The following is a 144,179-nucleotide window of genomic DNA, read 5'->3' as shown; positions in this document are numbered from 1 at the left end:
GATTGAATCAGGCCGCCCAGGTTATTGAGGAAAATTTCCTTACTTACAGTCAACTGATTTTGGACTTTAACTACCATCCATGAAATACCTGTGTTGGGGCACCTAGATTAGTATTTGATTGAATAACTGGGGAGTGGGCCTAAGTTAACACATAAAACTAACCATCAGAGAGCTGGTGATGTGGTATGCATCTGTAGGTCCAGCTACTTGGGAGGTTGATGCAGGAGGATTGCTTGAGCCCAGGAGTTTGGAGCTGTAGCGTGTTATGATTGCACCTGTGAATAGCCACTGCACTCCAGCCTGGCAGCATAGAGACACCCTGTCTCTAAAACAAATGAGCAAACACATGTACACAAACCTGATGATCACAGAGGAGGGTGGAATATTTCCACACTGAAGAAGTGTCACAGTGTTCCCAGCTATTCTTATTATAGTGTCAGGCACAAAGTTGACAACCAGTAAATATTTTTGAATAAATGAATGAATGAGTGAATAAGATCATGACAAGGATGTAGGGTACAGGGCCTAAACCCTTTGCTGGGTGAGGAGGTGGGAGGCATTGGGCCAAATCACAGTGGCTGAAGGACCCAGGGGAGCCCCAGGAGTGTGGGTGATTGTTGGGTTTGCAGTTGGGGCATGTCACCCTTACCAATTTTACAGGAGCAAAGGAAGTGAACTTTTCACAAAGGACCTCATCAGAAGGAAAAAATTCATAAAGCACAAACAGATATGCATGTGGAGAAGGGGAGACCCTCTTCAGCTGATGGGAAGTCAGGGCAGGAGGAAGGCTATGAGGAGGAACTTCCAAGGTTCTCCATCACCTCCGTTGTCAAAGCTTCTCCTCTGCTCTCTCACGTCCTCTCCTGGCCAGAAAGACCAACAATGGAACTAGTGGCTGCAAACCTCAGTGTGTGCAAAGGGCAAGGCTGGTGGGAATCTCGGCACTCCTACCCACTGTCTGGCTGTGGGGCTTTGGGAAAAGATACCTCTCTCCATGATCCTTAGTTTCCTGACCTGTAAATGTTGGTAATAATACGAACTGTCTGGGCCATGGAAGGATTATAGGAACAAATACTTTGTTCCTGTGGATCAAAGTCTTCAGTTGAACAATTTGTCCCTGCCTTATAGGATCAACGGATCCTTATGTGTTGACAGCAGTGGTGAATTTACCTGGAAACTAATAAGCTTAAGCTTAAGCTTCAGGGCATGCTTCACTTGCATAGGCTCCTTCCATGGTTCAGAGTATCCTGCAGGGATATGAAAAAGCCAGCAGCCAGCGGAGTGCCACAGCATGGAGTGCCACTGCAGCCTGGGTTACCCTTTCTGTGCCTTGGGGTAGTCCTGGGGCTACCAGCACTACTTCCACTTTCAGCTGATTCCAGGAACCACTTGTCCCTTAGGAACTATTTGAGTGAATTGCTCTGTGCAGAGGAGGAGGTATGCAAGTTTTAACAAATGTTAACTGCTGTTACTATTGAAAAGCTGTATATGGTACTTGGGTCAGTACAGGGTAAATAGTAGATGAAAAGATTGACGTAGAACTCCAGATACTCTCGGGGGTGAATTCTATCCTGTCTGCATGTTCCTTCTCTTACTAAAATAAACTATTTTTATTGAACTTCTAATTGTGTTCTTTTATTCCAGATATAATAGGTAAAAATAGTGGATTTGCTGGCTTAGTGTTAAAAATAAAACATAAAACATTAGTTATCCTAATAACTAGATCCCACAGACTACTTTCTGGGTAACAAGAAATTGAGAATGGAGTTGAGTGGGCAGAATAAAGAGATGAAGTGAACAAATCAAGTCAAGAACATTTACAATGGAGCTCAGCCAATGCTCATCTCTTCCAAACATCTGCCAACCCCTTTTCCCAGCTGAATGAAGACTTCACACTTTCACCTCCAATTGTTGGAAAAATTATGAGAGGATGTCCAGCCCTATTTTTTAGAACTGGACTAGGTTGCTTCCATTATTATCACCAGGGCCTTGGGTCCAACTACACTGAGTGCCTTATAGAAATTATGAAATATGCCACTCTGCTACTATCGTGATTTCAAATGTGATGAGAATATTTGAAAAGCATTAACGTCTTGCCCTGTAAGAAGGAGACAGTGGAAAGGAAAATTAAACTTGAGAAGCAGCAGGCAATTTCCAACTGTCATTATCCAAAATAATCCAGCAGTTTGGAGTATACTACAAAGGCTTGTACTCGGAAAATGGGGGGAAAAACATAATACGTTAAAGCAATAGTATTTACTGCCACAAAAGAAAAATCTCATTGGCCAAACTGAAAAAACATTTGTTTCTAACTCTTGTTAAATCTTACATAGGTCAGGTTGTCCTACTCCATCTTGTAGGCTCTGCCATCTAGAATCTGTAGCCTGCAAGACCATCTCACAAGAAAATCGAATGATGCAGAATACACTCCAGCTACTATCTTAGTACTTGTTGTTTCTGTTCACTTTTTGCTGGCCAGCAACAGTCACATGGCCATAGCTAACTGCAAGGAAGGCTGGGAAATATAGAGGAGGACACAGATGCTTGGTGGTCACCTACTGCCTTTAGCACACATTGAAATAACTAGGGACAAGATGATTGACAACGGCTCATTAATTGATTCATTCAATGAGTTTTGTTTTGGGTTTTTTTGAGGATGTATTTTGTGTCAGACCCTGTTCTAGACACCAGGGACTTAGCACAATGTTCCAGAACACAATGGACATGGTTCTGACCATTGTGAAGCTTTCAGCCTAACGTGGGAAAAAGACATCAAACACGTACTTATGCCATTAATTAACATCACGCAGAGTGTTAAATTGGAAGCGAACATTTTTATGCACTGTGGATGATGGCCATTTGTCCACACTTTTCCAGGAAATTTGGCTTTTAAGTGGTGTGTGCTATTTTCAGACTGTAGGTTCTGTTTCTACTAAATTTCTATTTCTATTGTCTCCTTAATTATAAGAAAGAAACTAAAGCACAGCATAGAGACAGAAAGCCATCTCACCTGAACTGTGCCAATGGCATCCTCCCTGGCTTTGCCACTTCCCTCACACTCCATCCCTCACAGCCTATTTGCCACACTGCAGTATATTTTGGTCTTTGTAAATGGGAAATCGGGGCATGTTATCTGCTGAAACCCCTGCAATTACTCTCCATTTTACTCAGTAAAAATCCGAAGTCATCCCAATGGGGCTCTGCCAGCCCCACATTATCCGGCCCCCGCCTGCTCCTTAGACATCATGCTCCCTGCCTCGCTCACTCATTCTGCCTCTGCCACCTACATCTCCATGCTGCTCTTCAAATGCACCACTCACATGCTTGCCAAGGGGCCTTTGCTCTGCCCAGAACTCTTTTTCTCCAGATATCCATATGGTTCATTTCTTCCCTTCCTGAAAGTCTCAACTGACATAAACATCACCCTACTAAAGAGGCCTTTAAGATGCATATTCCCCCTTTGAAAGAGTCCCCTCTTCTCTACCCTTGTCACCCCCTTTGTTTCTTCTTTCAAGCTGCTGGTACTTCCTGCAAATTCTGATCCTGACATGTTTCCTCCCTTTCTCCCTCCCTCCCTCCCTCTTTTTTCTTTCTTTCTTCCTTTTTTTCTCTCTCTCTTTTTATAATAGCTTTATATTTATATAATTCATCTACTATAAAAGTCACCCATTTTAAAAGCACACAGTTCAATGGTATCTTAGTATATTCACAGTTGTGCACACATCACCACAATCAATTATAGAACATTTTTGTCCCCTCAGAAAGAAACCCTGTCCCCTATAGCTATTACTCTCAAATTCACTCCAGCCTTAAGCTCAGGCCTAAGCTACCACTAATCTACACTATATCTCCATATATTTGCTTATTCTGTACATCTCATATACATGAGATCATATAATATATGGCCTTTTGTGACTGGTTCCTTTCACTTAGCATAATGTTTTCAAGGTTCATCCACACAGTAGCATGTATCAGTACTTCATTTTTTTCATGCATTAATAATATTCCATTGTGTGGATACACCACATTTTGTTTATTCATCAATTGATGGACATTTGGGTTGTTTCCATCTTTTGGCTATTACGGATAATATTGCTGTAAATATTTATGTACAAGTTTTTGTGTGGACATGTTTTCATTTCTCTTGGGTATATACCTAGGAGAATTGCTGTGCCAAATGTAACTAGGTTTAATCACTTGAGGAACTGCCAAACTGTTTTCCGAAGTGGCTTCATCATTTTGTATTCACACTAGTAATGTCTGATTACTAATGTCTGTTTAACGTTTTTTCCAATTTTTCCACATCCTAGTCAACTCTTGTTATCTGACTTTTAAATTATAAATATCCTGGTGGGAGTGAAGTAGCATATCATTGTGATTTCAATTGCATTTCTCCAATGGCTAATGATACTGAACCTCTTTCCATGTGATTTGTACATCTTTCTTGAAGAAATGCCTATTCAGATCTGTTGCTCATTTTAAATTGGAATATTTGTCTTTTTCTTAGTCAGTTGCAAGAGTTCTTTTCGTATTCTAGATTTAAGTTCCTTATCAGATATATGATTTGTAAATATTTTCTTCCCTTCTTTAGGGATGTCTTTTCACTCTCTTGATGTTCTTGAAGGCCCACAAGTTTTTCACTTTAGTGAGGTACATTTTAAGTATATTTTCTTTTGTTGCTTGTGCTTTTAATGTTATATCAAGGAATCCATTGCCAAATTCAAGGTCAAGAAGATTTACCCCTGGGTTTTCTTCTAAAAGTTTTATATTTTGGCTCTCACATGTAAGCCTTTGATCCATTTTGAGTCAATTTTCACACGTAGTGAGAGGTAAAGATCCAAATCCATTCACTTGCATATGGCTATCCAGGTGACCTGTAAGTTTATACTATGCAAGTATCACACTATCTTGATTACTGTTGCTTAATAGTAAGTTTTAAAATCAGAAAGTGTAGGCCAGGCATGATAGCTCACGCCTGTAATCCCAGCACTTTGGGAGGCCGAGGCGGGTGGATCACTTGAGGTCAGGAGTTCAAGACCTGGCCAACATGGTGAAACTCTGTCTCTACTAAAAATACAAAAATTAACTGTGTGTGGTGGTGCATGCCTGTAATCCCAGCTACTTGGGAGGTTAAGGCAGGAAAATCACTTGATCCCAGGAGGCGGAGGTTGCAGTGAGCTGTGATTGCACCATTGCACTCCAGCCTGGGCGACAGAGGGGGACTACATCTCCAAATCAAATCAAATCAGAAAGTGTGAGTCTTCCAACTTTGTTCTTGTTTTTCAAGATTATTTTATTTATTTGGGGGTCCCTTTCAATTCCATGTATACATTTTAGGATTATCTTGTAAATTTTGACAAAGGAGCCAACTGGGATTCTGATAGGGTTTGAGTCTGTAGATCGGTTTAGCGAGTGTTGCCATCTTAACAATGAATCTTCTGATTCATGAACATGGAATATCTTTTTATTTATCTAGCCCTTTGTTAATTTCTTTCAACAACATTATGCAGTTTTTGGAGTACATATTTTGCAATTCTTTTGTTAAATTTATTCCTAAGTATTTTATTCTATTTGATGCTATTATAAATACAATTATTTTCTTATTTGTTTCATACTGTTCATTGCAAGTATATAAAAATATATTGAGTTTTGTATATTGATCTTGTATCTTGCAATGTTGTCAAACCACTTATTTGTTCAAATGGTGTTTTAGTGGATTCTTTAGAATTTTCTACATACAAAATTATGTCATCTCAAACCTTTCTTTACAATATGATGTCTTTTACTTCATTTTCTTACTGCTGTCAATCTTCACCTTTCTTATCCCACTTTATTTTTCTTAGTCTTTACCATTACCAATTCTATTGGCTATTTATCTATCTATAACTGCTCTCACCACTAAGTAAGCTCCCTGAACACTAGTGCTTTCTCCACTCTGTTCACTGCCTTCTCAGGTTCTAGAACAAAGTCTGGAACATAATTGGTGCTCAAAAAATATTTAGGTTCTTCGTTAGCTTTCAGCATGAATCCCTCGGCTCTGCCTGGAGTTGAGGTCAGACTCAGTCAGAGCAGTTCAGGGCATTAGGGCCACTGCTCTAGGATATATACTTTTTCAGAAATCAGTTCAAAGCATTGTTACTAACAAACAACAAACGACAGCAACAAAACTTCTTTCCAACTGTAATTACTCACAGCGAGTCAGCTTGCATCTGAGGCTTTAAAATGGAAGTCTACAAGATCCCTTATTGTTTCTTTGACCTTCAAGATTGTATGTTTTGCCATCACCTGACAATCTAGGGCAGAGGGACCCCTTGTGGCCACAAAGTAATGGCAGGAGCTAAGAGGCCTTTGGATTTTTTTTTTTTTTTTTTTTTTTTTTTGAGACAACTTCTCACTATATTGCCCAGGCTGGCCTTGAACTCCTGGGCTCAAGGGATCCTCCTACCTCAGTCTCCCAAGTAGCTGAGATTACAGGTGCACACAACAGCACTCAGCTACGGCCACTACACTGGACAGAATCCATCTGCACAAAGACCTGTCCACATGCCATCCCACCATCTTTCCTGCCAACCAACCTTTTCTTTGCCAGTGTTTCTGTTGTTTCACCTGAATCATCCTTGTCACTCTAACAAAAGGCCATTAATCAAAGCGATAGAGAGGGATGGGAGAGGCTTTCTGTAAGGCTAAAAATAAGCAAGGAAGAACTAGTCTGGAACAAAGAGTGAGTGGTTTGGGCTCTGTGACACGAAGTAAGACCCTCAGAATCCAGGCAGGTAGCCAGTGGCCACCCAGCAGATGGGCTATTGGTAAATCTGCAGCCTTCTTCTCTCACCCACCCAAGTCAGGGAAACTGAGGAGAAGGACATCATAGGGATTCTTTTGGCTGTATCCTCATTATGAAAAGAAATGAGTCATTATAGGTAACTAAACAAAGTCAAAATTATTTTGCAAAGTATGGGGGAGATTTTCAGACATTTAGGGTGTGGTAAAGAATTGTTCTCACAAAAAGTCATCCCAGGTTTTCATTTGACCCGGAGTAAGTTCAGGAAAATTAAGTGCAATTTCCATGCCAAATATAAGAAAAAAGAAAGAGAAATCCAAAGTACTCCTAAAGAAACAGAAGAAAACAAGAATTGATTGAGTACAGGTAAGGCCTTTTAGTTTTCGCATGTTGTGAGGTTTTGTCTATTTTACAGATGCCTTGGGAATAGAATTATAGAATAAAATGTTGGGATCTTGAAAACTTTTAATTGAAAATATCTGATGAGCTATCATGTCTAAAATATCAAGCTCAAATTTTATGATTAAGAGATCTAAAATAATAGCTAATGCATATAATGCTTACTATGTGCCAGGTATTGTTCATTCAGCAATTCTTCCATCAACCCTCAGAGGCAGGTAGTATTATTAATCCCATTTTTCAGATGAGGAAGTTGAAGCAAGTGATGTTATAAGCAAGTTTTCCAAGGCCCCACAGCTAGTCTGTGAAAGCCTAGATTTGGAGGTCGGTCATCTAATCCCAGGGTCCAAGCTACCACTGAAATTTATCACATATGTCATTATAGTTTATCATGAGTATTCTACCCAATCTAAAAAGTGTTATTATGGAACTATATCCACGTTCAGATAGAAAAATTTCAACCGAACAAACGTTTCAGTTTATTGGCTGCTGAGAATTTACCCACAAGATACACTTGTACATAGGTCAAGATGTATGGACCAAATATGTTTACTATAGGATTTTTTTTTCTTTTCAGCAGCAGCCAAGATCTCAAGATGGTCTAAGTATCCACTAATAAAGAATTGGTTAAGTAAATTATGGCCTATTTGTAAAAATGGAGTATTCTGTAGTCATTGCAAAGAACAAGAAAGATTGGTCTATGGTGATGTCAAAGCTTTGGAAGATGTAAGGAAATTTATTTGTATGAATAATAAAAATGTGCATATAATTTTCTGAAATAATATAGAAAAACATAACTGGGGTGAATATTGGGGTTAAGAGAGAAAACATGACAACGTGAATATACTTAACTCTACTGAATGGTACACTTAAAAATGGTCCAGATGGTAAATTTTATATGTATTTTACCACAATAAATAATAAAAGATAAAGGAGAAGAGACATTTACTGCTCATTTCTCACCTTTCTACTGTATTTTATATATGTATATATTACTTTTGTTTTCACAAATATTCAATAAAAATAAACAAAATGCATAAAACAATGTTGTGAGTGGTCAGGCTGCATTACAGTAATTTATTTGCATCCAGCTGTATTTTTATTATGGTCCTATCTGAAGAGCTTTAAGAGTTAACAAAATTAAACTTATGTGTGATTTCTAGTGACTTTTGATCAAATGAAAGTTTCTAAATAAATAGCCTAGCTCCCTAAAAACTTCACATCCTGTCAGAGAAGATAATTTTATTAAATGTGGACTGTATAAAAACATCAGATTTAGCACCCACCTGGCATATTTTCTTGGAATTTATTTCAGATAATTTTGTTTTGAAGAACAGGTAGTTCCTCTGTAATTTCAGACTGTCCTTCTGAGAACACATTATCCTGGTGTCTTCTCTTCTTGACTACGCAATTTCTTTGTAACCTTTTATGGCTTTTGTTTTGTCTCTGCTTACGCCTTCCAAAAGTGAGCCAGAATATAAAAATACACAGAAAGTATGCCAAATATTATGAATTCTATGTTTTGAGGTTAAAGATAAAACATAGGCAAGTATCTAAGAGAGAACATTACCATTTATTAGTTTTCCTTTGATCATCCTTATCTTTACATGAAAATTTTGACTAAGCCCGAGTCTATAAGATTTCACCCCTGCCTTACAGGTTTTAAGATCCCATGGATAAAGGTATTTCGACTTCTGGAAGGGACTATGATCAGATTTCCCCATAGTCTATAGCGGCCAGGCAGGTAAGTAAACAATGACATTGGCCAGGTGAGGAATGGAAACCTGGGGAGAGTATGTCCCATCTAAAGAGAGTGGATGGCTCTCAACTCCAGCCCATGGTTGTCCTATGGGACCCAATGTGGCAAGAACATCTCTTCCAGTTTTTCAAAAGAAGCTGGAAATCTAGATTTTTATGTAAATGATTCCAATTGTTTAATGTTCACAATTAATTCAAAAAATTTGAAAGCACTGTGGGGCCAAGAAAAGCATGTCTCTTGGCTGAACTGAGATGTGACTTTGAATGGAATCCAACTCTCTTAATTTTACCGAAGAGGTGGCCAAGCCCAGAGGGAAGTGAAGTTACTCACTAACGTTCCAGGGCTGGTTTGGGGGAGGAACTGGGACCAGATACCATTCCCCTTGCAGCCCCATCCTCTTTCCTCAGCTTTTTAGTCCATCTAATGAAGCAGCAGACTAATTTAAGACAAGCATATGACGAACCTCCCATTCCCACACATGTGTCAGTAAGCCTTCAACCTGACGGGCTGGACCTTAACCACAAATAGAAGACCCAGCTGACAAACTACACCCACACTCCACTTAATTCAGGCTGGATCCCAGCTCTTGACCTTTTTTTGGGTGGATATGGGAAAGGAAAAGTTGGAAATTTTACCCTTGGTCTGTGGGAGGAATGGGAAAGTTTGCACTTTCTGGTAGAAATTTTTTAAAACCACTAATTACAAATGTGGCATTGCTTGGTAAGATCTTTTTCTCGGCTTCCCAGAAAACAGATACAGGGCATCCATCCCCGGCTCCATGGCTACTTTACAGTAAGAGGCTTTGCCAGGAACTTGCATTTCTCATGTAGTGACAGGAAATGAACCTGTTGGCTAAGAGTATTAACTCTGGAGCCAGATGGCCTGGGTTCAAATCCACACTCTGAAATTTATCAGCCATGTGTCCTTGCACAAAGCATGAGACTTTGCTGTGGCTCTGTCTCATCACCTGTAAAATGGGAACAATGTCAGCATCTCTCTTATAAGATTGTTGTGATAATTAAATGGATCAATACACGCAAAAAAGCACTCAGCACCATGTATGTCAGCTGCACCTTGGAATCTCCTGGGGGGAGCTTTCCAAAAATATGGATGCTTGGGTCCCACTTCTAGAGATTCTGGTTTAACTGGTCTGAGGTATGTCCTGGACATCAGAGTTTTTAAAATCTTGGCAGGTGATTCCAATGTGCAGACAAGGCTGAGAGCATTGAATATAAATGCTTATTAAATAAGTGATGGTCCTCTGAGTGAATGAATTTTAAAGAAATTCAGATGCTCTCTTCTGCACGTAAGCATACGTTTTGTAACTTCTTTATGACATTTTCTATGTGGTCGTCTTTCAGTGGCATTCAGCATGGAAGGCCAAAAGATCCTGGGCAAATTTGCAAAGAAGGTCAAATGCTTCTGGAAACCTCCTCATCTTCCCTGCCCTCTTCTCTCACGTCTGCCCCTGGCTTCAGGAAATTCAGGTGGCCCCTAGAGGCTCTGATTCAGCTGGGTAATGAAAGACAAATGGTGAAAATTCCATAAGGCACATAGGTATTTGTAAATCCAAATAACCTTTAACTAGTGGAATAAGCCTGTGGAGGTGTGTTGCATGGGAGTATCTAGTGGAGACTTGAGAGGCACATCTTCTCCATCTCCCCAACTCTTGCCATTTCCAATGACCCAAGTCAATAGGTGAACTGGGGCCGCCAATGTGGCTCCCTAGCATCAAAAGACAGTACCTCTGAAATTAATCTCATCTGAGATGTTGGCAGATTGAGTTCAAAATATTGCTGATATAGTGAGTAGTTATCAATTGAGTGTGTCACATCCTACAGATGTAACATAGTATGCTCTCAAATTAAAATGGAATCCTTTTGACTTCCCTCTCTCACAGAAGGCTTGCTGTCTGTAAGCCTTGTAAGTCACCTGTCCCAACATCTTTAGTTTTGTTAGTGATCAGAATCTCTAATGCCCCTGGAGTGAGGGTGGGGAGATGGCAGATGGTAAAGGCAAATAAGATAGAAGGTCTGCCCTGAAACAGGAAATTGAGGAGAAGGCTTTTAAACCAACTGAAACCTTGATGAGGGGGTGGTAGCATCTGTGGTTGAAGCACAGATTACCCAAGTTCCTTTGTTAGTGTATCTGGCATTTTTTCATAAGCCTCCATGTTTCCCCTCGGCTTGGTATCTCATTTAGTAAGCACGCTACTGAACACATCTGTTCTCATAATAGGAATTAGAATCAAAAGCCTTCCTCGGTGATTCTGGAATTTGTCACCAGAAAAAGAAGAAAGTTCGTTGACCAAAGGTAGTCATTGCACACCTGCAACCTGAAACGTCATGGAAGCTCTTGTACTCCAGCCACCAGGCTGGGGGGCTCGCCCTGAGAGGCCTGGGCCACCAGCTACAACTATTCCCTTTCTGCCCTGAGCTGTCAGGATTTCTGCCAATGATTCCACTTGTATGAGCTCTCTATAATAAACTCACAGAAGCAGAGAATACAATAGTGGTTTCCAGGGGTTGGGGACTGGGAAAGTGGAGAGTTGTTGTTCAATGGGTGTAAAATTTTAGTTCTGCTCGCTGATTAAGTTCTAGGGATCTATTGCACAGCATAGCGCCTATAATTTACAATACTGTATTAGACACTTCACATTTTGATAAGAGGGAAGATCTCATGTTAGATGTTCTCAACACACACACACACACACACACACACACACACCCCAAAAACAAAGGGACACAAGGGAACTTTGGGAGGTGATGGATGTGACTATTATTTTGATCACAGTGATGGTATCACGGGTTTTTGCATATGTCTAAACTCATCAAATTGTGCACATTACATATCTGTAATTCTTTGCATACCACTTATACTTCAGTAAAACTATTAAAAATATTTCTGGCATTGTAGAAAAAAATAACAACAACCATAATTGTAGCTACCACTTGCATAGGGCTAACTATCCTAAGGCCTAACTGCTCTCTGTTAACTAGCAGGTCCAATCCTCTCAACAACCCTATGAGGTAAGTAGCTTCATTTTCCAAACGAGGAAACTGAGACACAGAGAAGTTAAGTGACATGCCTAAAGTCACACAGCTAGAAAATGACAGAGCTTGGAATTGGGCAGCCAGTTCAGTTCTGGCTGCACTGCCTTCCCAGAAAGTGCCTAGCGTGGCACAACAAACCTTTTGTTAGGTTATATGGTCAGGGACTCTGTTTCAAAAGCTCCCTTTTTTAAATAAACCCCTAATAAGCACCACCCTTCTGCCACCTCCCTCTCAACTCTTCCTCAAGTTAGAATATCTAAGCTGCTTCCCAGGAGGTCCCTCAGCTGCCCTCATTCTACACTGCCTTCTTCTACTCATAGTTCCTCTTTCTTCAATGTTTCAGAGAACCAGGGTTCTCCTATATCCCAAGATGAATTTTAAATCACTCTTCCCATCAGTCCTCCTTGGAGAAGCAACATCTCCCATCATCTGTATATTCCATTTCGCTCTGTCCTTCTCTGGTGCCCACAAAACTGCAGGCATCTCATGGAGCAGAGCATGGGCTCAGGGCCAGGCTATCTAGGTTTGAATCCTGGACCCAGACTTTCTCATTGTGTGATTTTAAGCAAGTCACTTAACTACTCTGTATCATCTGTAACTTGGGAATAATAAGAATACCCATTCAGCGGAATTGCTATGAAGATTTAGTAAGTTAATGCAATCAAAGCCTTAGGACAGCGCCAGGCCCACAGTAAGTGCTCTAAATGCCACTGTTATGATTTGTATCTCCTCTACTTGAATACATGTCAATTGGCCCCATTGCTGTGTGAAGTTACTCCCCCACTTCCTTCTTTGATCTTAGTGACCAGGTCACTCTCCAACTCAAAATCCTTCAATGGTTCCCCATTGTTTACCCAATAAGATGAGATCACATTAGCTTGGGCTTCAAGGCCTGCCTCTTCCTATGTGTGGATTGCTTCCTCCCTCCTTTCCTGCCTGACCAATCCATACCCACCCTTCAAGGCCCAGTTTCCATGATATCTCATACAAAAAAACCTTCTATGATCACCCCCTCAGAAATCCCTGCTTCCTTTTTGGAGCCCATACTTCTGTCCTGCATGGTTCCACCTCACTGTCCTGCATATCTCAGGAACAACCATCTACTATGTGCTTGTTTCCTTGTCTAGCATCCACTAACTGTCTTCTTCTCCCCCTAGTGCTACTTCTACAGCCAGACTGTATTGAATGCTCAATAGGTGCTAAGTGTTGAGGTACATCCATCATCTCAGCCAATTCCCATGAAAACCATGAGAATCATTATCCATATTTTACAGATGAGCTAGCTTCATAATTTACAAAAAGTCACACAGTTAGTAAATGACAGAGCCCAGACTTGAATCCAGGTCTGGCTGACTACAAAGCTTGTACCTTAGCCACCATGCTACACAGCTGCTTCTCTGACTTTGTATCTTCCCCAGCCCTAATTTTAAAAGAAAACTGTGCTGCTGAGCACTTCAGCAGGTACTTAGGAACAATAATAATGAAATACTGATAATAATAACAGCTAATTTGAGTGCTTACTATGTGCCAGGTACCTTTCAAAGCACTTTACTTCTATTAACAAATGCAATCCTCACAACAAGCATTTGAAGTAGGTACAATTATTATTCCCACTTTATAGATGAGGCACAAAAGGGTTAAATAACTTGCTCAGGGTCACACGCTACAAGTGGCAGAGCTGGGATGCAAACTCAGGAAGTCTAGCCTCAGAGTCCAGGCTTGTAACTGTCATGCTGTCTCCCAGCATGTCTATTTTGAATGAATAAATGAATGAATGAATTTAAGGGGAAGGATAAAGAAAAAGAATCACATCATTGGAAATGGGGATTTAATGAATTTGTACTTTGTAGACACCCCCTAAACCAGATAACAGGAGCTGAAATGTGACACTCAGCCACATATCCTCTTCTGCGGATGGGCAGGTCAGAAGATAAGGGCAAAGTACCAGGGAACTTGGAAGGGAGCAAAAGCCATCCAGGCAGGACCTGGTGGCACCTCCCTGCTGCCTCCATCCACAATGCCATGGAGACTCACTGAAGTGACCCTGGGCTCTTGGCTTCTCCAGTGTGAAAATCCAGATGGGACTGCACACCTGCTGCCCAGCCCGGCCTCTGCGTCAGGAACACCAGCCCTGGGTGCCATGGAGAATCTTGTGAGCATGGGCTAGTGTGGCCACATAGGCAAGTGTCCATGCAACCTCCAGGAACCTGCCCAAGGCATTTGCAGTCAAAATGACCACTTGGCAGGGAGGGGCTAGCTAAACACTTCTCTTGGGCTTCATTCAGGAATGGAGCAAATCTGCACATGAAGAGATTGAAAGAATAAACAGAAGCCCCTGCTTTCCTATCCTAGTGCTGATTCTGGATTCTTTAACTGAAACAAATACTCATAGTTCTGGTTATCTTACTGATACCCATGAAAACTGCTTGCTTTGCTGATGTTAAAGCATCTTGTCCTTTCCTTATCAGAATACTTATGTCTTGTCACTGTCATTGTTCTTTCAACGGTCATTTACTGGCAAATAATTAGTAAGCTCCCTAAGAACAAGAATCATGCCTGCTTGCTCATCTCTGTATGCCCAGGGCTTACCTGCAGATATTCAAACATCTGTTGAGTAAATTCATGAGCAAAAATGAATAAGTGATCATGTCAACTGATGTCAACAGACCAGCTCACTGATATCCAGGTTTTCTCTCTGAAATTCTTGGTTCCCCTAGTGGCTAGGTGGGATTATATGACTTGTTCTGACCAATGGGTTGTTAATGAAGACGACATGTCATTTCTGATCTGGGGCACCAATTGGTGGTTCAAGACCCACAGAACTTTCTTTTCCTCTGCCAAAGTGATTGACAATTTTCCAGATGGTGGGTTCTTTCTCAACCTAGGTCCTGCATTGGACATGTAATATGACTGAGAAATAGACCTTTGTTGTTTGAAGCCACCAAGGTTTGGAAGTTGTTATTGCAGCAAAACTTAGGCTATCCTGACTAATAGATATTCAGTTTAGACAAGATTTTCAGGGATCTACAGAACGGAAGAGCCTGAGGAAATTATCATCTAGAACAGCTCATAAGACCTTTCTGCAATGTTTGAAATGTTCTCCTAAAGAACTCCATAATGAAAGCTGCTAATCCATTACTTTTTAAAAATATTTTAAAATTTGACAAACTATGCAATAATGGTTTGTCTTGCCACATTTCTTTGCCTGCCTCTATGATAAGTAAGAGTGTTTGGGACTGGCCATCAAAGGCAGACCACAAGATCAGTCATAGAATGCACACACTGCTTTTTGCATTAAAATGAAAATGAAGAATGGAGATTATCCTTATTAATTGCCATCTGAAACACAAATCTCAGTTTTTTATCAGCTGTGAGGAAAAGCGACAATTCAATATCAATGCAATATTTAGAGACCAAGCTGAACATTCCAAGGCATCAAATTGTGTTGCTTCCAGCCTGTGATTTAAAAAATATATCATAATAATAATGCATTTAGTCATACTGCGTCTCCTAGCCCCCATGCAGGAGGAGGCTATCTCTTGAAACTCATGCACTAATTTGCCATGTAAATCTCCCCACTCACTAGCCTTGACTTTAACAGAGAACACTGTGGTGAGGAGGAAGGCCTGCAGAGGTAGCTGGCTTTATGGTTAGCTGGCTTTCCCTGGTTAGGAAAAGCTTCCATGAATATAGTTATTATGTAATTCATACGTGCTATTTAAGGGCCCATGGCATCTTGTCACTGCTATTGGTATACAAATATGTATTTTTATGGAAACCATCAATTAATGAGGGTCCTGGGTGGCCAGGCTGTGTGCTAGGTTTTATGTACAGAATCTCACTGAATCCTGAGAGGCAGGGATTATTGAAGTCGTTTTTGTAAGCGAGGAAAACAGGCTCAGAGACCAAAAAAGTGCTGGTATTCGGACCCATCTCAACTTAATCCAAAATTTCATGTATTTTTCTCTCTTTTTTTTAGATACGATGTTTAGGATATGTGGCACCCCCATCTTTGGACAAAACAGGAGGAAAGCAAAAGCAAGCTTTTGTGTTGAGCAGAAGGGTTCAGGAAGAAGCATGAGGGAGGAGAATGAACCCTGAATTAGGAGGCAGAAAATATGGGTTCAACTTCAGTGTTCACAAAACCCCAGTGAATGACTTCCTCTTTCTGGGCCTCAATTTCTTCATCTGCAAAATGAAATGGTTCAATGGAGTCACCCTTTATGGTCTCGGTATTTTCACTGGTCTGGTCATACAGCCACAATGACTACTAACCTTAACCTCAGCCTCCCTAGAAAATCATTCCAAAGTTAGATTTGTTTTGTTGCTGCTGCTTTTAAATTAATAAAGTTCAGGGTCAGCCTTGGAGGGTGTCGTAGTCACAACCAGTCTAAATCAGGTTTATAGCTTCACTGGGGAAATGGGTCAATTCAAATATTTGCCATTCATTTTTGTAGCACACTTATTTTAGAATAGTTTAAGATTTAAAGAAAATTTGCAAGGATAGTACAGAGTTACCACACCCAGATTCCTCTGTTATTAGCATCTTATATTTTATGGTACACTTGTCACAACTAATAAGCCAATAATGATGCATTATTATTAATGAAACTCCACACATTATTTTTATTTCCTTCAACTTTAGCGATGCCCTGTTTCTTCCCCGCAATCTCATCCAGGATACTGTACCATATACACTTAGTAGTCGTGTTTCCCTAGACTCCTCTAGGCTGTGACAGTTTCCCAGATTTTCCTTGTTTTTGATGACCTGTTTTAACAGTTTTGAGGAGTACTAATCAGATACTTCGTACAACGTCTCCCTGTGTGGGTTTGTCCAGTGTGTTTTTCTCATGGTGAGACTGTGGTTATCAGTTTTGGAGAGAGAGACCGCAGAAGTAAAGTGCCATTCTGATCACACCATATCTAGGCTGTATACTGTGAGCATGACTTACCACTACTAATATTAACCTTGATTACACAGCAGAGGTCATGTTGGACATGTTTCTCCACCGAAAATTTACATTATCTCCCTGTCCATACTGTACTCTTTGGAAGGCAGTCCCTATATGTAGCCCACATATAAAAGATGGGACTTATCCTCCAACTCCTTGATGGGGTAGCATGCATTTTATAAAGTATAACCATGCAGGCAATAACTGCTGGGAAACAGATTCCAATTCTAAACCTTATTATCCCCAAAACAGCCAAGCCAAGATGTTAACAAAATGTAATCACTGTGTCCGGTCTTTGGAAGGAGCATTCCCTAACGATGAGGGTAAACTGCTCTATGAAAGTAAAACACATAAAGCATCTTCCACGAAACATTTTGCTTAGTAGTTTATTCTATTCCTATTTACACAAGATTTGTTTATTATTCACAGCATTTAGTCTCACTCACACCTACAAATCTCATGTAGTTAAATATTACATATAAAGAGCTCTTGGAAATCAATAAGGAAGAAGGCAGAACTCATCTTTTCAAGTGAGCAAAAGGATGAAAAATAAATTTGCTGAAGAGTCTAAAGTGGTTACATCTGAAGTAGGGAAGGGGATAGAGAAATTATAGGGTACTCCCTCACTTTTTACTTCATACATTTCTAAATATTAAACGAGGATCTTTTGGCCATCATTTTTAAAAAGCAATAAAATATTCTTAAAGTAATAAAATTATATTCATTAAAATATATGTGGTATGATTTCTAATCTATACTGGCTATAAAAGCTGATGTCTGACTCTCTCTTTTACTTAACTGTTTCTTACAGTGAGGGAGAACCTACAGGCTTTGGGAACAGATGGCTGGTATTGTGAAACATGATGCGACTGTTTATTTGCATCTCTTAATTGGAAATTTAGCATTCAGGGTCACCCCACCTTATATGTTTATAATTAGAAATTACAGGCATCATTTTTCTTTGCTAAGTTTTCAAGATTTTACAGTTAAGATGATGACACAGGCAGACCATTGTTCACTAGGCAATTTTAGTTCTAGCTGGCATTCACTGGAAAAAAATTAGTCATGTGTAATTCCTGAGGAAACGTTATTGTTATTTTGCATACTTTTGCTTTGTTTATTAAATAAATATATATTTAAACAACTTCTGGATGAAGGAATTGTTAAATTTAAGACCATTTTGACAGTCCAGGGCAATCACAATAAAATCTATCATCTCTATATAACTTGCATCAAAAATGAGAAAAATTAAGAATAACTGGTTCCAGAATTTAACTGTAAAATCAGTTTATCTTCCTGAAAAGATAAAGATCCTTACACAAAGACTCTAATATTTTGGGGTGTTCATATAAGAGAAAAATAATGTCATATGAAAATTCAACGTATCAGCTGGGTGTGACGGCTCACGCCTGTAATTCCAGCACTTTGGGAGGCCGAGGCAGGTGGATCACTTGAGGCCAGGAGTTCAAGACCAGCCTGGCCAACATGGAGAAACCCTGTCTCTACTAAAAAATACAAAAATTAGCCAGGCATGGTGGCACTCGCCTGTAGTCCCAGCTACTCAGGAGGCTGAGGCAGGAAAATCATTTGAACCCAGGAGGCAGAGATTGCAGTGAGCTGAGACCGTGCCACTGCACTCCAGCCTGGGTGACAGAGTGAGCCTCCATCTCAAAAATAAGTAAACAAAAATAAAAATAAAATTCAACCAATCAGTGGTGAGTAATAAGCATGTAATAACAAGTGTGATCCTGACATGTGCTATTGAAATGCTGTAGGAGAGAAAAGTGTGGAAGAGTTACTGGCCAGGCAGGAACAACACCATCTCTGCTTTATCCCCAGTGAAAGAACCTAAGATAAACACAGATGGGAGCAAGAGAAATCAATGCCCACTTATTTTAAGGTGTGATTTTCTGCGCAGGAAAGATGCTCACAGAAGTGCTATGCGTTTGTTTGTCTGACAAATGCTATAGCCATGGTCACAGCCTTGACCTGTGAGGGACTGAATTAGCTTTGACATTACTGTTCCGGCCTCTGAATGACTTCTAGTCTGCCGTTCACTGATGAGCTGAAGAAAATACGTTCACACACATAATGAAACCTCTTCTGTCATCAAGTTTTTATTTAAGTGTCAGAGCTGAGTAGCCAAAATAACTTGAGAAGCCACTGAGAACATGAGGCAAGTACATTACTGAGGCTTAAGGGAAGAGTGTGACTTAAGCCATCTTGGAGGTAGCTAGACCTTTTGAAGCATTTCTTCAGGAAATTCCATTGGAAAAAACGGTTTGGAGTATTTGGGGGGTTTGTTTTTCTTTTCTTTTTGGAGAGGGCTGTGGACTTGGTGCTGACTTTATTTGGAACATTTAAATATTCTGGATACTATTTTTGAATAAAAATTTTCTCCTACAAATTTCACTCAGAAACAGTTGAGATGAAAGAAAGCAACCCTAAAATTATTTTACCAATTCCAAACCTTCCAACAATATTGGAATATTTTAATTGAAGATCCACAGCATATTTGGTTACGATCTTTCTTTCCATGACGATGGGCTGCCAGCTGAAAAACGACTAGGATGGTGATGAGGGTAATTTTTTTTAACCTAGTAGAGACTAACTACAGAAGAAAATTCTGTAAAGTGTCGAAATCCTACCTTCACAATCTCTGAAGTTCTGATTCGTCGTCAGAGCCTAGTCTAAGAAGTCTCTTCAATTGTTGGGCAGTCTAATTTGGAGAATAATCTCCCCAGATACACACCCCTTACAACCAAATGTTCGAATGATTCATTTTCCAATTTCCGCACAAACTTATGCCAGAAAATGGTTTTACTGTCTCACCAAGCTGATGGAGTTTCTGTTGACATGTCTGAAGACGTAGAAATTGGGAATCAAAAAGAATCAAAGACATTTTCCCCAGGAAGTTCAAAGAGTCTGCCAGCTGTCTCAGGTGTCTGGCTTGTAGCAAACCCAGGGAAGTTTGTGGTCCCTTAAGCCAGGGACATTTTGATGAATGTGTATATTCAGTAGGCACCTGACATGTTGTAGTCTACGTCATCCCTTTTCCAAACCACCACCACCACCACCAGCACCACCACCAGCACCATCACCACCAACAAAACACATTGTCCAAATAGGCATCTTCCAAGTTTTAGTCCAAGACACATGAGAGAATAAAAGTCATTAGGAGGTAAAATACTTCAATTAGAAGATGTTTCCCAAACTTTAGTTATTTGCATATCACTACTGAGATCTTTGCTGTATCCTAGGACCACTGTACTTTCAGGTTGAACCATATAAACTTACCAATATTGGAACCTGATCTACACAACCAGAAATTTCCGACAGTTTTGTAGAAAATTTCAAGTGGCTCAGTTTCATATTATTAACTTATTTTTTTCTTCAGCTTGACTAACTTTAAAACCTGAAATTCAAGTCGGCAATGACATTTCTTGGATATTTACCCAAAAAAGTTGAAATTTATATCTGCACAAAAACCTGCACACAAATGTTTATAGCAGCTTTATTCACAATTGCCAAAACTTAGAAGCAATCAAGATGTCCTTCAGTAGGTGAATGGATAAACTGTGCATCCAGACAATGGAATATTATTCAGCGCTAAAAAAGAAATGACCTAGCAGGCCATGAAAAGACATGGAGGAAACTTACATGCATATTACTAAGTGAAAGAAGACAAAATGTTGCATATTTTATGATTCCAACTATATGACAATCTGCAGAATGCAAAACTATGGAGACAGTAAAAAGATCAGTGGTTTCCAGGGGTTAGTAGGGAGAAAGGAGTTAATAGGAGGAGCACAGAGGATTTTTAGGGCCGTGAAACTACTCTGTATGATGCTGTAAAGGTGGATACATGTCATTCTACATTTGTCTAATGTTTTAGACAAATGCACACCAACAGTGAATACTAATGTAAACTCTGGTCATTGAATGATAATGATGTGTCAGTGTAGGTTCATCAACTGCAACAAATGTACCACTTGTTCAGGATGCTGATAATGGCTATGCATGTGTGGGGACAGAGAATGTATGGGAAATCCTTGTACCTTTCTCTCAATATTTTCTGTGAATCTGATAATTCCTTAAAAACTAAAGTCTATTTAAAAAACAGCCTTAAATTAGTATTAAGGATTTCAGTCCTTAAGCATACTGTGGTAGAAAGTCTCCAAATATGGCCACCATCAATTCCTTCCCTCTGTGAATATTCATGCTACTTCTCTTATCAAGAGGTAGAGTCAATTTCTCCTTTCTGTGATTCTGGGTTGGCCTTGTGACATTTTTTGACCAATAGAATATGGCCTCTTTAAGAGGCTTGACAGTTTTCACCTTGTTCTCTAAAGAGAAGCCACCCACTATGTAAGAAATCTGAATACTCAAGATCACCATGTTGTGAAAAAGCCCAGGTGCTAGGGCTTATGTGGGAAGGTCACATGGAGGAGAACTGAGGAACCCATCAGACAGCGAGAACCAAGACTTCACATATATGACTCCAGTTGAACCATCTTAGCCAGCTCTCAGAAATTTAAGCCATCCCAGCTGAGGTTCTAGACACTGTGAAGTACAGATGGGCCATCGTTGCTGTGAGCTATCTGAATTCATAGCCTACAAAATCAATGAGCATAATATAATATGTGCTGCTTTAAGTCCCTAGTTTGAGAATAGATCATTGAAACACTACTTGAGGACAGCTGCAGGTTAAGACCAGATTCTGAAGCAGAATGCTCGATTCCAGCCTGGATACTTAACAGCTGTGCAACTGTGGGTAAATTATGGCTGTGATAAACTGCTACATTGGTGGTCCGCAATGAACCACATCACCTACTATTCACAGCCTTGTGCGATCCCTGGATGCTGACTCTGAGCTTAAGCATGTGACTTGCTTTGGCCAATGGGACATTTGCAGTAAGACCAAGCAGAGACTTGAAAAGCACTTGCATGATGGGAGTTGTCCTCTGGGAACACTTGCTCTTGGACGCCTGAGCCACCATGTAAAAAATTTCAGGTGCCTTGCTGGAGAGATGGCATTGAAGGAAAGAATCCCAGCTAGCCCCAACTGTTCCAGCCATCTATGCTCAGGGGCCAGTTGTGGGAGTGAAGAATAGCAGAACTACCTGGCTGAGCCTAGCCCAGATCACAAATTAAATAAATAAATAAATAATTGTTTAAAGCCACAAAGTTTGAGGATTATTTGCTATGCAGCAGTAAATAATTAAATAGAAATAATACCCATGAAATTGCAAATGTGATTAAATATTTTTCCTAGCATAAATTAAAAATTTTTTAAAGTCAGTCAATGCATCAGATAAAACTATCTTATCTACCACGTAATAATCCCCTTATCAGACTTTGGAAAATATTGGTTTAACAAGACAACAATAATAATGATAACAAGTACAATAGCAATTAATAATTTAGTGGCTACTCTTTTCCAGACCTTGGGCTAAATGGTTTACATGCATGACCTAATTTAATCCCCTCAACAACCCTGTCAGTTAGGTGCTGTTATTCCCATTTTGTAGATAATGAAAGATGAGGAAGCTCAGAAAGGTAAGTAATTTGTCAAAGGTCACATGAAGGTCATGTTTGATGACTCTTAGAACTTTTTATGGAGTAGAAACTTCCCATGATCTGAAAGAAAATGAATGAGATCCACTCTTTGTATAAATGTTTCTCTGCCTTTTAGTTAAGAATTGCTGATATCATTGCTTGTATTATATTCAGGGGCTACTTCAGACAGAGCTGCTCTATATGACCAGAAACTTGGGCTACAGACAGGTTCCTCACCCTCCCACCACCTACCCACCTCCATTCCTGCTGATGGACTGTCAGGAGCAGTGCATTGTCCTCATTAGAGTCACTCTGACAATAACCAACAGTAGTTATTGGACATTTACCATGCACTCAGCTGAGTGCTGGAGTGGGAATGGAAAGTTGAGAAGAGATTCAGAATAACTGTAAAATAGGGCTGCAACCTTTGAAGAATTTATGTATTTGTTAAGGAGACCAGACTAGTTTACACACTCAAAATAGTCACTAGACAAACTAAGGCCATTTAAAATTATGTGCTAAATTACACAGAACAGATCTGACACAGAAGTTGAGAGAAAAGGAAAAAACCAGAGGAGGCTGAATGGAAAAGACAACACTTGCATGCCTCAGAAGTGGGCGTAGGCTTTGCAAAATTGGAGCTCAGAGGAGAGGGCACTCTAGGTAAAGAAAACACCCAGGCAAAGATATGGCAAGGGAATAATCATGGAACAGAGAGACACATTGGGGGTGGAAAAGAAGTTTGGATCCATAGACCAAGAAGCACTGAACAGAATAAGACTGTGTTGAATTCACTTTGTGTCCCCAGTCTTGCACGGGACCTGGAACATATAAGTACTCACTGGATAACCATAAGTCAGGTGTGGCGAGGAGAGTCCTCTCCATGGGCACAGGGAGTATTTGTGGGTGAAGCCTGGGTTGGAGAGAGGAAGACTGGGAGGCAAGAAAGTAAACTTCCAATGACTATACAAGGATGGAGTCAGAGGCCACGTGCATAGCCTTTCAGGAGGTGTCCTAGGGACAGTCCCAGGAACCCAGGCAGATTAAAGACCTGGAAGAGAGCATCGTCTCCTCTAGTGGGACCTGACTGCCCTGGAACAAGGCTTCCCTGCCATATCCCAGCAGGTATCTGAGGCATAGAAGCTCACCCCACCTACTGAGAGACATAGGAGGGTCCCAACAGCTTCCTTTATTGGCCTTGGACAGAGCTAAGCAACTGTCTTCTTCTTTCAGAAGCTGTCCTTGACTTCACAATGACCCATGTTTCTCCTCTAGGAATGACCACCCCTTCCTGCCTCCCATTTTTGTCCTGGGCCTGACCAGCAATCACTGTTTCTGAATCCAGCCTGAAGAGGGAAGGAGGTCCCACAGCTTCCCAGGAAAACCTGGAACACTCACTGTGCTTTGGAGGTCTCTAAAGTCTCCATCAGCCCATGAAGTCTATGTGTCTTCTTCAAAGTCTTTTGATCCGGCAAAGCCACATGCCACACCCAATGCCCACCATGGTGAGACCCTTCTAGTGCACAGAGTCAGCAAAATCCAAACAGACCTCCTGGCTTCCTGACCCTCTGAGCACTCCCAAGCACTGGCTCAACGCTCTCACTCTCTCTTTGTTCTTCAGGGAACAGTGAGCTTTGGTTTGAGGTTACCTCAAAGGAAAAACAATTTGATGTGTGATAAGCCTCTGGCCGCTGGCAGAACAAGGAGGGCCTATCAGATGTGGGCTACTATAAAAAAAGTAAGGCTTTCCTATTGGGTTAAGCTAAACTGTAGTCCTAGTTTTTGATGAAAAGAAGCCAGCTAAAACTCCAGCCCAAGGCTGACACCTGGGAATCCTTCTAGGAGAAATATAAATAAGCAAAGGAAGCCATTCTTGGAGATATGCAGAACTAGGAAAGCAATTTCATAAGCGTATACATTTCCAACAGCACCTCGGCAAAAACAGCTCAATTTGAGATATTCATTTGCATCAGAATAGTCATGAATATTCAAAAGTCAGCCAGTGTTTCAGAACCATTGTCTATTCCTGGCGCTTTCATCTTCCCCTTGAAAAGCAGATCATGGGTTTTCAAGAAAGGTAAACTTTGCTGGTGTTTGCACTGCCATGCCTGGCAGGAAAGGGGATGACTGTTTCTGTTTCTTAATATTAAAAAGTCTCAGCTGATGTGAAATCTTTGCACTTTGTTCTGATCAGGATAAGAATCATGCCAAAGACCTTGGATCTGGCCTTAGAGATGCACTTTTCAAACTGCTTGTTAGAGCTTTCTGTTCGGAATCCTGCAGACGTTTTCTGACATGCAGGTTACTTAAAGGGAAAACCCTGCCAGGGTCATGGGCCACATCTATGGAATGGATGCAGTCTAAGATTCAGGAGGCTCCTGTCATAGTACTCAGACTCTCTGGGCTACATTGGCCAACCCACTTATTTTTTGTACCTTTTTTACTTTTTTACCATAATATTTAATATTTTGCACCTTAATTGGACAAATTAAGACTCGTGTGTATTCATCCTCCCTCTCTTCTTTTGCCTCAGTTTTACAAAATGAAATAAGATGATATTGCGTAACTGAAAGTGCTTTGAACTCCTTAGGGGGAAAGCAGGAGCTATGGCCAAGTCAGTGGTTGTCTATCAAAGCTTTCATTGCCAGAAAACAACACAATCTTATGATTCACAAGGTATTATCTTAGGCAATTTTAATGTTAAGAAAACAATTTTCATTTTAAAAACAAAAAAAGTAAATAAATAAAAAAGGAGACTCACCAGTCTACCATTTGCTGAGATGATTGGCAGCTATTTCTAGCTTTCTTTGCTAAAATTGAATTTCTTCTTTATGCTCCAAACTGATAAATGGTTCAATAACAGGTTTAAGATGGGTTATGAGGAAAGGAGATGCAAGAAGTTTGAACTGGTACAGACTGAATAAGAAATTCATCTCTTTGCCCCCACCACATTCCAGCTGAAGCTCATTTTATTGTCACCTAAGCTCTGTCTAAATTGTTCAATTTATGTGACAAAGTCTTGATGGTATCTCTTTAAGGCTGTCAGAGGAGCCAATGCAATGTCAATTCAGAAGTGAAGTCATCGTTACAAAAGTGCCTTTACTGGAAAATGACAATGTGGGAAGTCTTACCTGTTCCCTTGCAATTATTTCCGTATTCAATTTGCAAGATAAAGGATGAGTGCCTCTCCACCCACCCTATACCTCTGCCATCAGACTATGTTCTTTCTATTTATTTCTCAGGGTTGGCCTCAAATCACTAGACAGAGTCCTTGAATGTTAGTGCTGGGGAGATTTGGGATATTTTTTAGCCTAGCTACAGTTAGAGGATCTGAGAATCCAAAAAATAGAATTGTTCACAATGAATATTTTTATTAATCAGGCATTTAAAGAAAAACAAAACATGCTTTGCTGTTATAAGACTAAAAAGGATCTGAATCGAAAAGAAAAAGTCTGGGGGTGGGGTGAATCAGGATAGGGGGTGGGCATACTGCCCCATGGATTGAAGAATAAACACCGTGGCTTCCCTGCTCCTCTGGGAGGCAATTCCTAGGTGCGTTCTGCATAGTCCCAGGAGTCCCCAGTGAAACTGACCTCTTGATGCCCACAGCAGTAACCTGCGCATAAGCTCACCTATTACTGGGTTTCCCTTCTCCTACTCCTTTCCCTACTCCTTCACAATGCTTCCTAAGATCATCTCCCAGATAAACTACTTGCACCCAATTCCTGGTCTCAAGGTCTGCTTTTGATAACGGGGAAGTTTATACATCAAAAAGGCATTGCCCTTAATGGAGAGGTTCTCAATCAGGGGTGATTCTGCCCTCCGGAGGACATTTGGCAAAATCTGGAAATGTTTTTGTTGTCACAGTTGGGGTAGGGAGTGTTACTGGCATGTAATGGGAAGAGGCCACTGATGCTGCCAAATATCTGACAACGCACAGGACAGCCCTTCATAACAAAGAATTAGTAAGCCTGAAATGTCAGTAGTGTCTAGGATGGGAGATTCTGCCTTAGAGTACATGTTCTTCATGTCTCATACCATCAGCACAACTCATTACCCTAAAAATTGTATAAAGGTCAGCTTTTGAAGGATGAACTTCTAAAGAAAAGCCATCTAGACCATCTCATCTCTTCCTCTATTATAATAATAGAAGAGTTATGTTATAGGGTGTGGCAAAGGTGTGGTCCCTGAAGCTACAAATATGAAAGTGTGGTGATATTGAAGGGGACAAGACTGGCATTCAGCTGGGGCAGCATGGATCATGATAGGCAACTTCAGGGATATAACAGGCAAAGCACTAGGTCAACCATGTTTGGAAAAGCAACTTCTTTTTTAACCACTGAAGTGCAGTTGAACATATACCTACTACATGCTGAAATTATTTTGGTATTAACTGTGCTATATTTAACTCAACTTACCTAAACTCTTAAGATAGTGTTAAAAGTACCTAAACAGATCGCAGACATTCTAGGTAAACATAAATAAGTGTAGCTCATTTTACAGATGAAGAAATTGAGGCTCAGATTAAGAAAGCTGCTCTTTGTCACACAGCTAGCAGGTGCCAAATCCGGGCTGGAACACAGATATGTGAACTCCCACCTTGTTTACTCCTTCACCCAGGGGCAGAGAGGAGCATATGGGAGAGCTAGTGTTTTATTGCTGGGTGGATTATATAAGTCCAGCAGATGGCTAACACTGAAGCCGGCAGTTTCTCAAAATTCCCAAATCCTAAGAAGTGTCAGTCTCATTGTGGTGAACTGTGGCCATCTTCTCCTGTATCTTAAAAGGGTAACTATAACAACACAACACACACACACACACACACACACACACACACACACACACACACACACCATATTCCTTATCCTGGAAAACAATACAGAAAATTCAGCTTTAAAAAACTTTTAAATTACAGGTAAAGATAAAGATTGAAAAGTGAAATAAAGCTTATCCTGATGAATTCTGTCTCTGATTTCTTAAGAGGATGCCATAGGTATCTAAAGAAAACAGCCAATAGCAAAGAAGGGTGCTTTAACCGTCAAGTTTTACCCTGGGGAAGATCCCGGATATTAGCTCATCCACACCGACCTTAATTTTATAGGGAGGAAGGCAAGGCACAAAGAAGACAAGGAACACATGCAAACCCACTCAGCAGAGGCCAGAACATTCCCTGCCCATGACTGTAGAACTCGACTCTGGAGCCAATTTTCTAATATGGTTCTCATTTTTAAAATGCTGGTCTTCAAATATCGATACAGTTCTAAGCTACAGTGTTAATGTGCAATCCAAGAGGCACAAAAGAAGAGATGGAATGAAGCTCATTGCCTTACAGGAATTTCTGAGTTATTTTCTTCTATAGTCATCTATAGCATGAATCTCCTTTACGGTTCCATGCAGAAAGAAATTCCTACCAAGTTCTAGATGACAAATTTGGGAGAGTAGTTAGCATTTACCAGAAATGAAATAAACATGTGGTATGTAACTATATAGTCTTTGGTTCTATAGGAGATTGGTGAGGGTGGCTGAATTTTTGCACTTCTATCACATTAATTAGAAAATCAATGCAAAGTAACTTTTTTTTTAGATCATTGATTTTTTTTCCTCAAATTTGGGGAAAATGACAAGAAAATTTATGTGTTGGGCTTTTGTTTAATTTTTGTATTCTAACTAGACTACATAGAATTGAGTGCTAGAAACAGATCACCTTTGCCTTCCTATCTCTAGTGCTTAGCACAAGGCTTGGCACTTAGTAAGTACTCCACATATTTGTGTTGAATGAATGAATAAATGAATGTCAATGATTGCTTTAGAAGGCATTCTGCCTTGATAGGAATTATTAATAAATGCGAGTCCATTTATTTTTCACAAGTGTGTTTGAATTTTCCAGTCCTTTTATTTCTTGCAACCCTGGTCAGTCTTAGAACATCCATTTTTTTACATTAATAATTCAAAGAAGGAATTCCTGAAACAGAAGTCTGAATAGGAATGCAAGTCATCATCTCAAAAATCATTCTTCCCTTCTCAAAGAAATTCATCTTTAGCTATGAAATAAACACAGAAAGCAAGAGTTATAAAGCTTGAGTGTTCTTTCCCTATTTCTGTTTATTTTTTAGTATTCTTCACTGGGTTCATTTTAAGTGCCAGTGGCAGTGTAGAGATGTGGTCATGAGCAGGGACTTTGGAACCAGAAAGACATAAAGTCAAGTCCCAGACCTGCCACTTTCCAGCCACATGACCTTGGGCAAGTTATTTCATCCCTCTGTGCCTCAATATCCACATCTATGTGGTGGCACCTAGCTCATAAGGCTATTAGAAAGACTAAATGAGATACATACAAAAGTGCCTGGTATATACTGGATGCCCACTGAATGTTCGAAAGATAAATAAATAACTCTCCACCCTCTTATGATTACCCTACTTTTCTATATTAAGAGTGCATTCAAGACCTTGATTATGTCTGTTTCAGTTGTCTATTATGTCGTTAAGAAGCCACTCCAAAACTTAGTGGCTCAAAACAGTAAGAACCCATCATTTCTTATGATAGTGAATTGTGACTGGGTAGTTTCTCTGCTGGTCTTACCCGGGCTCACTATGGAAGGTTAGCTAGGCTCTGGACGTCTCTCTCTGTGTGGTCTTTCATCTGGCCTTCATCATCAGATAGTGGCCACAGGGCAGGGTTCCAAATGAGAACAGGCAGAAGCTGCACAAACTCTTGAAGTCTGGGCTCTAGAATCTGCACAATATAACTTCCACCACATTCTATTGGTCAAAGCAAGTCACAGGGCCAGCTCAGTTTGAAGACAGTATAGACTCCACCTTTGGATGGAGGAGCAGCAAAGTCACATTGCAAAGGTCTATGCATACCACTATGGGATACTTTGTGTCCATGACATAATCCACCACAATTCCCTCACCTCGCCTCATGCACACCTTCTTGGACTGTGCTTTCCCAATCTTCCACTTTCACTTCACAAATCTTTCAGTCGTTGCATAAAGTAAAAATAATGTTGTCACACAGCCAATGACTGCTGGAGAATCATGCAATAAGTCAGCGAACAAAGAGTTTGTGTCCAATGTAAGGTAGACACTCAAATCCAGGGACAGATTCAGAAAGCTATTTTCCAAAAAAGAAGCTAATGAGAACCCGCATGTCATGATCTTTCATCCTTGAAGTAATTAATCCAAATGTGGGGCTTTGGAGTTGTTTTACTTATGGTTATCTCAATCCTACAGCCAGATTTCCTCAATCCTGGCATGTGGCAGCCATGGGGATGAGCCACTCACATTTCCCTCAAGAGAGCACCTATTGGGATGAGGACTGTTAGCTGATGGCCTTCGTCTGCCACACCCCTGGAAATCACCTGTGTCCTCTTGGTGGCCACAGTGTCTTCAGGCTGCCCCAGGCAATGACTGAGCATGGTGAAGATACCAGGTTTGGGACATTTCTGTTCTAGGGCTCTGCATTGGCCTGACTGAGATTTTCTCACAGCTGCACTCTTCATGTCTTAAATAAGAAATGCTTTCCTTCCCCCAAGGTCCAAAAATATTGATCTATACTTTCTCTTAATAATTTTAAACTTTTGCTTTGATTATTAAAGACTTTCATTTGTCTGGAGCAATTCCAGGGTATGGTGTGAGGTAGGAGTCCAGTTTCACTTCTATCCATATGGATGAGCACATTTTTAGCTCCACTTAACATACAGTCCCTCCTCTCCCAACTGCCAAGCCGCCGCTACTATCTATCAGAGTTCCATGTATACATAGGTCTGTTTGGGAACACTGCCTTATGCTCCATTGGTCACTTTATCTACTGCTGTGCCAGTTCAGCACTGTCTTCCTTCCAGTAGCTTCATAATAACTTGGGTTATCCGTAAGGTAAGCCTCTCCCCAGTCTTCTTCAGAAATGCTTTCACTCTGTCCCCTCACTCTTCCAGACACATTTTAGAGTCAGCTTCTAGTTCTATGAAAAACCCTGTTGATGTTTTGTTTGGTATCATTGAATTTAGAGGTCAATTTGAGGAGATTTAGCTTTTTAAAATTTCTTTCATTCTTTTTTCCTTGGTCCTGTGACTAAATGCCTGGCTGCCTATATTGCTCTGCATCCAGATGTGGAGGAGCCAATGGCTCCTTATAAAGGCCTTCAATTACTAATTTCTGTTTTTCAGCCTTCTTCCTTACTCTGAATCAGTCCCAGAGATCAATTATCCTCTTTGCTACACCTTAGAGGTAATTTTTATTTTCTCATTGTATTAATCAGGGTTCTCTAGAGGGACAGAATTAATGGAATATATATGGAGTTTATTAAGTATTAACTCATATGATCACAAGGTCCCACAATAGGCCATCTGCAGGCTGAGGAGCAAGAAGAGTCAGTCCGAGTTCCAAAAAAAGAAGAACTTGGAGTCTGATGTTCGAGGGCAGGAAGCATCCAGCACAGAGAAAGACGTAGGCTGAGAGGCTAGGCCGGTCTAATCTTTTCATGTTTTCCTGCCTGTTTTTTGCTGGCAGCTGATTAGATGGTGCCCATCCAGATTAAGGGTGGGTCTGCCTTCCCCAGCCCACTGACTCAAATGTTAATCTCCCCTTTCGCAACAACCTCACAGACACACCCAGGATTAATACTTTGCATCCTTCAATCCAATCAAGTTGACACTTGGTATTAACCATCATACTTGTTTATATCTTTAAAATTTTTCTATGATCAATAAGCATTATCATTGCAATAAAATGAACAAACAACATGGTTATCTTGTTCCCTTAGTGCTAAATTCAAGTCCAGCAGTCAACTTTCTTAATAACTTCAACCCCAACAGGTATACCCAGCCAGTGCGCTCCCAGATCAACGGCAGACATTGGTAATCCAATCACACACATTTACCTCATGTACCATGTCATCAGAATCTTTCTCAACACAGCCACACAGACTGCCACTGCAAGTTGTGAGGAAAACATTTTTGCCATTCAGGACACAATGATCATTCACTCTTCCTCCTAGATCTATATTCTACAAATAATTCTAAAGGAGTCAGTTCAGGGTGCTGGAAAGAGCACTGCACATAGAACCAGATGCTCTAGTGTACAGGTCCGGCTCTGCCACACTCTATTAGAAGATTTTTTTCATGGTACAGACAGCCACTTCCCTCATCCTCAAGCTTCCTCTGCTGTGAAATCTGGAGGTCGACCTAAGGGCTCTATCTGCTGTAGCACCTGATGTGATTCTAAATTTCATTTTTTCCCCAGGCACTTGACACAGGCAAGAAAACAAACAATGATAATAATGTCCCATATCAAGGGCCTCCTCTGTGTTAAGCATTGTGCTAAGCACTTTACCTGGATTATCATTCCATTTACTGCTCGTAATATTACATGATGGTACTGTTCTCCCCATTTTACAGATGAAAAAATTTAGAATTAGAGAAGGAAATTACCTTGTCTGAGACCATCCAGCAAGTCAATGGATGCAGATGTGAGCCGATATCTGACTATAGCAACTGCTGCCCATGCTCTGCCCACACCCCACATCTTTCCACTGCCTTCTGTTGCAAGCATCTGCCACGCTCCACTTGAGGGCTTTCTCTCACCCCAGTGAGGCAGGCCATTAGTCTCAGAAGCAGAGGAAGTTAATGCCCCTGGAAACAGCTCTCATACAATGACAGATGAGAGTTGGAGGATACATACCCCATCTCCCTTGCCTCTTGGTTGGGATGACTCTGAGGCTTATTTTTTCCCTTCCTTGTCTTGCTTCCTCTCTTCCCCTCCTTTGCTTCCTGGGACCATCTCTCCCCAAAATTTCTTGTACTCAGATTCTTCTTGCTGGGTATTTTTTCCTGGAACTTAAACCAAGACAACCTTGCACCACGCTAGGCTGCCATGAAAATTAGACAATAGTGTTCTAGAAAAATACATCTGAAAATTCGTTTTTCAGCTTCTACTGCATTCCCTTTGAGTTTGGAGCATAGAATCCAGTTATAGCAGAGTCTGTATCCCTTGAGAGAGAAGAGTTAGGGACTCTTGGGGTTTGTAGAGCTATAAAGGCCACGAGGCCTGAGAAAGTGGACCCCTGCGTTCTTGTTCTGCCTTCAGCCACTTCCCCACTCTGTGCTCACAGACAAGTATGGAAACTTGAATACCTACTTCTTCATTTGTAAACAGAAAGCTCTATGATTCTGACTCAGATTTTAGATCTTGAGCTCAAGATAATCCAGCACAGATTGGCTGATCTATAGTTAAGGCTGGAATGCATCACTTTACGCAGCTGACAACTTTGCATAATGGAAGTAAAGACCGAGACACTGGCATGCAGGAAAAGGTGAAAACACAATGCTAAACAAGGAAATAAGATCGACAGAGATAAAGTGCTGGGCAGTCAGTCCTAGGTGAAAATGTTAATTGTAATGCAGCCTTTTGGAGAAAAATGGAACGTAAATCTCTCAAAATACAATGTGTCCAGAGCTAAATATGCAGCCGTTATGATGATTTTCCAAGAACTGTCATATTCAATTGTAGCGCTGAGATGTTTCTTTTCAGCTACACAACACTTTTACACAATTAATAATCTCTTTTTAGAATCAATATTATTTTTTAGTGGCAGAGGCATTACTGAATGCCATGTCCTCCAGCCCTGTCTTCGTGGTGGTTGTTTGTGGGACCAACTGTAATAATTCTGGTGATTTTATTCAAGGAATTTGGGAAGAGAAAAAGATTCCTAGTAGAGCTTGAAAACAAAGCAAAGAAATCATCCCATGTGACTTTCTCCCCTGAAGTTCTCTGTGACTCCCTGTCTGCCATCAAGCTTGGGCTTCGATGTTAATTTTTCCATCTGCTTTGGCTGCAGGTAATTTGGAGACACTGACGTCATCAGACCATCTGTTCAGTAAAACCACAGCAATGCTTTCCTCCTGAGTTGTTTATGCCTTGACAGCTACTTTGGGCTATTTTCAATATACTCAAAGCAGAGACTAAATTGTGGTCCAAACAGTCCCTTAGCATTGCATCAAAGTGTAAAAATTAAACTTAATTATTTTTGTAATTGTAACAAAAAAATCAGATGCACACCGAGTTATGGAAACTACTGGTTAATCTCAAGACAAAGGAAAGCAGATAGTTTGCATCATGATTTTTTTCTTCCTGATGCCTTCTGACAGCCTCAGTTTGTCTAGTCTGACCATTCCAGTTATGCCTAGGGCCTGACACAGGATAGTGCCAAATAAATTTTGTAGGATGAATGACCGGTATTTCCTTTATCTAAGGCACTCTTGAATATAATCCATTTATATATATTCTTTCCAGTCAGCTGTCCTCCTGTGCCCAGGAAGAACTGGGAGTTAACTTTCACTTCCTCTTTAAGAGGAACTTGAGAGTGCTGCAGAGGAAATGGAGATTTCATCACTTCAAAATCTGTAGAGACCACATTACACGTTTTGGAGGGTCAGTACTGCCTCTAGAATAGAGTGGATTTTTTTTAAATTCCTACAATGTGAAACTGATAGCAAATATTAAACCAAAAGCAAAATGGATTTGGATTTTAATGCAAATCATGAAGACTGGATGTACTTCTTCAAATAAATCTTAAGAGTGACAACATAATTTTAAATAAATAATTTTAATGTAAATCATGAAGACTAGATGTACTTCTTAAAATAAATCTTAAGAGAGACAACTTATAATTGACCTATATGAACATCATGTCTCAAGTGATTTCAAATTATAGTACTTTATGTGTGCTATGTTGCACAAGTATCCTGAGATCCCCTTGCATTGCCTGAATGCCAATTTTCATTTTCATATTTAAGAAAGAATATTCTTAAATTCATTTCTTATTTCTTGCTCCATTCTTATCCCTTCCTCCTTCTCTTCCTCACTCCCTTCCCACACTAATTCATGCCTAAGTCTTGTTGAGTTTGCCTTCTAAAAATAGTTCTTGATTCCTCTCATTTTTATTTTCTTTCCTAGCATTATCTTAGATCAAGTTACATTCGTCTCTCATCTGGAGGTCTCTGGTCTTTAAACATCCACTCTTGTCCTCTCTAATTTGTTTCCTACAAGTTACAATGTAAATTTGATCATACTATCCTCCTAAAGACCTTTGATGACATACCATTGTTTTTATAGTGAAGATCACAATCCCTAATAAGCCCTCCAAGGCTGTGCAACATTGTCCCCTGACTGCATAGGGGACGTTTACATTCCTTCACATTGCTTCACATTCCTTCCTCCTCTGTACTTCAAATACCATGGAATTTTGTTTGCTTGTTTGTTTCTAGTCCTTCCAACAGGCTGGCTCCCTCTTGCCACAGGTCCTTCGCACATGATGTTTATTCTTCCTGGTCACTCTTCCCCTGGTTAAAGCCTACCTATTTTTCAGATCTCAATTCTTTTTAAGTTTCTCTTTAAAACTAATCTTCTAGACCAAGCCTGGTCCCTCTGTCTGCTTTCACTTTCTTTCTTGGTAACAGAAGCCCCAGTTTTTAACAGGGCACATGACTTACAAGCCCCTATTACAGCTAAGTGTGGAGGTGTGACTAAACTACAGCCAAAGATTTGTAAGTGGAAGTGGTGTGTTCATTTTCCAGGACATGCCTTTCATTATACCTTTCTCCTTCCTCTGGCTGGAATACATGATGGCTGGAGACTAAGCCATTATCTTGGACCGTGAAGTGGAAGCCACATGCTGGGGATAAGGAACAACAAGACAGAAGGAACCTGAGTCACTAACACTGTGGGACACAGTATCAACACTGGTCTACCTACAGTGACATGACAGAGAAGTAACCTTCTATCTTGTGTAACTCATCTTCATTTTAGTTTATTTCAACTTGTATTTGAATCTAATTCAAACTTATGCAGGGTGATTAATATGTCTCCCCCACCAAACCATAAGCTGGATGAGGGCAGGGACCATGTCTGGATGAACTTTATATTCCCACGACCCATCAGGAGGCCTTGTAGATACTCAAATAAATATTTGTAGAAAGGAAAAAAGGAAGGAAAGGAGAAAAGAAAAAATGCCTATACTTCCTAGAATTTAAGAAAATTTCAAGTATATCTTTTATAGACAAAGTTGTAGTAAGATCTGCCAATCCAACCCACTGTCTCATTAGGCAAGGCTGAAAATTAATCTCCTGACACTCTGCAAAGCAGAGCTGGGAAGAAGGGAAGAGGAAGACTTGTACCTCATTCTAGTGGGATGAACAGCATATACAAATAAACAGACACGTGAGCAGGGCAGTACAGTCAGCAGGGGCCAGGTCATGGGGGTCTTGTCAAGGACAAGGCAGATTTTACCCTGGTAGCAATGAAGGTATATCAAGGGGTTTTGTTTATTTTTTATGACATAACATATTTGAGAAATATTATAGTGGTTGCTATGAGGAAGCTGGAGCGCAGGGAAGAGGTGCTGGAGACTATCCAATCAGTGTCAGGCTAAATAATGATGAAAATGAGTGCTTATGATAATTGTTAGTACTGTTTATCAATGTCCAGACTCCTCTCCTTCAGGACATACAGCAGGATTGCACTTCTAGTCTTCCTTATGGTGTAGTGGTGCCATGTGATTAGTTCTAGGAAGTGAATTGTAATCAGAAATGATGTCTGTCATCTCCAGGTTGAGAAATTCACTGCCAGAATGATATCCTCCATAATGTTCTTGCCTTCTGCCTTGGCAACCGCCAATGTTCCTGACAGTAGATGCTCCATCTACCCGGGCCCCAGAATTAAGATGACACAGATCAGAGCTCCTAGCTAACACAAAGCAGACATGAGTGTGAGTGTAAGCCAATCTTTGTTCTTTGAAACCACTGAGATATTAGGGTTGCTTGTTACAGCAGCACATATTAGCCTATCCTGACTGAGCAACGTCCACTTTTAGCAATGCTTTGAGCGTTGGCCACAAGATAAATCCACAAATGAGATAAAATAAAACATTTCAAGATTAATAAAACAGAATAGGATAAAGTTTTAAAATATTGTCCTCTCTGTTTTTGAAAATTAACAATTAAAATAACTTCATTTTCTTGACAAATCTTTGATGCCCACTTCTAGAAATGTTAGTAGAAACCCTGTTTGCCACCAAATTGATTAATTATTGAAGAGCAGTTCTAAAAATGGCATTGGTTAAAGCCATGCACTTCTTTCCATGTTCCATTGTGACTTTGAGTCTTCTGAATAACCTGACTCAAGTAATATGTATCAAGTACTCCTGAAATGCCAGTCAGTGTGTTGGATACAAACTCCTGAAATGCCAGTCAGTGTGTTGGATACAAACAAAAAAACCACAAAGACCATGCCTTTCACATGCTCATGGTCTGGAAGCAGAAATAAGCACATAAACAAAAAATTAGTTAATCCCTGTGACTCAGTTTTCTCATTATTAGATGAAGATAATTATAGTACCAGCCTCTTGAGTTGTTGTGAGGACTGAATGCAAAACAGAAACATATGATGTGCTTAATACATACTACACAAACAAACAAGTATGGAGTAATCAGGGCTATCATGAAGGAATTTGTAAAGTGTCACATGACTACCTGTAAGGGAGGAATTAATTACAGGATGGTGAGGGTAGCAAACCCTCCACATCCTACCAGTCTCATATCCCATCAGTCCAACTTAAGTTTCCCCAAAGCTGCAATGTGAATTTTCTATGCATGCTGACAGCTTCCCTCTTCAAGCCTGAGCCTTTCTGCTTCCATGCCTGAGGAAGAGCTTTCTGTGGCACAAGTGTGGGTCTTGCTCAGCTATGCTCAGGGCAGCCTGGAAGTGCTGGGGATTTACCAACCCCAAAAGCATTTCTTAACCAATGAGGGTTAGAGTTGGCAAATAAATACCCAGCTTCCCTGTTCCACAGTGGGACAATTCCAAGGCATATTCTGTGCCTTGGCCTTACCATTGTAGTGTACAACTGCCTGACTTCCAGCCACCTACGGGCTTATTTGTGTGGTTGGAGCCCACTCTGTCCAAACTTAGGAAGACACAAGTCCCAGTGAATTAATGCCTATCCCCATGCCGCAGCCCAACAACAAGAGTTGAAGGATAAATACTACACTTCCTTCTGTCCTCAGGTGGGATGACCCTGGAGGCATGGTCTATATTGACTTCTAGGTCTGTCCTCAGTGATAACTGGCTTCATCTTGTACCTTTCATTGAAGGCTTCCTTTTCCTGTCCCACTTCCTCACACCAGTGCCCTCTGTGATTATCTCCCAAATAAACTACTTGCACTCAATTCCTGGTCCCAGGGCTTCTTGGGGAATCCATATGTAGACAACAATCACCAATCAGTCTTTCTATTTTAGTGCCAGCTCCAACAACACTGTTTTGTCCGATGAAAACTTGTGGGATTTCAAAAAATCATTTTGATGTTTTATTGGTTATATTTGAATTATCCCTGTTGCTACAGAAACTAGAAAGGGTTATCTATGGAATAAGAATATGCCATAGACGTGGATTTGAGTGAGGAGGGCAGAGTTATTGCAGGACTGGCTGGAAAGAGGGTCCCTAAAAATGCATACTGGGAAGACAGATGTAAGAGGAATTAAAAGTGGCTCACTAGCTAGCTAAAAAAGTAAAAAGACAGAAAAAAATAAGGTGACAGGCAGAGATAAATAAAGATAGATTTGCACTGAGAAAAGAACAGTCTCTCACTTTTTCCTTCTCTAGAAGTAGAGTGCAATGTGCTGAGCCACAGGTGATGAATCTTGATTGGTTTATGTCAGCCGTGACAACATTGTTTCCACTATTACTCCTTCTTTGCTGCTACAAGTTGCCACATGACTAGTTCTAGCCAAAGAGATGTAAGATAAAGCTCACTGGGGGATTCTAGGAAGGTTTTTGCTTTCCTGATTTTCCTGATAAAACGGACAGAGTTAAGATGTCACTGTTCCATCGTGTGTGTGTGTGTGTGTGTGTGTGTGTGTGTGTGTGAAATACAGATATGATACCTGGAACTGCAGCAGACCTATCTTGTGATCATGAGGCAAGAAGCTCGCATGCTAAGAATGGCTGAGTGGAAAGATAGAGTCTGTCTACATTTAGCATTCACCTGGGCTGCTGATACATGACACATTTGTTACAGAGGAAAATAAACCTCCATTTGTTTAAGCAACTTCTAGTGAAGTGTGAAGTTTTCTGTTACCTGCAAACCAAGGCATTCCTAAGTCCTAAAAATACTGTCTTTCAAGTTACATCCCCAAGTCCTTTAAAAAATATTAGTATATGTGGCAATGACAACTAATTAGAAGTAAATTAGATCAATAAAATCTTGGTTAATTAGAATTAAGTTTTAAGACTCACAGTTCACAGTTCTAAGTTCAATTAAGCTACAGAAAGTAATTAATTGATTCATTAATTAGAAAGAACTACATGTTAAAAGACTGCTGCTATAAGCAGTCAGTAACCCAATTTGATTGCTACAAATAGCAAATCTTCTGGGAATACTCAGAGATTATACACACATACTGTATGTATATAACCTCTGAGTATTCCCAGTACTCATATACACATAGACGTATAAGTTTATTCTCAGTACAGCATATGTGTGTGTATGTCTATATACCTATACATACATATGTGTCTATATACATATACATACACACACACACACACACACACTTCTCTCTTAGATAACATATAGAATATTTCGCCTCTTGGGTTTTTTTTAAATCATCTAAGAATAGTCCCATATCAATTCAAAGAGCATTTCCTCATATCTTTTTCTTCAATAGCTGCATGGTATTCCACTGTGTGACTATCTCATGGTCTAGTCAAATCACTTTCATGTGGATGGGTGTTATGAACTGAATTATGTCCCTCCCCCAGTTCATATATTGAAGTCCCCTAGTCCCCTTTACCCAAGAATGTGACTATATTTGGAGGTAGGGCCTTTACAGAGGTAATTAAGGTTAAATGAGGACATAAGGGTGAGGTCCTAATCCAATAGATTGATTTCTTTATGAAAAGAGAAAGAGACACCAGAGGAAAGGCCATGTGAGGACAGAGCAAGAAGGAAGCCATCTGCAAGACAGGGAGAGAGGTCTCAGGAGGAACCAATCCTCCTGACACCTTGATTTGGACTTTCCAGCTTCCAGAACTGTGAGAAAATAAACATCTGTTCAAGCCACCCAGTCTGTTGTATTTTGTTACGGCAGCCTGGAAAAATAATACAATGGATATTTAGGTTGTTTCCAGTATTTTTAGCATTATAATTAGTGCTATAATGAATAATCTCGTAAAATGTTGTTTCATATTTTTAGAAATATATTCTCAGGATAAATGCCTAAAGCAGAATTGTTGGATCAAAGGCTAAATGGGTAGGAACAGTGGTCTTATTAGATACTGACAAATTCCCCTCCATAGGGATCCCACCACTTTGCAGTCCCCAAAATGATATATTTTGGTGCCTGATACCCCAGCAGTTTTGACAACAGGCAGTGTTAAAATTCTTAACTTTCACTAATCTAATAGATAAAATGGCACACCAGTACGGTTAATTAACATTTCTTTTAAGATGAGTAAAGTTGAGCATTTCTTGAAATGTAAGGGCCTTTGGTAAACCTTTTTCTGTGAACTGTCTGCACATGTCATTTATCTATTTTTTAGTTAGATTTCCACTTTCTTTTTCCTTCATTTTTAAGAGCTCTTTATGTATATTTATGTACATAGATTGGTGGACAGGAATTCTCTTTTATCTGTAATATATGTTGCAAATATTTATTCTCAGTTTTTACTTGCCTTTTGACATTATTGCAAAAGTTTTTATTTGGAAACCATTTTAAAATTACAGAAAAGTAGCCAGAATAGTATAAAGAATTACCTTTTACCTTTTACCCAGGTTGGTTAATTGTTGACATTTTGTCACATTTGCTTTATTTCTCTCTTACTCTGAACATTTGAGGACAAATTGCAAATATTGAATCGCTTTCCCACTAAAATACTCCAATGTGAATTTTCGACAACAGAAAACTTAAATTGATACACTATTGCTTAATCTGCAGATTCATTTAAATTTTTCTGATTATCTCAATAATATCTTTTACAGTTTTTTTTTCCTGGTCTAGGTTTAAAGCCAGGATCATGCTTTACATTTAGTTTTGGTTGTCTCTTCAGTCTTCTTTAATCTAGTACAGTTTCTCACCTTTTCTTTGTCTTTCACGATGTTGAAATTGTGGGGAAACACAAGCCATTTATTTTGCAAAGTGTCCTTTAATATGGATTTGTCTGATGTTTCCTTGTGCTTAGATTCAGACTGTGCATATGTAACAGGAATATCACAGAGTGATACTATGTCTTTCCTTGTACAGCATAGCAAGAAGCACATGATGTTGACTCATTATTGTGATGTTGACTTTGATCACTTAGTTCAAGTGGTAACTACCAGCTTTTGTCATTGTTGAATTACTATTTCCCTTTTGTAATTTTGTAAGTAATTTGTGGGGTGATAAAAATCTTATTCCTTATCACACTTTTACACACGAGTTTTAATATCCATAAATGATTCTTGCCTGAATGAATTAATACTACAGTGTTTGCAAAATAAGGATTTTCTAATTCCATCATTTATTCTATAGTTATTCATTGTCATTCCACTGTTAGGAAGTTCTTTTCCTTCTCTCTATAACTCTCTATCTCTCTGTCTCTCTCTATATCTCTCTACTTGTCCATCTGTTTAAAGTCTGTGCAGACTCATGGACTCTTATTTCATTCAGTGAGTTATACTTCATTACCAGCATTATTTATTTTGATGTATAGCAAGCATTTTTAATATCCAAGAACTCTCACTTCCTGATTGCTTTCTCTTTTTGTAATAGAAATAGGGATTGCTTTTAAATGTTCACTTCTCCATACTCAGTTTTTCTGTCATTTCCTCTTTGTTTCTCTTTCTTGTGCAAATGGTTGCTTGCAAAGGGCTAAGAGTTTTTGGTCACCCATTCATCTTAAAATATAAAGGCTCATGCAGACTAATGCAAATGGCTGGTGACTCCTTCCTCAGTTGTGTCGGTCCTTTTCTAAGAGGCTTCACGGTAAATGTGAGAGCATATAGTCATCTGACGGCAGCTTCACTTTAGGATATGAGATCATGAAAACCCCCTCTGAGAATCAGAAGGGCTTTGCAGTGAGACACCAGCCCCCCACTTTGGAAGCTCCTGCTCTCTCCCCAAGGAGCTCTTGTGATATCTTTAGCTGACAGTGCTCCCACGTTTGTCCTGGAGATGAACCCCTAGCTGCTAGTTCTCCTGCAGCTCCATGGGTGGGCGAGGGGAGCATTTATGCATGTGAGTCGTGGGGGCAGGGAAACTTGCATAGCTTTGCCACAGGCAATCTTCCAATTTACACTTTCTCCACAGTTTACCATCCCACCTCCCACACTAGCTCTTTCTACCTGGTGACTCTCCACTTCCAATATTACTGGGACCCTGGGGGAGATGAGCTCCAGGCTGAGCTGCAGCCTTCATTCTGGCAGTGGTGGGTTCCTCCATCTGTTTACCTGTCAGTGTGCTCCCATTCACTGTCTGCCATCCAGACATTCATTAATAACTCACTCCCACGCTCCACACTCTTGGGGGCTTATTTCCTCTGGAACTTCTGTGTCATAATTTCAATAGAATTCAGAGAGAGAATGGGAAGACAAATGCATGTGGACCACCATCCTGACCGAGAAAGCCACATTGTTATAAGATGGTATAGTTCAAGGGCATTTGACTGGGATGTAGAGTACTTATCCTAATTCCATCAACCATCAATATCACCATGTTCTTATACTTCTTTTCCCCACCAGTCCCTTACAGCTCCAACATTCTGAGATTCTTTAGGTAGAATGTTCCCACGGAGCTGACACCCATCAGCTGCTTGTGTGAGCCTGATCCCTGACATTTCCTTCTGCCACCTCTATGCATCACAAATGAGCATTTGTGTCACCTTCTCCTTTTCCACAATCCATGAACATTCAAAAGTTTTAAGTAGGAAGAGAATCAGAAGCTAATTATTCAGTGAGAACTGAGGAGTCTCAAAATGATGCAAAATCCTTTCACCCCCTTTTTACTTTAAAATCCTCTGCTAACAACAGTAGACTCTGCTCTTTCTTGAGACCTACTGTAAAGACGAAAGGGGTGCTACCTTTCCTCATGCATTATAAGGATCATGGCCAACACTCCTGTAACAAAAAACAGGTTAATAAGAGAAAAACGTAGCAAATTTATTTTATCAAAATTGTACATGATACAGGAGACTTCAGAAATGAAGACCCAAAGACACATGGAAAACTGTCTGTTTTTATGGTTAGATTTTTATGAAGAATGGACAATCATATAAAATGTGATTGGATAAAAAGGATAGTATCTAATGGTAATAGACTGTCAGGTCAGCGGGGACCCAGCAAGACCTGTCTGTTTATGTTCTTCTTGATCTCTCTGTGTAGCATTTCTTCCTCCCAGGTATGGGGCAGGACCCCCTGGAATGAGGGTCCTCAAAGGACAAGAGAGAAGAAAAAGAGTGACATTTCTAAGTTTTGACTCGCTATGACTTGCTTTGGAGGAGAAAGAGGGGCAGGAGACAAGGAGAGCAGAAGAAGGTCAAAGAGAGACTTTGCTTCTGAGGCCTTCCAATCTCCTTTAGTTCAAAGTACTCAGCATGCCAATGCAGATGCTTTGGGGAGTCACTTTCTGAACCCCAACACTACCTTTCCTAGAAACAAAAAGACACTAAAAGTGAAAAGATCAGGCAAGGGAAGTAGCAGAAGCAAAGCTGCCTGATACTGCCACAATAGTGAGAATATATTCATTCATCCAAAGAGAAGCTACCAGAACCCAAGAACATTTAAAACACAGCCCTCGTTCTCCAGAAATCTACAGATTCATCAATCATATTTCCAATCATGGGGCCAAATTGGAAAGGAGCAGTCAAGTGTTTCTTCTCTAGATGAATGTGAGGGTGTATGAGATTTCACTGGTGGAGACTGCAGCCTAGAGGGGTGCCCTTTGTTACTGCCAAAAAACCGCCAAAGACGAATGAAAGATGTGCATGTCACCAAGAAGTAGACCATGAAGCACATGGCACAGAGATGAGCCAATTCACAGGGAAGGAAGTGTGCCAAGGTGGTGTGCTAAGGACACAGGAAGAATGGATGTAGGTAGTCAAAGCCAGCATCTCATCTCCCCTTATACTATTTGCCCATTCAGAAAAGGCTTGCTGAAGTCAGTCAAAGATGGCATAGATCTTATGCAGAACATTATCTGAAGACAGGCTATTGCTTATAATAGCAAGTAGAAAAAATACGTATGGTTTATTTAGGCCAGTTTCAGCATTTGCCTCAGATATCTTCTATGGCATAACAAACCATTCCCAAACCTGATGGCTTAAAAAAAAAAACATTTTATTATACCTTATAAGATAACTTAGTGGCCAAAAATTTGACTAAGACTCAGTGGGGCAATTCTCTTATTTCATATGACCTCAACTGAGATCACTTGGTGACCTCACTAGTGGTATTCATGTGATTCTGATCTGGAATATCCAAGACAGTTTCACTATGTCTCGTGCCACAGTGATGGATGGAAGGCTGGGACTGTGAACAGGAGTGCCCATGTGTGACTACTTCAGCACTGCAGTCTCAGAGTAATTGGGCTTCTTACATGGTGGCTGAGGGCTCCAAATGAAAGTATTCCAAGACATGGCAAGGGGACGATGACAGTGCCTTAAAGCCTGAGCCAAGATACTGCCACAGTATCACTTCCCCTGTATTCTATACACTCATAGAGCTGCCCATACTCAAGAGGAGGGAATCTGGACCCCACTTGTCAATGGAGGAGTATCAAAGAATTTGTGGCCATCTTAAACCACTACAGCATTAAAAAGGAAACTAGAGAACAGAGTGCTACGCTGTCGCACTGACAGGATGACTAATCCTCGTGTTTTCCCATGACTTTCAGGGCTAAATCCAGGACCATTCCAGGCAAACTATATCAGTTGGTCATGCTATTTACTCAGCCCCATTCTAGATTCACCTTGACTTTGACTGGCATGGAGGCTGTGTTAGTCTGTTTTCACACTGCTATAAAGATGCTACCTGAGACTGGGTAATTTATGGAGAAAAGAGGTTTAATTGACTCACAGTTTCACATAGCTGGGGAGGCCTCAGGAACCTTCAATCATGTATCAGCATGATATATAGAAGTGGGACCATTGCTATAACAATACCTAAAAATGTGGAAGCAGCTTTGGAACTAGGTAATGGGCAGAGGCTATAAGAATTTGGGGAAGCAGGGTAGAAAAACCTTCATTGCTGTGAATGGAGCATTAAGAGCGATTATAAAGAGGGATCAGAAGAAGACTAGGGAAAGTCTGAATCTTCTTAGAGATGACTTAAGTGGTCGTGACCAAAATGTTGATAGAAATAGGGACAGTAAAAGTCTCTTTGACAAAGTCTCAGATGGAACTGAAGAACAGGATATTAAAAATTAGAGCAAAGGTCATTCTTGTTGTAAAGTAGCAAAGAACTTGGCTGAACTTTATCCAAGCCTAAAATTGCTTTATGGAAGGTTTGGAATTTAAGAGTGATGAACTATTATATATGGCAGAAGAAATGTCTAAATTGCAAAGCATTTAGGCTGCTGCTGCTGCCTGGCTACTTTTAACTGCTTCAAGTAAGATGCTAGAAAAGAGAAATAATTTAAAGACAGAATTTATGACTAAAAGGGAAGCAGAGTGAAAAGACTTGGAAAATTCACAGCGTGGCTATGTAAGGAACAGAAAAGTATGCATGGGTAAGGCCAAATGACTGTTTGCTAAAGAGATTAGCATGGATAGAAGGAAGGCAGATGCTATTCAACAAGACAATGGGAGAAAGACTCTGAAGGCATTTCAGAGATCTTCAAGGCTGCCTTTTTTTGCATCACAGGCCCAAAGCTCTAGTAAGGCAGAATGGTTTTGGGGAATGGGAACAGGGTACCCTCTGCAGGCTCAATGTCCAGGGCCACCTTGCTACTCTGCTCCCTGCACTCTGGTGTAGCACCCCTTGTCTGCCCCAGCTGTGGCTCAAATGGGCTCAAATATTGCTCAACCCACTGCTCTGAAAGATACAAATGGCAAGCCTTGGTACTGTTCACGTGGTGCTAATTCTGCAAGTGTGCAGAATGCAACAGCTGTGAAGGCATGGCTTCCTCTATCTGGATGGCAAAGGATGCTGCAAACCATGTGTGAAAACCTAGGCAGACACCTGCCACAGTCGAGTGTGGGAGTGGAAAGTGACAACAGAGAGCCCTTAGTGGAGCAATACTCAGTGAAAGCATGTGGTTAAGGCAACCCTAAAGACCCCAGAACTGTAGAGCTACTTGCATGCAATGCCAGCCTGGGATAGCTGCAGGCACAAGACTTCTACCCCTCCAGTGTGCCCAGGAAGCAGGACATGGAGTCAAAGACTCCAGCTTTTTTTTTTTTTCTTGCCCCATGTGATCATATTCTCCAGCTTTAAAAATTAATGTCTGCCCTTTTGGGTTTTACACTAACTTAGGGCCTGTTACTCTTTTCTTTTTGCCTATTTCTTCCTTTTGGAATGGGAAGGTCTATCCCATGTCTGTCCCACCATTGTATTTTGGAAGCAGATAAATTGTTTTGATTTCACAGGCTCAATACCTGGAGGAATTTACCTTGGGACAAATCATGCTTTGAGTCTGTATTAGTCTGTTTCACACTGCTACAAATAAATACCTAAGACTGGGTAATTTATAAAGGAAAGATGTTTAATTGACTCACAGTTCTGCATGGCTGGGGAAGCCTCAAGAAACTTACAATCATGGTGGAAGGCAAAGGGGAAGCAAACACCTACTTCTCAAGGCTGCAAGACGGGAGTGAGTGTAAGAATGAGGAAGTGCTACACTTTAAAACCATCAGCTCTTGTAAGAACTCACTCACTATCTTGAGAACAGCATGGAGGAAATCACCCCTATGATCCAATTACCTCCCCCTGGTTCCTCTCTTGACACATGGGGATTGCAATTTGAGATGAGATTTGGGTGGGGAAACAGAGCCAAACTATGTCAGAGTCTCACCTATATTTGATTTAGGTGAGACTCTGGAGTTTGGACTTTTGAGCTGATGCTGGAACAAGTTAACAATTTGGGGGCTGTTGGGATGGAGTGGATGTATTTTGCATGTGAGAAGGACATGAGTTTTACGGCACCAGGGATAGAATGCTAGGATCTGAATGTTCCCACCAAAACTCATGTTAAAATTTAATTCCCAGCCGGGCGCAGTGGCTCACGCCTATAATCCCAGCACTTTGGGAGGCTGAGGTGGGCAGATAATGAGGTCAGGAGATCGAGACCATCCTGGCTAACACGGTGAAACCCTGTCTGTACTGAAAAAACACAAAAAATTAGCCGGGCGTGGTGGCAGGTGCCTGTAGTCCCAGCTACTTGGGAGGCTGAGGCTGGAGAATGGCATGAACCCAGGAGGTGGAGCTTGCAGTGAGCCAAGATTGCGCCACTGCACTCCAGCCTGGGTGACAGAGTGAGACTCTGTCTCAAAAAAAAAAAAAAAAAAAAAAAAAAGTAATTCCCATTATAAGAGTACTAAGAGGTAGAGCCTTTAAGAGGTAGACTAATATCATTATTGGAGGGTGGGCTACTTATCACAGGAATGAGCTCCTCATAAAAAGGTAAGTTAAGTCCCTATTTGCTCTCTCTGTCTCATTCACTAACTTCTACCTTCCAGCCTTCTGCCATGGGATGACCCTCACCAGATGCCAGTGCCACGCTCTTGAACTTAGCAGCTCCAGAACTATGAGCTGAAAAAAACTTTCTTTTCTCTGTAAATTACCCAGTCTGCGGTATTCAGCTATCATAATAGAAAATGGGCTAACATAGCAGGCCATGGGGCTTCCCTTGAAGTAGGGAATAGAATGAGAGCCCCTGGGCCCTGGAGCACTAGAAGGATATGACAGACCATATTTTCTAAAGACATTCACACCAATATATATTCTATTTCATATATTTTTACAGTGTGATGTTTAGAGCTCAGGGAATAAGTTCCTGATAACAATGAGAGGAGGTGAGAAACAAGAGAGACCATATGAGGAGCAGGTGACACCTCAGCCAAGAACTTAGTCAGAGGGAAGAGGTAACTCCAATTCCTGGGTAATGTTTGTGGAACAAATTATACATTATTGGAAAATAAGGGTAAAGACAACCAGCGTAAAGTCACAACTCTTGCTCTACACTCTCCAAATGGTGCATTATATCTCGATTGATCCATTTGTTGTGTAACTTTTAATTCTTTGTTCAATTGGACTGACTTTTAACTTCCAAAGAGTGAAGATCAAATATCTTCATGTTCCCGGTGATTAACATAATATTTGAAAGAGAGCAGCTACTCAATATTTGTCTGATGAATAGGTAGATAGAGAAAATAACTGGTTGGCTGGCTAGCTCAGTGGATAAATGATGAATAGATAATAAATAATTGATGGATGGATGACAATTCCTCTTGGATCTTGAAGGCTGGCAAGCCTACCATACAAGCATGGACTTGTTATTCTGGCACTTAGGTGACTTTCTTATGGTCCTGAAACTGAAGGAAATCTATTTTTTAAAGCTTTTGGTTATCTCTTAATGATAACATACCTAAAGAGCTTTGTCTTTTTTTTTTTTTTAATTCTCCAAGAAGCAGAAGCCAAAACACAGGCATCTGCAAGTAACCTATTGGAGAGTTGATCTCAGGAAGTGCTGGTAAAGGAGGGAAAAAGTAAGACAGGCAAGAGACAGGGGCCAATGAAAGATGCATTTATGAGTTTACTGCTTGGGAAACTGTACTCAATCCTTGTGTGAATATCTGGGAGATAGTGTAGAAGACATCTCAGAGTTGGCTTGTCCAAAAAGCAAGAGAGCTGGAGTATTTATCCACCAGCTCCCATCTCTCACTTGGTGAGGGTTAACCTCATGAGAAGGTCAACTGCTAGCATGTCTGATCTGCCCACATGCAGGCAAAAAAGTACCTGTGGCCAAAAAAGGAGAGTTGTGAGAGCTAGGGGCATGAAGCTATCCACCTGCAGGCAAAGTGAGTACTGAGGGCTTACCAGCAGGACACTGACAACTTCCACCACAGGCTCCCTTCCACATAGGCCTTAAGCCCTGCTCATGTGGTTTGGAGACAGAGACGCTCAGGCCCCTGAGTTTCAGGACACTCTCTGATTTTGGGCTGAGGGATATTTCCTGATAACAAAAGAGGTTGAAGTCAATCCTGTGTCACCTTCACTCTGTTTGATCCATTTGGGAACTATGGAGGCTACACAATTCCTTGCAGGTTTTTGAGCTTTATCCTATCCATACCCGTGTACTTACACTTCAATTAATTCTTCTTGTTATCCTATGTGTTGCTATAATGTTTGCTTTTAATCAAAATGTTGTTCATTAAAATCCTTTTGCAAGGTTCCTTGTCTTCTGCCTCACTCTTCTGTCTTTAGAGCACTGATGAGACCTGGAAAGGTCTAACGGTGATAGAGAAACTGAGGCTCAGGTACTGGAAATAACTTAGACTAGGTTACCTACCAAGGTTAAAACAGAGCTAGGATTACAATTCAAGTCTCTAGGCTTCTAGTTCAGAGGTTGACCAACTATGGTGCTTGGGCCAAAACCAGCCCACTTCCTGGTTTTGTTAATGAAAGTTTGATTAAGGCATTTGTTACATATTATAGGAGATTTTTTTGACACTACATTGGCAGAATGCAGTAGTTGCAACAGAGACATTGTAGTGTCAAAAAAGTCTTCCAGCACCTGAGCCTCAGTTTCTCTATCACCGTTAGACCTTTCCAGGTTTCGTCAATGCTCTGAAAGACATCATGCCTGTCCTTACTTTAACTTCTAAATACCCATCCATTCAAGCAAGGACATCCCTCAATAGTTGCATGGCTTTCTGTAAGGAGTGGGTAATTTTAGGCGTATATCTTTCATGTTGGAGCCTGAGGAGTGAGGCTAGGTGGGAAAACACTAGACTTGAAGTCAGAAGATGTGAACTGGAGTCTCATCTCTGCCTCTTAGTCAGTTGCATAATCTTGGGCAATTCATTTAACCTTTCTATGCCTTGGTTTCCTCATCTATAAAATGGGGAAAACTGCCCACTTTTATGGGTCACTGTGAAGTCTAAAGGAGAGAGACTGTATGTGAGAGGACATTGTGACTGTGTGTAACGTGAGATAAATTGGGGAATAATAGGATAAACAACAGCCTAGAACAGGGCAAACATTTTCTGTAAAGGGCCAGATAGTGATTTATATCCTGTTCAGTGGGAGGAGCCCACTATTTTTCTACCTTGACTATTATCCCTTGGGGTCATGCCTTCTCTTATTTTAACTCCTAACTACCTACTGTGGTGTTTTACATATACTTTTTCATCCAGGGTTCCTGGCTTATAACTCCCATAACCTTTGTTATAGTCTTTTGTTATAATGTTGGGTATGTTAGGCCTCAGGAAACAGAATATTTCTGACCTTTTTTCACCTTCCCCTAGTGAGGACTCTAATCTTCCCTGATCTTTCTGAGTGTGAATCATAAGACCCTCATTCCAGAAAGGGTCCTGCCCCATACCCTGGGAGAAGGAATGTTGACATCATGAGGCTTCCATAAAAACCTAAGCAAACAGGAATTGAAGGCAGCTTCCAGATAGCCGAACATGTGGAGGTTCCTCCTGGAGGGTGGCACGCCCTGGGAGGGTAAGAAAGCTCTGCATTCCTTTACCTGTACCTCACATTACGTGTCTCTTCATTTGTATTCTTTGTAATATCCTTTATAATAAATCAGTAAATGTAAGTAAATGTTTCCCTGAGTTCTGTGAGCTGCTCAAGCAAATTAATCAAACCCAGAGAGAGGGTCATGGGAATCCCGACTTGAAGCCATCTTGCAGGGGCAAGAATGAGCCAGTGGGATCTGACACTGTCTCCAGGTAGATTATGTGGGAATTGAATTGGAGGACACCCAGTTGTTGTCTGCTGCTTGATGTGTGGGCCAAAATCCCCACATTTAGTCACAAAAGTCTTCTGTGTTGATTGTTGCAGTGTGAGAGCAGAGGAAATACATGGTTCGAGTTGATTTGAATTACCCATTCTGCCAAGCACCTTGTTCAACAGACTCATGACTTTCTGTATGGCTTGAATAATATTAGATATATGTCTCTTATATTTTCTTTTTACCTTCAACCCAAACAGATAGCTCTACAGGATAAATTATAAGAATTCGGGACCATGCTTAGGTTCTGCAACAGTGTCAGATTCCTATAATGTTTTCTAAATGCTTTCTCTAAATTTCTGTATTTCTCTTATCGCAGACTAGTAACTAGCAATCTGTGGCCCCACACCAATCCACACCTTGAGTGGCACTACAAGAGATACCCCTTCTTTATTTTTCAATGTGCTGGTTTCCTTTTGTATGCTCCATGCTCTGTTCCTCTCCACCCTCTCAGTACAGGCCCTGATTTCTTCTGTATTTCTATGTGTGAAGCAGAATTGAGACTTCATTGTAGCATTGTTAAGGTTTTGATTACCTCCATAAGCTCTGCCTACCAAAAATGCTGGCTCTCTACCTATTCTCTCAGGAATGGCTGCCCTGTGCCAGGCTCTCTCTCTTCTTCTCTGTGCACTCTGCCTACATTTGGGTGGCATCTGTCACTTAACCAGAGCAAAGGGAGAGTCTGTTTACCATCTTTGTGACAGGAGTGTCACTTCCTCACTGGGATCTAAGCTGAAAATGGATTTCCCCACTGGGCAGAAGCAGGGTAGACACTACCCGCATCCTGTCATTGAGACAGGAGAGTTTTCTGGACCCCTTCATGGGACTTGTGACAGGTGTGTGACACATTTGCCATCATGTGCTCAAACCCCTTACAGGATTGGAGTAGGCAGGTGAGCAGGTGCAGGAGCCAGGGCAAGTGCTTTTGGGCTCCAGCCCCATGGCAGTGTCTAGGGGTGTTACAATGCTCTTTTAGCCCTGCTGTCTGGGGATGGCTTAAGTATTAAACAGCTCAGTGTGATGGCCTTTCTGGGTTCCTGCACCCAGTATGTCTCAAATTCTTGTCCAGTGTCCAGGAAGAATCAAGTCCACATGGCCTTGAAGGATGGAGAATACGAGGATTTTTATTGAGTGTTAGAGGTGACTCTCAGCAGGATGGGTAGCTGGAGAGGGGATGGAGTGGGAAGACGATCTTCCCCTGGAGTTTGGCCATTTTGCGGCTGATCTCTCTGACTGTCCACAGCCAGACTCCTTTCAATGTTCATATGCTTCCTCTCTTCTCTCCTTCTCTGCTGTACTGCTCTGCTGCTCTTCCACTCTGCCACCCTTCTGCTCGTGGAACCTGGGGTTTGGGGTTTATATGGACACAGGATAGGGTAGTGTGGCAGGCCAAAAGGCAGCATTTGGGTGAAAAACAGGAATGCCTGTTCTCATTTAGGGCCGCAGGTCCGGACATGAGGGTGGAGCCCTCACCAGGGACCCTGCTCTCCTGCCTCCATGTCCATATCATCATCCCCCTGGGAACTACTTCTCCTCACTGCTGTCCCTTGCCTCCAGATACAAAGCCCTACTCGACTGATTTCATTTCTAGTTGATCACATCCTACTGAATACCGAGTAACTAGAAGATTCATTGAATGACAGCTGCCTTGCCAGAAAGCCTAGTCGTTCCCATTGATTCAAACCTCCCTTAAAGCTACTAAGAATAGGTGCATAGGCATTTTTTTAACAAGAAGAGATAGGTGCATGTTTTAAACTATATACCAATTTAATCTGAAGTGTTAGTTGCTGAAATACACTGTGAAGTAGCATTTTTAAATGAATAAAATTTTAGCCTTTACTCCCAGTTTGTGTTTAGACTTTGATGACTACATTTCTCCAGAAGACAAAGTATTTTGGGAACAGTTTGGGAATAGAACTGGCTTCAGTTGAAATTAAAGATTGTCACCATCAGATATTTTGTCTGTATACCCTTTCATCTCCTACTTTTAGCTCCACGATTTGTTAATTTTCCTATATTTCAAAGGCAAGAGGTGCCAACCTTGACAAAGGCAGAGAGGCACTGGGGAAAGGGAAGGAACTTCCAAACTGGAGGAAATACATTATCATGTAAATGTTATTTCAAATACTTGGAAAGATATTTTAGTTAAAGATAATGTTTTTAAAGATTAAAAATACTAAACTTTTGAAGATTCAAGACATTCTTATTAAATTAAAATGTTGGGCAAATGCCAAAAAAGTATTGTGGTTTGAGAAGTCTGACAAATATAAAGATTCTGTTTCCTAAATCCATCGAAGTCCCATATCCCAGGAAAACTGAGACTCACAGCTTTCCAGACAACTTAAATCCCCAAAGCACGACATGCTATAAGATTCTGGGTCATCATTGGAATTCAGGGTATTCCAATGATTGTCCTCCTTCTTCCTGGCCTCCCTCCTTCCTGTTGATTCTAGCAGCTGATATTTAAATATCAGGACAAGAAATAACACTGTTTTCCCCCAGCTGTTTTTAAAAAATGAATTGTTGAACCCAGACATGATTGTCATTGCACAGCCCCAATGTGTAACTGACACTTTTTAAGAAGTTATTTTTTTCTTTCAAAACACAAGGGTGACAATTCCTACATAAAATTAATCCTCTGTCAACTGGGAAACACAATCCCTCTAATTTTTTAGCACACTACTTTTAGAAGAAAGAGGCAATTGAAAAGAAAACCAGCTAATGTTGAGCACATTTGTTTAAGGGAACTTTCTTATTTTTTTAATTATACTTTAAGTTCTAGGGTACATGGGCACAACATGCAGGTTTGTTACATATGTATACATGTGCCATGTTGGTGTGCTGCACCCATTAACTCATCATTTACATTAGGTATATCTAACCTCCTCACTAATGCTAATGCTAACCCGCCTCACTCCCGCCACTGCACGACAGGACCTGATGTGTGGTGTTCCCCACCCTGTGTCCAAGTGTTCTCATTGTTCAATTCTCACATGTAAGTGAGAACATGTGGTGTTTGGTTTTCTGTCCTTGCGATAGTTTGCTCAGAATGATGGTTTCTAGCTTCATCCATGTGCCTACAAAGGATATGAACTCATCCTTTTTTTATGGCTGCACAGTATTCCATGGTGTATATGTGCCACATTTTCTTAATCCAGTCTATCATTGATGGACATTTGGGTTGGTTCCAAGTCTTTGCTATTGTGAATAGTGCCGCAATAAACATACGTGTGCATGTGTCTTTATAGCAGCATGATTTATAATCCTTTGGGTATATACCCAGTAACAGGATGGCTGGTCAAATGGTATTTCTAGTTCTAGATCCTTGAGGAATTGCCACACTGTCTTCCACAATGGTTGAACTAGTTTACAGTCCCACTGACAGTGTAAAAGTGTTCCTATTTCTCCACATCCTCTCCAGCACCTGTTGTTTCCTGACTTTTTAATGATCACCATTCTAACTGGTGTGAGATGGTATTTCATTGTGGTTTTGATTTGCATTTCTCTGATGGCCAGTGATGAGCATTTTTTCATGTGTCTGTTAGCTGCATAAATGTCTTCTTTTGAAAAGTGTCTGTTCATATCCTTTGCCCACTTTTTGATGGGGTTGTTTGATTTTTTCTCATAAATTTAAGTTCTTTGTAGATTCTGGATATTAGCCCTTTGTCAGATGAGTAGATTGCAAAAATTTTCTCTCATTCTGTAGGTTGCCTGTTCACTCTGATGGTTGTTTCTTTTGCTGTGCAGAAGCTCTTTAGTTTAATTAGATCCCATTTGCCAATTTTAGCTTTTGTTGCCATTGCTTTTGGTGTTTTAGACATGAAGTCCTTGCCCATGCCTATGTCCTGAATGGTATTGCCTAGGTTTTCTTCAGGGTTTTTATGGTTTTAGATCTGACATTTAAGTCTTTAATCCATCTTGAATTAATTTTTGTATAAGGCGTAAGGAAGGGATTCAGTTTCAGCTTTCTACATATAGCTAGCCAGTTTTCCCAGCACCATTTATTAAATAGGGAATCCTTCCCCTATTTCTTGTTTTTGTCAGGTTTGTCAAAGATCAGATGGTTGTAGATGTGTGGTATTATTTCTGAGGGCTCTGTTCTGTTCCATTTGTCTATATCTCTGTTTTGGTACCAGTACCATGCTGTTTTGGTTACTGTACCCTTGTAGTATAGTTTGAAGTCAGGTAGCATGATGCCTCCAGGTTTGTTCTTTTGGCTTAGGATTGTCTTGGCAATGTGGAGTCTTTTTTGGTTCCACATGAACTTTAAAGTAGTTTTTTCCAATTCTGTGAAGAAAGACATTGGTAGCTTGATGAGGATGGCATTGAATCTATAAATTACCTTGGGCAGTATGGCCATTTTCACGATATTGATTCTTCCTATCCATGAGCATGGAATGTTCTTCCATTTGTTTGTGTCCTCTTTTATTTTGTTGAGCAGTGGTTTGTAGTTCTCCTTGAAGTGGTCCTTCACATCCCTTGTAAGTTGGATTCCTAGGTATTGTATTCTCTTTGAAGCAATTGTGAATGAGAGTTCACTCATGATTTGGCTTTCTGTTTGTCTGTTATTGGTGTATAGGAATGCTTGTGATTTTTGCAAATTGATTTTGTATCCTGAGACTTTGCTGAAGTTGCTTATGAGCTTAAGGAGATTTTGGGCTGAAACGATGGGGTTTTCTAAATATATAATCATGTCATCTGCAAACAGGGACAATTTGACTTCCTCTTTTCCTAATTGAATACCCTTTATTTCTTTCTCCTGACTGATTGCCCTGGCCAGAACTTCCAACACTATGTTGAATAGGAGTGGTGAGAGAGGGCATCCCTGTCTTGTGCCCATTTTCAAAGGGAATGCTTCCAGTTTTTGCCCATTCAGTATGATATAGGCTGTGGGTTTGTCATAAATGGCTCTTATTGTTTTGAGATACGTCCCATCAATACCTAATTTATTGAGAGTTTTTAGCATGAAAGGCTGTTGAATTTTGTCAAAGGCCTTTACTACATCTATTGAGATAATCATGTCGTTTTTGTCTTTGGTTTTGTTTATATGATGGATTACATTTATCGATTTGTGTATGTTGAACCAGCCTTGCATCCCAGGGATGAAGCCCACTTGATCATGGTGGATAAGCTTTTTGATGTGTTGCTGGATTTGGTTTGCCAGTATTTTATTGAGAATTTTTGCATCGATGTTCATCAAGGATATTGGTCTAAAATTCTCTTTTTTTGTTGTGTCTCTGCCAGGCTTTGGTAACAGGAAGATGGTGGCCTCTTAAAGTGAGTTAGGGAGGATTCCCTCTTTTTCTATTGATTGGAATAGTTTCAGAAGGAATGGTATCAGCTCCTCTTTGTACCTCTGGTAGAATTTGGCTGTGAATCCGTCTGGTCCTGGATTTTTTTTGGCTTGGTAGGCTCTTAATTATTGCCTCAATTTCAGAGCCTGCTATTGGTCTATTCAGGGATTCAACTTCTTCCTGGTTTAGTCTTGGGAGGGTGTATGTGTCCAGGAATTTGTCCTTTTCTTCTAGATTTTCTAGTTTATTTGCATAGAGGTGTTTATAGTATTTTCTGATGGTAGTTTGCATTTCTGTGGGATCGGTGGTGATATCCCCTTCATCATTTTTTATTGCGTCTATTTGATTCTTCTCTCTTTTCTTCTTTATTAGTCTTGCTAGCGGTCTATCAATTTTGTTGATCTTTTCAAAAAACCAGCTCCTCGATTCACTGATTTTTTGAAGGGTTTTTTGTGACTCTATCTCCTTCAGTTCTGCTCTGATCTTAGTTATTTCTTGCCTTATGCTGGCTTTTGAATGTGTTTGCTCTTGCTTCTCTAGTTCTTTTAATGGTGGTGTTAGGGTGACAATTTTAGATCTTTCCTGCTTTCTCTTGTGGGCATTTAGTGCTATAAATTTCCCTCTACACACTGCTTTAAATGTGTCCCAGAGATTCTGGTATGTTGTGTCTTTGTTCTCATTGGTTTCAAAGAACATCTTTATTTCTGCCTTCATTTCGTTATGTACCCAGTAGTCATTCAGGAGCAGGTTGTTCGGTTTTCATGTAGTTGAGCAGTTTTGAGCGAGTTCTTTTTTTCTTTTTTTTTGAGATGGAGTCTCGCTCTGTCACCCAGGCTGGGGTGCAGTGGCGGGATCTCAGCTCACTGAAAGCTCTGCCTCCCAGGTTTGCACCATTCTCTTGCCTCAGCCTCCCGAGCAGCTGGGACTACAGGCGCCCACCACCACACCCGGCTAATTTTTTGTGTTTTTAGTAGAGACGGGGTTTCACCATGTTAGCCAGGATGGTCTCAATCTCCTGACCTCATGATCTGCCCGCCTCGGCCTCCCAAAGTGCTGGGATTACAGGCGTGAGCCACCACACCCAGCCTTGAGTGAATTTCTTAATCCTGCGTTCTAGTTTGATTGCACTGTGGTCTGAGAGACAGTTTGTTATAATTTCTGTTCTTTTACATTTGCTGAGGAGCGCTTTACTTCCAACTATGTGGTCAATTTTGGAATAAGTGCGATGTGGTGCTGAGAAGAATGTATATTCTATTGATTTGGGGTGGAGAGTTCTGTAGATGTCTATTAGGTCCACTTGGTGCAGAGCTGAGTTCAATTCCTGGATATCCTTGTTAACTTTCTGTCTCGTGGATCTATCTAATGTTGACAGTGGGGTGTTAAAGTCTCCCATTATTATTGTGTGGGAGTCTAAGTCTCTTTGTAGGTCTCTAAGGACTTGCTTAATGAATCTGGGTGCTCCTATATTGGGTGCATATATATTTAGGATAGTTAGCTCTTCTTGTTGAATTGATCTGTTTAAGAGAAATTTCTGGGCTAATCCCAGAGTCACACAGGTTCCACACGATTGCTTTCTTGTTCCGCACTTGTGGTTTTGGTCAGTGCTGATCAATAGTTATAATACTGACCCTCAGGCATGTCAATCTTCCTTTGACCATCAAAGGAAGAGTAAGTATTACTTGATGCATTGTCCTTACTAAGGCAGGAAATAATTAGACTGGAATGTTTTAGTAAGACTTTTAATACCAGTTTAAACCTTCATTGTAACTAATTCAGGAAGCTAGAATCCATATTCTTTGAATACTCTGGTTAAACTATTACCTCATTTGTAAAATGAGAGAGTTCTATTAGAAAGTTCACTCATTTACCCAGCAAAGAGTTATTAAGTGTCTAATTTGTGCCAAATACTATGTTTGACACTGGAAATATAGGCATGAACAAAACAAAGTCCCTGCACTTATACTACTTATAGATTAATCAGAGAGATAGATATAAAGTAAATCATTACATAAATAATTTATAGTTGTAATTGCGGTAGGTGCTACAAAGAGAAAGTATGAGATGTTATGAAAAAATATTATGTGGACAGAGAGCTTAATCTAGGATTCTTAAATCTCAGCAGTAAGAGCTTGTGCAAAGGCATTGGGGTGGGATAGAGCCCACCCTTTAGGGAAAATGAAAGTAGGAAAACAGAGATAAAACAATATAAATGAGAAATGAGAGACGAGCCCAGAGACCAAGCAGTGAGTAAACACACAAGGCTCTCTGATGAGAGCCTTGTGGAGCATAACAATGAGTTCATACTTTATCCAAACAGCAATGGAAAACTGCCTGAGACTCTTCTTCATCCCCCAATATTGCTTCTGTCCTTCTTCCTTTGGCAATAGGACCCCTGATTCTAGGCAGGCACACGGCGCCCAAGATAAAAATTACATTTCCTGGACTCCCATGTGAATGAGTTCTGGCCAATGAAGTGCAAGCAGAAATAGTGGAAGCAACTTCTAGGAAGTATTTTTAAAGAAGAGAGTGTATTCTTCATTTTTTCCATCAGATGAGAATTCTGACATGATGGCAGGAGTTTGAGCAACCACTTTAGACCATGAAGTAGAAGCTAGCAGTACTAGAAGGTGAAAGAAGCCTGAGTGCCTGTCATCATGGGGCCATACCAGTCCTGGAGATAGACCTCTGAGCTTCCTCAATATGAGAAAAAATTATACTGAATTACACTTTTGTTCAAGTCACTATTATTTTAAGCTTCCTCTCAGTCTCTGCTAAGCTTATTCTTAATATTGAACTCAGTTCTTAAAAATAGAGTTTAAAGAAAGGTCTTTCATGATGGGATTATGATCTCTTAAATCCACAAATTTCTTTTGTGACATGGCTGAATATATTTAATATATGAAACAAAACCCTGAGAAAAACCTATTTGCTTGTTCATTTGTTTTTTTTAAGATTTAATGGATATTTATTTTCAGTGTTCCTTTTTTGAATATTTATGTGCTTATATTTTATTTTATTGTTTTAAGTTCTGGGGTACATGTGCAGGATGTGCGGGTTTGTTACATAGGTAAACGTGTGCCATGGTGGTTTGCTGCACCTATCACCCATCACCTAGGTATTAAGCCCAGCATGCATTAGCTCTTTTCCCTAATGCTCTCCTGCCTTCCCCCACCCTCCCCTGACAGGCCCCAGTGTGTGTTGTTCCCCTCCCTGTGTCCATGTGTTGTTAATTTGTTTCTTTAGCCAATCACTTATTCATTCAGCACCTACTATAAGTAAAGCATTTGTTTTAAGTATTGCAGAGGACAAAGCTCACAATTTGAGGCCTACCCTAAACGGACTCACTATTTAGAAACAAAGAAAGTAGTCATTAGTAACATGCAAATGGCCAAAGAAAATGGTTAAGGAAAAGCTGATGTTAGGAAAATTTATGGAGGTAATAAACCATAATGCATTGAGTTTAAGAGAGCGTATAAAACTACTATATAGCCTAAGCCTGTATAAAGCCTCCAATCCAATTCAGAAACTATCTAAACTAACACTCTAAGACATAAAGTTTCAGCACAGCAAGAAGCTTTAGAGAGAGCTAATATTTGTCCAATTCTATAATTAATAGGATTCTGCTGACCTGAGCAAACCACTCAGGCAAAGTAAATAGGCAAAGATAATTTCTTTCTTTGAAATCAGGGATTAACGAAGAACACTCAGCCAAGCACTGGGCTTCAAACACCTGCTGATATCAGCTTTACCGCTGTTGTTGCTGAAGCTAGTCCTTAATCACGAGTTTATCACATTTGTGGAGATCTTACTTAAGAATTAATGCTGCAGATTTACATGGGAGGAATTTGATCCTGTGTCTAGAAGTTGAAGAGCCAAATCCCTCAGCAAACAATCCTTTGAGACTATTTAGGAGGACATAACAGCTGAAGAAGGAGGCATGTGGAAGTTTGGGTGCCACGAAATCTTGGGGCAGGGCAGTCAAGGGAGGAAAGGGCTATTTTTGAGCACCTCTGTGCTAGGGATTGTGTAGGGATATGAAAATGCCTATTTAATATTTATAACATCTCTGCAAGGTTCTCATGTATCTCCTATCACAGGTAAAGAAACTGACGCTAAAGAAGACATGATTTGACCCAATCATGGAATGAAGCTGCAGCTAGACTGTAAAACAGGTTCTGCCGTTTAAGGCAGGCTACCTGAAACTCTGTGGGATACGGTGTCTTCATTTGTAAATTGGAGGTGAGGAGTGTTAGCAGATGGTCTCCAAGAGTATTTCCCTCATAAAAGCCCAGCTATGGGTCTCTACCTGACAGCCAACAAACCCGTTGCTGTGTCTTGGGGGAACCTTCCAGTCCCAGTAATAGTGTGTCCGGAATTGGTGGGTTCTTGGTCTCACTGACTTCAAGAATGAAGCTGCGGACCCTCGCGGTGAGTGTTACAGCTCTTAAGGTGGCGCGTCTGGAGTTTTGTTCCTTCTGATATTCGGATGTGTTGGGAGTTTCTTCCTTCTGGTGGGTTTGTGGTCTCGCTGGCTCAGGAGTGAAGCTGCAGACCTTCACGGTGAGTGTCACAGCTCTTAAGGCAGCGCGTCTGGAATTGTTCATTCCTCCCGGTGGGCTTGTGGTCTCGCTGGCTTCAGGAGTGAAGCTGCAGACCTTCGCGGTGAGTGTTACAGCTCATAAAAGCAGTGTGGACTCAAAGAGTGAGCAGTAGCAAGACTTATTGCAAAGAGTGAAAGAACAAAGCTTCCACGGTGTAGAAGGGGACCCGAGCGGGTTGCCACTGCTGGCTCAGGCAGCCTGCTTTTATTCTCTTATCTGGCCCCACCCACATCCTGCTGATTGGTAGAGCCCAGTGGTCTGTTTTGACAGGGAGCTGATTGGTGCATTTACAATCCCTGAGCTAGATACAAAGGTTCTCCACCTCCCATCAGATTAGCTAGATACAGAGTGTGGACACAAAGGTTCTCCAAGGCCCCACCAGAGTAGCTAGATACAGAGTGTCGATTGGTGCATTCACAAACCCTGAGCTAGACACAGGGTGCTGATTGGTGTGTTTATAAACCTTGAGCTAGATACAGAGTGCCGATTGGTGTATTTACAATCCCTGAGCTAGACATAAAGGTTCTCCAAGGCCCCACCAGAGTGGCTAGATACAGAGTGTTGATTGGTGCATTCACAAACCCTGAGGTAGACACAGTGTGCTGATTGGTGTATTTACAATCCCTGAGCTAGACATTAAAGGTTCTCCACGTCCCTGCCAGACTTGGGAGCCCAGCTGGCTTCACCCAGTGGATGCCGCACTGGGGCTGCAGGTGGAGGTGCCTGCCAGTCCTGCGCCGTGCCCCCGCACTCCTCAGCCCTTGGGTGGTCGATGGGACTGGGTGCCGTGGAGCAGGGGGCGGCACTCATCGGGGAGACTGGGGCCACATGGGAGCCCGTGGAGTGGGTGGGAGGCTCAGGCATGGCGGGCTGCAGGTCCCGAGCCCTGTCCCGCGGGAATGCAGCTAAGGCCCAGTGAGAAATTGAGCACAGTGCTGGTGGGCTGGCACTGCTGGGGGACCCATTACACCCTCCGCAGCCGCTGGCCCGGGTGCTAAGCCCCTTATTGCCCGGGGCCGGCAGGGCCGGCTGGCTGCTCCAAGTGGGGGCCTGCCAAGCCCACGCCCACCCAGAACTCCAGCTGGCCTGCAAGCGCCGCCCGCAGACCCGGTTCCTGCTCGCGCCTCTCACTCCACACCTCCCTACAAGCTGAGGGAGCCAGCTCCGGCCTTGGCCAGCCCAGAAAGGGGCTCCCACAGTGCAGCAGTGGGCTGAAGGGCTCCTCAAATGCCGCCAAAGTGGGAGCCCAGGCAGAGGAGGTGCCGAGAGCAAGCGAGGGCTGTAAGGGCTGCCAGCACGCTGTCACCTCTCAATAGTACACTGTTTCCTTTGTACTAAATTTACAAATTTAGTATAATAAACCAACTGTCTTTATAGCTATTCTTCATGTCGTTTGAAAACACATGTGATTTGAAACTGGCACTCTCAAACACACTGTTGCACACTTTATGAAAAAGAACAAAATGAAAAAAATTACATGATCAACACTTAAAATTTTTGATTCCATGATTTTATTTGATGATGAGTCATTTCTGTCTTGTTTATAACTGCGGTTGTAGGGAGTTAGTGTAGCAGCTCTGCTCCATGAAGCTCTTGAGGGCCTGAGACCCACCTAGGTCAGTGCTCTATCTTCCCTGTGATGTGGCCCTTGTCTTCATAGGCAAAGATAGGGAATAGAACTTCAGAAATAATATCTGCATCCCAGGCATGAGGATGACAGAAAAAGAAGAAAAGAACGTGTACCAGCAGCCACATTGTACTGGTGTTTACATCTCATTGGCCAGAATTTAGTCACAGGACCAAGTGTTCCTGCCACACAAACTATGAAATATATTCTTTATTCTGGGCAGCCATATACTCTGCTGTAAGTCTGAGGCTTTATTATGAAGGAAGAAGTAGAGAATAGATACTGGTAATAACCAGCAGTCTCTGCCAGTAAGTAAAAAAGGGACAGTGAAGTTTATATATTATCTTGTTACATATGAAGAAGAGGATATATGCAGGCATGCCTTTTTTATTGCACTTTGCTATATTGCATTTCACAGACACTGCATTTAAAAAAAAAAAAAGGGAGGTTTGTGGCAACCTGTATTCAGCACCGTTTTTCTGACAGCATGTGCTCACTTCCTGTCTCTGTCATGTTTTGGTGCTTCCTGCAATATTCCAAGCTTTCATTATTGTTACACCTATTATGATGATCTGTAATCAGTGATCTTTCATGTTACTATCATAATTGTTTTGGGACACCACGAATCATGTCTATACAGGATGGTGAACTTAATTGATAAATGTGTATGTTCCGACTGCTCTACCTGTACCTGGACAAAACGGGTCTGGCTGCTTGGTCTCATGGTCTAATTAATGAGATGTGGACAGACTGGCAAAGAAGAGGGTTTACTTCTGTAACCAGCCACAGGGAGAAGGTCAGGAAAGTTCACCAGACCACTCAAAATTACAAGTTTTTCTTCAGGCCTTATATACATTCAAGCTATATGCCTACATGTGGATGTGCACCTGCCATTAGGAGTGTTTCACTCAATCTAATCTTTAACTAGGGTCTGGGGTCTGGAAAGTTTCTTTAGAACCTTGGAAAGATTACTTAATCTTAAGTGGGCCCTTGTACAAGGTGTGTGTAAAAATGCCTTCATTATTTTATCAGGGTTTAAGGTCTGAGAAAACCCAGGTGGGGTCTTAATGGGTTTGTCTTCACATTTCAGCCCTTGTATTAAGGCACCAGTTTCTCCAACTACTAATGTTTAATTTACACATTCATCAGAATTACAGTAGAGGGTTAGTGGAAACTGACTGTTCTGGTTGCTAACGGAGACCTGGCCTGCCACAGTCCCCACAATTTGTGCATGATTCCTATCATGTCAGTTACTTTTTTTTAAGCATTAATTCATTAAAGATTAGTACAAAAGTGTAAACTATAACATAGCAGACTAAAGAGAAATGGGCGACGTAGTCTCTCTGGCTACTTCCTGCTGAATAGGGTCGTTGTCGGGGGGCGTTAGAGTGGAAGATGTCTCTTTGGCTCTGGTAATGCTCCTGACTTGGGGGGCTCAAGGGAAGTTCTGTTGAAATATAATCGAATGAGTTTGGGGAATGTGTTGGAAAAACATGTGACAAAAATACAGTCCACAACACAGTGCTATGCTTACGCTCCAGAGGGTGGCAAGGACAATGAGGATTTTCTGCCACCAGGAAGGTCTTCCACTAAACTGAGATGCTATCCAGTCATGGAGTGACAGTGCAGAGCTGGAGATGGCTTGGATTTGCCGACACATATCCTCTAAGGCCAAGGAAATGTTTCTAGAGTTATTGGGAATATACACACAACATTCAGTTTTGATGAGGGCACAGGTTCCTCCTTCAGCCGTAGTTAAAATATCTAGGGCCATTCGGTTTTGTAAGATGTCCTTGTGCCTATAATACACTTCAGCATTCATGAGAGAAATACTTTGGAGGCTGTCATTTAGGGCCCGTTGGGTAAAATTGGCTAGAGCCTCTATGTGCTGTATTACAGTTCCTAAACCTACTGAGGGCATAAAGATTGTGGGTAGGTGATCATTCCTGTGAACAATGGCCCTAGTCCCTTGGTTAACCACATGTGGAAGACAAGGATAGACTTCCATGGTTTTTACCCAGCGTCCTTGTGCCCAGGGAATACCTAGAGTGCAGCGTCCTAACCAACCTGAGGGAAGCCAAGGCCATAAGTTTGGGCTGCAGAGCCACTGGGTTCCGTTGGGAGCATACCAATTCAAGCCAGGTCGCTGAGACCAGTCTGTGGCAAATAGGTCCCTTTGTTATAACAGTATAGTATGTCGGCACTGTCCAGGTGGAATCCATCCCATAACACGAGTTGTGTTTGGCCAGTTATCAAGGGAGTGATTTCTTTGCTCCCAGCATAAGGGAGCTATCTGGCTTAAGTGTCACTTAGTGGCTGTCAGCCAAATGAACCCGTCCCATATCTGGAGAAACCCATTTCTATATTGAGTGTTCTGAGGTCTGGAAGTCTGGACAAACACCTTGGTATCCAACAAGGGGATGGCAAAGGCTATTACTTTATCCCTTGTCTCATTTACTGAAAATGGTTTATCATGCCCCGGCTCATTTAAAGTTTTATTTATAGGCCATTCTGAAATGTTTTTTCTAGTTACCCCAGTCATCTGTGCCCCTGTCCTTTGTTTAAGATCCCCTATAAAGCTTTGTAAAAAAAACCCAGTCTTTCCCTTGTAGCGAGGAGACCCACCAAGGTAGCTCCATGGTGTTAGTGACAGGTAACGAACCACAGACCCAGCAAGGGTCTCCTTGTTGTAAGCCATCTGCATAACTGTGTGCCCATTGTAGGAAAACGTTAGAGGTAGAGGCATTAACAACAAAAGGAGCAGAAAGGAAAAATATTATAAGGGAAAATCTTGTCATTTGTTGAACAGAAATCTTAGGCCTTCCAGGAGTTCCATCTCCCATTTGGTGGCCTTGGTGTCCTCTGTCGTGGATGTTTCTTCTTGCAGGAACTTTTTCAATCATGTGTAGTGGATCCATGGCTTGATGTCCACCAGTTTCAGTGCTGAACTGGTGCTTAGCAGCACATCATAGGGCCCTTTGTATTTCTCCTGCAGCTGGGAAGCAGGGTCTGTTTCTTTCCATTCTTTTAATAGCACTTGATCACCGGGCTGGAATGTGTGGCACAGCTCTTCAGAGTTCACAATGCTCCTGTTGAAAGCAAATTTATGCAAAAGGTTAAGAGTTTGTCCCAAGTGAGTAACACAGTTTTTAACAGTTAACTCCCTGTTAAGGGGTGCCTCAGTAACCCGAGATGGATTAGCAGCAAAGGGTCTCCCAAATATAATTTTGTAGAGATGAGACTTAATCCCACTTTGGGGGTTACCCTTACCCGGAGCAGTGCAATGCCGAGTACCTGAATTCCCTTTAACTGGGTTTCCCAGCACAGTTTGGCAATGATTGTTTTCAGTGTTAGATTCATTCTTTCCATCTGTCCGGAAGATTGAGGTCTCCACACCGAATGTAGTTTCCATTTTATTCCAAGTGCCTTATTTACTTATTGAGTTATGTCAGATGTGAATGAGGGCCCATTATCACTTTGAATTATGTCCAGAAGCCCATACTGAGGTATGATTTCCTTTAAGAAAACTTTAATTACTTCAGTTGCTCATTCTGTGAGCCTCTACCCAGCCAGAGAAGGTGTCTACTAGAACTAAGAGGTATTTGTATCCTCCACGGGAGGGTGGCATTTGAGGAAAGTCTATTTGCCAATTTTCCAGTGGGCATTTTCCTCTGTTTTGATGTCTGGGTCATCCTCAACTGTGATTGTTAGGTTCATTTCTAGCACACAGATAACAGCACTGGACTGTATTTTCCAAATTAGCTTTTAGCCCTTTCCCTCTCTAATACCACTGAATGAAGGCTAATGAACACTCTCACCCATAGTGTGTGCTATCATGGATATACTTTAACATTGGATGGACAAGTTGAGCCGGTATCTAAATTAGGCCCTTGTTATTTACTTTCAAGCCTTCCTCATTTAAAGCAACTCCCTTGCTTTCTGCACTTTTCTCATTCAAGGACTATATTGGGGCCTAAAGCCTGTTAAATCTATTTGAGGAATTAGAGGTGTCTGGAATTCAATGCTGGCTAAGTGCCAGGCAGTGTGGTCTGCAAAGGCATTCCCTTTGCTATTTTGGAATTGCTGTGTTGATGGCCAAGACAATGCATTACGGCAACCACCTGTGGAGCCTTTATTGCTTCTAGTAATTCCAGTACTTGTGTGGCATATTTAATTTCAGTATTGACAGCCTTCAGTAATCCTCTCTCCTTCCAAATGTCCCCATGAGCATGGACTATCATGAATGCATATTTAGAGTTAGAGTCAGCATAGATGGTGGTGTTTTTACCTTGGGACAACTGCAGGCTCTTATAAGGGTGATTTGCTGTGCCTTCTGTGCAGAGGTTCCTACGTAAAGTCCTTGCCTCTGCTACCTCTTAAAAGGTCACCATAGCATATACAGCATTCTTTCTTCCATTGGTTACCAGGCTGCTCCCATCTATGAAAAATGTCCAATCTACATGCAGCGTGGCTATATTCTTTAAATCAGGATGGCTGGAAAATACTTGATCAATAACTTCTAAACAATTATGCATAGGTTATTTTGGTTCTTTGGTAGGAAGAAGTAAAGTAGCTGGGTTCAGGGCTCTGGTGGTTTGTAATTTCACTGTGGGGTCATTTAAAAATGGCCTGGCATTTGCCTAACTTGCCGCTGTCAGCCAGTAGTCTCCCTTTTGTTCCAGTAGCACCAGCACTTGGCAAGGCACATAGACTGTGACAGGCTGTCCCAAAGTTAGCTTCTCAGCTTCCTTTAACAGCAGGCAGGTGGCAGAGACTGCCCTTAAACAAGGGGGTGGGCAGCCTTTGGCCACAGTCACCAGCTGCTTAGAAAAGTAAGCTACTGGCTGTAATATTTCTCCTAACTTTTGGGAGAGGACCCTGAGTGCCAGACCCAGTCTCTCATGATTGTATAGTTGAAAGAGCTTGTGAGGATTTGGAAGCCCCAAGACTGGTGCAGAAATTAACTTACATTCAGTTGTTTGAATGCATGCTGGTGTTTCACTTCCCAGTTGAAGGGATCATTGTCAGCCCCTTTCAACAGCTCATATAGTGGCTTTGCTGGCAGTCCATAGTTAGGAATCCAAATGCAACAAAATCCTGCCATACCCAGAAATCCTCTCAGCTGTCTTCTAGTAGAGGGTGTGGTGATGGAGGCAATTGCGTTTCAGGTTTCCACCATCGAGGCTCTGGTTCCCTTCTGCAAGAGAAACCCTAAGTACCCCACAGTTTTTCTGCATATTTGAGCCTTTTTACTTGAAACCTTGTACCCATGGGTTGCTAGGTGATTTGGAGTTTTAATGGTATTATTTTGACATCCCCATTCACAGGGGCTAGATATTAGTAAATCATCCATGTATCGTAACAACACCCCATTTTCCAATTGTAAACTTCTTGAGTCTTGAGCCAAGACTTCTCTGAATATAGTTGGAGAGTTTTTAAACCCATGTGGGAACACAATCCAATAACACTGAAACTGAGTTGCGGCTTCAGGATCTGTCCATTCAAAGACACACCACAATTGACTTTCTATGCTTACAGGTATGCAAAAGAAAGCATCCTTTAAATCCAATACTGTAAACCATTCACGATCTCCAGGAAGAGAAATAAACACAGTACATGGGTTAGCTACAGTGGGATGTACATCTTCTACAATGTCACTAATTGCCCTTAAATCTTGTACAAATTAAAATTTGTGTGAGTGAGGCTTTTTCACCAGCAAAATTGGAGTGCTGTAAGGAGAATGATGGGGTACTATTAGGCCATACTACAAGAACTGGACAAAGACTGGTTGAATGCCTTCTAGTGCTTCTCTTTTTAAAGTGTATTGTTTCTTCTGGACTGGCTAGGCTCCTTCCTTAATTTTAATTTTCACTGGGTCCACACTGATGGCCTTCCTGGGCCCATGTGAAGCCCAAATCTCTGAGCTTACCTTGTCAAGGATTTCCTGTGGAATAGTCCCTGTTTTAGAGTTGGAAGCCTCTGAGTCTGTTAGGAGCGCCTGCAGCTGAAACCCATGTTCCAGAGGCACTTGGGAGACACATCTGGTGTTTCTCGGGATTACAGACAATCTGAGCTTGCAGCTTACATAGCAGGTCTCTGCCAAGTAAAGGGACTGGGAACTCTGGCACATAAAGGAATTTGTGAGTATTAATTCATTGCCCACTTTACAAGAGAGGGGACACAGGAACCATTCCGATCTTAGTTCTCTGCCTATCCCAACCACATTAACAGAAGTATTAGAAAGTCCAGTTATTGGGGTGTTAACCACTGAATAAGGAGTGCCAATGTGGACTAAGAAATCCACTTTTTGTTTCTTTACTGTCAATTTTACCCCAGGCTCCTGTGGGGAGATTTTAATATCAGATAGGGTTGGAGCTGTTGGGGGCCTTGGGCCCCTTCAATCTTCCTCAAGTTCATTTCCAGGCTTAACTGCCATCAGTGATTTTGGTTCACTCTGGCTTAATTTTGGACAACCTTGTCTCAATGTCCTGTTTCCCAGCAGCAAGCACATTGATCCTTTTCTATTTTTCCTCTCCATTTTTGGAATCTCTTTCCTTTTGGATTTCCTCCTGCTGTGGCTAGAAGTATTGTTGCCTGTCACAGGTTTTTAACTTCCCTGGTTTCTCTGCTGTTATAAACCTTTAATGCAATATCAATCAATTGGGAGGCATTCGTCCCAAAGGCCCCTTCTATCTTTTGGAACTTTTTCCTGATATCGGGTACTTTGCCCTATGAAAGTCATATTAACCATATTGACATTTTCAGGATCTTGTAGGGGTCTGTATATTTTCTGAACACCTGACAATATGTTCCATGAACTCAGAGGGTTCCTCATTAGGTTTTTGTTGGAGCTGCTGTACATTGTTTAAGCTCTTAGGTTTAGGCATTCCGGATATCATGCCTTTTTTTTGTTTGAGACGGAGTTTTGCTCTTGTTGCCCAGGCTGGAGTGCAATGGCATGATCTCGGCTCACTGCAAACTCTGCCTCCCAGGTTCAAGTGATTCTCCTGCCTCAGCCTCCCGAATAGCTGGGATTACAGGCATGTACCACCACGCCCAGCTAATTTTGTATTTTTAGTAGAAACAAGGTTTCTCCATGTTGGTTAGGCTGATCTCGAACTCCTGACCTCAGGTGATCCACCCGCCTTGGCCTCCCAAAATGCTGGGGTTACAGGCATGAGCCACCATGCCCAGCTGATTTCATGCCTTTTAATATGTATCTCCTGTAGTGTTCCAAGTGAACCATGCCAGCCGCATTGGCCTCATTACGGTACCAATTTGGGTCCATAGAGAGGATTGCCCTATCAGAATCTGGAGTATCATCTAGGTCCTCATCATAAAGGTGTTGCACTTCCTCTTTTGCTTTGTCTAAAACTAGCTGCCACTCATCGGCAGTGAGCATAATATTCAGGAGGGCTTACACACCTGCCCATGTGCTACAATGAGTAGCAAATATAGTAGTATATAATTCAGTCATTTTCTGGGGATCCTGTCTATATGAAGGATGTTTTTCCAATTTAACAAGTTGGATGTGGAAAAAGGATTGTAGGCCCAATAATATCCAGCCAGAGCTCCTTGCTGATTAACCCCTACTGGGTATTGTCTTAGTGGAAATTGCCCTGCTCCACGGTCAGTGACCTCCCCAAATTAGTACCTTGCCTAGTTCGAGAGGGAGACACTAACTCTGCGGCTTCCTTATATTCTGGGGGCAGTAACTCTTCCTTTCCTTGCCTTAGCACTGGAGCAGTAGCTACTATAGGGGTTAAGAGCATTTATTAACTGTTGGGTTTCTGAGTCCTTTCTTCCTCCCCTTAGGAGTCAGGACAAACCTTAGCAGTGTATTGTACCATTAGCTTATTCCCTTCTTTCTTAACATCCTAATCATACAGTAACATGAATGCCAGGACATATGGCATTTCCCCCCATTTTCCCAACCTTTGGCAGAATAGTTCTAACTGAGAGATGGTGTGAAAGTTCAAGGTCCCACAAACTGGCCACCTTTCTTCAGACTCTAAAACATACATTGGCCAAGCTATGTTACAGTAAAAGATTAATTTCTTTTTAGTCATGGGTGGATAACCATATTGTTTCCAATCTGCCAGAATTCTCCCTAGGGGGCGATGGGCAGGAACAGGGACAGTGTTTCCCATCCTGAGTGCTCAAAACTTAACAGATAACAGACACACAAAAACAGATTCTCACAGCCAAATGTAAATATATTTCAAACAAATGCAAAGTAGATGTACAAGTTAGCCCTATTGTCTCCTTAAGGGTACCAAAATGAATGGCTTTGCAAGCCCTGATAAGGAAGACAATAGACTCCCAGCTTATGATCCAGTTTTACTCACCCCTTCAGTGTCCTAGCCCCTGTTCTACCCCAGTAGCAAGGGGATGGGTGGTCCTTTTGCCCAGGGAAAGTTCTCAGAAGTGTCCTCAGGACAAACTGTACCTAGCAGCTGCTGGGAGTCTCCTAAAGACTGTCAGGTCACAAGCCTCTAGCTGCTGAGGGCAGCTCTGTCCCAGTGGAGCTGCCAGATTTTGTACCCGGATAAAACTGAGGTCTGGCTGCTTGGTCTTATGGTCCAATTAATGAGATGCAGATTACCTGGAAATAAGAGAGTTTATTTCTGTAAGCAGCCACAGGGAGAAGGTCAGGGAAGTTCATCGGATCAACTCAGAGTTACAAGTTTTTTTTCAGTGCTTATATACATTCAAGTTATACATCTACGTGCGAGTTTGCACCTACCAGCAAGAGTGTTTCATTCAATCTAATCTTTAACTATGTTCTAGGGCCTGGAAAGTTTCTTTAGAGCCCTGGAAAAATTACTTAATCTTAAGTGGGCCCTGGTACAAGATGTGTGTAAGAATGCCTTCATCAGCCAGGAGTGGAGGCTCACACCTGTAATCCCAGCAATTTGGGATGCCAAGGTGGCCTGGTCACCTGAGATCGGGAGTTCGAGACCAGCCTGACCAACATGGAGAAACCCCGTCTCTACTAAAAATACAAAATTAGCTGGGCATGGTGACGCATGCCTGTAATCCAAGCTACTCAGGAAGCTGAGACAGGAGAATCGCTTGAACCCAGGAGACATAGTTTGCAGTGAGCTGAGATCACGCCATTGCACTCCAGCCTGAGCAACAAGAGCTAAACTCTATCTCAAAAACAAAAACAATAACAAAAAAGAGAAAAATGCCTTCATCATTTTATCAGCCTTTAAGGTCTGAGAAAGCCCAGGTGGGGTCTTGATGGGTTTGTTTTTACATTTCAGCCCTTGTACTAAGGCAGCAGTTTCCCTAATTCCTAATATTTAACTTATACATTCATCAGAATTATAGTAAAGGATTAGTGGAAACTGACTGTTCTGGTTGCTAATGAAGACCTGGCCTGCCACACACCCACGGGCCATTTCACCTGTGTGTGTGTCTCTCTCTTTCTCCCTCCTTAGGCCTCTCTATTCCCTGAGACAACATTGAATTAGCCCAGTTAATAACCCTGCAATGGCCTCTAAGGGCTCAAGTGAAAGGAAGAGTCACAAGTCTCTCGCTTGAAATAAAAAACTAGAAATGATGAAGCTTAGTGAGGAAGGCATATTGAAAGCTGAGACAGGCCAGAAGCCAGGCCTCTGGTGGCAAACAATTAGCTAAGTTGTGAATGCAAAAGAAAAGTTATTGAAGGAAATTAAAAGTGCTACTCCAGTGAACACATGAATAAGGCCTTTCTGAAATACCCTTACTGCTGATTTGGAGAAAGTCTGCGTGGTTTATACAGAAGATCAAACCAATCACAACATTCCCTTAAGCCAAAACCTAATCCAAAGCAAGGCCCTAAACTCTCTTAAATTCTATGCAGGCTGAGAGAGGTGGGAAAGCTGCAGAAGAAAAGTTGGAGAAGCTGCAGAAATCAGTTCATGAGGTTTAAGGAAAGTAGCTATCTCCATAACATAAAAGTGTGAGGTGAAGCAGCAAGTTCTGATGTAGAAGCTGCAGTAAGTTATTCAGAAGATCAAGCTAAAATCATTGATGAAGGTGGCTATACTAAACAACAGATTTTCAGTGTAGATGAAACAGCCTTCTTTTGGAAGAATATGGTGTCTAGAAGTTTCATAGCTCAAGAGGAGAAGTCAATGCCAGGCTTCAAAACTTCAAAGGTCAGGCTGACTCTCTTGGTAGTGGCTAAGGCAGCTGGTGATTTTAAGTAGAAGCCAATGCTCATTTGCCATTTTGAAAATCCTATGACCCTTAAGAATCATGCTAAATATACTCTGCCTATGCTCTATAAATGGACAAAAAAGGCTGGATGACAGCATATATCTTTGCACATGACTGAATATTTTAAGCCTACTGTGGAGACCTACAGCTTAGAAAAAAAGACTCCTTACAAAATATTATTGTTTATTGACAATGCGCCTGGTTACCCAAGAGTTTTAATGGAGATGTACAAGGATATTAATGTTGTTTTCCTGCCTGCTAACACAGAATCCATTCTGTAGCCCATATATCAAGGAGTAATTTTGACTTTTAAATCTTATTATTTAAGAAATACATTTCAAAAGGCTATAGCTGCCACAGATAGTGATTTATCTGATGTAACTGAGTAAAATGAATTGCAAACATTCTGGAAAGAATTCATCATTCTAGATGTCATTAAGAACATTCATCTGTGTGAAAAGGTCAAAATATCAACAGTAACAGAAGTTTGGAGGAAGTTGATTCCAACCCTCAAGGATGCTTTGAGGGGTTCAAGACTTCAGGGGAGGAAGTAACTGCAGATATGGTAAAAAAAAAAAAAAAAATAGCAAGAGAACTAGAATTAGAAGTGGAACCTAAAGATGTGATTGAATTTCTGCATTCTCATGATGCAACTTGAATGGATGAGGAGTTACTTCTTATGGATGAGCAAAGAAAGTGGTTTATTGAGATGGAATCTACTCCTGGTGAAGATGCTGTAAACATTGTTGATATGACAACAAAGGAATTAGAATATTACATTAACTTAGTTGAAAAAGCAGCAGCATGGTTTGAAAGGATTGGCTTCAATTTTGAAAGAAGATCTACTCTGAGTAAAGTGTTATCAAATAGCATCACATTCTATAGAGAAATTTTTCATGAAAGGAAGAGTCGATCAATGTGGCAAGCTTCACTTTAAGATGTCTTATTTTGTGAAATTGCCACAACCAACCCAACCTTCAGCATCACCAGCCTGACCAGTCAGCAGCCATCAACATCAAGACAAGATCCTCCACTAGCAAAGAGATTACAACTAGCTGAAGGCTCAGATAATTAGCAGTTTTTGGCCATAAAATATTTTTAAAATTAAGGTAAATACATTTTTTAAGATGTAGTGCTACTGCAGTATAAACATAATTTTTATATTCACTGGAAAAAAATTTGCGTGAGTCATTTTATTGTGATACTCACTTTACTGCAGTAGCCTGGAACCAAACCCACAATATCACCAAAGTATGCCCCTACATATGCATATAAAATGTCTTCAGACATACTCAAGAAATTGACAGTAGCCACAAAGTCTGGAGAGTAAAACTAAGGAATTTACTTCCTCAAAATTCTTCAAATTAAATTGTCAACATGAGCACATATTGATTTTATGATTTGAAAATTAAAATTTGAAAATTTATACAATTAACTTAAAAAGTGGATCAAGGCCAGGCACAGTGGCTCGCACCTGTAATCCCAGTACTTTGGGAGGCCCAGGTGGGCGGATGACCTGAGGTCAGGAGTTCGAGACCCACCTGGCCAACATGGTGAAACCCTGTCTCTACTAAAATACAAAAACTGGCTGGACTTGGTGGCAGGCGCCTGTAATCCCAGCTACTCGGGAGGCTGAGGCAGGAGAATCACTTGAACACCCAGGACAGGAGGTGGAGGTTGCAGTGAGGTGAGATGGCACCCCCGCACTCCAGAGCCTAGGCAACAGAGACAGACTCCATCTCAAAAAAAACAAAAAAAAGAAAAGAAAAGAAAAGAAAAAAGTGGATCAAAAAATTAGCTAGAAATATAGTGAAATATTTTTAAAATTGTACTTGAGAATGTACACCAGCAAATTACCAATTATTCTTATATTTCTTCTGTAATGATTTGTTTCTAAATACAAGTATGATTTCATAAGTCAAGAAGAATTAAAATTGAGTAAAATTCAGGATAAGATTTGTTAGTGAAAGAAGCCAAACTCAAAAGGCTATATACTGTATAATTTAAATTAAATAGCATTCTGGTGAGAGGAGTGGAGCAAGATGGCAGAATAGAAGTCTCCACCGATTGTCTTCCCCACAGCGACACCAATGTAACAATTATCTATACACAGCCAAGCACCTTCATAAGAACCAAAAATCAGGTGAACACTCACAGTACCTGGTTTTACTTCATAGCGCTGAAAGAAGCACTGAAGAGGTAGGAAAAACAGGCTTGAATCACTGACACCACCTCTTCCCCATCACCAAGCAGCAGTGGCATAGTGCTGAGAGTGTTTCTGTGTCCTGGGGAGAAGGCGAGCCAGCAATGAACTCAGTGCTGCCCTTGTTACAGCAGAAAGCAAAACTGGACCAAACTCAGCTGACACCTGCTCATGGAGGGAGCATTTAAATCAGCCCTAGCCAGGGGGGGAATCACCAATCCCAGCAGTTGGAACTAGTTCCCATAAGCTTCACCGCGACAGGCTAAAGTGCTCTAGGGCTCCAACTAAACTTGAAAGGCAGTCTAGGCAATAAGGACTATAATACCTAGGTGAGCTCTAGTGCTGAACTGGGTCCAGAGACAGTGGACTAGGGGTCCACATGACCTACTAAGACACCAGCCAGGGCAACTAAGGGTGTGCTGGCATCAACCCTCCCCTAATGCCAGGCTGCACAGCTCATGGCTTCAAAAGAGACCTCTTCCTTCCACTTGAGGAAGAGAGATGGAAGAGTGGGGAGGACTGTGTCTTATGGTTTAAAAGTCAGCTCAGCTGCAGTACAATGGAGCATCAGGTACACATCTAAGGTTTTTGACTCTAGTCCCTGGCTCCCAGTTGGCACCTCTGGACTTGCCCAGGCCCTGGGGAAGGATATAAGCCTGGCTGGCTTTGCCACTTGATGATTGTAGAGCCTCAGGGCATTGAGCAAACATAGGCAGTAGTCAGGGAGTGGTTGCAACAGGTTTTGGGAGAAACCCAGTGCAGTCCTAAGGGTGGTAGCTACAGACGTGTTTGTGTCACTCCACTCCCAGCTCCAGGAGGCTTGTAACAGAGGGAGAGAAGTGATTTGTTTGGTAGAAAGTAAGTGAAGAGAACAAGAGTCTCTGTCTAGTAATCCAGGGAATTCTTCAGGATCTTGCCCAAGACCATAAAGGCAGTACCTCTGCGAATCTGCAAGAACCACAGTGTTACTGGCCTTGAGGTTCTTCCTAAGGCAGATACGGCTTAGATCACAACACCCAAGTCCTTTCAAATATCTGGAAAGCCTTCCAAGGAAGATGGGTACAAATAAATCCAACTGCAAAGACCTAAATGATACCTAACTTTTCAATACCCAGACACAGACAAACATCTATAAGCATCAAGACTATCCAGGAAAACATGACCTCACCAAAGAAACTAAGTAAGGCACCAGGGACCAATCCTGGAGAGGCAGAGATATGCAATCTTTCAGACAGAGAATTCAAAATAGTTGTTTTAAGGACACTAAAAGAAATTCAAGATAATACAACCAAAGGAATTCAGAATCCTATCAGATAAATTTAACAAAGAAATTGAAATAATTTTTAAAAATCAATCAGAAATTTTGGAGCTGAAAAAATGCAATTGGTGTACTGAAGAATGCATCAGAGTCTTTTAAAAGAAGAATTGATCAAGCAGAAGGAATTAGTGAGCCTGAAGACAAACTATTTGAAAATACACAGTCAGAGGAGACAAAAAAAGAATGAAAAACAATAAAGCATGCCTACAGGATCTAGAAAATAGCCTCAAAGGGCAAATCTAGGAATTATTGGCCTTAAAGAGAAGATAAAGAGATAAGGGAGGGGTAGAAAGTTTATTCAAATGAATAATAACAGAGAACTTCTGAAACCTAGAGTTAAATATCAGTATCCAAAGACAAGAAGGTTACTGAACACTAAGCAGATTTAACCCAAAGACTACCTCAAGGCATTTTAAAATCAGACTTCCAAAGATTAAGGGTAAAGAGAGGATCCTAAAAGCAGCAAGAGAAAAGAAACAAATAACATACAATGGAGCTCCAATACATCCAGCAGCAGACTTTATGGTGGAAACCTTGCAGGCCAGAAGAGAGTGTCATGACATATTTAAAGTACTGAAGGACAAAAAAATATATTTTACTCTAGAATAGTATATCTGGCAAAATTAACCTTCAAACATGAAGGATAAATACTTTCCCAGACAAACAAAAGCTGAGGGATAAGATATAAATAGTAGCAACAAAAACTTAAAAGGCCATAGTATTAATTTAAGGCATCGAGTCTTTATTAGTTTTCTTTTTGCTTGCTTGCTTGTTTGTTTATGCAAACAGTGTTAAGTTGTTATCACCTTAAAATAATAGGTTATAAGATAGTATTTGCAAGCCTCATGGTAACCTCAAACCAAAAATAAAATACAATGAATATACAAAAAATTAAAAGCAAGAAACTAAATCATATCACCAGGGAAAATCACCTTCACTAAAATGAAGACAGAAAGAAAAGAAGGAAGGAAGAGAAAACCACAAAACCAATAACAAAGTGGCATGAGTAAGTCCTTACTTATCAATAACAACATTGAATGTAAATGGACTAAACACTCCAACCAAAAGACATACAGTGTCTGAATGGATTTAAAAAAGAAGACTCAAAGATCTGTTTCCTACAAGAAACACTCTTCACCTATAACAACACACATAGACTGAAAATAAATGGATGAAAAAATATATTCCATGCCAATGGAAACCAAAAAAGAGCAGGAGTCACTACACATATATCAGACAAAATAGATTTCAAGACAAAAACTATAAGAAGAGACAAAGAAGATCATTATATGATGATAAAAGGGTCAATTCAGCAAGAGGATAGAACCATTGTAAATATATATGCACCTAACAGTGGAGCACCCAGATATATAAAACATATATTATCAGCGCTAAAGAGAGGAATAGGCCCCAATAAAATAATAGCTTGACTTCAACATCCCACGTTCAGCATTGGGCAGATCTTCTAGAAAGAAAATCAACAAAGAAACATCAAACTTAATCTGCACTATAGACCAGATAGATCTAATAGCTATTTACAGAGCATTTCATCCAATGGATGCAGTATACACATTCTTTGCCTCAGCACACAGATCATTCTCAAGGACAGACCATATGTCTGGCCACTAAACATGTCTTAAAACATTCCAAAAATTGAAATAATATCAAGCATCTTGTCTACAACAATGGAATAAAACTGGAAATCAATAACAGAGGAATTTTGGAAACTATACAAATACATGGGAATTAAGCAATATGCTCTGAAAGACCAGTGGTTCAATGAAGAAATTAAGATAGATATTGAAAAATTTCTTGAAACAAGTGAAAATGGAAACACAACATGCCAAAAGCTATGGGACACAGCAAGAGCAGCAGCACTAAGAGGGAAGTTTATAGCTATAAATGCCTACATCAAAAAAGAAGAAAAACTTCAAATAAATAATCTAACAATGCATCTTAAAGCAAAAGAAAAGCAAGAGCAAACCAAACCAAAATTAGTAGAAAAAAAATAATAAAGATCAGAGCAGATATAAATAAAATTGAAATTTTAAAAATTACAAAAGATGGCTGGGCACAGTGGCTCATGCCTGTAATCCCAGCACTTTGGGAGGCCGAGGTGGGCAGATCATGAGTTCAGGAGATCGAGACCATGCTGGCTAACACAGTGAAACTCTGTCTCTACTAAAAATACAAAAAAAATTAGCCAGGTGTAGGGGCAGGCGCCTATAGTCCTAGCTACTCGGGAGGCTGAGGCAGAAGAATGGCGTGAACCTGGGAGGCGTAGCTTGCAGTGAGCCAAGATCACGCCACTGCACTCCAACCTGGGCAACAGAGCGAGACTCCATCTCAAAAAAAAAAAAAATTACAAAAGATCAATGACACAAAAAGTTGTTTAACCTTTAGTCAGACTAAGAAAAAAACAGAGAAGATCCAAGTAAGTAAAATCTGAGATGAAAGGGGAGACTTTACAACTGACACCACAGAAATTCCAAGGGTCATTAGAGGCTACTATGCGCAACTATATGCCAATAAATTGGAAAATCTAGAAGAAATTGACAAATTCCTAGACACATACAGCCTACCAAGAATGAAACATGAATAAATCTAAACCCTGACCAGACCAAGAACAAGTAATGAGATTGAAGCCATAATAAAAAGTCTTCCAGTAAAGAAAAGCTCAGGACCCAATGACTTCACTGCTGAATTCTGCCAACCATCTAAAGAAGAACTAATACCAATCCTACTCAAACTATTCTGAAAAATAGAAGAGGAAAGAATACTTCCAAACTCATTCTATAAGGCCAGTATTACTCTGACACCGAAACTAGACAAAGACACACCAAAAATCCAAACTACAGGCCAATATCCCTGATGAACATTAATGCAAAAATCCTCAACAAAATACTAGCAAACTGAATTTAACAACACTTAAAAAGATCATTCATCATGACCAAGTGGGATATATCCCTCGGATGTAACATATGCAAATCAATCAATGTGATATATCATATCAACAGAACGAAGGACAAAAACCATATGATCATTTCAACTGATCCTGAAAAAGCATTTGATAAAGTTCAACATCCCTTCATGATAAAAGCCTTCAAAAAGTTTGTATAGAAGGAACATGCCTCAACAGATTAAAAGCCATATTTAACAGACCCACAGCTAGTATCATACTGAATGGGGAAATACTGGAAGCCTTTCCTCTGAAATCTGGAACACAACAAAGATAAGGATGCCCACTTTCACCACTGTTATTCAACATAGTACTGGAAGTCCTATCTACAGCAATCAAGCAAGAGAAAGATATAAAAGGCATCCAAATTGAAAAGGAAGAAGTTGAATTACTCTTGTTTGAAAATGATATAATCTTATATTTGGAAAAACCTAAAGACTCCACCAAAAAATTATCAGAACTGATAAATTCAGTAAAATTGCAGGATACAAAATCCACATTAAAAAATCGGTAGCATTTCTATATACCCACAGTGAATAATCTGAAAAAGATATTTAAAAAGTAATCCCATTTACAATAGCCACAAATAAAATTAAATACCTAGAAATTATCCAAAGAAGTGAAAGATCTCTATAATGAAAACTATAAAACACCAATTAAAGAAATTGAAGAGAACACCAAAGAACATGAAAAGATATTTCATGTTCATGGACTGGAAGAATCAATATTGTTAAAATGTCTATACTACCCAAAACAATCTACAGATTCAATGCAATTCCTATTAAAATACCAACGTTATTCTTCACGGAAATAGAAAAAAACTATCCTAAAATTTATACGGAACAACAAAAGACCCAGAATAGTCAAAGCTATCCTAAGCAAAAAGAACAAAACTGGAAAAATCATATTACCTGACTTCAAATTGCACTACAGATCTCTAATAGGCAAACAGCATGGTAGTGGAATAATAACAAACACACAGACCAATGGAGCAGAATAGAGAACCCAGAAACAAATCCACACACCTACAGTGAACTCATTTTCGATGAAGTTATTGTATTAGTTCATTCTTGCACTGCTATAAGGAAATACCTGAGACTGGGTATCTTATAAAGAAAAGAGATTTAATTGGCTTACAATTCTTCAGGCTGTACAGGAAGCATGGCAGCCACTGCTTCTGGGGAGGCCTGAGGGAACTTCTACTCGTAGTGGAGGGCAAAGTGGGAGCAAGCATTGTACATGGCAGGAGCAGGACAGAGAGAGGGAAAGTGCCACATGCTTTTAAACAACAAGATCTTGTCAAAACTCACTCAGTATACAGTACCAAGGGAGATGGTGCTAGCTATATCATTCATGAGAACTTGGCCCCCATGATCCAATCACCTCCTGCTACACTAGGTCCCACCTCTAACACTGGGGATTTCAATCTGACATGAGATTTGGGCAGGAACACAGATCCAAACCATATCGGGTACCATGTACATGCAATTGGGAAAAAGACAGTTTCTTCAATAAATAGTGCTGAGAAAACTGGATACCCATAGGCAGAAGAACGAAACTAGACCCCTATCTCTCATCATATAGAAACATCAAATCAAAATGGATTAAGGAATTAAATCTAAGACCTCAAACAATGAAACTACTACAAGAAAGTGTTAGATAAACTCTCCAGGACATCAGTCTGCACAAAGATTTCTTGAGCAACACCCCACAGGTACAGGCATCCAAAGCAAAAATGGACAAATGGGATCACATCAAGTTAAAAAAAAAAGCTCCTGTGCAGCAAAGGATACAATCAACAAACTGAAGAGACAACCCACACAATGGGAGAAAACATTTGCAAACTACCCATCTGATGTGGTTTGGATTTATGTCCCCACCCAAATCTTGTGTTGAATTGTAATCCCCAATGTTGGAGGTGGGGCCTAGTGGGAGGTTACTGGATCACGGGGGCAGATATCCCACTTTGCTGCTGTTCTCATGATGGAATTCTCACAAGATCAGATTGCTTAAAAGTCTGTAGCACCTCCCCGCTCTCTCTTCCTTCAGCTGTGACCATGTGAAGATGTGTCTTCTTCCCCTTCACCTTCTGCCATGATTGTAAGTTTCCTGAGGCCTCCCCAGCCATGCTTCCTGGGCAGCCTGCAGAAGCATGAGCCAGTTAAACCTCTTTTCTTTGTAAATAACCCAGTCTCAGGTATTTCTTTATAGCAGTACAAGAACGAACTAATACACCAACTGACAAGGGATAAATAACCAGAACATATAAGGAGTTCAAGTAACTCTATAGGAAAAAATCTAGTAATCCAATTAAAAATAGGCAAAAGATTTAAATATACATTTCTCACAAGAAGGCATACAGATGGCAACAGACATATAAAAAGTGCTCACCATCATTGATCATCAGAGAAGTACAAATCAAAACTACAATAAGATATCATCTCATCCCAGATTAAATGGCTTATATTCAAAAGACAGGCAATAGCAAATGCTGACAAGGATGTGGATAAAAGGCAACCCTTGTACACCTTTGTTGGGAATGTAAATTAGTACAACCACTATGGAGAACTATTTGGAGGTTCCTCAAAAAACTAAAAATAGAGCTACCATATGATCCAGCATTCCACTGAGTATATACTCAAAAGAAAGAAAATCAGCATATCAAAGAGATACCTGAGTTCCCATATTTGTTGCAGCACTGTTCACAATGGCCAAGATTTAGAAGCATCCTAAGGGTCCATCAACAGATTAATGAATAAAGAAAATGTGATAGTTATACAAGGGTGGGGAGGAGTTGGGGATGATTAATGGGTAAGAAAAAATAGTTCAAATGAATGAATAAGGCCTAGTATTTGATAGCCCATCGGGGTGACTCTAGTCAATAAAAATTTAACTGTACATTTAAAAATAACTAAAAGAGTACAATTGGATTTTTTGTAACACAATGGATAATGCTTGAGGGGATGGATGCCCTATTTTCCATGGTGTGATTATTAGGCACTGCATGCCTGTATCAAAATATCTCATATACCCCATAAATATACCTATTATGTACTCAGAAAAAATTTAAAAATAAGTAAATAATAAACAATAAATAGCATTTTGAAACAGGCAAAACTATAGGGAGAGAAAACAGCTCAGTAGTAATATCAGGAGTTAGAGATGGGGTAGGGTTTGACTACAAAGGACAGCATAAGGCCATTTTACAGTAATAAAAATATTCTGTGTCTTGATTGTTGCAGTACTTATATCACTCACGGTCAATATAAAATGAAAATATAATCAAAATAATCAACAAAAACAAAACTGGCTAGATTGATCAAGGAAGAAAAAAGAGAAGACATAAAATAAATCTAAGGAATAAAAATGAAGATGTAACTTCAGATACTTCTGATACCAAAAGAAAATTAGAGAATATTATAAAGAGTACCAATACACTTGAAAACTTAAATGAAATGTACAAATTCCTAGAAAAATATAAACCAATAAAACTGACTCAAAAGAAAAAACCCAGAGAACTTTAATAGTCTTAAAAGTATGAAGTAAATTGAATAGAAACTTTTAAATCTTCCCATAGGCTGGGTGTGATGGTATACTCCCGCAGCCTCAGTTACTTGGGAGGCTGAGGCAGGAGATTCCCTTGAGACCAGGAGTTTGAGGCTGTATTGTGCTATGACTGTGTCTGTACATAGCCACTGCATTCCAGCCTGGGCAACATAGCAAGACTCTGTCTCTAAAAATTTACCCCAAAAAATCTTCCCACAAAACACATCAGGCCTATGTGGATTTTTTAAGTGATTTATAGCAAACATTAAAGAACAAACATTTTAAAACTATGCAAGATATCCTGAAGTATGAAAAAGAGAGAGCATTTCCCAACTCATTTGATGAGGCCAGCATAATTGCACAGTAAAAACTGACAAAGATAATGTGAGAAACAAAAATTAAAACCCAATTTAAATCATAAATACAGATACAAAAATCCTAAACAAAATATAAGCAAACTAAATTTAATAACATAGTAGGAAAAGATGATAACATATGGCCAAATTAATTTCATTTCAGGAATGACAGGTTGGCTTAACAATAGAAACCAAGTATTACAATTAACTACAATATATATATATATTTTTTTAGATGGAGTCTCACTCTTTCGCCCAGGCGGGACTGCAGTGGCACCATCTCAGCTCACTGCAAGCTCTGCCTACAATCTTAATTTAAAGAATAAATATAATACGATCATCTTAAAAAAATACAGAAAAACATGTTGCATAAAATTCAACATGAATTCCTGATAAACATTCTTATCAAACTAGTAATACAAAGACATTTCCTTTTCTGATAAATGGCATATACTAAAAACCTACTGCAAATGTTATGTTATATTTAAATGGTGAAATGTTGAAAAAATTCCCTTTAAATTCAGGAGAGAAAAAAAAATACAGGGCACTTACCATCAACTTTTGTATTTAATCTTGTACTGGAGGTTTTAACCAATACAATAGAAGGAAGTTGAAGAGTATAGATGGGATATGATAAAACAAAATAGTCATTATTCACAGTTGATATGATGTCTACGTAGTCTTTCGCAGAGAATCTACACAAAAATACAAGCCAATTAAAGAGCTGAACAATGTTGACAAAAATGCAATATATAAAACTAAAACATTAGTACAATCAGAATATATAATTTTAAAGAAACATAACTTATAATAGCATAAAACACATGAGGTGTTAGTTGGACACAGTGGTATGTACCTGTAGTTTCAGCTACTCAGAAGGCAGAGTTGGAGCAATCACTTGAGCCCAGGAGTTCAAGGCCAGCCTGGGCAACATAGTGAGACTCTGTCTATAAGACAAAAAAAAAGAGATAATCTACTACAGATGTGCAAAGCTGAATGGGGAGAATGATACATCTGTGAAATATATTCAAAAAGACAAAAATAAAGGAGTACTTAATATGCTATGTTGATTTGTCAGAAAATTCAATTTTATAGAGATGTCAATTCTTCCCTAATCTGTAGAGTCAAATTAATTAAAAAAAAATTGTAATAGGCTTTTATTTTATTACTTTTAAAAATTTTGTGGGTACATAGTAAGTATGTATATTTATGGGGTCCATGAAATGCTTTGATGCAGGCATGCAATGTCAAATAAGCACATCATGGAAAATGGAGTATCCACCCCCTCAAGAATTTATCCTTTGAGTTACAAACAATTCAATTTCATCCTTAGGTTACTTTAGGTTACACCATACATTAAAATCAATTTCAGTTCAAGCACATCTTTAAATATGAAAAGCAGAGATATAAAGCACTTAGAAGATAATTTGAGAGTATAGCTTTATGAACTTGAAGTAAGGAAAAAATTTATTTAAGGAAAAAAACACAAAATCACATAACATGATTACAGACTTAGTTCCATTAAAATTAAGAACTTTTGCTCACCAAAATATATAATAAAGAGAATAAAAGGAGAGGACAGTGTTTGGAAATCTTGTAACATATATGACTGACAAGGTATCAGTATTCACACTATAAAATGAACTACAAATCAATTTTTAAAAGACAACACAACAGAAGAATGGGCGAAACACTTAGGCACTTCAGAAAAGAAAAAATACGAATGGTCCACAGAAATGTGAAAAGACGCTCAATCTCATTAGTAATCAGGTACATGTACATTAAAACCAGATTGAGATACAATTTTATTCACACAAGTTAGACTAATTTAAGAAATGTGATAATGTCTTTCATGTGCGTCCGTGTAAAGAGATCACCAAACAGGCTTTGTGTGAGCAATAAAGTTTTTAATCACCTGGGTGCAGGCAGGCTGAGTCCAAAAAGAGAGTCAGGGAAGGGAGATAAGGGTGGGGCTGTTTTATAGGATTTGGGTAAATAAAGGAAAATTACAGTCAAAGGGGGTTGTTCTCTGGTGGGCAGAGTGGGGGTCACAAGGTGCTCAGTGGGGGAGCTTTTGAGCCAGGATGAGCCAGGGAAAGGACTTTCACAAGGTAATGTCATCACTTAAGGCAAGGAATGGCCATTTTCACTTCTTTTGTGGTGGAATGTCATCAGTTAAGGTGGGGCAGGGCATATTCACTTCTTTTGTGATTCTTCAATTACTTCAGGCCATCTGGGCATATACGTGCAAGTCACAGGGGTTGCGATGGCTTGGCTTGGGCTCAGAGGCCTGACATTCCTGCCTTCTTATATTAATAAGAAAAATAAAACAAAATAGTTTTGAAGTGTTGGGGTGGTGAAAATTTTTTGGGGGGTGGTATGGACAGAGAGAATGGGCGAAGTTTCTCAGGGCTGCTTCAAGCGGGATTAGGGGCGGCGTGGGAACCTAGAGTGGGAGAGATTAAGCTGAAGGGAGATTTTGTGGTAAGGGGTGATATTGTGGGGTTGTTAGAAGAAACATTTGTTGTGTAGAATTATTGATGATGGCCTGGATACGGTTTTGTATGAATTGAAAAACTAAATGGAATAACAGAAGGAGAAAAACAGGTATAAAAGGTCTAAGAATTGGGACGACCCAAGATACCTGATTAGAGAGTGCTTAAGGAGATTCAGCATAGTCCTGCCAGCAAAGATTATTTATTTACTTCAAGAGTTAAGAGTGGCAGTTTGGGGATAGCACCAGGAGATATCAGCTGTGATGGCTTGGAGAAACAGTGTAAACCGGCAGTGTAAACAAGAGCAGGGCATGTATGAGTAGTTGAGAACGGTGAATAGCAGTATGACTAGACAGAAGATAGTAGGGATGACAAGTTTTTTTGGGGCAGAGTCTAAGTTGGTCTGGTGTCTGGAATGAGACTGGGGCCTAATAAAAAGGAGCGTCTATACAGGAGCTCAAATGGGCTATACCTTGTAGCATTCTGAGGACAGGTCTGACTTCTGAGACGTGAAAGTGGTAAAAGTATTGTCCAGTCCTTTTTAAGTTGGTGGCTGAGCTTGGTGAGGTATGTTTTTAAAAGACCTTTAGTCCGTTCTACTTTTCCTGAAGACGGAGGACCATAAGGGATATAAAGGTTTCACTGAATACTAAGAGCCTGAGAAACTGCTTGGCTGATTTGACTAATAAAGGCTCGTCTGTTATCAGACTGTACAGAGGTGGGAAGGCTAAACTGAGGAATTATGTCTGATGGAAGGGAAGAAATGACTGCGGTGGCCTTCTCAGACCCTGTAGGAAAGGCCTGTACCTATCCAGTGAAAGTGTCTACCTAGACTAAGAGTTATTTTACTTATCTGACTCGGGGCATGTTGAGTAAAGCTAATTTGCCAGTCCTGGGTGGGGGCAAATCCTTGAGCTTGATGTGTAGGGAAGGGAGGGGGCCTGAATAATCCCTGAGGAGTAGTAGAATAGCAGATGGAACACTGAGAAGTTATTTCCTTGAGGATAGATTTCCACGGTGGAAAGGAAATGAGAGGTTCTAAGAGGCGGGCTAGTGGCTTGTACTGTAGCATAGCCTGCCTTTGCTGGTGTGTAGCGATTAGGCCTGGTGGAACTGCCATCAATAAATCAAGCGTGATCAGGGTGAGGAACAGGAAAGAAGGAAATATGGGGAAATGGGGTGAATGCCAGGTGGATCAGAGAGATACAGTCATGGGGGTCAGGTGTGGTATCAGGAATAATGTGGGAGGCCGGATTGAAGTCCGGGCTGGGAACAATGGTAATTGTGGGACTTAACAAAGAGTGAGTACAGCTGAAGGAGCCGGGGAGCAGAAAGTATATGCGTCAGATATGAGGAAGAAAATAGATTTTGGAAGTTATGAGAAATGTAGAGAGTGAGTTGAGCGTAGTTTGTGATTTTCAGGGCCTCTAAAAGTATTAAAGCAGTGGCAGCCGCTGCATGCAGACATGAGGGCTAGGCTAAAACAGTAAGGTCAAGTTGTTTGCAAAGAAAGGCTACAGGGTGCAGTCCTGGCTCTTGTGTAAGAATTCTGACTGCACTAACCATGCCTAGGAAGGAAAGGAGTTGTTTTGTAAGGGATTGAGGTTTGGGAGATTAATCGGACACGATCAGCAGGGAAAACACGTGTGTTTTTATGAGAATTATGCTGAGATAGGTAACAGATAAGGAAGAAATTTGGGCTTGACTGAAGTAATGGGGGCTGTCTGTGAAGCTTTGCGGCAGTACAGCCCAGGTAATTTGCTGAGCCTGATGGGTGTCAGGGTCAGTCTAGTGAAAGCAAAGAGAGGCTGGGATGACAGATGCAAAGGAATAGTGAAGAAAGCATGTTTGAGATCCAGAACAGAATAATGGATTGTGGAGGGAGGTATTGAGGATAGGATAGTATATGGGTTTGGCACCATGCGGTGGATAGGCAAAAGAATTTGGTTGATAAGGCATAGATCCTAAACTAACTTGTAAGGCTTGTCTGGTTTTAGGACAGGTAAAATGGGGGAATTGTAAGGAGAGTTTATAGGCTTTAAAAGGCCATGCTGTAGCAGGCAAGTGATAACAGGCTTTAATCCTTTCAAAGCATGCTGTGGGATGGGATATTGGCATTGATCAGGGTAAGGGTGATTAGGTTTTAATGAGATGGTAAGTGGTGCATGATCGGTTGCCAAGGAGGGAGTAGAGGTATCTTATACTTGTGGGTTAAAGTGGGGGAATACAAGAGGAGGACGCAAAGGAGGCTTTGGATTGGGAAGAAGGGCAGCAATGAGATATAGCTGTAATCCAGGAATAGTCAGGGAAGCTGATAATTTAGTTAAAGTGTCTCGGCCTAATAAGGGAACTGGCAGGTGGGGATAACTAAAAGGAGTGCTTAAAAGAGTATTGTCTAAGTTGGCACCAGAGTTGGGGAGTTCTAAGAGGTTTAGAAGCCTGGCTGTCAATACCCACAACAGTTACGGAGGCAAAGGAAACAGGCCCTTGAAAATAAGGTAATGTGGAGTGGGTAACCTCCGTATTGATTAAGAAGGGGACGGGCTTACCTTCCACTGTGAGAGTTACCCGAAGCTCGGCGTCTGTGATGGTCTAGGGCGATTCCGAGGCGATCGGGCAGTGTCATTCTTCAGCCGCTAAGCCAAGAAGATCTGGGAAGGAGTCAGAGAGCCTTAGGCCAGAGTTTCAGGGGCTCTGGGAGTGGCTGCCAGGTGAGTTGGACAGTCCGATTTCCAGTGGGATCCCGCACAGATGGGATGCGGCTTAGGAGGAATCCTGGGCTGCAGGCATTCCTTGGCCTGGGGGCCAGATTTCTGGCACTTGTAGCAAGCTCCTGGGGGAGGAGGTTCTGGAGGAACACCTGGCCGCTGCGGTTCAGGCATTTGGAAGTTCTTGTGTGCTGGAGATGTGGCTGGGGTTTGTCTCACAGTGGAGGCAAGGAATTGCAACTTTTTTCTATTATTGTACACCTTGAAGGTGAGGTTAATTAAATCCTGTTGTGGGGTTTGAGGGCCAGAATTTAATTTTTGGCATTATATTTAATGTTGGGAGCAGATTGGGTAATAAAATGTATATTGAGAATAAGACGGCCTTTTGACCTTTTAGGGTCTAGGGCTGTAAAGTGTCTCAGGGTTGCTGCCAAACGAGTCATGAACTGGGCTGGATTTTTATATTTGATGAAAAAGAGCCTAAACGCTATCTGATCTGGGATAAAGAAAAAGGAGCATTAACCTTGACTCTGCCTTTAGCTCCAGCCACCTTTTTAAGAGTAAATTGCTGGGCAGGTGGGAGAGGGCTAGTCACGGAATGAAACTGTAAGCCGGACCAGGTGTGACGAGGGGAGGTGATGAAAGGATTATAGGGTGGAGGAGCAGAGGCTGAGGAAGAATTGGGACCTAGCTCAGCCTGGCGAGAAGCAGCCTGCGGAGGAGGGGAGAGGTCAGAGGGGTCTGTAGAAAAGGAAGATTAGAAAGACTCAGCAACTCTTGGGGTTGAGACTGAGGGGACAGGTGGGAGGGAAAGAAGGAAGATTTGGGATGAGTTGCACTGGGAACAGAGACTAGAGAGGGACTTGTGTAAAAGAATGCCTGGAAGTCAGGCACCTCAGACCATTTGCCCATTTCATGACAAGAATTATTTAGATCTTGTAGGATGGAAAAATTGAAAGTGCCATTTTCTATTTGGAACTACTGTCGAGTTTGTATTGGGGTCAAGCAGCATTGCAGAAGAAAATAAGATGCTTAGATTTTAGGTCAGGTGAGAGTTGAAGAGGTTTTAAGTTCTTAAGAACACAGGCTAAGGGAGAAGAAGGAGGAATGGAAGGTGGAAGCTTGCCCATAGTGAAGGAGGCAAGCCCAGAGAAAAGAGTAGAGACACAGAGAAGGGGTGGAGGGTTGTTGCCCTCCAGAAAAGCAGAGAAGGGGTCAGGGTACAGAGATATGAGGTCAGGGCATGGAAATAAGGGGTCAGGGTGCAGAGATATAAGAGGTTGGGGTGTGGAAATAAGGGATCAGGGTGCAGAGATATAAGGGGTCAGGGTGCAGAGATATAAGAGGTTGGGGTGTGGAAATAAGGGATCAGGGTGCAGAGATATAAGAGGTCGGGGGCAGAAATAAGGGATTGGGGCACAGAGATAAGAGGGTGGGGTGTGGAAATAAGGGATTGGGGTGCAGAGATACGAGGTTGGGGTACTTGCCCCTCCCCCAGAAAAGCGGGACTTGCCGCTAAGGGTGAAGGAGAAGGGGTTGGGGGTTTCTTGCCCCCCAGAAAGGCAGAGAAGGGGTAGAGACACGGAGAGAAGGGATTGGGGTACTTGCCTCTTCCCCAGAAAAGCAGGACTTGCCACTAAGGGTGAAGGACCAAGGCAGGCATCCCTGCATGGTCTGACACCTCTGAAACCTGGGTGAATAATCAGAGAGGTGTCCCTGCAATGATTAAACACCAAGGGAAGGCTGCCCTCCCTAGTCCGTGACTGGTGCTGGAGTTTTGGGTCCACGGATAAAACATGTCTCCTTTGTCTCTACCAGAAAATGAAAGGAATTGAAATTAAGAGAAGGGAGAGATTGAAGTGTGGTGCCAAGATTGAAAGGAGAAAGAGGTTGAGGGATAGTGAGGGAGGCTGGAGAAGAGAGTAAAAAGAGGCCGCTTACCGGATATGAAATTGGTGAGATGTTTCTTGGGCTGGTCGTCTGAGGACCTGAGGTCGTAGGTGGATCTTTCTCACAGAGCAAAGAGCAAGAGGACAGGGGATTGATCTCCCAAGGGAGGTCCCCCGATCCGAGTCACGGCACAAAATTTCATGTGCATCCGTGTAAAGAGACCACCAAACAGGCTTTGTGTGAGCAATAAAGCTTTTAATCACCTGGGTGCAGGCAGGCTGAGTCTGAAGAGAGAGTCAGCGAAGGGAGATAAGGATGGGGCCATTTTATAGGATTTGGGTAAATAAAGGAAAATTACAGTCAAAGGGGGTTGTTCTCTGGTGGGCAGAGTGGGGGTCACAAAGTGCTCAGTGGGGGAGCTTTTGAGCCAGGATGAGCCAGGAAAAGGACTTTTACAAGGTAATGTCATCACTTAAGGCAAGGACCAGCCATTTTCACTTCTTTTGTGGTGGAATATCATCAGTTAAGGCAAGGACCAGCCATTTATACTTCCTTTGTGGTGGAATGTCATCAGTTAAGGTGGGGCAGGGCATATTCACTTCTTTTGTGATTCTTCAGTTACTTCAGGCCATCTGGGCGTATACGTGCAAGTCACAGGGGACGCGATGGCTTGGCTTGGGCTCAGAGGCCTGACAATGTCTAATGTTGGAGAGATGATGGAGTAACAGAAATGCTCACACACTACTGGGGGAGTGTGAATTTGTACAACCATGTTGGAAGACTATTTAGCTTTACCTAGTAGAGGTGAACTTTTGTATGTCTTATGACCCAGGAATTTCACTTCAATTTATGCCCTAGAAAAATTATTGCACCTGTGTGTCTGTATGCAAAGATACTCACAGTAGCCTCATGTATAATAATGAAAAATTGGAACTAACCTAAAAGTTCATTAATAAAAGAATGACTAAATAAATTTTGCTGTATTCACATAATGGAATATACACATAAGTGAAATAAACTACAGTCACATGCCTCAATATGGAGAACCCCAGAAGTGTTAAATTTAGTTAAATAAGTATCTTACAGAAGGATGTACAACTGCATACATTATACTTGCATAAAGAATTCCATTAATATAAATTTCAAAACATGATCACTACGCATTGCATACAGGTATCAAAATATCACATGTACCTCCAAAATATGTACAACTATTATATATCAATTTAAAAATTACATTAAAACATGTAAAACTAATTGACATATTATCTAAAAATACAAACACATGATTAAACTATCACAAAAGAAGGGAAATTAAGCACAGGAAAAGATGCTCAGTATCATTAGTCATTAGGGAAATGTAAATGAAAACCACAGTGAGTCACCATTTCATACCCACTAGGATGGCTATAATCAAAAAGACAGATAATACAAAGGGTTGATAAGGATGTGGAGAAACTGGAACCCTCATACTTCTATTGGAAATGTAAAATGCTGTCATCACTTTGGAAAACAGTCTGGCAAAGTGTGCAACACTCTGAAAGACAGTTACTCAAAAGTTTAAATACAGAGTTACCATATAACCCAGCAATTCCACTCCAAGGTATTGAAATACTCCAAAAGAACTGAAAATGTAAGACTACACAAACTTGTACTTGAATGTTCATAACAGCATTATTCATAATACTCAAAAATGTAAACAACCTAAATGTCCATCAACAGACAAATGAACAAATAAAATGTGATGTATTCACACAATGGAATATTACTCAGCAATAAAAAGGAATGACATATTGATACAGTCTGCAACATAGATGACCCTTGAAAACATGTTAAGTGAAGGAGCCAGACACAAAAGACCACATATTCTATAATTTTATTTCTATGAAATACCCCAAATAGGAAATCTAAATAGAAATAAAATTGATTAGTGATTGCCTAGGGTGGGAGTTAGGGGAAAGGGGAGAATGAATATAACTGCTAAGAAGTACAGGGTTTCTTTAGGGGATAATGAAAATGTTTTAAAATGTATTGTAGTGATGGTTGTACAACTCTGTTAATGTACAAAAAACAATTATATACTTTAAATGGGTCCATTGTATGATATCTGAATGATATTGCAAAAAAAGCTGTTATAAAATAAGGGCATGGGAGTACAAACAAAAATTTATAATAATGGTTACCTTTGAGAGGGAGAGAACGGAATAGAATTAGGGAGGAACCCACAGAACATTTCACAGTAAGATGCTTTTTGTTAAACTAGATGATGGCACACATTGGTATGCTGTATCATAATCTAATAACATAGACATATGTTATTAAATAATTAAAATTATTTTAATGGCTAAGAAACATATGAAAAAGTTTAACCCCTCAAATATTAATAAGACAACAATCACATTGTTATTTTTAAACCTGTGAAATTACTAAGTGTTTGCATTTGTGTGGTGAAACACATGATCTTATACACTGCTGGTGGGGGGTGTTGGACATGGTAGAAGCTGTCTGGGGAACAAATCTCACAACGTGTATCATGAACCTTAAAATATGCATACTCTTTCATCTGGCATTTCTATTTCTGGGAGTATATTTATATCCTTCTCCTTCTGAATCTGGGAAGGCCCCGTGACTTGCTTTGACTGACAAGGTGAAGCAGAAGTAATGCACTGGGACTTCCAGGCCTAGGCCTTAAGAGGACTGTCTGGGAATTTCCACTCTCTACATCCTGGAAGCCAGTCACCACGCTGTAAATAAGCTCAGGCTACACTGCGGAATGATGAAAAGCCACACGGAGAGAGGCCCAGGAGGAGAAGAGACTGTCTTGGATGGGACAGCCCCAGCCACTCATCAGCTGAATGCAGCTCCATGAGCAACCTCAACTATACCACAAGGAGCAGAACTTCCCAGCTGAGCCCAGCCAGCCCACAGAATAGTGAGAAATAAATCATTGTCTTTGTTTTAAGCCACTAAGTTTGGGGGTGATTTGCAATGCAACAACAGAGCTAAACAATATCCTAAAGACATAATGAGAGATGTGAACAAATATTTATGGACAAGGCTGCACATTAGTATTACGGGCAATAATAAAAAATTAGAATGTATCTAAATGCCTGTGTTGGTGTCTATTGTTTCTTTGTCTACTCAGCATCATTTGTATTTTGTAACAGAATCCAGAATTTAAAAAAACCTCCCTCCTCGTTTTCAGTCAATGTGGTTCCAATGAGGTTTTTCCCTACCCAGGAGTGAACATATGACTCAGACTTGGCAAAAGACCCCTTGGGGTTAGTTCAAGGATGGGCCATGACTCACGCAATGTGGTCACAATCAGAGTGAATCCAAGACTTGCTCAGGAGTTGTAGGAAAGTGTTCTTTCTTTTTAGACTGTTCGTAGCCAGAATGATTGAAGATGAGAGTTCCTAAGGTTGAGAATTAAGTGAATACCACAGAAGGTAGAACTGGGGGATGCAGAGAACCATGTCTACATGACATTTTTTAGTCCCTACATCAAGCTATACCCTGGACTTTCGGGTATATAAGCCAGTATGAGTCCTTTGGCTTAAGCCAGTTAAGTTGGGTTTTCTGTCTCTTGCAATCAAGATTCCTAACCAGTATAAGGTCTGTCTAAGTCAGGGAAAGTTTGTTTGCAAAGGAAAAGACATTCACCCAAACTAATTCCAGAAAACCAGGGAAAGTAAAGGAAGCAGAGATTCTTATGGAATTCACGAGAATTAGAAATTTAACAAACTGCAAATCTCTCCATTTTTTGTAGTTTCTATTTTAAATGTGTCTGCATCCTTTTTTTCTGCTTTGTAGCTGGTTCTTCTGTCCTTTTAATACAGAAATTATCATAATAATATCAGTTATTATGATAACCAGATGTTGTAAACCAGATGGTTCATAAAGTCAAAAAAAATTATGGAACCCAGACTTTATGTTACCTTTAAACTTGTTTCCCACACATCTAGATCACATAGTATCAGTATCCCAGTGCTAAATTCCCAGAGTAAAGATCTGATGGGCCCAGCTTTGGCCAAGTGTCTACCATGTCCAAAATCAATATTTATGATGTCTCTAGGGGTTCTCTTTTTTGAAGCTGTGAGCTGAACATGTTTTCTAAAGAAAGATGTGGTCAAGGAGTAAATTATCTGCATCTCTAGAACACCACAAAACAAAGGAGGAATAAGTAAGCAAATGGTGATGCAGTATGTAACATATGCAGTCACCCAAACCATGTTTTCAAAAAGCGCTTAACATTATTCAACAAATGATGCAGGGACAATGGGATTGCCACATGCAAAGGAATGGAGTTGGACTCACCTCATGCCATATACAAAAATCAACTGCAAATGGATCAAAGAGCTAAATATAACAGTTAAAACTATAAAACTCTTAGAAGAAAACTTAGTTGTACATCTCCATGACCTTAGATTTGGCAATGATTTCTTAGATATGAGACCAAATGATAAGCAACAAAAGAAAAAATAGGTAAGTTGGGCTTCATAAAATTAAAAGCTTTTGTGTATCAAAGCACACTGTCAAGAGAGTGAAAAGACAGCCCATAGAATAGGAGAAAATATTTATAAATCCTATATCTGATAAGGGTTTAATATCCAGAATATGTAAATGATTTATATAACTCAACAGCAACAAAAAACCACCCAATTTTAAAAAAGGCAAAAGACTTGAATTGACATTTCTCTAAAGAAGATATACAAATGGCCAACAAACACATGGAAAGACATTCAATGCCATTAGTGGTTAGGAAAATGCAAATTAAAACCACAAAGAGTTATCATGTCATCTCTACCAAGATAACTATATTCAAAAACATAGACAATAAGAAGTGTTGGAAAGGATGTGGAGAAATTGGAACACTCACACATTGCTAGTGGAAATGTAAAATGGTGGACTCACAGTAGAAAACAATTTGGCAGTTCTTCAATAAGTTAAACATAGAATTACCAGATGATTCAGCAATTCTGCTCCTAGCCATATATCTAAAAGAATTGAAAACAGATGTTCAGAAAAAAACTTACACATAAATGTTCACAGCTGCAGTATCCACAATAGTCAAAAAGTAGAAACAACCCAAATGTCCATCAAATAATGGGTGGATAAACAAAATGTGGTACAACCATACAATGAAATATTATTCAGCCTTAAAATGGAATGAAGTACGATACAGGCTATGACATAGATATCCCTTGAAAACATTATGCTAATGAAATAATCCAGTCACAAAAAGGCCACACATTATATGATTCATTCATATGAAATGTCTCCCGTAGGCAAATCCATAGAGACATAAATAAGTTTTGTGGTTGCTACAGAAAAGGGGAAAAATTGGGGAATAAGGTTTAATGGGCAGAGAATTTCCTTTAGGGGTGATGAAAATGTTTTGGAAGTAGATAGTGATGATGGTTGTATAACATTATGAGTGTGTTAGATGGCTTTGAATTGTACACTTTAAAATGGTGAATTTTATGCTGTACATTTAAAAATTTATTTATTTATTTATTTATTTATTTATTTATTTATTTATTTATTTTTAAAGAGATGGCCAGCCTGGGCAACATAGCAAGACTTCGTCTCTACTATAAATTTTTAAAAATTAGCCAGGTGTGGTGGTGTGTGGAGGCAGAAGAGGAAGGACCACTTGAGCCCAGGAGTCCAAGGTTGCAATGAGCTATAATTGTGCCACTGCACTCCAGCCTGGGTGACAGATTAAGCCCCCATCTTGGAAAAAAAAAAAAAAAAAGAGAGAGAGAAAGAAAGAAACAAATGGGTCTCACTATGTTGCCTAGGCTGGCCTTGAACTCTTGGGCTCAAGTGATTGTCTCACCTCAGCCTCCTGAATAGCTGAGACTACAGGCATGCACCACTGCACCTGGCTATTATACATATTTTAGCACAAAACAAATGTTTAATGTCAGGAACACATAAGTGCTTTTAATGTAAAAAAGTCAAAGTTTAAAAGTGAATGATTCCAATTTTGTTTTTTAAATGTAAACAGAGGAAAATGACAGGAAGCAGCGATCATCAATTCTAGATAGTGGCATTTGGGTGATTTGCACTTAGTTCTTTATACCATTTTATATTTTCCAAATTTTCCATTGTGACCACATATTGTCTAATAATCAGAAAAAAATGTTCTAAATAATTGAAAACAAAGTCATTGTTGCACGCATTACTAATGCTCACCAATGTCAGGTTGTCCTCTCCTCCCTAAGCACTAAGAAATGTGTACTTCTCAGACTCCTGCAATTAGGCAGGGCAATGTGACTAGTCACAGGCAATGAACAGTGAGCAGAAGTCATATGTGTCATTTCATTGGTTATTTATTTTTGTGTAGCAAAGTACCCAGAACTTAGTGGCTTAAAACAACAACAATCACTATTTACCTCATAAATCTACAGTTAAGGCTAGGTTCAATGGAAACACCTCAATTCTGCCTCAGGTCATCACCTGGGTGGCCTAAAGGCTGGGAGTGGAATCACATGAAAGCTGGCTCTTTCTCATGTCTGGGAGTTGATGCTGGCTCTGTAGGCAGGGACCCCAGCTCGGTCTATTAGCTAGAAAAGCTAAATGACTGCCATACAAGCTTTCACAAAGTGAAAAAGGAAACATCCAATGGCTTATGCTGGGCACCATCAATTTTTTTTTTTTAGAACGTGTACCCACATTAAGATGAGCTGAAGAGTTCAAGTACTGTTTCCCTATTATTGAAGAAAATTGCAAATATGGGTAAAAATTCTTGCAAGAGGCAATCCTGGAAAAACAAATGTAATGCTCATTAAGCAAGGAATTTTTATCTTTCTTTTCAAAGCATATTGTCAAGATGTATGAAAAAACCCAAGAGGACATATTTGCTAAAAATAACACAACATTGCAAAAGCACTTAGAAAATCAAGTAATTTATTAAAAGAAATTTAAGATGCTTTGGAAATATCTTTAATATTTGAGCATAATGCTGTAATAAGAACAGATATGGCAAGAGAAAGAACATTGAGCCACAAATGCTGGGTAGTTGACTAGTCTGAGTAGATGTGACATTTCTGCTCAATCTTTCTCCCCACATGGAGTAAGAGTCCACAGAAAAGTCTACAGCAACCCTGTCTAAGTCATCTGTCCCATCCACCACCCACCACTCCAACCGTTTTAAACACACTTTATCTGTGCAAGTGGCCTTCCAGGGCCCCATGCTGGACACAGGAGTTCAACAACTCCTGGCTGCAGTATGATATTTAGAGTCCAAGAATACTTCCCACTAACTGGATCTGATAGAGTTTCTACCTCAATGAAAATGAGGAAAATATTTGGAGTCAGATTAATAAATCTTAATGGGTCAAACAAAAGGCGGGAAGTAAGCTTCAAGGTCAAGCATATGAGGACCCCAGGGGAGCTAGGAGTCCAGGAAGTTGAGAGTGGCTGTAGGTGGGCCTGGAAGAACTCCCTGAACTGAAGAACAATCAGCCCCATAAAGTTTCCATTGCACTTGAGTCCTTGTGTGGGCACAGACAATTTCTTGTTACATTTGTTCTTAGCCTAGAATAAGATGGTAATAATCAAGGATGCAGAGCTAGAGAAACTTCTCTATTATACCAAAATTTTCTAAAAGGCAACCTAAGTCTGTATTAAAAGTAACACACAGGGTGCTGGTGTGTAAAGTTATAGAGCTTAAGAGTAAGCATGAGTTAAAATGTTGATCCTCCCAAAGATGTGAATAGACATTTCTCCAAAGAAATTATACAAATGGTCAATAAGCACACAAAAAGATTCTCAATATCACTACTCACCAGGGAAATGTAAACCAAAACCACAATATAATACCACTTCACTTCCACCGGGATGGCTATTATGTAAAAACACATAAAATAAGTGTTGAAAAGAACGTGGAGAAATTAGAACCCTTGTGCATTACTGGTGGGAATGTAAAACCATTGTGCAGTGGCTATGGAAAACAGTGTGGTAGTTCCTCAAAAAATGAAAGAATTGCCATATAATCCAGAAATTCCATTTCTTTTTTTTTAAATTTTATTTTAAGTTCTGGGATACATGTGTAGAATGTGCAGGTTTGTTACATAGGTATACATGTGCCATGGTGGTTTGCTGCACCCATCAACCCATCATCTAGGTTTTAAGCCCCACATGCATTAGGTATTTATCCTAATGCTATCCCTCCCCTTGCCCCCTACCCCCCGACAGGCCCCAGTGTGTGATGTTCCCCTCCCTGTGTCCATGTGTTCTCATTGTTCAACTCCCACTTATGAGTGAGAACACAGTGGTGCTTGGTTTTCTGTTCCTGGGTTAGTTTGCTGAAAATAATGGTTTCCAGCTTCATCCATGTCCCTGCAAAGGACATGAACTCATTCTTTTTATGGCTGCATAGTATTCCATGGTGTATATGTACCACATTTTCTTTATCCACTCCATCATTGATGGGCATTTGGGTTGGTTCCAAGTCTTTGCTATTGTAAATGATGTTGCAATAAACATATGTGTGCATGTGTCTTTATAGTAGAATGATTTATAATCCTTTGGGTATATACTCAGTAATGGGATTGCTGGGTCAAATGGTATTTCTGGTTCTAGATCCTTGAGGAATTGCCACACTGTATTCCACAATGGTGGAACTAATTTACACTCTCACCAACAGTGTAAAAGAGTTTCTATTTCTCCACATCCTTGCCAGCATCCATTGTTTCCTGATTTCTTAATGATTGCCATTCTAACTGGTGTGAGATGGTATCTCATTGTGGTTTTGATTTGCATTTCTCTAATGACCAGTGATGATGAGCTTTTTTTCATGTTTGTTGGTTGCATAAATGTCTTTTTTTGAGAAGTGTCTGTTCATATCCTTTGCCCACTTTTTGGTGGGGCTGTTTTTTTCTTGTAAATTTATTTCAGTTCCTTGTAGATTCTGAATATTAGACTTTGTCAGATGAATAGATTGCAAAAATTTTCTCCCACTCTGTAGGTTGCCTGTTCACTCTGATGATAGTTTCTTTTGCTGTGCAGAATCTCTTTAGTTTAATTGGATCCCATTTGTCAATTTTGGCTTTTGTGGCAATTGCTTTTGGTGTTTTAGTCATGAAGTCTTTGCCCATGCCTATGTCCTGAATGGTATTCCCTAGGTTTTCTTCTAGGGTTTTTATGGTTTTAGGTTTTATGTTTAAGTCTTTGATCAATCTTGAGTTAATTTTTATATAAGGTGTAAGGAAGGTGTCCAGTTTCTATTTTCTGCATATGGCTAGCCAGTTTTCCCAGCACAATTTATTACATAGGGAATCCTTTCCCCATTGCTTGTTTTTGTCAGGTTTGTCAAAGATCAGATGGTAGTAGATGTGTGGTGTTATTTCTGAGGTCTCTCTTCTGTTCTACTGCTCTATATATCTGTTTTGGTACCAGTACCATGCTGTTTTGGTTACTGTAGCCTTGTAGTATAGTTTGAAGTCAGATAGCGTGATGCTTCCAGCTTTGTTCTTTTTGCTTTTTTGCTTAGGATTGCCTTGGCTCTATGGGCTCTTTTTTAGTTCCATATGAAATTTATAGTTTTTTCTAATTCTGCAAAGAAAGTCAATGGTAGCTTGATGAGAATAACATTGAATCTATAAATTACTTTGGGTAGTATGGCCATTTTCACTATATTGATTCTTCCTATCCATGAGCATGGAGTGTTTTTCCATTTGTTTGTGTCCTCTCTTATTTCCTTGAGTAGTGGTTTGTAGTTATCCTTGAAGAGGTTCTACACGTCCCTTGTAAGTTGTATTCCTAGGTATTTTATTTGCTTTGTAGCAATGGTGAATGGGAGTTCACTCATGATTTGGCTCTATGGTTGTCTATTATTGGTGTATAGGAATGCTTGTGATTTTTGCACACTGACTTTGTATCCTGAGACTTTGTTGAAGTTGCTTATCAGCTTAAGGAGTTTTGGGGCTGAGAAGATGGGGTTTTCTAAATATACAATCATGTCATCTGCAAACAGAGACAATTTGACTTTCTCGGTTCCTATTTGAATATCCTTTATTTCTTTCTCTTGCCTGATTGCCCTGGCCAGAACTTCAAATGCTATGTTGAATAGGAGTGGTGAGAGGTGGCATTCTTGTCTTGTGCTGATTTTCAAAGGGAATGCTTCTAGTCTTTGCCCATTCAGTATGATATTGGCTGTGGGTTTGTCATAAATAGCTCTTATTATTTTGAGATATGGTCCATCAATACCTAGCTTATTGAGTGTCTTTAGCATGAAGTGATGTTGAATTTTATCAAAGGCCTTTTCTGCATCTATTGAGATAATCATGTGGTTTTTGTCATTGGTTCTGTTTATGTGAGGGATTACGTTTATTGATTTGCATTTGTTGAACCTGCCTTGCGACCCAAGGATGAAGCCGACTTGATCATGGTAGATAAGCTTTTTGATGTGCTGCTGGATTCAGTTTGCCAGTATTTTGTTGAAGATTTTTGCATCAATGTTCATCAGGGATATTGGCCTGAAATTTTCTTTTTTCATTGTGTCTCTGCCAGGTTTTGGTATCAGGATGATACTGGCCTCATAAAATGAGTTAGGGAGAAGTCCCTCTTTTTCTATTGTTTGGAATAGTTTCAGAAGGAATGGTATCAGATCCTCTTTGTACCTCTAGTAGCATTCGGCTGTGAATCCACCTGTTCCTGGGTTGTTTTTTTGTTTGTTTGTTTTTTGTTTTTTTGTTTGTTTGTTTTGTTTTGGTTGGTAGGCTTTTAATTACTGCCTCAATTTCAGAACTTGTTATTGGTCCATTCAGGAATTTGACTTCTTCCTTGTTTAGTCTTGGGAGGGTGTATGTGTCCAGGAATTTACATTTCTTCTAGATTTTCTAGTTTATTTGCAGAGAGGTTTTTATAGTATTCTCTGATAGTAGTTTGTATTTCTGTGGGATCAGTGGTGATATCCGCTTTATCATTTTTTTATTATGTCTATTTGATTCTTCTCTCTTTTCTCCTTTATTAGTCTGGCTAGTGGTCTATCTATTTTGTTAATCTTTTCGAAAAACCAGCTCTTGGATTCATTGATTTTTTGAAGGGTTTTTTGTGTCTCTATCTCCTTCAGTTCTGTTCTGATCTTATTTCTTGTCTTCTGCTAGTTTTTGAATTTGTTTGCCTTGCTTCTCTAGCTCTTTTAATTCTCATGTTAGGATGTCAATTTTAGACCTTTCCCACTTTCTGATGTGGGCATTTAGTGCTATAAATTTCCCTCTTAACACTGCTTTAGCTGTGTCCCAGAGATTCTGCTACATTGTTTCTTTGTTTTCATTGGCTTCAAAGAACTTCTTTATTTCCTCCCTAATTTCATTATTTACCAAACTGTCATTCAGAAGCAGGTTGTTCAGTTTTCATGTAGTTGTGTGATTTTGAGTGAGTTTCTTAACCCTGAGTTCTAATTTGATTGCACTGTGGTCCAAGGGACTGTTTGTTATGGTTTCCATTCTTTTGCATTTGCTGAGGAAGTAAATTGTTTTACTTCCAATTATGTGGTCAATTTTAGAATAAGTGCCATGTGGTGCTGAGAAGAATGTATATTCTGTTGATCTGGGGTGAAGAGTTCTGTAGATGTCTGTTAGGTCCACTTGGTCCAGAGCTGAGTTCAACTCCTGAATATCCTTGTTAATTTTCTGTCTCATTGATCTGTCTGATATTGACAATGGGGTGTTAAAGCCTCCCACTATTATTGTGTGGGAGTCTAAGTCTCTTTGTAGATCTCTAAGAACTTGCTTTATGAATCTGGGTGCTCCTGCATTGGGTGCATATATATTTACGATAGTTAGCTCTTCTTGTTGCATTGATTCCTTTACCATTATATAATGCCCTTCTTTGTCATTTTTGATCTTTGTTGGTTTAAAGTCTATTTTACCAGGGACTAGGATTGCAACCCCTGCTTTTTTTTTTTTTTTTTTTTTTTTGCTTTCCATTTGCTTGGTAAATATTCCTCCATCCCTTTATTTTGAGCCTATCTGTGTCTTTGCATGTGAGATGAGTCTCCTGAATACAGCACACCAATGGGTCTTGACTCTTTATCAAATTTGCCAGTCTTTATCTTTTAATTGGGGTATTTAGCCCATTTATATTTAAGGTTAATATTGTTATGTGTGAATTTGATTCTGTCATTATGATGCTAGCTGGTTATTTTGCCCGTTAGTTGATGCAGTTTCTTCACAGTGTTGATGGTCTTTACAATTTGGTACTGGTTTTTCCTTTCCATATGTAGTGCTTCCTTCAGGAGCTCTTTTAAGGCAGGCCTGGTGGTGACAAAATTTCTCAGCATTTGGTTGTCTGTAAAGGATTTTATTTCTCCTTCACTTATGAAGCTTAGTTTGGCTGGATATGAAATTCTGGGTTGAAAATTTTTTTCTTTAAGAATGTTGAATATTGGCCCCCAGTCTCTTCTGGCTTGTAGGGTTTCTGCAGAGAGATCCGCTGTTAGTCTGATGGGTTTCCCTTTGTGAGTAACCTGACCTTTCTCTCTGTCTGCCCTTAACATGTTTTCCTTCATTTCAACCTTGGTGAATCTGACGATTATGTTTCTTGGGGTTGGTCTTCTTAAGGAGTATCTTTGTGGTGTTCTCTCTGTTCCCTGAATTTGAATGTTCACCTGGCTTGCTAGGTTGGGGAAGTTCTGGATAATATCCCGAAGAGTGTTTTCCAACTTGGCTCCATTCTCCCTGTCACTTTCAGTTACACCAATCAAACGTAGGTTTGGTCTTTTCACATAGTCCCATATTTCTTAGAGGCTTTGTTCGTTACTTTTCATTCTTTTTTCTCTAATCTTTTCTTCACACTTTATTTCATTAAGTTGATCTTCAGTCTCTGATATCCTTTCTTCTACTTCATCAATTCAGCTATTGATACTTGTATATGCTGCACAAAGTTCTCATGCTGTGTTTTTCAGCTCCATCAGGTCATTTCTGTTCTTCTCTAAACTGGTTATTCTAGTTAGCAATTCCTCTAACCTTTTTTCAAGGTTCTTAGCTTCCTTGCATTGGGTTGGAACATGCTCCTTTAGCTCAGAAGAATTTGTTATTACCCACCATCTGAAGCCTACTTCTGTCAATTCGTCAATCTCATTCTCTATCCAGTTTTGTTCCCTTGCTGGCAAGGAGTTGTGATCCTTTGGAGGAGAACAGATGTTCTGGTTTTTGGAATTTTCAGCCTTTTTATGCTGTTTTTTTCTCATCTCCATGGATTTATCTACCTTTAGTCTTTGATGTTGGTGACCTTCAGATGGGGTTTCTCTGTGGACATCCTTTTTGTTGATGTTGATGTTATTCCTTTCTGTTTGTTAGTTTTCCTTCTAACAGTCAGGCCCCTCTGCTGCAGGTCTGCTGGAGTTTGCTGGAGGTCCGTTCCAGACCCTGTTTTCCTGGGCATCACCAGTGGAGGCTGCAAAACAGCAAAGATTGCTGCCTGTCCCTTCCTCTGGAAGCTTTGTTCCAGAGGGGCACCTGCCAGATGCCAGCTGGAGCTCTCCTATATGAGGTGTCTGTTGACCCCTCCTGGGAGGTGTCTCCCAGTCAGGAGGCACAGGGGTCAGGGACCCACTTGAGGAGGCAGTCAGTCCCTTCGCAGAGCTCAAGCGCTGTGCTAGGAGTTTCACTGCTCTCTTCAGAGCTGGCAGGCAGGAACATTTAAGTCAGCTGAAACTGTACCCACAGCCGCCCCTTCCCCCAGGTGCTCTGTCCCAGGGAGATGGGAGTTTTATCTATAAGCCCCTGACTGGGACTGCTGCCTTTCTTTCAGAGATGCCCTTCCCAGAGAGGAGGAATCTAGAGAAAAAGGGAGTGGTGGGAGTGTAAATTAGTTCAACCATTGTGGAAGACAATGTGGCAATTCCTCAAGGATTTAGAACCAGAAATACCATTTGACCCAGCAAGCCCATTACTCTGTATACACCCAAAGGATTATAAATCATTCTACTATAAAGACACATGCACACATATGTTTATTGCAGCACTGTTCACAATAGCAAAGACTTGGAACCAATCCAAATGCCCATCAGTGATAGACTGGATAAAGAAAATGTGGTACATATACACCATGGAATACTATGCAGCCATAAAAAAGAATGAGTTCATGTCCTTTGCAGGGACATGGATGAAGCTGGAAACCATCATCCTCAGCAAACTAACACAAGAACAGAAAACCAAATACCACATGTTCTCACTCATAAATGGGAGTTGAACAAGGAGAACACATGGGCACAGGGAGTGGAACATCACACACCGGGGCCTGTTGTGAGGTGGGGGGCTAGGGGAAGGATAGCATTAGGAGAAATACCTAATGTAGATGACGGGTTGATGGGTGCAGCAAACCACCATGGCACATGTATACCTATGTAACAAACCTGCACATTCTGCACATGTATCCCAGAACTTAAAGTATAATTTTAAAAAAGAAAAAATTGTTAAAATTGTAAATTTTATGTTATGTATATTTTACCACAATAAAAAAATTTGTTAATGTCATTCCTCTATTCCATCTTCATCTTCTTGAATCTCATCCACACACTTTGTGAGGGCTGGGGCCATGTGTTTCTTTCTCACCTCTGCATCTGTGGCCCCAGAGCAGAGGCTGACCCATTGCACACACTCAATTAATATTTTCTTAATTAAGGAATGAATAAAAGCTAATGTATATTAAAGGAGGGAGACACAGTAGAAGAATTTGAGATGGGTAAGTTCAGAGTAAGTGTTTTCCAGAACTCCAAGATTAACAATATGATCTAGGGAACAAACAAACAGATTGAGAATAAGAAGACTTTGCCCTATGGACTCTAACTCCATCTCTTCTTCTCTGGGCTAAGTTTACCCCTCAGACTGTCTTGAACTGGTGAGAACATATCTGATTATCTTTAAGTATGATTCACTCTTTGGAAAATCATGCTATTAGGCCTGATTGAGTAGTGAAAACCTTAATTATTCAAAATGAATTCATTTAAGCTGCCTAATTTCATTAGTTAGTATTCTTTTAACTCCAAGTTAAAAAAACCCACATCAATGTGACTTGAACAATAAGATTCAACAATATCCTCAGGCTGATGTCCAGCTCTTTCTATATAGTCTTTCTTTATATTTTGTATAATATCAGCAGAAACACTAATTGTTTCGTGATAGATTCATCTGAAATGTGACAAAGAGTCTTCTCTTGGCCAAACTTTACTCAGGATTCTGGACCTTCTCCCAGAGCCCATCTGTGCACTTCCTTGTAAAATCCAGCTTTAGCAAAGGGCCCTGCTTAGTAAGTTTAGCCAGAACGTTCCATCTTCAATATCTGATTATCCTTGATATCTGATTATGTTACACATCCTCCATCATCCCCCAGGTGATGTCTGATCACCCTGGCCGGTCTTCAGCAAGAATCTTGTTCGGTCTGTTTAGCCAGAATCTCCCTTAGTAATTTTCCAACCACTGACCCTCACCCTGCTCCTTGGCTGTAAATTTCTCCTTTCCATATTCAGAGTTGAGTCCAATCTCTCTCCCTGACTGCAAGATCCCATTTTAATTGTCCCCACAGCTATTGCAATGGTCTTGAATTGAAGTCTTCCTTACCATGCTTTAACAAGTATCATTGAATAATTTTTTTCTCAACAAATTTACTCATCCTTACGGAAGTGAAGCAGCCTGAACCAAGAGTGTTACTAATTCACTGTTGGGGAGGGGAGTAATGAATCGTGAATACACTGTCCTTTCCTCCAGTACCCCTCATTGTTGGACAGTATTCATCCACAGTGATTAGGCTGGAGATCAGTCAGGAGTGGGTACAGCAGAGGGGTATCTTGGAATCAGTTTATATCATAATGAAAGAGCAGTGGTTCTCAAATATGGGTAATTTTGCCTCCCCAGGGGACATTTGGCAATATATAGAGGATTTTTTTTTTTGTCTAAACTGGGGTGGAGGTGGGGTGATAGTCCTCCTGGAATGCAGTGAGTGAAGGCCAGGATGTTACTAAACATCTTAGAATGCAGAGGACAGCCCTCTTACCTCACAAAGAAATATCTGGTCCAAATGTCAAGAGTTAACAAGGTTGAAAACCCCTGAGACACAACGTTAGATCTGTATATCCATAGTAAAAAATTTCTGTCTAGAAGTTGAAAGAGAATAGGCACCATGATAAAATGAGCAAAAAGAATCTTGGAACTAGACCCCATAATGAACATTAGATCAACAGAAAGCCCTTGTTTCAAAAGCAATTGGCTGAAAATGTAACACATTATTTGTTCAGACGAAAATGCCAACCTGCTGATAAGGAATGAGGTTGACATGGTCTATTCCTTGTTAAAGTCCTAGAAGTTAAGTCCCTGGGTGCCAGTATGGGCTCCTGCACTAACTAAGCAGTTGTGTTATTGTAAAGTCACTTAAATATAGAAGGACCAATTTCCCCAGATGGATCACTGGGTTTCAAACACATCTATCTGCCTCTGGAGGTGCCACAGGGATTTTCTGGTGAGGGGTACAAATAATCCGCCTGCCCCCTTTTCACCCTCCTGCACCAAATCACCTATGCTTTATGTATTTGACATGAAATAGGTCAATATATAAGCAGTATAATTCATATGTGCTAGATTATATATATGCAGTGTTCCTTTGTTTCTAGAATTGATCTCATTGTCCTCTTAGGTGTTCTTTCCAGTGGAGAGAGTAAAATCTTAAACTCACTGATTAAAGTTATCTCAATATTTTCCTGTTTAAAACAGCCTTTTTCAGTTTACTAACACCAAAAATTTTTTATCTATGGGGTTTTTTCTTTGTTCAATTTTCAGTAAACAGCAGAATACCTTCTTCAAATGATATAGAAGCCAAGTATAGACATGATGGAGTAAAAACAGTAAATATCAGCCAGGCACGGTGGCTCATGCATGTAAACCCAGCACTTTGGGAGGCTGAGGCAGGTGAATCACAAGGTCAGGAGTTCGAGACCAGCCTGGCCAACATGGTGAAACCCTGCCTTAACTAAAAATACAAAAAATTAGCTGGGTGTAGTGGTGCACACCTGTAATCTCAGCTACTCAGGAGGCCAAGGCAGGAGAATCACTTGAACCCAGAAGGCGGAGGTTGCAGTGAGCCCAGATCGTGCCACTGCACTCCAGCCTGGGCGACAGAGTGAGACTTCATCTCCAAAAAAAAAAAAAGAGTAAATATCTAGTCAAATAGTCAAATCAAATGATGCAACTTGGCTGTTTTCTCTCTTCTCCAAGATAGCATCTAGAGGGAGGAAAATTGCAGGATCTCCAGGGGAGAAGCCCGCTGGCCTATGTGCAGGTTTTCATGCTGTCCTCTGAAAACCACCTGGTTCCTTGTTTCTACTGGTCACTAGATGACTGGCTATCATCAGCGATGCTTGATGATTTGTGCTGTTCTCTTTGGCACTCCTGGGACCAGGTGGTTCCCTGACCACCTCCCCCAGCCAGCCCAGCCCACCCCCACCGCCTGCTATATCTGATTTGTTTAGGCCTTTCAATATTGGGAGAGCAGCAGGGCTGCCATTCTCCACCCAAGCTCTGAGAATACCACATTAAGGACTTAGTTTTGGCTACATTAATATTTGCTTTATTCACCTCATTTCTTAACGACCATTTAAAGTTTTCCACTTTGCTTAGCCAAATTTGTGCACAATTTGCCCCTCTTTCTTTCCCCTTTGTTGTACCTATTCTCTTATAAATCATTCTAACCTATTTCCCTATCTGTTGTTTCAGCATAATTTTTCCTTTCATAGGGATTCTGAGGCTAGCAGCTGTAGCTTGGAATAGAAAGAATCCAAGCTAGACCCAGGATGGGGGTCCACACAAACACTTTCTTTTGTTTTTATTTTAAATATATTCCTTGGTAGAGGCTCTACAGGCTAATAGTTGCAGCTTGAACCAGCTGGAATCCAAGCTTTGCCCAGCATTAGGATTTACCCCAAAATTCTTGCATTACTTCTTACTCACATTTTAGATATGACAGATAACAGTAACCAAATATCGTATATTTTTCTTTTTCTTTTTCTTGTTACTCTGCATTTCCTTAGGCATCCAGTGAGACAACTTCTTAGAGTTGGGTCCATCATTTTAAAATTCCATTGGTAACTTTTACCTTCAGTAACTGCTTATAGCACAGCTATAGTTCCATATCATGGCTGACTCTGTAGCCATCCAGAAATGAAAAGTTCATTAACATCCACCCTTTCATCCTTTTTCTTCCCAAACCACATGCTCCAGTGAGTCAGGTTTGGTCCCATGAATCCCTCTTCTGACACCAACTGTGATAATTTGGAGCCAACTACAAGTTTAGAGAGCACAATATCCACAAAATGGCCCTCACTTCTGACAGCAACTGCAAATTCTGGTAGGTTCCCAAAGCCACTTTCAGTTTTCATAATTTTCCATAAGGACTCACAGGATTTCACTGAAAGTTGTTATACTGATTGTTACAGTTTATTATAGGGAAAGGATGCATATTCAAATTAGTCAAAGGAAGAAGTACAGGGCAGAGTTTGGGAAGATGCCAAACCTGAAGCTTCTGTGTCCCCTTTCCTGTGGAGTCAGCATGTATACTTTCCGAGCATCAATGTGTGGCAATATGCAGAGTATTGCCAGTGAGAGAAGCTCACCTGAACTTCCGTATCCAGAGTTTATATTGGGGTTTCATTATGTGCACATGATTGACAGACTGCCAACATGATTGAATTCAGTCTCTAAGTTGACTTACACCATGTGACCCAAAGCTCACACTCTGAATCACATGTTGATCTTTCTAGCATGACCAGCCCCCACCCTAAATCACATATTTGGTCTTTCTTGTGTAGCTAGCCTCACCCTAAGATCTGGTGTGGCCAGCTGCCACCCTAAACAAGGACACTCCCATTAAGTATTATATAGATCAACTCTCAGAAGCTGAGGGCAAAAGCTAGTCCTCTCTCTGGGTGAGGCCAAATTTTTTACTACACAGACCTGTACCTCACACCATATATAAATATTGACTCAAAATAGGCCAAAGACCTAAATTTAAGAGCTAAAACTATAAAATTCAGAATAAAACAAAGGTGTAAATTTTCATGACCTCCCAGTAGGCAGAGGTTTCTTAGATACATCACCAAAAGTACAAGTGACAAAGGCAAAAATAGATAAATGGGACTTGACCGAAGTGTAAAATATTTGTGTCTTAAAGGACCCTATCAAGAAAGTGAAAAACAACCTACAAAATGGGTGATAATATTTGTACTTTTTTTTAGTATTTATAATGAATTTTTAAAATTTAATCTTTATTGGTTTAACTATAAAATTAATATTGCTCATTCTAAAATATCACATTTTAGGAGTTTATAACCCACCAAAAGGGAATCCAATAGTAACTTCCTACAAGAAAGCTACTCTTAACAATTTGGGGCAATATTCACAGAAATAACATTTTTACAAAAAATTTAAACTTTAAACACTGCTTTACAACTTGTTGTTTTCCCTTAATTTATATCAAGGCCACATTCTGTGTCAGTAATTACATTGCTATTTCGTATTATACTATATGAATTTACAATTATTTACTGCTTCTCTATGAATGCACACTGGGGTTGTTTCCATTTTTTCTTTATTAAAAACAGTGCATCAGTGGGCATCCTTCATATGTAATTTTGATTGAAGTTACACATCAATAAAAGTCAGAGCTAACTGTGTAGATGTCTTTTCAAGTACTTCAGTGGATATCTGCTGTTTTGACCTGCCCGGTTAATTCTCTCATCTTCCTGTAACACATCCCATTTTCCTTTGGAGAATTGCCTCCCATATTCCATGCAGTTCTTAATGGGGCTGCAAATCAGAGTACCCTGCTACTCTGGCCATAGTAATTAGTGCAATAGGAGAGCCTGTGACCCAACTGAGTAATCAGATCCCTTCTCTGGGATTTAACATACGAATCCTAGCAAAGAAAAGCTCTTTCTTTACTTGGTGATGGTTCCTGGAAACATAGGAGCCTAGAGTTCTGTAGCCAGACTATCCCTTCCTTACTGCCTGAAGGGATCCCACTTAGAGTTGGAAAAATAAAATAGGTAAGAATGAGACTATTGCACAGAGGAAAATAGGTATGATCAAGAATGAGCTAATGACATTCACATTACTGAATCCAGTCCTAACCGAAGCAGTATCCACTCCTAGACTTCCCAGTTGCTATACATAACAAATTCTCTTTTCTGTAGTTGGGTTTCTGTCTTTCATACAATAGTCCTCCCTTATCTGTGTGGTTTTGCTTTCCACAGTTTCAGTTACCCACGTTCAATAGCAGTCTGAAAATAGATGAGTACACTGCAATAAGATATTTTGAGAGAGAGAGAAAGCATGTTCAGATAACTTTTATTACAGTATATTGTTTTAATTGGTCCATTTTATTACTAGTTATTGTTGTTAACCTCTTACTGTGCCTAATTTATAAATTAAACTTTATCATAGACACACATGTATAGAAAAAAACAGTATATATTAAATTCGATACTACCTTCAGTTACATGCATCCATTGGGAGTCTTGGAATGTATTCCCTGTGAATAAGCGGGGACCACCGCAATGGAAAACCTCACTAGTCATTACATTATTCAGCATCTTTTTACATCTGATATCAGACTAGAAGTCTGGATGTGGCAGATTTCTAGTTGGTGCTAAAAGAGAAAGGCCCCAGCTACTCACATACATGCAGTCAGCACAAACCACGTAATCCCTAAGCACCTAGTGGCTGTTTGGCTGTACTGGCTCCTTGGTTTCCTAGCAACCAAGCTCCTTTCTTCCTCACACACTCACACCTTTTGTGACATTGCCTTCTCAAGGCTGCCCTTAATGTGAATGTTTGGGAGGTAGAAAAGGAAAAGACAAGGAAATATACACAATATAATTTGCTCCAGGACTGGAGACTTGAGAACATATGCTAGAGGTGGCCTAGCTTACAGATTCAGAAAATTCACTGGCAGACTGAAAATAGCAAGAAGCCGGGCACAGTAGCTTGGGTCTGTAATCCCAGCTACTCATAGGCCAAGGTGGGAGGATTGCTTGAGGTTAAAAGTTTAAGACCAGCCTAAGAAACATAGCAAGACCCTGCCTCTAAAATTAAAAAAAAATAAAAAAATAAAAAAAAGTTGGTCATGGTAGTGTGTGCCTGTAGTCCCAGCTACTTAGGAGGTTGAAGTGGGAGGATCACTTGAGCCCAGGAGTTCCTGGGTGCAGTAAGCCATGCTTGCACTATTGTACTCCAGCCTGGGTAACAGACAGAGACCTGTCTCTAAATAAATAATCAGTTAAGTAAAGCAAGAGATTTTGCTTTGGTGTTAACATTCTTGTGTGCTTATACCTAATTATTTTTGTTAAAAAAATTAGTATGTATGTTATTCAGTTAGGGCTACCACAACAAAATACTATAGATTAAGTGGCTTAAACCACAGAAATTTATTTATGCACAGTTCTGGAGGCTAGAAGTCCAAGATCAAGGTTCTAGTCAATTTGGTTTCCGGTGGAGTCTTTATTCCTGGCTTGCAGATGACCACCTTCTCACTATGCCCTCATATCACCTTTCTCCCATGTGTGCAGGAAACAGAGGGTGCACAGTCAAAGGATCTTTCCTCCCCTTCTTACAGGGTCACTAATCCCACCATGAGGGCCCCACCCTCATGACTTTATGTAACCCTAATTACCTCCCAAAGTCCCCATCTCTAAATAATATCACATTGGGAATTAGGGCTTTAGCATATAAATTTGGGGTGGAGGTACACAAACATTCAGTCCACAACAATACCTGAATATTAATAAAAGATGTTTTATATTCGTAATTCACATGATATTCACAACAGTGATGTGATAAGATAGGTTATATTGATAAAATTTTACATAATCGAAAAGTTAAGGGACACAGTCAGAAGACCAGAACAGCATTCCTCCCATCTGTGGACTAATTTATATTGTCTTCTGATCCCAGAGGCTTTCGATAATTTTCTCAGTCACAAGCAATGTCATATTAGGCACAACACTGCTAGAACTATGGTTTATTTGCTACTTTTTTTGGCAGCACACAAGGCCCTTTCCCTCAGTATTAGTTTCAATGCCCCATTATATAGAAATCAGTTAATAAATAGCTGTTGTCGTGAGGATGGCTACATAAATTTACAAGAGGAGAGCAACAGACTGAAATGTTAAAACTGATTTTATTTTCATTTAGTGGCATTGGATGCACTGGCAGCTCTGTCCATCCAGAGGCTCTCCAGAGTCTGCCTGGCCCTTGACCCCAGGCTCTCTCTCCTACCACATCAATCTATTTCTAAGAGTCTACTTCCAAATAGAACTGGAACCTGCTGCATGTCATCTTCTCTATTACCAACACCTGCAACAACATCTTAGTTGGTTTTTCTGTTTCTTCTCCTCTGGGGTTGCCAAATAAAATACTGGACACTCAGTTAAACTTTAATTAGAGATAAACAATGGACAGGTTTTTTTTTAGTATAAACTGGGCACCATATATATATACATATATATGTGTGTGTGTGTGTAAATACATATTATATATGTATTTTTTCTAATTTTGGCAATTCTTCCTCTAGTTAATAGCTGTTTGAAAACGCAAAGCTGATTACTTCACTCCCCTGCTTAAATTCTTCAAAATTGTGCCATTGCTCTTAGGAAAAAACTCAACTTCTTAACATCAAACCCTGCATGACCTAGTCCCCCCAAATAAGTTGGATTCTGGAGCCAAATTGCTTAGGGCTCATTTTATATATCTCACTCAAAGGAGCCTTCCTAACATCTAGATCCTAAAAAAAAGTACCCTCCTATAATCCCTCATTGTGCCCTTTACTTTCCTGGCATGGCCCTTGTTGAGGAGGACAGATCACTTATTCCCCTTTCCCTGTGTTTCCAAATAGGGGGCCCTCCACTGGTGTAACACTCCTCACCTCTTGCCTTGCCCCTAGTGGAGGAGCAACCACTTCTCTTATTGGTGGGTTTGGGGAAAGGAACTGGCCATGTGTGGCCTGGCCCTTCCCACTTGAAGAAATTGCTGGTCGGGACTCTTCTACACCCGCAAGTAGACTGACAGGACAGATCAGTTCCTGTGGCCTGGGATTATGCAGAGAAGGGTGATAAGTACAATTCAGCTGTAGCACATTAACAAGCCCAGTTGGTCAGACCTAAGCCATATTCTTCTTATTAGTAATGAAAGTGATAGTGTACCTCCATCCCCTTGACTCCTATGCCTGTCTCAGCTGTTTCTAAGTCAAGATAAGGGGAAGAGGAACATGTTAATTATTAACTTCCTAAACTCTCAGTAGCTTTCACTACAATATATTTATTTATGTTTGTTTAGCAGTTTATTTAATGTGTAGGGACCATGCCTGTTTTACTTACTGTTGCATCCCCGAATGTCTACTACAGTGCTAGGCATAGGTTTTATCTTTTTTATATAGGGATGATTGAATAAATAAATAAATAAAAAATAAATGGTACCTTGTTTCCTACCACAGTCCTGCCACCCACACCACTCTGAGCATACATACAGCCTAGGATGGGGAGGGGAGTTAAGTCCTAACTCTGATCACTTGGCGATAGCTGTTTGGTGCTCCATGTTGAGAAACCCACTGAGATTGTGCTTAACCTTATCATAAAATTGCACCATGATCAATTCTTCATGTCTGCCACGCATGCCAGAGTGGGCAATGTGGGACAGCATGCATAGATTTGCCCTTCTCGGCTTAGAAATGTCTGGGGCCATATTGTTCCCCATCAGATGTACTCACTTGGAGCAAGGCCAGTCTAGATGGGATTTCAGCTGCTGTTCTTTTCTGGACACTGATTTGGACATCTGGTCATTTCCTGCTGAGCCTATCCTACAGCGGAGTGAGTGCTGCAAATGCAGTCCCCATTCACTTCCTCCTAGCTTCCTCCCCTTTCTTACTGGGTCCAATGGAGGCCCAGCAGGAAGCACTCACATAAATTATGAAAAATTTTGTCACAGCCCATAAACCTCACTATGGTGGAAGGAAACAGGTTATAGACTGGCTTCAGTTGAGGCAAATCTCAAGGAAGATCTCTCATGAGACAGTCAATTCAGCTGTAATTCAAAGACTTTCTTCTAACACTAGGGGTTCTGCCTAAGGGAAGTCTCCTTGGAGTGACTCCAGTCCTGAAGCTGTGGATCTTCTGGCTCATATGGTCTGCTTCCATCCATTCAGACAAGGCTGCTTGCTTTCGTTTTTCAGATTATTTTTGTGTGTGTTTGTCTTTAGGGGAGTATCATCTTTCCCAGTTGGTGTTCTAAGTACTCCTCTATATATAGCTTCCATTCTCCGTGGTCACTCTACCCTCCATCCCCTCAGACAGTCTCATCTCTTCTCTGACACAGCTTACACCCACACCATCGCTAGATTTTAATCATCATCATCACCTCATGTCTCCTCTTTCTGTCTTTCCCTTTTATTTCCCCTCCCAAACTCTATGGTCCTTTGCATTTCTGACCCTGGTTATCACCTGTCCCAGCCAAAGATTCTTTCTCCTAGCCCAGTGGTTCTCAACCCTGGCTGCACATTAGAAATCACTTGAGGATCTTTTGAAAAATCTAATGCCCAGGTGACAACCAGACCAATTAAATTAGAATCTCTGAGGATGCAACCTGAGCATCAGTATTTTTTAAATCTCCCTAGGTGATTACAAGGTGCAGGCAAAGATGACAACAACAGCTCCAGCCCCAGTGTGGATATTTACAAAGCACCATTTGGGATTTTTGAACTATATAACTATACGTTAAAAGCATCCTCCACCTACTGACCTTCATTAGTCATACAGAAGATTTTAGAATTGAATGAATGGGGTACCTCAGAGGCATCTAGCATTTGATAGAACAGGAGACCTGCAGGATGTTCACAGCAATTGGAAAAAAAAAGATTCTGTCATCAAGTTTGTATAGTACTTCATTCTATATACACTTTCAGAGATTTATAAGGCAAATTTACCTCAAGGTTCTGATAAATGCAGCAGAAAAAAAAAGAGACAACAGTAATTCATTTAACTTGACCTCTAGGTTTCCCAAATTTATTTAAGGACACCTATTAACACCTTAGGGAACTCACTTTTAAAACTCTCTTAATCCAACTTTCTCATCTGACCAAGGCATGGAGGGGTTAATTATTTAAACCCTTAATATTTACACAGGTCACCTCATGATGAATTTTTGCATTATTAAGGATTGAATTTCATTTTCCTTTAAATATCTAGTACTTCCTCCCTAGCTGTGGTGCATTTCTGCATTCCTTCGCATGAGACGTGATCATTAAGGTTCAAAGGCACTAAAGTGGCAGTGTTAGTAACAACTGTTGGTTGAATATTAATCAGTATTGGGTGAAATACTTTAAATATTATAGTTTATTTATTCAACAAATCTTGATTGAATGCTTTCCTCTCTAGAGTAGCATCTTGTGCATATTTAGCAGGAGTATATGCAACTGTGGAATAACAGGAACAATAACAATAATAATACCTAAACGTTCTATAGCATTTAGCATGAGTCAGACACATGGGCTTTACCTTTATTAACTCATTTATGTCTCACAATAACCTCTATGAGGTTGGTTGTATTCTTTTCCTCATTTCACAGATGGGAAACTGAGCCACAGAGAGGTTAAATAAGTTGCCTAAGGTCACAGCACAAGCTAGTCAGTGATGGAACAGGCTTTCAGTCTGTTTCCAGTGGAAAGACCCTTAACCACTCCTCTGCACCATGTGCTTCATAGCATGTGGACAACAATTTAAATAGTGAGGTCATTTCTATCTGCCAGTTTATTTAATGAGCTTGGCGTGGGGGTTCCATGTTTCTCTCAGAGTAAAAGTATCTTGCTGCATTGAGTGTAATCCCTTTGTTTAAAAACCCTACTGTTTAAATGCTACAACACCTAATACTAGCTGGTTCACCTGCTGAAATAAAGATCCGTTCCAATGTTGTGGTAGAAATGACAGTGTGGGCTTCTAAAAGAAGTGTAGGCTTCCAGCAGGCTGCTCTCCAACATGGCAAAATCCTAAGGAACTATTCAAGGGCAATTTTAACTATATTCAATTTTCACCTTAAATCCTCAATTACCATTTGAGATGTGCACGGTGCTGAGTACTTGCCATTGAGATATAAAGAAAAGTCTGCTGGGGGACTTCTGGGAAAGCCATGACTTTCCTCATAAAGGGAGACAAGTACAGCTTCAGCCAGACCTTTCTCTTTCTGCCTTGAATGCAGGTATGATGGATGGAGCATTGGAGCAACCACAAGGGAAAATAATACAGACATGAAGAAAACAATAAAGATGCTGTCCCTGACATCATTGAGCAGTCAGCAACTGCCCACTACCAAACTTATTGTCATGTGAAAAATAAAAACCTCCAATTCTTTAAGTTTTGGGGGTCATGTTTTTTGTTTTTTGTTTTTTAGATGGGGTCTCACTCTGTCGCCCTGATTGGAGTGCAGTGGTGTGATCTTGGCTCACTGCAGCCTCAATCTCATGAGCTTAGTGATTCTCCTGCCTCAGCCTCCTGAGTAGCTGGGACCACAGGCATGCGCCACAATACCCAGCTAATTTTTGTATTTTTTGTAGAGATGGGATTTCTCCATGTTGCCCAGGCTGGTCTCGAATTCCTGGACTCAAGTGATCAGCCCACCTCGGCCTTCCAAAGTGTTGGGATTACAGGCGTTAGCCAATGCACCCAGCCCATGTTTTCTTTTATTCTAGCCAAAACATTCCTTTACTGATATACCTACTCCGATGGCACTTACTATTCATCTGGACAAACAGAAATTAATTATGTATAGCATATAGATCAGAGCATACAGCATACAGAGATATAGATCTCTGTATCTAGCATTTAGATATAGATAGATCTGTATTATAATTATATTTCCATTTACAAACTGAAGTTTGTTTCTCCATATTCTCTACAATTCACTTAAATTTTTAATTGAGGCCTTATTGTGCCAGGCAGTGGAAACTTACTTTCCTCAATCCGGATGGGTATCCTCCTGTGTCTAAGGGGCATTGGGGGAAGGTGGGCTTCATTGGGTCGAGATACTGGTGGAAGCAGGCATCTGGTCTCAGCCATTATCCTCCCACACTAATATCTGTGGAGACATTTATTCTGTCTGGGTCCCTCATTTGTGACTAAGGGATCCTTTGAGCCCAGTCCTTTCAGTGAGTTCCAGGAACTTCTTGGGTGCATAGGGAACCATCCCATGCCATACAGGGCCATGCCTTACAGGGCCAACCATTTCTCATGCCATACAGGGCCGTGGAGAAAAGCAAGACAAGATGATGCCCCACCCCAGGAGCAACATGGAGCCAAGGGAACCCCGCCTCCCCAGGGAAGCAGTGACTGAATATGCAACCTCGGGAACCCATGCTTCTCCCACAGATCTTTGCAACCCTCGGGTCAGGAGATCCCCTTGTGAACCCACTCCACCAGAGCCTTTAGTCTGACACATAGAGCTATGTGGAGTCTCAGCAATGCAGCTGCTCTGGTCAGGGGCATGCATGGAGACCCAGGAGCCTTAGATACTTGCACTCTCTGGGCTTCCTGGCAAGAGCAGCTGCAACTCTGGCAAAGCAGGAGGTTATACCTCTGTACCCCTAGGAAAGAGGTGATACCTCTGTACCCCTAGGAAAGAGGGGGCTGAGAAGCAACAGTCTGCAGGCTCCACTTCCACTACTCCTCTCAGGATAAGTCCCACTGGCTTGGCATTCCAGCCAGCCACCAGTAGTGGCACTGCACCTCCCTAAGAAGGGGCTTCCAGGGGGAGGGGTGGGCTGCCATCTTTGCTGTTTGGGTGACTCAGCCATTCCAGCCTTCAGAGAGTCCAAGCTGTCCAGAGGCAGAAGGGATCCCCCAGCATAGGACAGCTGCTCTATGAAAACGTGGCCAGACTGCTTTTTAAAGTGGTTCCCTGATCCTGTTCCTCCTCAGTACATAAGACTTCCCAACTTGTGGTCTCCAGCCACCCTCTCCAGTGTTCTCCAGCCAACAGAGTTTTGAAAACCTCCTGGGGTGGAGCTCCCAGAGGCAGAGGGGCAAGCCGCCATCTTTGCTGTTTGGGTGATTTAGCCATTCCAGCCTTCGGGCTTTGGAGAGTCCAAGCCGACCAGGAGAGGAAGTGGTACCCCAGCAGAGCACAGCTGCTCTACAAAAACGAGACCAGACTGCTTCTTTAAGTGGGTCCTCCATCTTGTTCCTCCTCACTTGACAAGACCTCACGACTGGGACCTCCAGGCACCCCAGCCAGTGTTCTCCAGCTGACAGAGGTTTCAAACCTCTCTGGGACAAAGCTCCCAGAGGGAGGGGTGGGCCGCCATCTTTGCTGTTTGGGCAATTTGGCCATTCCAGCCTTTGGGCTTTGGAGTGTCTAAGATGACTGAGGCCTGAAGCAGACCCCAAGCACAGCACAGCTGCTCTGTGAAAATGTGGCCAGACTTCTTTTTTAAGCAGATCCCCAACCACATTTCTCTTCACTGGGTGAGACCTCCCAACTGGGTCTTGCCACGTCCTACAGGTGTGTTCAGGCTGGCAAAAGGTCTATACCTCCTTAGGATGGAGCTTCCAGAGGGAGAGACAGGCTGCCATCTTTGCTGTTTCATAGCCTTCACTGGTGATGCCTCCAGGTACTGGAAATTCCAAGGGGACTAGGAACTGGAGAGGACTCCCAGCATGCTACATACAGTAGCCCTACAGAAAAGTGGCCAGACTGTAATATGGGTGCCTGTTCCTGTATCTCCTCAATAGGTAGGTCCTCCAGGCCAGGTCCTGGGCCTCTAGCCACCCCCCATCAGAGCTATCAAGCCAGTAGCAACTCAGCAACTCCCCAGACAGTGTTTCCAGGGACAACTGAAAGCTTCTCTGACACTGCCTCTGTGGTGGAACTGTCCTTGCTACCCTTGGACTAACAAAGAAGCAAAGACCCTCAGTGCATTATCCACACGTCCAACAAGTTGCAGTTGACCCAAGGAAAGGAGGCTGGTCCATCTCCCCCGGGTCCCACACAACCCCACTGCTCATAACCAGACAGGGAACCCCTAGCTTAGGTCCATGGCACAGATCCTCCGTCCTGGGCTGATTGCACTGAGCAATTGCTGGCCCACATCTCTCTGGGGTAGAGCCCCCAGGAGACAAGCAAAGTGGTGGGGCAGCTAGCCAGCTGGTGTGGAGCACAGGTGGTTTGGTGCAGGGGTGTCTGTAGTGGAGCATAGCCAGGAACGGCCATCCCTCTAGGCTCAAATTGCTCCCATAGGAGACTTTAGCCCTAGGGGAACTATTTGACCTGATCTCTGCAGAATGGTCTTGCACATCAGATGGGGCTGGTCTGACCTGAGCACTCCTTGGTCTGTTGGCCACTCCCAGGGCCCAGCCTGACCACATATGCTTACAGGGAAGTCTTGGATGCCCTGGGGGCCCACAACATAGCTTCTATGCTGGCAGACCATGGAGAGCTTGCTGGAGAGCTCCAGCAAGGCAGCCCTTACAGCCGTGCACCAGTCCACATGTTCCCTCCCCATACTGGAACTTCCCCTGAGCCCATGGCTACTCTCCAGATCACTTTGTTCATGCACGTCTGCATGGCTAGGTTTTGCTTTACTTGCCCAACCAGCACACAGGTGTGCAGCATCCCCAACCCTCCACTGACCACCATTGTAGATAGAGCCTTGGTGGGCACCAAGCCAGGAAACCCCACCACTGCCAGTACCCTGCCCTTGTGCTAACACTGTGCAGAGAACAGGGGATCCTCCCACCCCCTGAGCTATTACTCCTGTTTGCAGGGCAAAGAAGGCACCCAGACCTGTGCTGGCCAGCACCTTGCCCCAAGCCAGCACCACCTCCAGTGCAACAGCACACACAGTCCCCAGCTGCCTTGCCTCCTCCACTGTGGTAAATTCCCCCAGGGAGGCAGGCACCCCCACATCCACTGGCACTCTGTTAAAGCTGCTGCACCTCAGCCCACCCCCCAGCACAGTGGACTCCAAACCTTGAGGAGCCAGAGGACAAAGTTGGGACCCAATACAAGTCCCTCAGAGTTAGAGCTCATGGTCCAGGAGTTGGGGACTGAGTATTGGCCCCCTAAAATCTCCCAGAAATGAGGCCAGTTGGCTGAATACACCATATACCACAATCAAACCCTCAAGGTCACCAAATACGATAAAAGAAAAAAAAACCCATCCACAGGTCAGGAACCTCAAAGATTAAAGGTAGATAAGCCCTCACAGATGAGAAAGAATCAGCACAAGAATGCTGAAAACTGAAAGAGCCAGAGTGCCTTCTTTCCTCCAAATGACCTCATCACCTCTTCAGCAAGGGTTTGGAACTGGGCTGAGGCTGAGATGGCTGAAATGACAGAAGTAGAATCCAGAATATAAATAGTTATAAGTTCATTGAGCTACAGGAGTACATTGAAACCCAGTGCAAGGAAGCTAAAAATCATGATGAAACATTGCAGGAGCTAACAAACAAAATAGCTAGTATAGAGAAGAATGTAACTGACCTGACAGAGCTGAAAAACACACTGTAAGAACTTCATAATGCAAGTATTAATAGCAGAATAGACCAAGTGGAGGAAAGAATCTCAGAGCTTGAAGACTGGCTTTCTGAAATAAGACAGGCGGACAAGAGTAGAGAAAAAATAATGCAAAGGAATGAACAAAACCTCTGAGAAATATGGGATTATGTAAATAGACTGAATCTATGACTTAGTGGTGTAACTGAAAGACATGGGAAGAATGGAACCAACTTGGAAAACATGTTAGAATATCATCCATGAGAACTTCCCCATCCTAGCTAGAGAGGGCAACATGCAAATTCAGGAAATGCAGAGAATGCCAGTAAGATACTTCACAAGATGATTATCTCCAAGACTCATAATCCTCAGATTCTCCAAGGTTGAAAAGAAAGAAAAAATGTTAAAAGAAGCTAGAGAGAAAGGCCAGGACACCTACAAGGTGAAGCCCATTAGTCTAACAACAGACCACTCAGCTAAAACCCCACAAGCCAGAAGAGATCAGTGACCAATAGTAACATTCTTTAAAGAATTTCTAAGCCAGAATTTCATATCTGGCTAAACTTAGCTTCATAAGCAAAGGAGAAATAAGTTCTTTTCAGAAAAGCAAATGCTGGAATTTGTTACTACCAGACCTGCCTTACAAGAGCTTCTGAAGGAAACACTAAATATGAAGAGGAAAGACTGTTATCAGCCACTACAAAAACACACTGAGGTACACAGACCAGTGAGACTACAAAGCAACCACATAAACAAGTGTGCAAAATAACCAGCCAGCATCATGATGACAGGATCAAATCCACACATATCAATATTAACCTTAAATGTGAATGGGCTAAAGGCCCCAATTAAAAGACACAGAGTGACAAGCTGGATAAAGAACCAAGACCCACTGGTATGCTGTCTTCAAGAGATCCATCTTACATGCAATGAAATACATAGATTCAAAATAAGAAGAAAAATCTACCAAGCAAATAGGAAACAGAAAAAAAGTAGGAGTTGCAATCCTAGTTTTTGACAAAACAAACTTTAAACCAACAAAGATCAAAAGAGACAAAGAAGGGCATTACATAATGGTAAAGAGTTCAATTCAACAAGACCTAACCGTCCTAAATATATATACACCCAACACAGGAGCAACCAGATTTATAAAGCAAGTTCTTAAAGACCCTCAAAGAAACTTAGATTCCCATGCAATAACAGTGGGAGATTTTAAAACCTTACTGACAATGGATCATCAAGACAGAAAATTAACAAAGATATGCAGGACCTAAACTCAGTACTGGATCAAATGGACCTGATAGATATCTACAGAACTCTCCACCCAAAAACAACAGAATATACATTCTTATTACCACATGACACATGCTCTAAAATCAATCACATAATCGGAAGTAAAACACTCCTCAGCAATGCAAAAGAACTGAAATTATAACAGTTTCTTGGACTACAGCAGAATCAAATTAGAAATCAAGACTAAGAAATTCACCCAAAACTATGCAATTACATGGAAATTGAATAACCTGCTCCTGAATGACTTTTGAATAATGAAGTTAAGGTAGAAATCAAGAAGTTTTTTGAAACTAATGAGAACAAAGATACTACATATCAGAATCTCTGGGACACAGCTAAGGTAGTGTTAAAAGGGAAATTTATGGCACTAAATGCCCATATCAAACAGTTAGAAAGATCTCAAGTTAACAACTTAACATCACAACTAAAATAACTGGAGAACCCAGAGCAAACAAATTCCAAAGCTAGCAGAAGACAAGAAATAAGCAAAATCAGAACTGAACTGAAGAACATTGAAGCATGAAAAGCCATTAAAAAGATCAATGAATCCAGGAGCTAGGGTTTTTTTAAAAAAATAATAAAATATACTAGTTAGACTAATAAAGAAGAAGAGAGAGAAGATCCAAATAAACACAATCAGAAACAACAAGGGAGAAGGGAGATATTAGCACTGATCCCACAGCATTACAAACCACCATCAGAAAATATTATGAACACCTTTTTGCATATAAACTAGAAAATATGGAAGAAATTGTTACATTCATGGACACGTATACCCTTCCAAGAATGAACCAGGAAGAAATTGAGTCCCTGAACAGACCAGTAATGAGCTCTCAAATTGAGGCAGTAAATAGCCTACCAACCAAAAAAAGCCCAAGGCTAGACAGATTCACAGCTGAACTCTACCAGGTGCACAAAGAAGAGCTAGTACCATTCCTACTGAAACTATTCCCAAAAACTGAGGAGGAGGAACTCCTCCCTAACTCATTGTATGAGGCCTGCATCATCCTGATATAAAACCCTGGCAGAGATACAACAAAAACAGAAAACTTCAGGCCAATATCCTTGATGAATATCAATGCAAAAATCCTCAACAAAATACTGGCAAACTGAATCCAGCAGTACATCAAAAAGCTTATCCACCACGATCAAGTAGGCTTTATCCCCAGGATGCAAGGTGACTCAGCATATGCAAATCAATAAATGTGACTCATCACATAAACAGACCTAAAGACAAAAACCAAATAATTATCTCAATAGATGCAGAAAAGGCTTTCAACAAAATTCAACATTCAACATTCATTCATGTTAAAAGCTCTCAATAAACTAAGTATTGAAGGAACATATCTCAAAATAATAAAAGTCATATATGAAAAACCCACAGCCAACATCATACTGAGTGGGCAAAAGCTAGAGGCATTCCCTTTGAAAACCAGTGCAAGGCAAGGATGCCCTCTCTCAACACTCCCATGCAACATAGTATTGGAAGTATTGGCCAGGGCAGTCAGGCAAGAGAAGGAAATAAAGGGCATCCAAATAGGAGGAGAGGAAGTCAAATTATCTCAGCAGACAGCATGTTCCTATATCTAGAAAACCTCATAGACTCCATCAAAAGCTTCTTAAGCTGATAAACACCTTCAGCAAAGTCTCAGGATATAAAACCAATGTGCTAAAATCACCAAAATCACTAGCATTCTTATTCACCAACAATGGTCAAGTCAAGAGCCGAATCAGGAACTAACACCCATTTACAACTGCCACAAAAGAATAAAATATCTAGCAATACAGCTAACTAGAGGAGTGAAAGATCTCTACAAAGAGAACTACAAACCACTGCACAAAGAAAAAGAGATGATACAAACAAATGGAGAAACATTCCGTGCTCATGGATAGAAAGAATATTGTTAAGCTGGCCCAAAGCAATTTACAAATTCTGCCCAAAGCAATTTATAAATTCAATACTATTCCTTTAAACTACCATTGAGAATCTTCACAGAACTAGAAAAAACTATTTAAAATTCATATGTAAGCAAAAAAAGCCCAAACAGCCAAGGCAATCCTAAGCAAAAAGAACAAAGCTGGAGGCATCATACTACCCAACTTCAAACTATACTACCAGGTTACAGTAACCAAAACAGCATAGTACTTGTATAAAAACAGACATCTAAACTAATGGAACAGAAAAGAGAACCCAGAAATAAGACCATAAACCTACAACTATCTGATCTTCGACAAATCTGACAAAAACAAGCAATGGGGAAAGGATTACCTATTCAATAAATGGTGCTGGAATAACTGGCTAGCCATACACAGAAGATTGAAACTGGACCCCTTCCTTACACCCTATACAAAAATTAACTTAAGGTGGACTAAAGACTTCAATGTAAAACCCAAAATTATAAAAACCCTGGAAGACAACCTAGGCAATACCATTCAGGACATAGGCACAAGAAAAAACTTCATGACAAAAACACCAAAAGCAATTGCAGTAAAAGCAAAAATTGACAAATGAGATCTAATTAAACTAAAGAGCTTCTGCACAGCAAAAGAAACTATCAACAGAGTAAACAGATAACCTATGGGATGGAAGAAAATTTTGGCAAACTATGTATATGACAAAGGGTCTAATATCCATCATCTATAAGGAACTTAAACAAATTTACAAGAACAAAACAAACAACCCCATTACAAAGTGGGCAAAGGACATGATCAGACACTTTTCAAAAGAAGACATACATGTGGCCAACAATCATATGAAAAAAAGCTCAACATCACTGATCACTAGAGAAATGCAAATCAAAACCACAATGAGATACCATCTCACACCAGCCAAAATGGCTATTAATAAAAAGTCAAAAATGACAGATGTTGGCAACATTGTGGAGAAAAAGGAATGCTTATACACTGTTGGTGGGGGTGTAAATTAGTTCAACCATTGTGGAAGACAGTGTGGTGATTCCTCAAAGACCTAAAGACAGAAATACCATTCAACTCAATAATCCCATTACTGGGTATATACTTAAGGGAATATAAATCATTCTATTATAAAGACACCTGCCATTTTAACTGGCATGAGATGGCATCTCATTGTGGTTTTGATTTGCATTTCTATAATGACCAGTGATGATGAGCTTTTATTCATATGTTTGCTGGCCACATAAATGTCTTCTTTTGAGAAGTGCCTGTTCATATCCTTTGCCCACTTTTTGGTGGGGTTGTTTGTTTTTTTCTTGTAAATTTATTTAAGTTCCTTGTAGATTCTGGATACTTGACATTTGTCAGATGGATAGATTGCAAAAATTTTCTCCCATTCTGTAGGTTGCCTGTTCACTCTGATGATAGTTTCTTTTGCTGAGCAGAAGCTCTCTAGTTTAATTAGATCTCATTTGTCAATTTTGGTTTTTGTTGCAATTGCTTTTGGTGTTTTAGTGATGAAGTCTATGCCTATGAAGTCTGTGTCCTGAATGGTATTGCCTAGGTTTTCTTCTACGATTTTTGTACATATGTTTATTGCAGCACTATTTACAATAGCAAAGACTTGGAACCAACCCAAATGCCCATCAATGATAGACTGGATAAAGAAAATGCAGTACATATACACCATGGAATACTATGCAACCATAAAAAAGAATGAGTTCATGACCTTTGCAGGGACATGGATGAAGCTGGAAACCATCATCCTCCGCAAACTAACACAGGAACAGAAAAGCAAACACTGCATGTTCTCATTCATAAGTGGGAGTTGAACAATGAGAACACATGGACACAGGGAGGGGAACATCACACACTGGGGCCTGTCGGGGTCATGGGGGGCAAAGGGAGGGAGAGCATGAGGACAAATATCTAATGCATGCAGGGCTTAAAACCTAGATGACGGGCACATGTATACCTATGTAACAAACCTGCACGTTCAGCACATGTATCCCAGACTTAAAGTAAAATAAAATTTAAAGACACCTGCATGCATATATTCATTGCAGCATTCTTCACAACAGCAAAGACATGAAATCAACCTAAATGCCCATGAATGATAGACTGGATAAAGAAAATGTGGTACATATACACCATGGAAAACTATGCAGCGGTAAAAAAGAACAAGATCATGTTCTTTGCAGGAACATGGATGGAGCTGGAGACCATGATCCTTAGCAAACTAACACAGGAACAGACAACCAAATACCACATGTTCTTACTTATAAATGGGAACTAAATGATGAAAACACATGGACACATAGAAGGGAACAACACACACTGGGGCATACTGAAGCATGGAGGGTGGGAGAAGAGAGAGGATCAGGAAAAATAACTATTGGGTACTAAGCTTTATACCCAGGTGACGAAATAATCTGTACAACAAACCCCCATGACACAAGTTTACCTATGTAACATACCTGCACATGTACCCCTAAACTTAAAACAAAAGTTAAAAACAAAAACTGAAGATAAATGTCTGCATAGGTATCAGATATTATAGTCATTTTGATGGCAGTGCAATTACATTTCATGAATAAAAGAATGCCTAAGAGGGTCAAATAACTTACTAAATAAGGCAAGTAAACTATGATTCATGTGAATTTATAAATATTCATAAAAAATTGCTACATCTTATGCAACCTCTGCCTGGGGATGAATTTTGTTGATTTGTACTTCTGATCTTCGAGTTAAAATTTCTGCTCATTCTGACTTCTAAAACCTGCTTGAAGATAACACATTCATATCCACAAACTCAGATCTTACATTTCTGTATAATTGTGCATCATAGAACCAGATTAGAGTTCCACTACACTGTCCTCAGAGCCCAGACAAATGCCTAGCACACAGGAGGGCCACAAAACTAATCTGTGAGCTGTCTGATTAGTCAACCCCATTGGTTCTACCTTATCCGCCCCTCCCTGTCCCATCTCCCTGGCAGCAGGCTAGTCAGTGTCTTATCAGCTCACATGGACATTGTCATACTCCCCTCCTCACAGACTGCTCGCCTCCAGTCTTTGCCTCATGCAAGCCATTCTGCACACTTCTGTTGAACCCACCTGCTAAAATCCCTTGTGCATTACCTTGCAATTCTCAAAACCCTTGACTGGATTCCTGTTGCTCACTGAAAGAAGTTAAGCATGGCAGTTAAAAGTGAGAATTCTGGAATCAGACTGCTGGAAGTCAAATGTTGGCTTCCACTTTAATAGTTGTGTGACACTGGGCAAGTGTTACACAAAAGTAGTATCACCAATGTTAGAATAAAGTCCAAATTCCTTAGTGTTAGCCAAGGCATTCTACCATCTGATCTTAGTGAGTGTGTTCAATTTTATCTTTTTGTCTTCTACCCCTTCCCCTACACTGTGAGCCATCTCCTGAGGCTGATAGGTCTATATCCAGCTTTCCTACTTCCAGACTTCTGGGGCCCACTAGAATGTCTTGCTACTGCTCTTTGCTTACATTGTTTATATCATTTTCATCCTTCAAGGAACACCTCAAGTCTCCCTGCTTCCACAAAGCCTTCCCTGATGGGATCAGACCCCACTGCTCTCACCTACAGCTCTTAGGAATCCCATCCCATATTTTCCAGTGAAGTAAGTACTTCCCAAGGCAACTCTTATTTTTTTCAACATACATTATTTTTAAACCTTAAACATACAGTTCAACTTAGTTCATAACACTCTATCATTGTTGGTTTATGGAAGAGTCCTTATTTTATTTTCTTGTATTGTATTATTTATTTTATTTAAAAATGTCTTCCTTTTATTTCCCGTTTCTCAATCCTAGTATTCATCAGTATTATACTCTTTATTTCATCTTCCTTATTACTTTTTCCTCTCAACTTTATGTTTTTAAGACCTACCCATTTTGATAGCTGGATATATGACTCTAGTTTGTTCCTTGGAACAGCTGAACAGCATTTCATTCTTTTTGCTTGGACTGCATTTTATTTCTTCATTCTCTCATTGAAGGGCATGAAGCTTGTTTCAAGTTTTTTTTCATGTAAAATGCTGGGATGAAAATCTTTGCTTAGCTCTCAATTTGTGTGCCTGTTCATTCTTTTACTCAAAATATATTTATCTGGTGCCAGTCTGTGCTAAAGACAAGTAGCTACTGGGAGTACAGCATGATTGGGAATAGACAAAATCCCTTCCCTTATTTTAGTATGGAAAGAAAATAAATAGACAATAAACATAAAATGCTAGGTTATAATAAGTGCAAGGAAGAAAATAAATCAAGATAAGAGGACAGAGAGCAATGGAGGATGCTGTTTCAAATACAGTGGTCAGGAAAAGTCTCTCTGAGAACGTGGTAACATTTGGATAGAGACGTGAATGAAGTTAGAGAGCGGGCCATGCTAATATCTGGAAAAGGAACATTCCTGGCAGAGGGAACGGCAAGTGCAAGATGTGTTCCAGAACTAGCAGTGGGTGAGGCTAAAGCACAGTGAGTGCGGGGAGGCTGGAGGGGAGCACGGAAGAGATGAGACCACAGGAATAGGGTGGAGCCAAATCAGATAGCGTCCCCAGGCCATGTAAAGACTGATGCATCCATTCTGAGTGAAGTAGGAAGGATTTTGAGGAAAAGGACGACAAGACCTGACTTTTTGAAAAGATCCTTCTGGCAGCTGAGTGGAGAATAGATGACAGGAGAGTAAGGATGAGAGGGAGAATCCAGTTAGGAGACCACTGCAGTTGTCCTGAGCAGAGATGGTGGTGCTTGGACTGAGTGATGGTGGTGGAGGTGGGAGAAGGGTAGGAATACTGCAGCATATTTTGAAAGTAGAGCCAATGAGATTTGTTAATGGATTGGGTATGGGGAACGGGAGGAAGAGAAGCATCAGGGGCGACCCCAATAGTTCTGACTTGAGCAGCTGGGAAGATAAAGTTGTACCATTTATTAAGAGGAAGACAACAGGTAGAACAGGTTTCAGGGAAAAACCAATGGTTTGGTTTTAACATTTTAAGTTTGAAATGCTTATCAGACATCCAAGTGGAGCTGTCAAGAAGGTAGTTCTGGAATTTGGGATTAAGGTCTGTGCTGGAAATAAAGCTAGAAAGTTGTCCTGGTATACATGATACTTAAAGCCAAGCTTATGCAGGGAGTGAGTGTAGATTGAGAAGAGAACAAGTAAGGGACTGAGCCCTGGAGCAAGGCAACACATGGAGTCCGGAAAGGGGATGAGGAGCCAGCAAAGGAAAGTGAGAAGTAGATGCCATGAGACAGAAGACTCAAGCAAGAGAGAAGCATCCCTGGGGCAGTGAAGAAAGGGCCTCAAGACAGAGGAAACTAACTATTATGTCCAGCGGTGTTGATGGGCTCAAAAAGGGGAAGACTGAGAATTATAGACAATTCTTTGGAGACATTTTACTGTAAAGGGAAGCATAAGTATGAAGCAAAACATAAAGGGGAATGTATAAAAGAGGGATGTTTTCTTTCCTTTTTTCTTCCCTTTTCCTCCTCTCCCTTCTCTGCTTTCCCCTCCTGCCCCTCTCCCTCTTTCTCCTCCTCCTCCTATGTGGGGACTGCTACAGCATACTGGTGTGAATGACCCAACAGGGTGGGAGAAATTGATGATCAGGAGACAGTGGTGACGGTCTAGGAACATGGTTCGTGAGGAGATGAGAGAGATGGGAAGAGTTAGTGTCAGGAAGGGAGGAAGGCAAAGGATACGGGCACACTTACTGGTAGATTGGTAGATTTGGCAATGGGAACGTGGGGAAATATTTTTCTGTTTGCTTCCGTATTCTCAGTTCGATAAGAAGTGAGGTCATCAGCTGAATGTGAGGAAGAAAGAGAAGATATGAGAAGAAAGAAGTTGAGAAGGACAGTGATGGACTTGAGAAATATGGTAAGATTACCTGAAGATCAGTTTGATTCATAGGCCAGGTAGAGTGGGAGTGTGGGAGTTTGTGTGGGGCCTACACATAGAAGAGGATTTGTGAGATCATAGGGTGTGCATCTAGGCAAATCCGCTAAACATTGCTAATTGCTCTCCAGAATGGTCTCACTAGTGATGTATGGGGTTTCTCCCTCTCCAAATTCTCATAGGCACTTTAGGAAATCCAGGTTTTTTATTTTTTCTATACCTTTCAGGTAAATTTGTACTTCCCTATATATTTTTCATTTCTCTGATTTTTATTTATTTTTATTTTTATTTTTTATTTTGAGACAGAGTCTTGCTCTGTCGCTCAGGCTGGAGTGCAGTGGCGCGATCTCGGCTAACTGCAACCTCTGTCTCCCGGGTTCAAGCGATTCTCCTGCCTCAGCCTCACGAGTAGCTGGGACTACAGGCATGTGCCACCATGCCCGGCTAATTTTTTGTATTTTTAGTAGAGACGGGATTTCACCGTGTCAGCCAGGATGGTCTCAATCTCCTGACCTTGTGATCTGCTCGCCTCAGCCTCCCAAAGTGCTGGGATTACAGGCATGAGCCACTGCGCCCGGCCCATTTCTCCGCTTATTAAAGTTGAGCATCTCTTCCCACGCTTATCAGCCTTTCCACTTTCCCCTTCTGTGAAATGCTTATGCATATCTGTCCTAATTTGTGTTACCTGGAAAGCAGGTCTCAATCACAGACTTGGGTGCAGGTCATTTATTCAGAAGTACAAGCAAGGGAGTAAAGACAGCAAGACAAGGAAAGGAGAAAACCCACTAAAGGGTAAGTTATGGGCAGATAATTGCTGTGGGCAACCAGAGCTCAGTCCTGCTGAGGACCCTCTGAGGACCTGTGTTGAACACGCCTCAGAATTGTCCTACCAGGATATGGGGAAGCTAGGCTGTTTATATGCTACTCACTGGTCTTCTTTGGTTGAGAGCTGCCCCTGGTGAGATTCAGCCACTAGCTTGTCCCATTTGCACTGCACCTAAACTAAGCAAGTTCCCACAGTACCTGAAAAAACCTTGAGGCTGAGAAAGAGAGAGGCTCCCACACAGGTGGGAAGCAGTGTGCATGCTGGGAACCTTCGATAGTAACTGCAGGGGAACTCAGAGATGGGCCACGAATGTGGGCAGGGCATCAGCAGGGTCCTCCACAATATCCTCATCCTTTTCTTTTCTTATCCACTCGCAGGAGTTTTCTGTGTATTCTAGTTATTATTTTTTGTCAGTTATTACCACTTTGTCACCTCCAAATCTATCACACATCTGGTAACTTTGTGGTATCAGAAATCTTTAATTTTGGTGTCATTAACTCCATTGATTGTCACCCTTGTGGTCTGTACTTTTTAGCACCTTACAAAATTCTTCTCCATTCCAGTGTCACAAAAAAAATTCTCCATTTGCTGCTAACAGATGTATGGCTTTGCCTTTCATGTTTAGGCTTTTACTCTACCTAAAGTTTATTTTTGTATATAGAAAAAGGTGGGCATCTACTCCAAGTTTTTCCCACATGATGAACCAGTTTTCTAGGGACTATTGATGAATTCATCTTCCCTCTACCAGGCTATGATGCTACATACATATTCCAAGTTCCCATGGACATCTGGATCTGTTTCTAGATTCTACCCATTTGTCATTCATTCAGTTCTTCAACCTATTCCTTATATTGGCAATTGTAATTTTTATATCTAGTACCTTTGATTGGCTCTCCTTCAAACTACTTATTCTTGTTTCATATTTGCAATGTTTTATTTGATATTAAGATTCCTGTTCATATCTGTCAATAGGCCTGCTTCTTCTGCTGTAGGCTGTTCTGTTTGTGGTTATTCTTTCACAGTAACTGTTTTTCTTAAATTGTCCCAAGATTTTTTTACAGTGGTCTCATTGTCAGTCCTTTGAGACCATCAACCACCTCTGCTCATGACGCTAACTGGGGGAAGTAGCAAAAGCCCATGGCCAGGTCGGTGTGGGGAATGGATGAGATACCTTTCTACTGAAGCTTCATGAGTCCACATTTTCCCCTTGGTGCTCCTCCAGATATTTCCCCCTCCCTCCATCCCAGGTGTCACTATCCTCCTGGGACAGCCACCCTGTTGACCAATAGTGGCAGTCCTCATCCCAGCCAGGCTTTCCCTTTTTCTATTGTCCCTTACTACCCCACGTCCTGCTCCCACCCCAGATATTTTACTTCCTAACAGGACATCCCAAGATCCTTTATTCATTACTCATGACATGACTTTCAAACTCCTGATCACTCACCAATGGGCACATTTTAATTTGTCATTGTCCTTCTGAAGATGTGGTGCCCAGATCCAAATACAATGCTCTGAGTGTTCATATGAAAACATTTTACCAGGCAAATATCAAGGTTGTAAAGATTCTTTCTGTTTCCTTTGTTTCAGCCAGGAAGTTTTCGGTTAAATATTTTAATTGTTAAGTCAATTATAAGGAAATCATAAGATGTGAGAAAATTATCTTAGCAAGGGAGAATGAGATTGTTAGACTCACACAATGGATTATAGTGAGGAAAGAGTTGACAGAGATGGATGATTAAAAGAACAATATTAAGCAGTCTTCTTAGGTATGTGAATCATCCTTAGCTACACCTGGGACAAAGAAATTACAAGAAGACTAAGGAGACTAAGGAGAAGACACAGTGAAATGTAAATAAAAGAACAAAGGATATGTGTATATGAATGGAGAAAAGGAAAATTCTAGAGTCTGAGAAAGTCAAGAAAGAATTAAATACAGAAATGTGAAGCCCCAGAAAAAAAACAGAAACATTCATGAAGTTTCCCCATTCATTTCTGAGTGCAGTTTTTAAAATGGAAAAAGAATCGTTATCTTTTTAATAGAATGAAATTCATAATATAAATTGTTCATATATTGCTGCCTAAACTTTGCTCTCCAAAAATTGCTTCTAAAAACTATGAAATAGGGACATTTACATGTAAAACTATTTAAATAAATGTCTACAACTAAATCAGAGAGTGTGTTTTTGGAAGATACAACCAACTGGTTTTGAAATTTAAGAATATTTTTATTCTCAAGAATAGAATGAAAGATTTTTATTAAGAAATGAAAAGAATTTTCCAGCTAGTCAATTCACACTTATCCCTCTGCTGGATTCAAGTTTCAAAGATATGGGGGCTTATATGTTTGTGGAATAAAGGAAGGAAGGAAAGAATGAAAAAATAGGATGAAACAAGGAAGATGGAGAGGAGAGCAGAAGTCAAGACTGCTGATAGCATTGTCAGAATTTAGGTCATCGGGGCCTTGTGAATTTCTTCAGTGGTGTCCCTGTTGAATCGTGGTGGTAAGGACGACTTACAACTAAGCACTTGCAGGCTCTTGCTTTATTTCTATCCTTTTATTCCTTTATTTTCTGGAGCTAAAAAGGATCTGAGTAATGTTTGCAACTATGTCAAATTGATGATGATGATAGTGACAACATTGGATATCACCCCTTTCCCTGCTCTTCTTTTTATCAAAAGTCCCTGAAAAAGTTCTCTGATGTGTTCACCTCTTCTTGGTTCACTCCTGTACCTACTCCACTTCCTCTTCTTTCCTTTTCCCTTGAAGCCACGCCAACCAGGCACTTACCCTGGCCACATCACTACAACAGGGTACCCAGAGATCTCCACTCTGCTAAACCCGACCGGTGACTAGATCTCAACCACAGATCTTTGCTCTGTAAGCAGCATGTGATACAGCTCATCATCCTCTTTCAGAAAAACTTTAGAAATTCTTCTGGCTTCCAGAATTCCACACTTGCTGAGTGTCCACTTCTTACTTCCCTGGCTGTTCCTCTCAGGGCTACTTTTCTGGTTCCTCCTCATCTTCCTGACCTCCAAGTGTGCCCCAGGCCTCAGTTCTTAGCCTTCTTTTTGTATCAATATTCACTCCCATTTATAAGCCAGCTTCCTAATTTTCATCTGACTGTAAACCTTCAATGGGTGTTAAAGATGAAAAACACCCATTTTGCATGCTATATTAGATGAATAATTTCTGCCCAGCAAGATATTCATGTCCTAGTCCCCAGAGCCTATAAGTATGTTACTTTACACAAAAGGGACTTTCGAGATGTGATTAAGTTAAGGATCTTGAGAGGGGTTGATTATCTTGGATCATCTGGGTAGGCACAATGTAATCACAGGGCCCCTGTAAGAGGGAAGCAGGAGGGCCAGAGTCAGCAAAGAAGTTATGAAGAGAGAGGCAGAGATCATGGAGAGACTTGACGATGCCTCAGTGCTGGCTTTGAAGATGGAGGAAGGGACCACAAGCTAAGGATATGAATGGCTTCTAGAAGTTACAAAAAACAAGGAAATAGATTCTCTCCTAGAGCCTCCAGAAGAAAAGCAGCTCTGCTGACACCTTGATTTGAGCCCTGGATGACCCATTTCAGACTTTTGACCTCCAGAATTGTACATAATAAATTCGTGTTGTCTTAAGCCACTTTGTATAATATGGTACAGCACCAACAGGAAAAACTTACACACATATAATAATTTGGTACACAACCAATAGGAAAAACTTATGCACATACTAAAGTGTTTTGAAGTAAAGTACACTGATTTCTGCAAATTTCTTTGATATGCATCAAAAACATAAGTTTACTAGACAGAGGCATAGATAGATGGTTAGAAGCATGATAAAGCAACACAGCAAAATGTTCATGGTAGAATCTACATGGTGGGTATATGGACACTAATTTAAAATTCTTTCAACTTTTCTGTATGTTTGAAATTTAAAAAAATAAAATGTTAGGGAAAGGGTTAAATTATGAATTTTCCCAAAATTTCAGTTATTTGGCTTCCAAAAAAAAAAAAAACATGTATTTTTCTCAGAAAAGGCCTTGAATTTCTCTGGATATTTTATACTTCTAGCTATCTACATTGTCTGGTCCCCCTGGTGACTAAATGCATATATTTTAGGAAGGGCTAAAACACAGCGAAGGTAATTAATCAGACCCCATGGAGACTGAAGGCTTAACCTTGACATCAGTAGTGACAAGCATAGTCAACTGAGCTACATAGCCTAAGTAAAAAGTAATAACCCTATGGAATGCTAATATATAGATTTGCAAATTAATTAGCTCTATAACTTATCAAATCTGAACTGCATGAGGTACCCTGAAAATTGATAACTGTTCCATACTTTAATGGAAAAACACCAGGAAAAAAAAACTCTGATGTAACTTTCATTCTTTCAAGAAGAATATGTATCACTAACACCTTTATGAGAAAATTCTTATTTCCCTAGGGAACACTATTGGGCAGTTAAGAAAACAGGCAGTTTCTGAGGGCCTTTTTGTTTATTAGGGAGTAAGATTAAAAGAAAATCTCTGGCTGTGATTTCTTGGGTGAAAGGATGTAGGGAGAACTGGTTTCTTTGGAATTTTTTCTGATACAGGCTCAGGGGAATGGGTATGATTTTAATACATGAGCTGCTGTTTTCCATACTAAATAATGCTTTTTCTTACTCAACATCTCTCTTCATCATCACTGCACAGTGAGGCTGGGCTCAGGCTTGCGGGTTTCTGCCTCAGAAGGCACACTGCAGATAATTTAGAGTCAGATTCTGGGCTTTTGAGTTTCTAAGCAGGCCTTTGAAATTCATGAGAGAAAAACAAGGGTTTTAATTTACAAAAGCTGTGCTTTCTGGGAGAGAAAACCATTTTGAGTTACAAAATTTTGGTTGGAGAATCAAAAACAAAGCTCTGAGGAAATCAGAGCATACAGTATAAGCCATCACCACTGGCTCTCCACCTGGCTGTATGATAGAACCACCTGGGGACGTTTTCTAAAAACGTCATTGCCTGGACTGGGTCTAGACTAGTTGAATGGAAATCTCTTGCTGTGGGGGCTCAGTACTGGTACTTTTAAAGTCTCCCCCCTAATACCCACACACTTGGTGATTCTCATGGGCACTCAGTTGAGAACACTGCCCAACTCAACAGAATAGAAACTCAATAGATGACCATGCAGACTTCCCTGCTCTTTAAAACTAGGTCAGAGGTACTTGAATTATCAGGCTAGAGTCAGATTAGAGCTCCAGGCTTATATGTTGCTGTGGGCCTCTGGGAAAGGGTCCTGCTCCTTGGAGGGTGATGGAATCTTAGATAGAGTTGGTGGGGGTACCTAAAAGTGAGAAAAGTGCCTTGTTACTGAACCAAACCTGGGTCCATTGGCCCAGCACAGTAAAGACAAATATCTGTACCAAAGTTTGCAGCAAGAAAAAGGAGGGCATTTATTTGCAGGGTGCCAAGCAAGGAAAATCAGACAGTTATTGTGTGAGATGCTACTTCCCCAGTGGCTTATAAGCAAGGGTTTTTAAAGGCAGGGGAACATTTTTGGAAACAGAAGTTACAGGTATGAAAAAAAAAATAGAACCTTGGGACCCCGAACTCACTATACCAAAGGGCAAGTTAAGCTTAGAAGCTGAGTCACAAATACTGTCTTCCTTTGGCTCCCAGATATCTGTAATTTCACAACCCCATTTCATAGCCTCATTTCCTCTACTCCCTCTTTCCACATTATGTAAAATGTAGACTCACTGAGTGTGAGAGAATGCGTCATTGACTTTTTCCTCTATTCCCTCTTTTCACATGTAAAATGTAGATTTACTGAGGCTAATAAGAGCCTCACAAGAATGTGACCACCTGCCTCACTGCCTGCCTCCTTTTCTTCCCCCTCCTGCTTGCAGTTCCCCTTTTGCGAACTGAAGTTCACAAAACCCCCTTTGGAAAAAACATAAATCACAGGAGCATCTGTAATTTATGCTTTTTCCCAGGCGCATCCTCAGCTTTGGCCAAATAAACCTCTAATAGATGGAGACTTGCTTCAGTCACTTTTTGGTTTACATTTTGGTAACCACAAAGGGGCTTTCTGAGTGGAGTTGGCTCTTGGCCTGTAGCAACTCTCCTACTGGGGTCCTAGTACCAGCTGGAGCTCTTTATTGCTCTGACCTATTGGATGATTTGCTGAAGTCTGAGAGTTTCTCGCTCCAGAGATCCCTAATCACTCAAAAATTTCCAGTTGAGATCTGAAGTTTATTCCACTGCAGAACTCCTTTTCTGGGAGTTCTTACTTCCAACAAGGAAGAAGACTTTCCTGCTTCCGTGATGGCAGAGAGCAGTTTCCAACTTGTGCCCCATCTCCAGGTAAGGAGCTGGTTTGGGGTGTCATTTGGGGATTTAGTAGCTGAAAGTCAAGGCTTACCGTCAGTTGGCTATAATTTCTCCTCATGCTCAGAAATCTCAATTTTATGCGAATTGTTTGATTGCTTTTTTGTGTTTTTTGTCTGTTTGTTTCTGTCCATCTTCCATTAGATTTAACGAACTTCTGGCCCCCTCTAAAGCTGACTAAAATCCCTGCAGCTGTAGAAAGTCAAATTCCACCTCTAAAAACACCAGCCACTTAAGAAAAATCAAAATTTGACTATCTGAAATGTTTCATATAAGACGACTGCCTTTCCAGGCTCTCTCTCTCTCATTGTGCTATTAATTTAAAGATTTTAGAGATCTCCTATTCTAAACTATTAATGAAAAGATCAGATATTTTAAAGGAAGCCTAATAGTCTCATGGCTAGCCTTAAAAATTATCTTGACTAAATTAAGAGCAAAATCTGACCGAAAATAGTTCTGGTGGTTAAAATTTCCACCACAGCTTGGGTTTGCTTCCTGATTAGGGAACAACAATGGCCATTCTACCTTGTGGCCTAATTGTTAAAACCCTCCACAGCATGGGTTTGATTCCTGGTCAGGGAACCAGCCTGTCTTGGTTTAATATTTATGTGGCTTTGGGGGTACCAATGTACTATTGATCTTTTCCCCTTCCGTGGACAGCTTTTGATTTCCTGTCTTCTGTCTGTGATGGGGGACCCAAGGCTTTTGGGTCTTCATGTATGGACAGTAAGCTGAAAAGCTAAGACCCTAGAAAATATGGCCTGAAAGAAATGTGGGTTAGACCCTGTTTATGGCTAGTGAAAGTTTCCTTTCTCTTAGTTATTTTTGGGGTGATTCTGGATCTTGTAAAAACTACTTGTCACCTCTTTGGAGATACCTCGTGCGTGCATTTGTGGTTATAACTTCGGTTAAGGTAACTGAGAGGATATCTTTGGTAAGGATGTTCAAAAGCCAAAAATATCAGCTATTTGTCCCAGCTAAAATCTGGTAATAAGAGATTTGAAGGGATTATTTTAAAAATCTGAGTGGAATTGGCTTACTCCAAAACTCCAAATCTACGAGTAGAAGTCAGCTTAATTAAAAGTTGATATCTAAGGTAGATTATATATATATATATATATATGGCCATTACTCTTTTTCTCTTTTTGGATTCTATTTTTAGGAATTTTTTAGTTGACTGAAACATTAAAATAACATTACATGCTTGGTACTTCTGCTCACTTCCTTTCTTAAAAATTGTTCTATTTATTTTTACTCCACCCTGTTCCTCCTTCCTCTTTGCCATCTTCAGTCTCTTTTGGACTGTGTTACCTAAACTGTTTGGCTTTTGGGGGTACCAGAAATTGTTTTGTATTGTGAAAAAAAGACTTGACCATGGAGTATATATTAAATAGGGAATGAGTTGATCACAGAGTGGGCTGATTGGCTTGGGTTGTTCACTGGCCTCTGGGGAATGTCCTTATAGAGAGGAACACTGTGGAAGTGTAACCGTCCAATGAGTTCACCTTGCCCACTGCCTAGACAAAGCCAATTTATCAAGACAGGGGAATCGTAATGGAGAAAGAGTAATTCACACACAGCTGGCTATGTGGGAGACTGGAGTTTTATTATTACATTTGGGGATCCGAATTTTTAAAGATAATTTGGCGGGCAGGGGCTTCGGAAGTGGGGGCTGGTGATTGGTCAGGTTGGAGATGGAATCATAGGGGGTCGAAGTGAGTTTTTCTTGCTGTCTTCTGTTCCTGGGTGGGATGGCAGAACTGGTTGAGCCAGATTACAGGTCTGAGTGGTGTCAGCTGATCCATGGAGTGCAGAATCTGTAAAATATCTCAAGCACTCACCTTAGGTTTTACAATAGTGATGTTATCCCCAGGAGCAATTTGGGGAGGTTCAGATTCTTGGAACCAGAGGCTGCATGACCTCTAAACTGTACTTTCTAATCTTGTAGGTAATTTGTTAGTCCTGCCTAGGCAGACTGGTTCCCAGGCAAGAAGGGAGTCTTTTCTGGAAAGGACTATTATCAATTTTGTTTCAGAATCAAACCATGAACTGAGTTCCTTCCCAAAGTTAGTTCGGCCTATGCCCAGGAATGAACAAGAATAGCTTAAAGGTTAGAAGCAAGATGGAGTCGGTTAGGTCTGATTTCTTTCACTGTCATAATTTCCTCAGTTATAATTTTGCAAAGGCGGTTTCAATTTTCCAATTTATATATATTTGGATCCGGTTTACATTCATTACAATGTTAACTCTTAGCAACTCTTATTTTTAGTGAAAAACCTAAGAGGTGCCATTTTTAATTATGTATCAGATGCAGAGCTCAGGACAAAAAACAGAGCTGCAGATAAGGCATGGCCCTTCCCAGCTGAACCAGGAGGCATAGCTGGGCCAAGGAGAGCGCCACCTGTCTTTAGGCCTTACTGTAACCGTTTTTTTTTTAGAGCCTGGATTTTTTATACAAAGCATATAAGGAAAGTAAGATGAGTTTTGATTAAAAAAAAAATTATAAGAAGGCATAGAAATGTGATTTTTATTAAAGGGAAAGTAATTTTACCTGGTTTAGAGGATTTTTATTATTTCTAATTAAAGAAGTAAAAACAGTGTCAAGTAAAGCTATATGAATATAGAAAGGTGAAAAAGAATATAAATTTTTGTCCTAAGGTACAATGACAGGACAAAACTGAAGGTTTAAGCAAGTTATAGAAAGTTTATGAAATTGATCTTGTGAAAGGAATTCTGTGTGTGCTTAAATTGGCTAAAATGTAAAAGGGATTATTTAGTTTTCCTATAAGTTAAGCATTAATATCAAAAGCACACCGATGTGAGAGTCTGGGCCCCTGTGTCAGACTAACAGGGTTTTATTTGTTTGTTTCTTTTTCGTAGGGTCGATCCACTCTATAACAAAAGATTGAAAAAGTTTTTTAAAGGCTTATGGAAATCTTACCTTGTGGTCTAACTGATTGAGATTGGACGGTTTTGTTTATTTATAAGGTTTTATGAAAAATTAGCTTTAAGTCATTGTTCTCCTAAGGCAGGAAATGGCTGTGATTCCTGATCTGAAGAGTTTTATCTTGGTTAGTACTGGTTTCCAATGATCGACGGTTTAGGTACACAGGATTTGGAAAAGGAGTAAAATGGATTATGTTGGCCTCCACCAACTAGAGCAGGAGAGGCTGAAAGAATTGTTGACAAAAGGAAAAATAAGAAGGGGAGACAGAGTATTTGGTTTGATGGAAGGGCTATGACAGTGAGGATCACACTTGGAAACCAGAGTGCCATCTCGTGAAACATGAGGAATGCAGACACCACGTCAAAAAGCAGAAAGAGAGCACACTGACCAGAACAAATAGCACTCTCCAAACAATGCTAGGAAATAAATCTCCAGATCCACCAACAGAAGCTTTGATAAGACCTCTCCTAAGTCACTAGAGATTGGCAAACACTATGAGTCTAAAAACAGCCAGTTGTTTGCTGCTACCCAGAAGTTCAGAAAAAATACAGCTCCATCTCTCTCTAGCTGGAAGAATATTGACCTAGCAAAGTCAAGTATCAAGATATTTGTGTTTATGAGCCCCATTAAGAACAGGACCACAGAGAATGGCTTTCAGAACAAGAGCCCCCAGAAACTGGACCCTGTTGAGCAGGGTCAGGAGAATATGGTGGTGACTGAATAGCCAGTTGGAGCTATAGAATAGCGGCTGGAGAATAGTAAGTTGGAGCTTTATTGGACCCCTGTGCATGGAGCAGGTCAGGATGGGAAACAGGCCCTGAATACACCCACTAGTGCCTCAGGTGTCTGGCCCCATGACTACAGCCATGACCAGGGCCCTAGTTGTTAATGGGAAAAGTACATCTCTGTTTATGGATGCGTTAACAGCCAATGGAACAACCAACATGCAGACATCTGTTACAGGAATGACACCTGGGAGAAGAAAATTTATTGATGACAGAAAAGGCCAACCTTTGGCAAGTGATTGCATTTTAGCATGAGGCGAACAGAAAGTGCCTCCAGATAGAGAGATATTGTCATCAGGAAGCAGGATGATTCCACCCACCTTCTTATATTCACAGAATCATTAGAGAATAACTCACTAAATTTCAAGGTAATGAAAGAAGTCCAGGCTGGGCACGGTGACTCACGCCTGTAATCCCAGCACTTTGGGAGGCTGAAGCAGGCAGATCACTTGAGGCCAGGCCAACATGGTGAAAACCCATCTCTACTAAAAATGCAAAAAAATTAGCCTGCTTGTAATCCCAGCTGCTCAGGAGGCTGAGGCAGGAGAATCGTTTGAACCTGGGAGGCAGAGGTTGCAGTGAGCTGAGATGGCGCCACAGTATTCCAGCCTGGGCAACAGAGTGAGACTCTGTCTCAAAAAAAAAAAAAAAAAAAAAGAAGGAGAAATCCAAAGTGCTTTGAGCACAGCCACTGCTGAAAACAGCAAGCTTATGCTGCTCAGTGCCATTGGCAGTGCCTTCTGTTGTGCACTTGACTTTATTTATTTTATATAGTATTCAACAAATGACAGCAAAAGAGAAAGCACTAAAACAGCAGAAGCTACCAGAAACTTTGTGAATACTTTCATACAGTTTCAGAAATCTATTATTGTAGTAGTCAATGGCTCAACCATTAGGCTAAGCGCATCTATATTGCCTCTTTGCAATGTGGTCTGGACTAATGAAAAGGCTTGGTTTCCACCGCTCTCTACTATCTTTGGACAGAATCCAGATGGCTGTTCTACCATTGTTTCCTAAAGTAATGGAAGGGGCGTTTGCAAATGAGATGTTGCTCCGTGGGCAGAAGATGACCACACAGGAAGCCTGTGGTAAAGGTCTGGTAGCGCAGGTATTTTGGCCCGGGACCTTCACCCAGGAGGTTATGATTTGAATTACGGAGTTTGCCTCATGTAATCCAGTTGCGCTTGAGGAATCCGAAGCCCTTGTGTGCCGCAACATGAAGATGGAGTTGGAGCAGGCCAGTGAGAGGGAGTGCAAAGTGCTGAAGAAAATCTGGGGCTTGGCCGAACTGATGGACTCCATGTTAAAGTGCTTGCAGAGGAAAATTGATGAGTTGTGACCGTTAAGCTGCCAGCTGATGTCACTGGGATGGGCTGAGCAGAAGAACATCATTGGTTTCCCTAATCCATTCTTGCAGCCTGAAATAAGCTCACGCATAGTTCATGCTTGGAAGCAGGACTGGAAATACCCAAGTTATTTATTATCAAGAAATTTTTAAGTACTGTAGCTTTAAAATAAGTAACTACAAAGCTGCTTTGTCCACACAAGTGTAAAAGTATAATGGTGAGCACTAGACTGCTCTTGGAAGCTCTAATTTTCGTTTTCTTTGGCTAGTACAATATAAAAAAATGGAATTCTGTTTTATTAGTTTTGAATTGCAGAAAAGTCTAGAGTAATGTTTGATAATGTTTTTCTCATCTTTTTCTTCTAGAATACAGAATCTAAAGGGGTATCAGCCAGCCTCACTAATACAGAGATACAGAATGTCTGAGGTATTGCCTTTGTCTCCAAGAAGGTACAAATACCTTCAGAGATGGGAAATTCTAAATCAAAAGTGAGAGTTATCTTGTAAGATAAATCTTTCTGATTAAAAATCCACTGGCGAGCACACCCCTAAACCAAACATATGCTTAGGATTCATGCTGAGATACCAATTGGTTTCCTCTTCTTTTTTAAATATGTCCAGCTCTTTCCCAGTTAGCATGAAGAAACCACTGTCTCTCTAAAAGAAAGCTTGTTTTGTAATATTAGTGAATCACTAAATAGCTTAATCATGAATATCTAAGTTATGTTAGTCTTACCAAGCTTTAAATAGTTTTTCTGACCCTTAAAAAAAAATAAAAAATAAAAAATAACTCCAAAGTGCCTTTTATTACTGGGTCAGAAATATTACCTTATATGCAGTTTTCATTTTCTATTTGCAGATATGACTAATGTATTACATCAAAATAAAGTATTTTTATGTTTATAAAACGCAATTTTGAGGTTCACTTAGAATATATTTTATTTAATAAGTTAAAGTTCTTTTAACGTAGTATTAGTTGCAGAAAATCCTTTGGAAACAAAAAAAGAACTACCTTATTTTCAACTTTTAATGTTCTTGGCCTCTGCTTTTATGTCTATACAATATACTAATACAATATGGCATCCAAGAGTGCCCTGTGTGGGTAGACAAGTGAATTCCTTCCAGGAGTGAGTACTCATTCCAGACTACAGATGCTTACTGTATTAGTCTGTTCTCACGCTGCTAATAGACATAACTGAGACTGGGTAATTTATAAAGGAAAGAAGTTTAATGAACTCACAGTTCCACATGGCTGTGGAGGCCTCACAATCATGGCAGATGGCAAAGGAGAAGCAAAGCCATGTCCTACATGGCAGCAGGCAAGAGTGCTTGTGCAGAGGAACTCCTATTTATAAAACCATCAGATCTCATAGGACTTATTCACTACCACAAGAACAGTATGGGGAGAACTGCCCCCAAGATTCAGTTATCTCCACCTGGCCCCACCCTTGACACATAGGGATTATGACAATTCAAGGTGAGATTTGGGTGGGTATATAGCCAAACCATATCACTTATTATTAGTTAGGCTTCTGAGTTTGCAATCATATTGAATGTATGAAGAGTGAAAAAAAATCAAAACCTTATTTCTGTACAATGTTGAAGTTTATACTCAGAACTGACCACCACCCCAGCCATGCAAAGTGCTGTACAGTGTGTAAATCTACCTTTACCTTGGATTGATGGGTACAGTAGTTTTGCATCTGTGGGGCCTACTTTTTCATTCAGTAGTTTGAACTATGCATAAACTGCATAATCTGTAAAGTTTTTATAGAATAAGTATTCAGCTGTGAAAACTGGTTAAATCAAACTAACATTTCTTACACACAAACACACATACATATACATACATACATACAATTAGCTTTTAATAATACACTAAATACAAAGGTAAATTTGGTTTTCTCTTTTGAACAAGATTTTCATGTAACATTAAGAGAGAATAAAATATTTTTGTTTACCTTCTAATCCAAAATTAAAATTCTAAGCCCTCAGCTGACTAAATGGACCCCTCTCTTGGCCAAGGTGGTCCCAAAGAAACCTGAAAAACTAGTTCAGGTGTGATGGGAAGGGAAAGCTGGACAGGCCTCGTTATACCCTCCTCTGTTTGGAATTTAGGCACAGCCAACCAATGTTAACATTAAAATAGAGATCACAAGACTGACCAAACAGACTCTTTGGATACCAAATTCCAACCTGACTCTGTTATGGCATCACATGACAGACAGTAAGCCCTGAAGGAAATCAAAGTGTTTTACCCCAAAATGTATTTTTTTACACATTTTGAAATGACTCTGCAAAGCTGTCTCTGTGAGAGAAATTTGCAATCTGTAAAGAATCTCCTTCCCTTGCTAGGTCTTCTTCTGGAGAGTCTGACACCTTGTAAGGCCCAATAGGGGAAATTTACCATCTATTCTCTCTGAAACCTCCTATCTGGAAGCTTCAGCTACATGACAAGAACCCCGGCTTCCACAGCACCCCTTATCTCAACTCAAGCATTTCTTTATGCTAACTTCAAACTCTTCAGGCAAAGCTTAAGTCTTTCA

The 144,179-nt window shown here is 40.6% G+C and overlaps 1 long non-coding RNA gene and 1 pseudogene across 1 annotated transcript; one reads left to right on the top strand and one right to left on the bottom strand.

Annotated features, from left to right (window-relative positions):
- Nucleotides 1-61,896: 61,896 nt before the first annotated feature.
- Nucleotides 61,897-110,410, bottom strand: LOC109026190 (uncharacterized). Its single transcript, XR_002005152.3, has 4 exons — nucleotides 110,184-110,410; nucleotides 83,153-83,295; nucleotides 70,358-70,614; nucleotides 61,897-65,098 (listed from the first exon to the last, which is right to left on the bottom strand). It is a non-coding gene; the product is annotated as an uncharacterized lncRNA (long non-coding RNA).
- Nucleotides 110,411-138,110: 27,700 nt separating this feature from the next.
- On the top strand, nucleotides 138,111-140,602 carry LOC109026095 (chromodomain Y-like protein; annotated as a pseudogene).
- The last annotated feature ends 3,577 nt before the right edge of the window (nucleotides 140,603-144,179 follow it).

Source organism: Gorilla gorilla, chromosome 2 (assembly GCF_029281585.2).
Source record: "Gorilla gorilla gorilla isolate KB3781 chromosome 2, NHGRI_mGorGor1-v2.1_pri, whole genome shotgun sequence".
Lineage (NCBI taxonomy): Eukaryota > Metazoa > Chordata > Mammalia > Primates > Hominidae > Gorilla > Gorilla gorilla.
This window is presented reverse-complemented; position numbering and strand designations above follow the sequence as displayed.